Below are 121,896 nucleotides of genomic sequence, written 5' to 3'. Positions count from 1 at the left end.
CATTTACATACTGTAAACACATCGGTATATTTACAATGGAGACATATGTATCTGTTCTATCCTGAAAAAAAGAGCTGATGAGCAGTGATTGGCAAACATCCTGATTAACTCCTTTATAACAACAATACATGGCAAACATCCTGATTAACATTATAACAACAATACATCCTGCGTGTTCAAGGCACTTGGGGCTAGTTTGAGGATTAGGTCATTTGAGGGCTCATGGCCAGTAGCCAGTCTATGGTCTCCTCCAGGAAGTTCATATTGTAGTGAACTGCAATATTCCGGAACACTTTGATCTGCTCAGAGAAGCTCTGGAGATAGGGAGAGGAGTACATTCAAGCATTAATGCATTGTTTAAAATTCATCAAGTGCAAAAGAAGAATGTATCAAAGAAAAAAGGAATGTAAGATCCTCCTCGAATCAAAACATTGCGAGGAGCATACCATTTGCGAATACATTATTAATGTCAACTTCAACATGACAGGGCCCAAATTATTTTGGGGAGCTGACTAAAAAGCTGATTAAAGGCATTGTGTTGAAGCACAAACCTTGATGGGGAAGGTGAGGCCAAAGTCTCCTGCACACTTGCAATAGATGGGCATGTTTGCCTCCTTCACCCCTTTACACTTGGCACACACCTGCAGAGGAAAATAAAGCATTTTAACTACTATTTGCCAACAATGATTTCCTAGCACAGCATTTAGTTGGCCATTCAATAATATCAGATTCACTTTAAACAAAACTTAAGTTGGATTTTTTGAATGGCAAAGTGCAGTAGATGGCAACGGTAGTAATTCCCAATAATATCAAACCAGGTCTGTCCCTCACCAGATCCTGTAGAGTGTAGCTCATCAGCTTCTTCTGTAGGGCTTCCACAAGAGCCATCTCAATGGACTCAGTCTCATACTGGGCCTGGCAGTTGGAGCAGAACCACTGGGGCAATACAGAGCCATCCTGTGAACAGACACCAGATGGTCTACATACCGTACACTTCGCTGTACACACAGCTGCATGCATGTTCACATACAGTACACACATTAATAAGACACACATTAATGAAGGTGTATGGATGTAAAGAGTATAATTTGAAGGCAAAACCAAAAAGGCTGAAAGGTGCAGAATCAGTCTAATGACAGACTAGACACAGACAGATGCCTGGAACATCCTGACCTGTGCCACAGAGGGGTCCTTGCAGAGGTCAAGGTCACGGCAGAAGTTGCAGTGGTGGCAGATGACCTCTGGCAGGATGTAGGAGTTGCAGGGGTCACGGAACCGAGCGTCCTCTGAGAATTCTCCCACATCCACCAAGCGCAACAGGTCCCTCTTCAGCTTGTTCACCTGGTTCCCTATATTAGCATCTAGGGACAGGACCTTGCGGAGGGGAGCGTACCAAGGTAAACACACAATAATGCACTGCAGTCTTGGCAAATAAACCACTCACACCACAAACATTTGAAGGAGGGACAAGGTCATCTAAATTAATCAGACAACCTAACTTCAAAGTACAATTCTAATATATGCTAAACAAAAGACAAACATAAAGGCTTGTTTCTCTTTACCTCTCAACATGTTTATTACAGCACACCCAGGTTTGACCTGGCAGAGCCTTACCTGACACACGTATTTGATGAACTCCAGGGCTGGGTTGTTGAGTGGTAGGTGGGAGCCAGGCAAGACAGGAAACATCTCGGAGGGCTGCGTCACACTCCTGGTGCCCGTCACCTTCTTCTGGATCTTCTGGGTGATGGTGAAGAAGTTCTGGGTGAGCTCACTGGACACATACTCCTGGGAGAAGGATATCATACCTGTGGGGGTAGAGAGACAAAGTCATGAACTTAAAACACTTTGCACAACAACAAAAAATGCACATTAAACACTTAAAATGAAAGCGTTACTTTCTCTATCATACACAGCAATTATACAGTAGTTGACCTAAAGTAGTTATGTGAGTATACAGTGTGTATGTACAGTGCTACGCTGTTTACGAAACTTATTGACTTATTTGCAAATGACTGTTTATGCTACAGTACCATCTCTGATTACTTACCAGGTAGAGCATTAGAATCTCCCGCTGCCTGCTGGGAAGCCTGGCTTCCTCCACGCCTCTTGATGGGCGTAGCACCTGGGGCGTTCCGTCTTAGCTCCTCTTTCATGCTGTGGTAGACAGCAGCGATGTAGGCTGAGGAGAGGATAGGCACAGGTTGAGCACACGGTGGCATGGTTGTCAATGTTCCTGAAACACAGAATAGGCTACGGTCCTGAATTACAATCATACTATATAATGCGTCCAGTGGTGCATTACCTGAGACGATCATTAAGAAGTACTTCTGACAGGAGGCGGTCTGGGGCAGATACTGCATGATGTTCCAGTTGCTCTCAATCTGCTCCTCCACCTCGTCGACCTCTCTGTCTCCATCATCGTTCTCTTGACCGGCGGCTTCCTCCTCGTCCTCATCCTCGCTACCCTCCTCTTCCCCATCACCCCTTCCCTTTTTCTTCTGGGCTGCTCCATCCTGGAAATCAAATTCTAGTGGTGAGTGGCATTATATATAACCCGGGCCATTTTCTGAGGTTATAAGTTGTAATGATTCCCAACAAATCTAATAATGAAAACTGTACCTCTCCGTACAAGACACTGGAAGGCAGTTTGCCTTTTACTCCTCCATGGTTGGATGGGTCCATCCACAGGAGGAACTCCCAGCAGCGAGAGAACGAGATGGAGAGGGAATGGAAGATCTCTCGAGAGTGAATACTGGGAATGAGAAAGGATGTAGTCAGAGAAACTTGCAATCTTTGATAAAACGAAATTGTCCACCGCATTTATTCAAGCACACTCCTGCACATCGCTTGCCCTCACTCATCAAGCATGCATGACTCGAATGTACGCTACATTATCTATTTGTTAGTTATCAACGTTGTGTGCTTGTATTCAGTAACTTACTTTACAGCTAGCATGTTGATATTTCATACAAAGATGAAGACACTGTGCAGATAGAACACACAGTAATGTAAAGTTCCCAACCTGTTGGTGATGTACTCCACATAGCCAATAGCATCATCTATCCTCCGTTTCTTAGTACACAGGATGATTCTGTTAAAGTTCCCATACACTACAGTGGAGCCCAGCCGCTTGAACTCTGCCACAAGTCTGGAGAGAGAGAAAGAGAAAGAGAGAGAGAGAGAGAGAGAGAGAGAGAGAGAGAGAGAGAGAGAGAGAGAGAGAGAGAGAGAGAGATTAACTGACACATCATCTCTTCTTCCACAAAATAACCGTCCAATTTGCAATACATTAGGATAGAGACATGCATAGAGGGAGAATCCAGTGATTATTGGAGATAAGATGTCGAGGAAGGGAGAAAGGCTGATTTGATAAAGCTACAGTTCACATGAGAGGCCCAACAGAGGGCAGTTGTGTGTGACTCACTGCAGGAAGACTTTCTTCATCATGTTGTGCAGGGTGCGATGCAGCGCTGGGTCATACAGCAGAGAGCTGGGAGAGCGTAGCCAGCGATAGAAGTGCATCACCTGGTTGTCTGCATACACATTTTGGTACTGAGTGATCTCCCTGACCCAGCCCACCACCATGCTCTTCAGGATCCTGCTCACGCAACGCAAACAACACAAGCGGCAATTTTACACAAATGTCTATGTTTTCATACATTACACTTCGAAACCATCAAGTCAAGGACATACCTAATCTATCTAGCTTTAGAGAGTTATGGCTTTGAGAGATCGAGTTGAGTGTCACGAAGAATCAGTAACCTGAAAGTGTTGGAACAGAGTGCTGTCTCGTCGTAGCTGGCCACAGCACTGGCCCCCTGGTTCCCTGACATCATATCCTCCAGCGACGCCTGCTGGATGACATCAAAGCTGACTCCCAGGCTGGCTCCGCCCTCCATGTCGTTCACATGCTGCGACTGCAGGATGGTGTTCACGGCCAAGCTCTGTAGGTCCAGCTCCACACACACTGAGACACACAGACACAAAAGGAAGGGGGGACAGAGATAAGAGACAATTACACACACAAAAAAAGAGTACACAAGAGTACATAATCATCAGTCTCATTGCATTTACTCCACTGCAGTACTTTCATTATTCATCAGTGGGTAATGAGTGAAGTGTGTATGTGTGTGTGTATGTGTGTACCTGTTGAGTAGCAGCCCTGAGCGTTGATCTCCATAGATCCCCTCTCATCACTCTCCATGACCAGCCTGCTGTCGTCAGCCTCCTTGCCCCCCAAGTCGGGTCTGGTGGTGGGGGACATCCACAGCAGGTGGTTGTGCTTCCGCAGGTGTCTGGCCAGGAACAGGTCTGAACCAAAGATAGACATGTCCTGGGGCAGGTTACCCACAGGTAAGTGGTAGTATCTGTGGAATAGGGAAAGAGTGGCTCAGTAAGCTACTATGACCAGAAGGAGAGAGTGAAGCAGGTGGGCTAAGAGGGCTAACTCTGTCCTACCTGGCCATGTCGAAGGCCTGCGACAGGCAACTGTCCAGGTTGAGGTAGTGGCGGACCATGCGGCGGGCACCAAGGCGCTGCCAGTCTAGCACGTTGTAGCTGATTTCATCCACTACGTGCACTGGCACCACTGGGAACTCCTCCAGCACGGGCATCCCCGCTACCAACCGCTTCAGCTCCCAATTGGACTGCACTGCTATCAGGGTGGGCCCACGACGCTCCTCCTGGAGAGAGAGAGAGAGATGATCAGGATTACCTGCTCTGTCTAGTCTAGGCTGTGACCATATAAGGTATTAATGACAATAAAGACCATTCATTCATTCATTCATTCATACATTCATACATCTGTACCAATGTTGGAAACCCTGAGAGGAAAACCTTGGCTGGCATCCAGTATAAAAGAGTAAGCTAGAGAGGTAGGGTGTAGAGGAGCTAGAGAGGTAGGGTGTAGAGGAGCAGTGGAGTACCTTGTAGTTGAGCAATATGCGCTGCAGGGCGCGGTGGATGGCCTTCACATCATTCTCAGCTCGCACCTCGAACGTGTGTTTCTCTGGAGGCAGGAGGTCCTCACTGGTCTTCTCCAGGAGGGCTGTGCGCTCCACCCCGTACACTGTATTCAGGTTGGGCATCTGGTTACTGCGAACCTTAGGAAGCATGGTGGAGAGACACTTGATTTCCCTTTTTCTTACCATATCCTGAGATTAAATTTTCTTAAATCATTCTTAGATGAGTGTTATGAGTTATGAAACATAATAAAGAGTTAACTTTTATCATGAGGGGGTATATAAATGAAAGGGAAGCATGTCAGGGTAACAGTTGTCTTACCGTGTCCAGGACAAAGACACTGGCCTTGCGTTGTGAGGGGATGAACAGGCCAAACAGAGCCTTGTGGCCCTGGCTGTGGTGGTACAGGTAGATGTGCCGGACACTCCCTGAGAGAGAGAGAGAGAGAGAGAGAGAGAGAGAGAGAGAGAGAGAGAGAGAGAGAGAGAGAGAGAGAGAGAGAGAGAGAGAGAGAGAGAGAGAGAGAGAGACGACAACAACAATGATGCAACTTCTCCCTTCAATTCCATTATGAGACCAAACATGAGGGTACAAACCATGACTACACCAACTATGACTGTGAATATTGACAACAATATGGCTGCATTTATGCCGCCAGGTAGAAGTGACACAATTAAAATGTTTTGCTCACATTTTCACATTGAAAGTAGGTGTAAGCAGGCATATACAGTATATATGTATATAAATGTTATGGTACATGTGGGAATACGGTACATGTGGGAAAACTAGGGTTAGGGTTAGGTGCTAGGGTGCTAGGGTTAGACATGCCAGCATGTACCAAGTCGACATAGCACCTAACCCTAACCCTAGTTTTCCCACATGTACCGTATTCCCACATGTACCGTAACATGTATATAAAAATATATATAGGCACTAAAACAGAACTAGGCATTACGACCTGCGGTGTAAAAGCAGCCTATGAGACGGGCCCTACCTGGCTCCAGGTAGCTGAACTGGGCCAGGGACCTCATGTCCAGGTGCTCCAGGTCAAAGGTGTCAGCCTCTCTGCCGGCCAGGTCTCTTACCACCTGCTTGTTGACCGTACACATACAGCCCAGCTGCACCAGGGCCCGGAACAGCAGGGGAACCTGGGGCAGAGACATGTCAGGACAAAGGCTCACATTAACAACTCATACTGTCGCAAAGAAACTGAAATCAAGGTGAACAGAGAGAATGCCATCAGTTATATTACTGCTTCATAGACACACAAAAACATTAGAGTCAGGAAGAAAGTTCAGTTCTTTACTGAAATAACCTGCTCCTAAGGCACATTAAAGGACAGTAGAGGAATCTGACAGTACCTGTGTCTCATAGACACCTTCGATGTCTGGTGCAGAGAGGTCTGCATTGATCTCATTGATGTGCTCCTGGTACTGGTCCTCAGGCACACAGTACTGGTACAGGTAGTACACCAAGTTGGAGCGTGGCAGCAAACGGTTCACCTGAAGAAAACATGGCAATTCCAAATGTATTGTTTGTAATGACTCATGCTGTATGATACAGTCCCGTACGCAGTTAAGAGTTGTTTAGCTAAATGCTGAAGATCAGAAAAAAAAATAATAATTGTACCTTTTTGTATGTGGCTCCTTCCTCCTGCTTGGGGACCTTCTGGTTGACGTAGAAGACCCGAGGGATGTTGAGCTTCATACAGTGCAGGTCAGTGCCAATCACAGCCCACAGCTTGTACAGGCCGGGGTGACTGGTCTCTGCTATCTGGAGGAGAGGAGAGGAGGAGACATCCAGTCAGACACGATGACTTGTCAATGAAATATCTTTCAGCTTACACTGTACATCACTATTCATAACAAGTCATTTAGCATTGTCTGTCAAGCTGAATATCAAAATGAAAAACAGCATTTTCATACACAGTAAACAGTTTCGCTGTTGACATTTGAGCTGAGCCCACCTGTACAATCTGCCAGGGCATGTCCAGGACGCTGCGTGCCGTCTTGCGGAGGAAGCTACCCAGGCCCGTGGTGGGGCCATGTCTGATCACCCCACCCCCTACCGGCTGGGACTCCCCGTCCAGCAGCCTCCTCCTCTTCCTTCTCTCCTTCCTTTGCTTCAGCTGCAGCTCCCACTTCTTCTTGTGGTAGCGCAGCCACACCAGACGCTCCTCCTACAGACGCAGCAAAGATGGGAGTCAGGGAGAAGAGAAGAGACGTCTTCCATTTAAGCATGCTATCAAACGATTTTTTATCGATGTAGAGATGTCAGCGAGACATGCAGAGACACGTGTTGCCACATGTAGGTCAGAGGGGGGGGGGGGGAAGGACAGGAAGAGTTGAGTGTCATCTGCGTAGCTGTGGTAGGAGAACCCATGTGAGGAGATTACCGAGCCAAGAGACTTGGTATAGAGGGAGAACAGCAGGAGCATAGCTGCCATACCTGTGTGTTCCCCATTGGTGGGGGTGGACCGAGGATCTCTCTCCAGGACTGGGTGAGCTCCATCTCCTGAGACTCCACCTGGCTGTCCACACCCTGTGATGTCCTCCTACGCTTGGTGCTGATGGGGATGGCAGGCAACAGGGGTCTCGCTGGCATCCCAAAGTCCTCCATGTCTGCTGCCTGCCCCGCCTCCAGTGGCTGATGTGCCACCTGAGACACAGACAGTTGAGGGAGTGAGTAAGTGGCAGTGTGTGTGTGTGGGTGTGTGTGTGTGTGTGTGTGTGTGTGTGTGTGTCCTTCAAATATGGCATGACTGTTCGGTGTACCTGTCTCTTGCCCTCGCTTGTGAAGAGCTCACTGATCTTCTTCTGCTTGAAAACGTCATTCTTCTCCAGTAGCTTCTTGTGTAGCCAGTCTGGGTGCCTTACTCTGGGGACGGGGTTCTTCACCTGGGTGACAGGACCATAGGTGAGCACAATCAAACATAATCTAGGTCACCACCAGACAGGGCTCATGGCTGCTCAGTGCAAATGACATGACGTGGTTACCTGTTGCAGGGCTGCTGGGATGGTGATGATCTTCTGGATGGCACTGCCCAACCTCTCTATGTAGTAGTTCCAATCAAGGATCTAAGGAAGTCATGAGATATTAAAGACATTTGTCCATACATGCTATATGGTAAGTGCCAATACATCAAGGATATTTGCATTGCTCTATTCAAGAGTAAACTAAGGCATGAATTAAAAAAGTAGACTTACCGTGCGGATGTCTAAGTCATGGAGACTGGGCAACTTCAGCCACTTGCGCAGGAAATGCTTCGTAACACTGGGCTCAGCTTGGAAGATAGCCAGGGGGATGGCCCTGTCAGAGATGCATACCACTCCTTTAGCCACTGTTTGGTCATTAGCAATTAATTACACAGATCAAAATCTCCTCTCCTCTAGTGTAGTCTTATCTACAGTGCGCCTATATGTGTCACTCACCTCTCTGTGACTGGGGAGCCCTCAGGCTTGCGAGAGATGATGTAGCGGCAGCTCAGACCAGCATCCTTCACCATCTGATCTCCCAGGAACTCGGCCAGTCTCTTGGCCGTGCTGATGGAGGTGGACTTCTGCGCGCCGTAGTCCTCCAGCTTCCTCGACATGGACCGGTTCTCTGAGACCAACTCAAACAGCTCTGTGTCAGGCATGTTAGCAGCCTGGACAAAAACAAATGTTTCCATATTAGCCTTATGCATTAAAGTTGAATGAAAATAGTATGCAAGTGGACAGACAGACACACAGACACACACACAGACACACACAGACACGCACACACACGCACACGCCTTACCTTGCTGTAGAGCACATCAAGCCAGTAGTCAGCCACCTTAGCCACAGAGGCGTAGACCTCCTCCAGAGTGGTGCCTTTGAGGAAAGCCTCAAACACAGAGGACTGGAAGATCTTAATGAGCTGCAGCTCCCCTCTCCTCTTTATCTCAAAACCCTTGAGTTCCGCCAAAGAACCATCCTCGTTGAACACAGCATACCTGAACAGCAGGACAACATTTACATTTACATTTTTGACATTTAGCAGAAACTTCCATCCAAAGCGACTTACAACACATTTGTCTAAAGTAAGTGAATCATCATCATAAGAAAAACATCTCTGCTAGGAGCGGGGGCCATGATTGGCAGTCACAATGATAGAAGGAAGGAAGGATTACTTTCTTCTTTTTTTTCTTTAGTCATCACTGAAAACATCTCCTTTCTGCCAACGAGCCAACATGTACAGAATTAATTATTTCTAGAAAGTCCACCATCTGAATCAGAGACCAACATTCAGAACACACTCCCATGCTTGTGGAACTATTCCCTGGGTCAACCCTCACCGTTTCTTCAACTTCTTCCCCTCCTCTTTGGAGGCAGGCAGAATCATGGCCAGGTAGGGCCCATCCACCTCAAAGAAGATGCTGTTCTCTGCCCGCGTCTCATAGGTCAGGGAGGCGGGGTCCACCAGCTCCTGGTACTGGTCGTTGGTGAAGCCCTCCTTCACCATGATGTTGAGCATGGCACCGGGGTAGGAGATGGTCACCTTGGGCTTCTTCTCGTTGCTCGTCTTGATGACAAAGTTCTCAGGGAAGGTGTTGGGGAGGACACACCAGATACCGTCAGTGTCCAACTCAAGAGGCCTCCTGCACCACAGAGAAATAAAGCACCGTGTGAAATCAGTATCTGCCGCAGAGTGTCATGGGTAGCAACTATGTGTATTGTTACCATGCTGAAACAAAGAACTTTGCTCACACATGGTCTTAATATTCTATACAACAATACAGAGATAAAAGGTTAGCACCAAATGAGAAAACACTTCCTTGATGTACTGTAAGAGAAGGGACATAAGTCTCACCCTATCTGTTCAATGATCTCCCTGGCCTGGGTGATAATGTTGGCTCCAGTGTGGCACACGATGCCAGCCATTTCCATGGAGTACCAGCGCGCCCTGGTGGAAAGAAACAACAAGCACAGACACAGGGCTTGTCAGCAGGGTACTTACTAATCATGTCTTACAATTAACACTACCCTGCATTTGTCTTGAGACTTAACTTAAAAGGTAAACTCACTGCCCTTCACTTTCTTTCTTTCCATGTCCCTTAGTTTCTTATGTTTTGCTTCCACTTCTATGAAAAGCAGCTTAAAATAAACAGCCGCCTGGGTGAGAGCCATATACTGTATATTTGTATTCTACCAAAGACACCCCCAAACAGCGCAACAAAATATTTGGCGCATGCTCTCTGTCACAACACGCTCTATTCTCTAGTCTGTTAATCTCCAATTTTTAAAGTCTCTGACAGTGTCGCCCCCTCTCATTTTGCTATGACGTCATATCCCAGTCTTCCTTTATGCAGATTGAATTTCAAATCAAAGTTTGTTCGATAACTGATTTTCCCGAGGGTGGCTGTGCATACCCTTTCCTCATGACGTAGCCATAGAAGGAGTTGAGGATACACTTGTGGGCCAGTTGGAGAGAGTCATAGAGGATCTCCATGTTCTTACAGCGCTTCTCCTCTGCAGCGTCGCAATTGTCCTGGGCTGCAGACAGCTTCTTCTTCCACACCTACAGAGAGGAAAAGAGGCACTTGTATCAAAGCTGACCATGTTACTCCCAAGGCTTGAATTTCAAGTCGTACAATACTCATGAGATTTTCTCTTAGTCGGAGAGAAGTGAAGGGGTGTAGCAGGCCTTGAAGGTGATACCTTGTGCAGTCCCTTAAACTCATAGCGGCGGTCTCTGAAAGCTCGCACAGTGTCTACGTAGAATGAGTTCTCCCTCTGGCAGATAGTGGAGACCCTGTCCTCCAGCCTGGTGTGATGCACCTTCTTATAGGCCCTCCTGCAGTAGTCTGACACAGGCAGAGAACAGACAGCAAGCAATGTCACTAACAACCTCTAACAGGGGGATATACAAGAGAGTGTGATGACGGACCAGGCGGCTCCAGGACCAAACAAACAACAACAAACAAACAAACAAACACTTTATTTTAGAGAATAATAAATTCAGTCTCACCGGCCAGGCGTTTCTTCTCGTGGCGTGCCTGCTCCTCCCGGTTCAGCTGGTGGAAGGCCCTTGGTCTGCCATTGGGGAAGAATGGGGGGAACTTCTCTGACTCCAGCTGCTGCTGGATGCGGTGAAACTCACTGCGGCTGGCCGGCACTGCAGAGGGAGGGGAAAGGTGTCAGGAAGCACTTCCTCATTAAATCACTTAAATAAATAAGTTAAATAAATAAGTAAATCATAACACATCAGAGGTCTTACTGATCTCCCCCCTCCACTGCCAGCTCATCTTCCTCTGACAGTTGGCCCCCGGCTTGTTGAAATCACAGGCTGCACACATGGCCTCGTCCACCACAGCATAGGGCTGAGGAAGAGGAATAACAGTGTTAGTTAGCTCTAAGTACTGAGCGTGTCTGACCCTGTATCACACCCATAATATTACCTTACCTGCAGGCGGTTGGTGAGGATGATGTTGGGGTACATGGCAGCCACGTCCAGATGGTAGATTAAGGGACACTCTATCCTATTGGGTACCTCTTTCAAGGAGATCAGCTTCTTCTTAATCTCATCACACACCTGCACAAATAACATCGGATTAATGAATGAAAATCACGGCGTGTCTTGCATATAAAAGAGTGAATGCACTTTCACTAAAAGATCAATACAAGTTTGCAGCACAAAATTAACAGGATGACTATAGCTGACCTCGTTGAAGTTGGTGACCTGCTCCAGGGGAATCTTCTCCTCCTCCTCGATGGCGTGACGCAGTGTTTGCTCCACCCTCTGTAGCAGGAAGTCAAACGCTGCCGGGTTCTGTCAACACACAGGAAAACAGTGTCAACACACAGATATCTAAAAACCATGGAGACACTGAACTATGCAAAGCAGGGCTGGGTTGTACCATTTTGAAGCGGCAGGGGATGTCGCTGCGGAACACCCCTGACTCCAGTGCTTCCACGTGACCACCCACGTAGGTCTCAGAGTCCATGACGTGGCCGTCGTCTGTGAGCTTGTTGAAGACCTGCTCCTGCTTGTTGGGGAAGATGATGTTGGCATGGAAAGCCTGCACCATGAGCAGAGCTTCACACAGGGTCCCAGAACCCTTACGCAGCACCTGGAAAGACACACACAAACAGTTGACAACACTGGCAACTGGCAAGGGCCACATTTTTTCATTTTGATTTCAATTCTAATAGTTGTGACAGACGAACCTCATCAGGATCCATAGGGATGATGGTGCAGAGAGCAAAGATAAAGGGGTGGACATACTTCATGTAAAGGTAGTATGTGGCCACGGCATCCGACACAGAGTAGGTGGCCAGAGTCTGAGGGATAGTCATGAGAAAACGAGTCAGATAACGAGAGTGTGATGCACCTGCAATTCACCTAAACTACAACACATTCACAACTATGTCACAGCGAAAAGCAGTGCCTGTGTGACTCCCAGAATGTACCTGTGGCTCCTCGGTGGCCATGCGACACATGTCCTCAGGGTCCAGCTCCACAGGATCGTAGCTCAGCTTGGCCTTTGCTGCAGCCTTCAGGTTTTGGCTGCCCACAGGCAAGTAGCTGTCTCTCTTAACCCACCTGACACAGAGAGGGAGAATAACATACATATGTTAGTGTTAGTGTGTGTGTAAGTAAGTATTTGTACAGATAAATCACAGTGAATGCAAAATGTATCAAATATAACACCCTACCTGTAGCAATCCATGTGGATGGCCTGGCTGGCCTTGTACTCTCCCTGACTGTCCTTCTGGAAGCCAATCTCCCTGTACATGGTCAGTCCATGTTGGGCAGCCCTGGTTTCCACAAAGGGCCTGGGGAAAATGGAAATGATTAGCATAAGTGGATAAAACCCCAAGTAGAGACAAATTGAATGAAGAGGGAATCTGATCTTGATCAAGACTCACCAATCGAAAAAGTCCCCATTGTAGGTGACAAAGATGTTTGGCTTGGTTTCCTGGACATGTTCAAACCATCTTCGTATGAGAGCTGCCTACAACCAGAGGAAACACACATAATCAAGCATTTATTGTATGCACTCAAATATTGCCCTTGACCTTTTAAAAAAAATAAAACAATAATATATACACCCTGTCTTTACCTCGTCAGGCTCATTGAAAACCGTGAAAGGTCCCTCATACTCTGGTTTAGGGGTGAACTCAAAGTCCTCAATGTCCTCAGAGACAATCTCTCTGTTAGTGATCAGGTAGCCCTGTCAGGAACAGAAAAGGCCAGGAAATCAGTTTAAGGCACAGATACTCTCTGGTTCCTGACATTGTTAGAAGCAGGACAGAATGTAAACATTTGACATTCTTATAGTGGACAAAACACACCTGTCCATCAATCATGTAGGAGAGCATCATAATCTGATCAGTCTCTGCATCTGGGAATTTCAGGGGAAGTTTGGTGGTCTCTATGTCAAAAGCCAGCACAACAGGGTCCTGAAAAACATAAACAGAACAAAAAAACTGGTCAGCGACTATAATAAATTCAGATGTATCTAAGAATCTCCGATGACTGCGCATCTTGTGTGGTGAGTGGAATATTCTTTTCTTTTTTATATACACACATACATACATACATACATACATACATACATACATAATTGGCAAAACATCATATGACATACAAAATCTATATTAAAACTATAGGGCTAAATTGTCCTTACAGGTCGCTCCACCAGGTCATCTCTGTGTATGATCTCAGGAGGATAAGCACTGCCCCTGTAGCGAATGTTGTACCAGTGAGCCTGAGGAGGAAACAAAGGCTTAGTCAGTCACATGGGACTTTGCTGACAGAGAAACATCATACTTCTGCTGAGCGTCTACTGTCTCCATCTCAGAAACCTCACATCTCCTTACCACATGGATCTTGAGGTCAATAGACAAGCGAACATGGTAAGGCACATCATACTCTCTCATGTCCAGTATATTATCCATCTGGTCAGAGATCTTCTTTGACATCGCATCCTCATCTGCTGCCAGTACACTTCCACCTGCCAATGCACTAATGAACAGAGATCACTTAAGAGAGCTCTCATCACAACCTAAACAAGCCATAAAAAGAAGATCTATAGCAAGACTTACACTTATATTCTATATAAGACGTTATTATACCGTACAATCCACTACTGCTCCTCCTAAGCATCTGCAATTTAATAGGTACCTTGATAACATAGAAGTGTAGGTGTCGTTGGACTTCTCCCTCTCCCGATTCTTGCGAACAGCTGGAAAGATCTCGCGCTTGACCTTCATCAGGTCATCCACAGTGTTGAATGACAGCTTGACGTAGTTCCTCTTCAGTCCAACCAGGTGGTTGGGCTATTAAGAACAGACAAGTGATTGACATGTTGACCAGCATCTCGACCGTAGGCCATGGCAAACATGAACTAGCAAATGTAAAACACTGGCGGTTCATTATACATTAATTTACACATTCAGGCAGATCAGACAACATATTATAATGGACACTGTATAAATTAATTGTCCATTGTGTATAAATGGGATTGTTTTCTTACCAGATCCAGGTCCTCTTTGGGAAGCATCTCAAGCTTTGTCACCTTCCCTTGGAACTTCTTGGACAAGAATGAGATGACCTCTCTCTCACAGTTCTGGAGGGGGGACATAGGGTGGATACAGTCACATACTACAGTACTTTACAGTCTTCTACATATAGTTAAGTAGGCTGCATCAAATGATAAAATGAGGAATAAAGACTTACCTTTTTAGTGGCTATGTACAAATAGGGCTTAAAAGGGAGGGCCACCTACAATATACAATACATACAAGTAGGTGAGATTGCAGAAAAGAAGAGAGTTATTGTCACTATTTCATCAATGCTCAAGTGCTCTGGACCCTCACCTTGAACCTGCTGCCATCTTCCTGGATGAAATAATAATCCACAGCACTGACCATCCTTTTGTCATCATCCAGGATCTCTGTCTGAGAGAGAAACATGAGGATACATTGACAATGATCAGGTATTACTAAAGTAATCATAGGATGTGTTGACAGAGACATGTTGACAGAGATCCCTGCATTAGGTACTACAACTGTAAGATGATGAACAACGATATGTACTATTTCATGCACCGAGCTGCTGTCTGTTTGACCTACAGAGTGTCTGTTTGACCTACAGAGTGTCTGTTTGACCTACAGAGTGTCTGTTTGACCTACAGAGTGCATATTGATGAGCCAGCCTGTCTTCTCCCCCGGGTCCTTCATCCTTTCGAAGCCGAAGCGAGCATCCATCTCATCCGTGAACTGGCTGCGTTCCAGCCGCTTGGCTGCCGACATATCCGACTTATCATCCCTAGATGAAACATAGTAGCAAGTCAGATGTACACATTGGTAACAGTTAGATACAGCTGTGTATTTAGTTTAAATGTACGTGAAGTATTTTGTCTACATATCAGTTACAGCAGGTGTATAGAGACAATGACATCAGCTGACACACAATCTAAAATGTGACCATCAAAAGTTGACTTACTGTTGATTATCTTCATCACCCCCGCCTTTTCCACGGTCCGCCCACGGCTTGTACCTTCCAGTGTTTTGTAGAACCATCTTAGTCTGCAGGTAATGTCACTACGACAGCCCCCTCGGTGACAATCGGTATGTCAAATCTAAATCAGGTTGTAATGTTGGCTAGCAAATGTTGCTAGTTGGGCTCGTAGTCGTTAGCAAGCTAATGTAACCCAACTGTGTTGAAAACTAATTGTAAAACTTTTCTCTAGCATTTGCAATAATAGTTGCCGTACACAAACCGTTGTTTGAGACCGTACGTTACCATATCTAATGTGAGTTAACGCTGTAGTTTAAAGACGGATATTTTGACAGGTGCCCGGTGTTGTTCTCTGCAGTCAGATTTTGGCGCGCTCTCTGCCACTGCCGCGAGAACAGAACCGGAACGTCTCTGGTTGGCTCCGCCTCTGGGAGGGGCTGCTTAGCTTGAAGCCCCTCCCCTTTTACATGTCCAGCTCACACCCAGTGAAGGAAGTCGTCACATCCTGATCCAGTCAATTCTGTGATAGTCACTAAATGGCTATTTTTCCACCTTAGATTGTTAACATTATTTTCTTTCTTTGTAAAGAAATACTGATACTTAAAGCCCATCTAAAGCCGTATGAGGGTAAAGCATGTACTGTAAGTGCATTTGAATGTATGGCACTTGCAACTGAGGAGCCTCTCCAGTTATAACTAAATATAACTAAACCGCTAGCAACAGGATTCTGTATGCCAACATTTCCAAGTGTTTACAAAAAGATTGAAGTCAAAACAAAATAATTTTAAAAAGGTGTTTATTGGCAAGGACTCACGCATTAAACTGGTGAGTATTCATCAGTCCTATGTTGTTATTGAAAAAAGTACTCCAGTGAGTGCAAACAAATAATCTTGTTTTCAGGTTGTGCACCCCTCCTATTTGGAGCATGAAAATAACTATGGCAGCAATCGCACCCCCGGATATTATGATGTTGCCGCGATGAGATTCTTGACACTTAATGCAATTAATGCAAACCCGATACATTTTAATGGGAAATCTCCAGCTAGTGTGGACAAAATATGATATGCGCGCTTCACTGGACATGGCTCTAGAGTCTACATGAACCATCGGTATGAACATCTGAATTGGTTGGCAAATAGTGTTATGATGATCAATGGTGTTTTGATCAACTTGGTTTGTTTTGTTTATAAACGAATCGCGTTAAGATAAACTAGCTAGCTTAGCTCCTGTGTTGTTGTTGTTGCACGCGTGGCCACTGTAGTCGACAGCACGATTAAGAATCATTCGGCGCTCAAGAAGGAGGTTGCAATGGACGGTAGAGGTGAGCCTACTAAACCGCCCACAATTAATTGATCATAGCTAAACGTTAAAGCAATTGAACATTGTATCATTGTCTGCAATTGATAGGATAGTGACAATATGATTAAACACTTTTTCTTTTCTTCTTACAGCTACAGTAACATGCAGTAGCCTATCAGTCCTTTGAGTCATTTCTGAGCCATGTACTAGCTGTGTCTACCTATTTTCTAATTGGCCATAATAATTGGCCATGTAAGGCAATTGTATGAATATCTGAATATGTATATTTTGTATATGAATAGAGTAGTCCCCTGAATAATGTGCTTACACAGTGAATACCAGAGTTTAATGGAGTTTGCCTATAGTGTCGACAACCTCCACTAAAAGGAGAGCTTCTTACTCCATCTTACACCTTATCCTCGGTGTCATGATCAGTTTGGATACAAAACATTGTTTGTGTTGTGTTCAGCCTTCCATCTAAAGTAATGTGTCAGAACATACTAGAAAACGGCGTCTCCTGCAGTTTCAGATCTCAGTTAATTTGAAGGTCATGAGGACTTTTTATGGGAATGTGAAAAGGAATGTAAACAGTAGGAATTCTCTCTTGAAAAGTTAACAAGTTTTAACAGTTGTTGTATTATATGACACAGTGGCTTGTTCATTCTTTGATGCTTCCTCCTAGATACTCTACTGTTGTTGTTTGTTTGACTAGGTTGTATTTCCCTCCCCCCGCCCCACTTCATTCCCTCACTGCTGACCTTTACCCCATATGGCACAAGGACAACCATGCCCTTATGAAGCACTCTTTGCTCTCTTGTCAGCTGCCATAGGCAGGCTGTTTACTGTCCAGTAGTCAAGGAATAGCATGCTTAGTTAGCACCAGCTGTTTACAAATACCACATGTGTCTCCATTTCTGGAAATGCCGTGGTCTCAAACACGTACACTGAGCAATATTTGACCAGAAAATAATTACATTTAACAGTTTATTTCCACAGCCATTTTTGATGCACTATGTTCTGCTCAGCCACGTTCCTTTGGTTGCTCATAGTTTACATAGGGTGGCCTGCAGAGAGGGGCTGATGAGATAGCCCTGCAAGTTGCCCACAACCACAGATCTAGGATCAGATTACCCTACTCCCTGACCTAAACTATTTGTGGGATAAAAAGGTATCTAACCCTTGATCCCTGGTTCGTGGCAACCCCTGATTACTCTTGTGCTTATCCAGTCAATGGATCAGTGTTTCTCAGGTATTACAGATGAAAAGAATACATGCTGAATACAGCTTAATGTGTCATTTAATCTTTTCATGGATTGCAGTTTGAAGAGGATGTGTGTGAATGCCTCCACTTCTACTCGCGGGATTAAGCCTACTGATAGTGTGGCTACTCTGGTGGATTATTGAGACCAAGCTAATGTTAAAGAAAGGGGAAGACACTCAGACTGGCGGTGAAACCCCTGCAGCACAGGAGGAGATGCAAGCTGATGGGACAACGCCACATGGCCTTGTTCTTACCGAGCGTTCCACAGCAATGGTTTCTACCTCGACAGACAGTGGGGAGCACAGTCTCCTAACCCACAGTGCCTCGGCTGCAGGTTCCATAACTAGAACGGGGGATCTTCAACCTCCCCAGGCCTCTTCAGAGGTGAAGACAGCGCAACCACGCCCATCACCATCACCCGTCTCCCAGGCTCCCAGAAGAGTGACCAGACCTAAGTTCAGTGCGGGCCCTGAGGCCAGAGAGCGTCTCAAATTCATCCTGGGAGCATCGGAGGACAATTCTTCTGACGAAGAGCCTTTAGTCAGCAAACCCCCCACGGGTTCTTATGCGCCGTCTGCCACCTTCCCACCTTCATCTGCAAGATCGACTACCGCCGCTGCTGCTGCCCCCACCCCCGGCATGAGGTAAGCTCTCTCTTAACAACTATGTTTATTGTTTTGTTTGTTGTTGATTTTCTGTACTCTAATGATGTCTGTCATATAGACATGAGCCCTACTGTGCAGAAATGGGTGGCAACAAAGGCAAGAGCTTTCACTGTAAAACCATTGAAAATCCCCCCCCCCAAAAGCCAATGAAACATCAACAGGTAAGAGAACAGTGCAGTTGCTTTCATTGCCAACAGAGTGCACTGTGTCTCTAGAGATAAGTGTCGGGCAAAGAGAAAACTGCAGCCTGGTTGTGAGGGCAGTCACGTATGCTCTGCCCTCACAACCAGGCTGTGATCACCTGACACACAGTATGCTGACCTGTTTTATTGTTGCATGCCACATGTCTCTCTATTATTGGAACAAGTGTTTCTGACTTTGACTTTGAATGGTCCCTGGACATATTGCAGGCTAGGAAGACTGCAGAGCTGATTATATTATTTTATATACATTTGGAAGACCAACATTTCTACTACCCTTTGGGGGTCCTCTGCCAAGAAATGTGACTGTAGTCTGCAGGCGTTCAAAATAAGAAGCTACTGTTTATCATTTTCTTCTCAGAGTCTTGATTTGTGACATTATGGATATCTCAGATAGTTGGTCAGCTGTCCATATCATGTCACCAACTTGAAATGAGTTCAGTTGGCTCGACTTTCTCATCCCAAATGGATAAAGGGTCTCTCAATTGAGCCCTGAAAGCTTGTTTGTACACTCGAGCAGCATGTGCAGGAATTGCCATGAATGTGAAAACTAAATGGGGAGAGAGGTAAGATAACTTTTACTAGATAGCTTTTAATGTATAATCTGTGAAAAACACATAATAGATGTGTTTTAGCGATTGATGTTATTTTTTTTTTCAATTGGCTGCTAATAACTTTAACTAAAGTTAGCTTAGTTTTGTTTATTGCATTAGGTAGAGAAAGTTCAAGTTATGATTTGATTGTTGGTGAAACAAACAACATTGTATGAAAGTTTAATCAGAAGGTAAACTGTGTGTGTGTGTCACTTACAGCCTGTACAACGGTGTTCCCATAATGGGTCTGTGGGTGAATAATGTTTTGCATGTGGGAGGGGAGAGGGAGGGAGGTGCTGCTGAGAGAGGAAGGGACTGGTGGAGGTCGTATTGTTGTGGTGTTAGATTTCAACTCTGCGATTCTCACATCTTATGCGTGTCTGATAATCTGCCATGGAGGGAGATGGCTGGTTTCAGTGTCTCAAAAGGTTAGTCTCAGACAGTTGACTAGGCTACTTTGTTTTCTTTGATTCTTGGAATGCATACTTTGTACGCAACAGTTTATTCCTATTTTTGTAATTTCAAGTCTAATAATCTCTCTAAGTTGTTTGAGATGTTTAGGTTTCCATTACTCATGGCAAATATGTCTGTCTGAGTTGAGAGACGGGAAGGCTGTGTAGTAAACAATGATGCCAATGAACAGTGTGACTAATGGTTATGTAACTGTACAAAGCTGGGCTGGTCTGAGCACGTGTATGCTTGAGGAAGTCAGTGAAATAGGAAAAAAGAGAAATACGAGTGCTTTCCCCTCTCTGCAACTTCCTTCTACATTAGAAGCCGACATCATCAAAGCAATAGACCCACTAGGTCTTTCAATACTTTATCTTTAAAAACTATTGATCAGACTTGGAGTGTTACAGCTTGATGCAGAATGTGTGCACTTGCAGCTCGTGAGGATTAGACTTAACATACCCTTCCTTTTGTTTTAAGACTTTAAGACTTGATTTCCTGCATAAACCTAAACCTATATGCTAATAACAGTTTTTCCATCCTCAGACAGTAGAATGTTGCAAAAAAATATCACTGTTATTGTAATGAAAAACATTTCCATCCTCGATGGTTTTACATGTGGCATTACAAAAATGAGTGCCAGCAGCAGTTTACTGCCCCTGCTAGTAGCCTATACATCATTTGTGACTCATGTGTTACTGTAGCCTACAGTATGTATATTTCCTCATGGTCTTGAGCACATCCTTACTCTGTAACTTATTGTTCAGTGGTCATTAATCATTCTCTTTAAGACAGTATAGTCTAGACTTACCAAACTGAGTGACCTTCGCATCAGTACCTCCCTCTGCAACTGGAGCCTGGCCTTCCTGACCAACAGACTCCAGTTTGTCAGATTAGACAACCACCCCTCCTCCACCTTGGCCCTGAACACTGGTCATCGCCAACTCATTCGAATGTCACTCAACAACCATAGGATGATATCAAGTGACCATCAAAAAGAATGGCAAATGGCAGCTGGGGTGAAGTGCACGGCGAGGACGATTCGAAACAGGCTCCTAGGGCTGTCGTGCAAAGCTAGAAGAAAGCCCTTCATCAATAAGAAAGCAAAGAAGAGCCAGGCTGAGGTTTGCAAAAGACCATAAGGTTTGGACCGTAGAAGACTGAAGTAAGTTCATCTTCTCTGATGAGTCCAATTTTCAGCTTTGCCCAACACCTGCCGTCTAATAGTTAGATGGAGACCTGGAGAGGCCTACAAGCAACAGTGTCTCACTCCCACTGTAAAGTTTGGTGGAGGATCGGTGACGATCTGGGGGTGCTTCAGCAAGGCTGGAATTGGGCAGATTTGTCTTTGTGAAGAACGCATGAATGAAGCCACGTACAAGGTTGCCCTGGAAGAAAACTTGCTTCCTTCTGCTCTGACAATGTTCCCCAATTCTGAGGATTTGTATTTCTAGCAGGACAATGCTCCACGCCACACAGTCAATCAAGTTGTGGATGGAGAACCACCAGATCAAGACTCTGTCATGGCCAGCCCAATCTCCAGACCTGAACCCCTCTGAAAACCTCTGGAATGTGATCAAGAGGAAGATGGATGGTCACAAGCCATCAAACAAAGCTGAGCTGCTTGAATTTTTTGCACCAGGAGTGGAATAAAGTCACCCAACAGCTGTGTGAAAGACTGGTAGAGAGCCAAAACACATGAAAGCTGTGATTAAAAATCTGGAGAAATGTTGTCAGTAGTTTATAGAATAGCCTAAAAACTAAAATGTTGACTTTACTAAAACACATACCTATAAATAGTAAAACCAGCTCTATATGCTACATAGCTCAAGACCTATTGCCCCTTTTCTGTACATAGCATATCATAACTATACATATCATATTGATATTCTTGCATTCTTGTATATTCACTTGCATGTATATTTGTATACCTATGCTGTAATACCTTGCACCGTCTACAGTACACTATCGTGTCTTTTGCACTATGCCACTATCTGGTTAGATTTTGTTGTTTCATTACTCAATGATGCAATGTTGCTCAATGTCACTCAATGAATCTTATCTAAAGTTGAATATAATCTAAAGGCCTGGTGATGTTTCCTCATGAACATGCTCTACAAGTGTTTTTAGGTCACCTGAAGTCGTCTTTTTCAAATTGCTTCGGTGCCTCTGTGCCTGGAAGTGGCACCCTTTGTTTGAACTCTTTCCTGTTCATGTTGTGATTATGCTCTTTAATGCACATTCATTTGAATATTTTTTGTTCAGATTATTTATTTTTATATAGGCCGATGAGTGATTCTAGAAATGTTAGAACAACTGACCACTAGTAAATAAATCTACATCATGAATATAATTTGATCAGAATAGCTATATTCATTTCTTCATGCTTCTGTACAGTTTTCATATTGACTTTATTAATCTAAAGTTGATGTGGTTTGCCGCAGTGGAGCTGACACCGAAAGGGTTAATGGTCCGTGTCAGTGTGTATTTTTCCTGATAACATGTTAACCTTTGATTGGCTCTGGTCTGGTGAACATTTATATGTGAGGAGTACCAGCCACAAAGATAGCTCAGAGGTACCTCTGCAGATTACAGAGAGGACTACCATTTAGCCTACATGTGATTATGTCACTCAGATTGTAGTGGATTGTAGTTTGCATTTGTCTGTCTAAGTAGACTGAACACCTTTCTAGGATGTGACTGACATGAGCTACGGTTCATTTTACAGATCAGGTAAGACATGTATGGCATCAGGAGCACAGCTTTTACCCTCATTAGAGACTGAACTTTGTGCTGGTTGATGTTAGGGTTAATTGATTTCCAATGCTGCTGTTTACACTTTGTGGTCATGAATTTGGTTTGTGAACTTTGCTATGATCTCTTACATTGAATTGCAGTGGTAATCTGAATGTTCCCCTCGACTACAGTGTTGTACATTCTACTTTATCTGGCCTTAGATTTGCATATAAACACATCAACTTTGGGTGTTGCTTGAAAATGTGCTTTACAATTTGAATGATTGACCAATTACATTGTTATTGTGTACTATACAGCAAAACATTTTCATTCTGCCTCCAGGCCCAGCATGTCTGGCCCACACCTGGTGAAGAAGGGACGTGAACTCAGAAAAATGGACCTGCAGAGAGACTTCACTGTGGCCTCACCAGCTGAGTTTGTCACACGCTTCGGTGGAAACAGTGTCATAGATAAGGTGAGATGTCACTCCCTGTCTGTCTGTGCCTTGATGAGTGTTGCAAAATCATTTACATTAAACTAAGTGAGACAAACTAAAGGCCCTTTGTACTTTAAAACCAACTGTAAATGCTGCCTAATGTACAACTGGAACAATATTCAACATTCCTGTACAGGTTTTTCTTAAACTATCAGTCCTCTTTGTCTTTTGATGAAGGTGCTGATAGCTAACAATGGCATAGCAGCGGTCAAATGTATGCGTTCCATCCGCCGTTGGTCGTATGAAATGTTCCGGAATGAGAGGACCATCCGCTTTGTGGTGATGGTCACCCCTGAGGACCTGAAAGCTAACGCAGGTCAGCCATGCTGTTCTGAAGCTCCACAGCAGACCTTTCCTCAATGTATCACTCAGCATATTTGCAGATAAAGTCAATTGGGGAAACTGTTAATTGCGTCTGAGTTATCTGCACTAGATTTAACAACGTTGCTCATTGAAAGACTCATGATTAACTTCCTATTAATATGAGATGCTATGTGTTTTTAGAGTATATAAAAATGGCGGACCACTATGTCCCGGTTCCTGGTGGTGCCAACAACAACAACTATGCCAATGTGGAGCTGATAGTGGACATCGCCAAGAGGATCCCAGTACAGGTGCTCCACATTCACTGACACAGAATATGGGTTTAGATCTAATATGGTAGAGAACGACTTGTCAGTGTTTGTCTGAATGGCCTCAAGTTGAAGTCTAGAGTGCTTGCTGTCAGACTCTTTCTTAACAGTTTTTTCTTTATCATTGTTTACAGGCAGTCTGGGCTGGCTGGGGTCATGCCTCTGAAAATCCCAAACTGCCTGAGCTCTTGAACAAGGCAGGGATATCATTCTTAGGTACAGCTGAACATAAAACTGTCAGTATATGATATTATTGTTTTCCAGTGCCGGTTTCACTTCTGTTTTTACCAGGAGGAGTTCAATTCATTTGGTGTGCTGTAAATGTTTGTTGGTTTGTTGGCAGGCCCGTCCAGTAAGGCCATGTGGGCACTAGGAGATAAGGTGGCCTCTGCGATTGTGGCCCAGAGTGCAGACATCCCTACCCTGCCCTGGAGCGGATCAGGTGATGCACCCCTCCAATATTCCCCTCTATAATCACATTTCTTCATTATGTATTATCTACATATGGGGTTAGGATTCAGTGACGGTGTTGTATCTTCAGACTAATGTCTTTGGAAATAGATAATATTTTGTCTGCTGTATGTTTGTTTTTTCGATGATAAGAGTGTATTTGTCATGAGCAAGGTCTTACTGTGCGCCCCAGTTCTAATCTTGTCTCTTCTGTCTTCTAGGTCTGAGAGTAGACTGGGACGAGGAGGACCAGACCTTTGGTCATGTGATCAGTGTGCCTCCAGAGGTTTACGTGCATGGCTGCGTGCGCGATGTTGATGATGGAATGGCGGTAAGCTACTATCTCTGTTTGTACTCTGTACTCTGTTTGTTTAAAGTTGTCCCCTTTGATTCCATTGTCCAACATCATTTCTCTATTCTTTGTCCTTGCAGGGAGCAGAGAGAATTGGCTATCCTGTTGTGATCAAGGCTTCTGAAGGAGGAGGGGGGAAGGGCATCCGGAAGGTAGACAGTGCTGAGGACTTTGCCAGCTTCTTCAGACAGGTTTGTCCAGACACATTATACTGTACTGTATACTGCACTGTAATACACCTCTATGATAGGATTTAAGTTTGACCATGAGTGTTGCTCCATCCTCCCACAGGTGCAGGCTGAGGTGCCTGGCTCGCCCATTTTCATCATGCAGCTGGCCCAGCATGCCCGGCACCTGGAGGTCCAGATCCTGGCCGATCAATATGGCAACGCCATCTCTCTGTTTGGCAGAGACTGTTCCATCCAGAGAAGGCATCAGAAGATCATAGAGGAGGCTCCAGCCACCATAGCGTCCCACACAACATTTGAGCAAATGGAGAAGGTGAGGGGGATTTCCTTGTTGTTCCTTGTTGTTCCTTGTGTTAAATTGAATTTGATCCACCATTTAAACTTGCTTTGATAAAGTTGAATTGTTACAGTTATGTCATTTTAACAGTAAAAGGTACAACCCTCTTTCCCCCTCCGGTTAGTATGCAGTGCGACTGGCTAAGATGGTGGGCTACGTGAGCGCAGGAACTGTGGAGTACCTCTTCTCTGAGGATGGAAGCTTCCATTTCCTGGAGCTCAACCCCCGTCTTCAGGTGGAGCACCCCTGCACTGAGATGATTGGAGATGTGAACCTGCCAGCCGCCCAGCTCCAGGTACACTAGAGACACAGGTCAATGGAGCAGTGATGACATAAAAGGTTTCAAATCACAAAGCCACGGCCTGTTATGGTTAATTTCAATGCTCCAAGCATTGATGCTTTCAGTGCTCCAAGCTCGAAGCCTAATAATTTCACTCTCTTACACTTGTGTAATGTGACGTCAAGTGTAAGAGAGTGACACGACTTTAGGAGAAGATATACCATGTTAACTCTCTGTGTCATCCCTTGTAGATTGCGATGGGGATCCCCCTCCACAGGATAAAAGACATCCGCTTGCTCTATGGAGAGACTCCTTGGGGGGACACAATCATTAACTTTGAGGCCCCTGAGTGTCCCCCCTCTCCAAGAGGACACGTCATAGCAGCCCGGATCACCAGCGAAAACCCAGATGAGGTGGGCATATACTGTACAGGGGCTAGGTTATCTCATTACAAATTCAAGAGACACCTTTAGGTAGCCATTGACCTATCCTTCATGTCTCTCCCAGGGCTTCAAGCCCAGCTCTGGGACAGTGCAGGAGCTGAACTTCCGCAGCAGTAAGAACGTCTGGGGCTACTTCAGCGTAGGTGCCACCGGAGGCCTGCATGAGTTTGCCGACTCCCAGTTTGGACACTGCTTCTCATGGGGGGAGAACCGAGAGGAGGCCATCTCGTAAGTCTAACTTTGTTGTTTCTGGTGACCATCTGCAGCACATGTATCTGAGTTCATCTGTATCAGTGGCTATCAGTGTAAAGTCATGTTACTTATTGTGTGGTGCAGGAACATGGTGGTGGCCATGAAGGAGCTTTCAATCAGAGGAGACTTCAGGACCACAGTGGAGTACCTCATCAAGCTGCTGGAGACGGAGTGCTTCAGGAACAACGAAATCGACACAGGCTGGCTGGATCATCTCATTGCAGAGAAAGTGCAGGTAGGAGACCGATGACACAAAGTCATAAGGCCCATGTGAATCATTGAATAACCATCCCTAAGGATATAGCAGGTTGAAACGAAACCCGTCCTGTGACTCAATATATGTTTGCTCTCCCTGAAGGCGGAAAGGCCTGACACCATGCTGGGTATCGTCTGTGGGTCGTTACATGTGGCAGACGCCAGCTTCAGGAAGAGCATGTCTGACTTCCTGCACTCACTGGAAAGGTATGAAACCATCTCCCCCAGCCGAATATCCTATCACTGTAAATCGTAAGCCTTAACACCGTTTCTAAACACAGCATCTTAAATGTACCCGTTTAGGGGCCAGGTGCTACCTGCAGCCAGTCTGGTCAATACTGTCAATGTGGAGCTGATATATGAAGGTGTCAAGTACAGCCTCAAGGTACCCAAACTTTATTTGGCTATCATTCTCTTTCAAGACTGTACCTCCCTCTCGGCCTTGTTTAATGCCAAACTGTGTTTCTGACAGGTGGCGCGCCAGTCCCCTACCACTTACGTGATCTTCATGAATGGGTCCGACATTGATATTGACGTTCACAGGCTGAGCGACGGTGGTCTCCTGCTCTCCTACAACGGCAGCAGCTACACCACCTACATGAAGGAGGAAGTAGACAGGTGAGACTTCCTGGCCACCTGATAAGTGCATGTAGTCCCATACAATGTTTCTAATGTTATGAGCTCTAAATCAGCTTTGTATGTTATACTGCTTTATGCTCCATGATCATATCTATTTCGATGCTCTAGCTATCGCGTCACAGTTGGCAACAAGACCTGCGTGTTTGAGAAAGAGAAGGATCCCACGGTGCTGAGGTCGCCCTCTGCTGGTAAACTCCTGCAGTACCTAATGGAGGATGGAGGCCATATCTGTGCAGGGCAGTCATATGCAGAGATTGAGGTGAACTGAGCTAATGACAAGCAAATATGTTCTCACAAATGGTGTGTGTGTGTGTGTGTGTGTGTGTGTGTGTGTGTGTGTGTGTGTGTGTGTGTGTGTGTGTGTGTGTGTGTGTGTGTGTGTGTGTGCGTGCGTGCGTGTGCGTGTGCGTGTGTGGGTTCTGACTCTACGTTGTGGCTACAGGTTATGAAGATGGTGATGACTCTGTCAGTGCAGGAGTCTGGTTGTGTCCACTTTGGGAAGAGACCCGGGGCGGTTCTCGAGCCTGGCTGTGTGGTGGCCCGATTGGACCTGGATGACCCCAGCAGCATCCACCCTGCAAGTTACCCTCATAGTCCTTGAACCTTGAACAACACTGCTAGTTACCCGTGCCGCATTTCAATACTGAATATATTCTTCTCTCTCTCTCGTCTTTGGTCTCCCACCGTAGGTGGAGCTGAACACAGGCTCTCTCCCAGCCCAGCATCCACTGCCTATGGTGGGGGAGAAGCTCCACCAGGTGTTCCACAGCATCCTGGCGAACCTCATCAACGTCATGGAAGGGTTCTGCCTCACAGAGCCCTACTTCAGCAACAAGGTAAGGGTCTCCATGGTGAACGGAAGCATGCAGAGATGTTGTTCAGTAAACTGTGGATTGGTTCAGCTGGATGAGGTTGTGACGGTCGTATGTCCCCTCCGCAGCTGAAGCAGTGGGTGGGCACACTGATGAAGACACTGCGGGACCCCTCCCTGCCCCTGCTGGAGCTCCAGGAGATCATGACCAGTGTGGCAGGTCGCATCCCTCCCTCCGTGGAGAAGGCTATCCGCAAAGTCATGGCCCAGTATGCCAGCAACATCACCTCTGTCCTCTGCCAGTTCCCTAGCCAAAGGGTGAGTAATCCAGAGCCACCTAACTAGCAGTACGACAGTTACTTTTGGGATTAAGTGAACCGGGTACAGTGCATCCCCATCTTCAAGCCTTGTACATTATAAATACTGGATTCTTCCCCCTCCATTCCAGATTGCCAATATTCTGGACAGCCATGCGGCCACCCTACAGAGGAAGGCAGACCGTGAGGTGTTCTTTATGAACACCCAGAGTATCGTCCAGCTGGTGCAGAGGTCAGAGCTGTCCTATTTCACATTTGGATCTTCATTCCATAGTGTACATTCTTTTTGGGAGTAATTAGAGATTGTATTATGGATTATGAGAGATTATAATTCATTGATGAATGTGTCGCAGGTATCGCAGTGGAATTCGAGGATACATGAAGTCTGTGGTGCTGGATCTGCTGAAGCGCTACCTGCAGGTGGAGACGCAGTTCCAGCATGGTAACTTAGACTAACTGGGTATAAGAGATTTTACAGCCGTTTATGACGTATTGTAGATTGGGTTGATCCATTTTATGCCATGGCTTTTCCTCTCATGAACAGCTCACTATGACAAGTGTGTGATCAAACTGCGGGAACAGTACAAGCCTGGCATGACGACTGTGTTGGAGTTCATCTTCTCTCACGCCCAAGTCTCTAAGAAGAACGTCCTAGTCACCATGCTCATAGTAAGACTGTTCTCTCTTCTCTAAACCACACAGCCACTTTGTTTTTGAAGAAAATGAATTGTTCATGGTTTGTATAACACCCACCAATACCTCTGTCAATGTTTAGGACCAACTCTGTGGACGGGACCCAACCCTAGCAGATGAGCTGATGACCATCTTGAACGAGCTGACACAGCTCAACAAGATGGAGAACTCCAAGGTGGCCCTGCGTGCCAGACAGGTAAGACCTCAAAACTAACCTGGTCTGAATTGGACAGTGCACCTAATGCTTCACTCTCATCACTTGAGAGTGAAGACTTTGGAGAGTTGAATAGCTACTACACAAATGAGGAGATATTGATGAGCTGAAATGTGTTTTACAGGTTTTGATAGCATCTCATCTACCCTCTTATGAACTGAGGCACAACCAGGTGGAGTCCATATTCCTGTCTGCCATTGACATGTACGGACACCAGTTCTGCCCTGAGAACCTCAAGGTGAACTCATCTTGTGTGGTATAGTACTATATCGACTGGCAATTTGTTTCTTTAAACAAGCTCTGAAGTATAATATCTTAAAATCTCCACAGAAACTGATCCTCTCTGAAACCTCCATCTTTGATGTCCTGCCCAATTTCTTCTATCACACTAATCGGGTCGTGTGCATGGCTGCATTGGAGGTAAGCAGTGTAGTAGAGCAGGGGTGGCCAACCCGCGGCTCGCGAGCCGCATGTGGCTCTTTGCCTGTCTCTGTGCGGCTCTTTAATCCATTCATTAAAAGTGCGTGGCTCGCTCTCTGTGTCTCAATAGGCGTTGTTTTGGTATGACAATTCATGGCACTCGCCATACCTGGTTTACATTTTTTTTAAATCTGAAACACGTTTAGTCATTTTGGTGATTTTATCCACTACACACAACGGTAACTCAAAACCTCCCGGCTAGTAGTGCCCCGCGGTGGTGTAGCGGTCTAAGCACTGGCCACTAGTGCAAGCTGCCCACCGGGGACTGAGATCGTATCCCAGCTCGCCAGATCCGGATATGGCTGGGGCACACACGGGGAGCGGCATATTGGGCGGCCGCTCCCGAGGGCGGTATAGGAGTATTTCCGGACAAGGATCCGTCGCGCAACAGCGCCCCCGGGGTGCCGGAATAACAGGTGCTGGGCTCGAGGAGCCAGTCAGCTAGTCTGCCTGGCGGCCTCTTCTGGGGTCGTGCGGTGGATCCTTCGCAATAGGCAGGGGATAATTGGATGCTAGGTTGGGTTCAATTGGCTACCAAATTGGGTGAAAAAGGGATAAAATCTGAAAAACTAATTTAAAAAAACAAAACAAAAAAACTCCCGGCTCCATCTCACCCCACCAGCCAGGCGCTGTAGTGGAGCGCAGGGTTGCCAGGCGGGATTGACAATTTCAAGCCCAACCAGTCTAAAAGCTGCCGAATCCACCCGTCCAGAGTGACCAAAAGTAGGCCTATCTGGCAACACTGGAGCGGGACATCGGTTCCTCAATAAACAAGCCATGAGTAACGTTAATGTTAAAACCTTGTCCACGATTCTCGTTCATTCAGGTGTGTTAAACAAACTGTATAAATGCCATTTACATACTGTTGGTTCAAATGTAACATATTAATGAACAAGTTCATGTCATGTTCTGTCAGTACAAACATGTTCTAATGTTATTTTAGTGAGCTAGTTTACGTATGTCAACAATTTCTCTATTCTCAATAATTTCAGTAATAATTGTACCGAATTGGGGCCAGTAACACTGACTTGTGTGTGAGTAAGTTATATGTGTGTGCAAGCATGTTTTTGATATTGTCAATCGTCTCACTTTTACTAGGTGAGCTGGTATAACAAATATGCCAGGGGAAAAAAGGAAAATGGACATAAAGACCTCTTTTGGTCAAAGGGCAGCAGAGACAAGTACAGGGACACAGGTGAGGTCTAAACAGGTGACAGGGACAGGGACACAGGTGAGGTCTAATCTAGTGTTTTAACAGTGCAGTTCGTTTAGAGTTGAGAATAGCTAAATCTGTTATGTTTTGTTTCTAAGGAGATTGAACCAGTCTGCCTGCTAGGAAAGATGTACTACCTGCATACTGTAGTTGTCTCCTTTATTCATTACCTTAATGTCACATAAGTAAATTGTATAGAAACAACTCACCAAAATTGACTATTGCACAACTGTTTTGAAAAAAAAATCCACTCAGACCTTGCCATACCTTGGCTTTTGCTGAAATGACACCACTGGTCTCATAGCCTATTGGAAATGTATTGCGTGTGTGTGAATGAGCGCTTTTGTGAGCCCGCATGTATGATGTGGCTCTTTCTGGTACCCCAACAATTTTTTGTGGCTCTTAGTCTCCGACTGGTTGGCCACCCCTGTAGTAGAGTATGTAGAGTATGAACCTGGTTTTGTTAAATCCGTAGCCATTTTGTTGAAATCTCTCCTTTTATATTATCTGTCCAATGGGACGTTTTGCTCTGCCCTCCCTAGGTGTATGTGCGTAGAGGCTACATCGCCTATGAACTCAACAGCCTCCAGCATCACCAGCTGCAGGACGGGACATGTGCTGTAGACTTCCAGTTCATGTTGCCCTCATCTCACCCTAACAGGTACCCAGACATTCGGCATTAAAAAAATAAATATATATACAATATTCCTCACCTACAGTGTAGCACAAAGCAAGCATTGCTATTCATCCCATGATGCAATACTGCTGAATATTCAAAAATACATCCACCCCCTACAATTCATTTATTCACTACATACCTGTAAATATGAATGGACACCTATTACATCTTTGTAAGGTAATGTCAGTGATCAAATCCATTATGGTACATTTTTATACCATGTCTCTAGTCCAGTATTCCTGGTTTTCATTGACTTGCTCATATCTACCATTTCTCCCAACAAGCGAGCGATTCACCAGAGTGATTCCGTCCATGAGAACATACACGTAATACATTCTACCTACTCAGCATCTCTTACACAGTGTTTGTCACACCCCATTGAGAGCACTAATAAGGCCTATAACACATGGTAGTGGTGCAGTGTGCTTCCATTGGGCAGAACAGTAGGATCATCTCAATATTGACTCCCCTAATACTTCCTCCAATGCTGTCATTCCCAGAGGCATTTTGGGCAGATATGGACAGGGTAATCATGACTGTGATTCACTTTTGTTTTGCTCTCAAGATAGCGAAACTCCAATTGCACAAATCAGGAAAACTATTAAGCCAATTATTTTAAATGACACTTTAACAAAAGCTAATACAGTTAATAGAAGTTACAAAAAAAGAAAAAAAAGAAGTACATACAGTGCCTTCAGAAAGTATTCAGACCCCTTTGTTGTGTTATAGAGTCAATTTAAAATGGATTAAATTAAAAGAATTTGCCATCAATCCACACACAATACCCCAGAATGACAACGCTTTTTGAAATTTCATATATTTATTAAAATTAAAATACAGAAATACCTAATGTAAATAAGACCCATTGCTATGACACAGTGTGTAACCTGTGTAAACCCTATAAAAACTAAGATATTAATTCCCAAATTCCATGAACTATTATTCTTGTATTAAGATGGACTCAATTCAACTTACTGAGTGATTTGTTTGCAGCATTTTTGCATTTTAGCTAATTCTCAGTGTCAGAGCAAAGGGAATACCTATGTACATATGGTATTTCTGTATTTAAATTTTAATACATTTACTGAATTTTCAAAAAATATGTTTTCACTTTGTCATTCTGGGGTATTATGTGTGGAGTGGTGGCAAATTGTATCAATTTTAAATGGAGACTATAACACAACAAAATGTGGAAAAGGTGAAGGGGTCTGAATATGTTTCGAAGGCGCTGTAGATTACAGAAGTTAGTTACAGAGCAGTCATGCAGCTGCTAATCATGGCTTTAGCTGCTTTAACTATTAATGCAGAACTATTTTATCATCGAGCATTAATGTGTACAAAGCGAGAGTGCGTTAAACTAATAATAATGCATAGAGGTAGAGCTTGATTATCTACTGCTAACATTCACCTGTCAATCATCTTATTTCAGAGGGAGCAGCCCTACTCTGAACAGGTAGAGTAAAGCTCCTCCCAGCCAGTGAAACCTCTTGGCTCTGTGTATGTCTCATAGCAAAGCATGTAGAATGCACTGTATTGTTTTTTCCTCCCTTTTTTCAAATCCAATAAACCTCTGCTGAGGGACTTTTAGGAAGTCCTTCCTATTGTCTTTTTTTCTTCTCTTTTTAATTTTTCAAATGTAATTTCCTTTCTCCGCTTTCATAATGTTAAGTTGCTTTTGAGAGGAACATTTGACCTTTGTCAAATTCAATGTGCCTCTTAAAACCTCAGCCTGATATTTGTTAGCTAAAGGTAATTCTGTATTTTACAGTTTTCCAGATTTGACCCCTTGAAATCCATCTATACCCTTATATGAAAGATGAATAATTTATAATCTTGAACAATGATGTTGTGTGCTTTGCTTTGTGGAAAAACACATACAGTATTAGCATCGTGATTTGCTCTCTAGTACACCCATTTATGTCGATGGCCGAATATCACTGCTAGTGCTAAACATCCCACCATCCGTAGCTGACTGCTGCTCCCAGTGCCCATGGCAATGGCAACCCTACCCATGAGTCACCTGTGTGTCCTCCTTTCAGGGTGGCAGTGCCAGCAGTCAACAGCTCGGGTCAGTTTGAGATGAGGCGGCAGGGCAGCGAGCTCTTTCTGGAGGGGGCGTTCTCTCCCCCATGCCAGCGCATGGGTGCCATGGTGGCTTTCCAGTGTTTTGAGGACTTCAAAAGGTAAAACGCAGTGTTTACCCCAACTTGAGTATGTATAGGCATTGAGTGTAGGCATTGGTTAGCCATGTTCTGATGTCTGTCCTGGGTATTTGTTTCTACAGAAACTTTGATGAGGTACTTTCCAGCTTTGCTGATCCGCTGATGGAGAGCCCAATGTTTTCCGAGGCCTGCTCCAGTCTGTATGAGGAGGACAATTGCAAGGTGAGTGACTGAGAGCATTAGAGAATCGGAAAACTCAGATGTATGTCCGCAGTGTCATTGATTGTTTCCCTTCCTCCCCTGCAGAACACAAGGGAGAACCCCATTCATATCATTAACGTGTCTATAAAGTCAGCTGACACTGAGGATGACGATCCCTTGGTCACAGCCTTCGCTGCTTTCGCCCAGTCTAAGGTTGGTACTGTTCAAACCTCAAACTCTCCCGTTTTGTTGCTGTGGATGTGCTTCCCAATATGGCTGACATTACGGTAAATACAGTGTACCTTTATCTCTGCACTAGATAATAACTTATATGACATTTCTAATTACAGAAAGCGCAACTCTTTGAGCATGGTATCAGAAGGATAACGTTTCTAGTTGCACAAAAGGTGAGACATCTTTACAAGAATTTGTCACTCAGAATTTCACCTTTCTGTTGTATATCAAGCTATTTACGATGTTGAGTATGTCATGACCCGGGTCGTGGATCGAGACAATAAGGGGAGACCACACGGTCAGAATCAGTGAAATAACATCATATTTATTAACTTACAAAACAAGAATGAGGTGTGTCCGTCAGTAATCAGTAGTGTGAGTAAGTGGATGTGTGTATGTGCGAATGCAGGATGTTGTAGGGTGTAAAATAATAATGCCACAATTATCATTCAATAATCTAATAGATAAAAGCATACAGTATAACGCTGATTATCTGTTTTTTTATCAGAGAGAATTTCCAAAGTTCTTCACCTTCAGAGCTAGAGATGGGGTAAGAAATGACCTCTCTCACAAAGTGCTTACGACAGTGATGGCACACTGATCATGCCTGATTCAGAGAGTGTACAGAGCAGCCATTGAACCCTCCCCATCTGCCCCTCCCCCCAGTTCCAGGAGGATCGTATCTACCGCAACCTGGAGCCGGCTCTGGCCTTCCAGCTGGAGCTCAACCGCATGAGGAATTTTGAACTGACAGCTGAGCCTTGTTCCAACCACAAGATGCACCTGTACCTGGGCGCCGCCCGCGTGCAGGCGGGCGCTGAGGTCACAGACTACCGCTTCTTCATCCGAGCCATCCTCCGCCACTCTGACCTCATTACAAAGGTATGATGATGGGAAGCATCCTGCAATTTCATTTGTAACTTAGAGGGGAAAACATAATGGGTAATGATAGTGCTAGGGTTCCTTCTAGAACTTTTGCACCCCTCTCTCTGTGCCTCCCAGGAAGCATCCTTTGAGTATCTCCAAAATGAGGGAGAGCGTCTGCTGCTGGAGGCCATGGATGAACTGGAGGTGGCCTTCAGCAACACTACCGTCCGCACAGACTGCAACCACATCTTCCTCAACTTCGTCCCCACTGTCATCATGGACCCCTCCAAGGTCAGCGTGTGCCCCACCTCAGAATGTGTGCGCCTGTGCCATAGCATGTGCTTTTAAGTAATTGCAAACTAGAAGTACAGTACATTATGTGACGTCCTATCTGTCCTTGTGTAGGTAGTTGGTAGTGTAGTTGGTAGCTGTGACACGTTATGTTCATCTCTGTGACACATTATGTTCATCTCTGTCCTTTGACATGTGGTTCTTAGATTGAGGAGTCAGTGCGCTCCATGGTGATGCGTTACGGTAGCCGGCTGTGGAAGCTCCGAGTTCTTCAAGCAGAACTCAAGATCAACATACGCCTGACGCCCACAGGGAACGCCATCCCCATCCGCCTGTTCCTCACCAACGAGTCTGGATACTACCTTGACATCAGTCTGTTCAATGAGGTCACTGATCCAAGCTCTGGACAGGTATACTCACCAGAATCAGCTCCCTAGGTTACTGTAGAGATTTGCAATCTCTATTAGTTCTTACTTATCAGCTCCTAATGGCGTTAGAAAAGGCACATCTATGGCTGTTAACTGGCAATTCTTGGGCTCATTATTTACATATATTTATGTACATTCACATTATGCGGTCACAAAACCTTTGAAAGTTGCACAATATTCATACTCACTGATAAAATTTCAACCTGCTTACAACCATGTTACTATGTTACACCGAAGCCTAAACAAGTCTAATGATACCAATAAGATAGCAACATTGAACCTTGCTATCGAAAATTTGGTCAGTTGACCAAATAACTTTAAATACTCATATGTCTTAGACATTTTGGACCACAGAATCTGAATGTCCATAAATGTATGTAAATATTGAGCCCATGAATGACCGTTGCCTGGCTCAAAGCCATAGAGGCAACACAATATGAGAGGGTGGCCTTTGGAATATTAATAGACGGTACTTTGGACGGTACTTTGTTTATATTTTGGGGTTTATTTCAATTCAATGACTAAAATGACCTTACTGTTCTCTGTCTCAGATCATGTTCCAGTCCTATGGAGACAAGCAGGGCCCTCTGCACGGCATGCTGATCAACACTCCCTACGTGACCAAAGACCTGCTCCAGTCCAAACGCTTCCAGGCCCAGACCCTGGGCACCACCTACGTCTATGACTTTCCTGAGATGTTTAGACAGGTGCCGCTTTCTCACTGTCTCAATCAGAAATGTTTTAGAAGGAGCATCCTTTTCTGTTTAAAGTATGGGGAGTTATTTTTATTTATTTTTTACTTTTTGCTATTATGTGTTTTGTAGGCACTCTTCAACCTGTGGGGTCCAGGGGACAGTTCTCCTAAAGATGTGGTGATGTGCACTGAGCTGGTTCTGGACCCTCAGGGCCAACTGGTGCAGATGAACAGGCTGCCTGGGGATAATGAGGTAGAATGCATATTCAACATATACTCTCATTGAACCAAAACCTACTTTAAGATGTCTGTATTTTTTCCTGTGTCAATATAAAAATAAAAATAAAGCACAACGACTGCCAATGGCCTGGCCTAAGCATAGAGTACTTTTCCTTCTATGACTCGTGGATAGATGATTCACTTACTTAGTCACTTACTTTAGTCTGCTAAATGCCTAAAATGTTAATGTTAAACCCTTCTTGGAAAATAATAATAATAATAATACCCTTCGCTCTTCCTCAGGTAGGAATGGTAGCCTTCCGGATGAAGATGAAGACTCCGGAGTACCCAGAGGGGCGTGACATCATCGTCATCTGCAACGATATCACCTACATGATCGGGTCCTTTGGACCCCAGGAGGATCTGCTGTTCCTGCGGGCATCAGAGCTGGCCCGGTCTGAGGGGATCCCCCGGATCTACATCTCAGCCAATAGTGGGGCGCGTATCGGCTTGGCTGAGGAGATCCGCCACATGTTCCAGGTGGCCTGGATCGACCCTCAGGACCCCTACAAGGTGACTCACTGGTTGGTCCTCTCTACATAGGAATGCCTTGTGAGACTTATCTAGGCACTGAGTGTTGAGTTGTGTCTTTTTGTTTCCATCTGTAGGGCTTCAAGTATCTGTACCTGACACCCCAGGACTACACCCGCATCAGCTCCACCAATGCTGTACACTGCCACCATGTGGAGGAGGGTGGGGAGTCCAGGTAGAACACAACCCTAATCCTTCAGATTTAACCCCAAAAATGTAACAAACTGGGATTTGGTGTGAAAAGACTTTCTTAACCCAGAGAATCAATGACTCTAACACTGTCTGCTTCACCGACTCCAGGTACATCATCACTGACATCATAGGGACTGAGGACGGGCTGGGGGTGGAGAACCTCCGGGGATCAGGCACCATCGCTGGGGAGACCTCGCAGGCCTACGATGAGATTGTCACCATCAGTATGGTGAGGAGAACAATACACCTGGTTCTATGTGGGAAGTTGAAACACTAGAGATCTGCAGGGCGGCACTGTGTCCTGGCCTCTGTTAAGAGCCACGTTCTGCCCTGGTTGTCACAGGTGACATGTCGTGCCATCGGCATTGGGGCTTATCTGGTCCGTCTGGGGCAGAGGGTCATCCAGGTGGAGAACTCTCACATCATCCTGACTGGTGCCGGAGCCCTCAACAAGGTTTCGACCTCATCTCTTTCATTCTAATAAGTCGTCTTACGTGTTGCATTTCTGTGGATAACACCAGCCAGTTAGACACAAGTGTCATTGTGAAATATACTATCTGTGATACAATCCACTGGATATAAGGTTGTATTTTCAGTGTTTTTAACATTGTAGCTGTTTAATTGCAGGTTCTTGGTAGAGAGGTCTATACTTCCAACAACCAGCTGGGAGGGGTGCAGATCATGCACAACAATGGTGTCACACACACCATTGTGCCAGATGACTTCGAGGGTGTTTTCACTATCCTGCAATGGCTCTCCTATATGCCTAAGGTACATTAGAAGATTCTTATTAGGGGTTTAGCTCTCTACATACCAACCCTTAACCATAGCTTACTCATACCTGGAGATCTCTAACCTTTAAGTTCTCTCATTACAGAACAAGCATTCTCCAGTACCGGTGATAGCAACAAAGGACCCAGTGGAGAGAGAGATAGAGTTCACCCCCACCAAGGCTCCTTATGATCCCCGCTGGATGCTGGCTGGGAGGCCCCACCCCAGTGAGACTGAAACTCTGACCCTATTGTATTTCCCTCTGATGGATACATGGGTCTATTCCTATTGTTTGTTGTGTTTGTGTTGTTGCGGATGTGCAGGTGAACATAAATAATTGATTTATGTTTGTTTAGCTGTTAAAGGATCCTGGCAGAGTGGATTCTTTGACCATGGCTCGTTCATGGAGGTGATGGGGTCTTGGGCCCAGACAGTTGTGGTGGGCAGAGCCAGGTTAGTGCAGTACAGTACAGATTGGCACAACAGAACTTGGATGTGCTCTTAACACAGGTTATCTCTGATGTAGCGCCTATATTAGCCTACCAAACTAATTTATGGAAAAATACAGGTTAGGGGGGATTCCCCTCGGTGTCATCGCCGTGGAAACACGCACTGTCGAGGTTGCCATCCCAGCAGACCCAGCCAACTTGGACTCAGAGGCCAGAGTGAGTGATTTTATGTGTTCATCATGTACAGTGCCCTCTACAATTATTGTCAAAGTAAATTTATTCTGAGGGAAAAAAAATCTCATCAAGAAATAATGATTTCTAACAAAACCTTATGTGCCACAATTATTGGCACCCCTAGAAATTCTTATGAACAAAATCTAACTGAAGCATTTTTTCCATTTATATTAAGTTGAGTGTTTAGGAATTTTCAAGCAGTAATCCATGACTTCCTGTTTCACTGGAGTATAAATATGAGGTGACAGAGGCCATATTTTCTTCATTTAATGAGGGTTGAAATAAAGGCTTGAAATAATAATACTAATAATACTACTACTACTACTACTAATAATAATAATAATACATTTTATTTATGGGTGCCTTTCAAGGCTCTCAAGAACACCTTACAAGACATAGTTAAAACCACATAAATGAAATGAAATGAAATATTCCCTTCATACATTCCCTTCATACATCAACATGGGAAAGATAAGAGAACACACAAATCAAATGAGGTAAAAGTGTGTTGAGATTCATAATCAGGGAATGGCTAAAATAAATTAAATAGCTACTCACCTGAAAATGCCCATATCTACCATTAGGACAATACTTAAAAAGTTCAAAGCAAGTGGAACTGTTACAAACTTGCCTGGAAGAGGATGTTTATTTTGCCCCCACGCACAATGAGGAGGATGGTAAGAGAGGCAAAAAAAATACCAAGGATCACTGTTGGAGAATTACAGAGGAGAGAAGCATCATCTGGTCACCAAGACTTCAAAACTACCATTAGACACCACCTCCATGTCAACAAATTATTTGGAAGCCATGCCAGAAAAAATCCTTAGCTCTCGCTTCACCACAAACATATGTGGAACTACTAGAACTTTGATTGATTGATTGAAAACTTTATTAGAAGATTTGCAGAAGTAGGTACATGAAAGTACATATTACATACAAGGTCAACTAAAAGGATAAAAACCCAAGAAAGCCACTGGCTTATTTCAATTGGGGTCCTTATTTCAATTGGGGTCCTTGAACCATGTTCTATAATCAGATTAAACAAAAATTGAGCTTTTTGGCAACACTCAAGGTGGGTTTGGCGTAAAAAGAAGGATGGCTATACCGAAAAGAACCTGATCCCCACTGTTAAGTATGGTGGAGGTTCTGTAATGTTGTGGGGCTGTTTTTCCTCCAAAGACCCTGGGAACACTTGGCCTGTTAGGGTACATGGCATCATGAACTCCATGAAATACCAAGACATTTTAAATCTGAATCTGGCTACCTCTACCAGGAAACTAAAACTGGGTCGTCATTGGATCTTCCAGCAGGACATGATCCAAAACATACGTCCAAATCAACACAAAAATGGTTCACGGAACACAAAATCAAACTTCTGCCATGGTCATCTCTGTCCTCTGACCTAAAGCCCATTGAAAACCTGTGGGCTGAGCCTAAGAGGAGAGTGCACAAGAGAGGACCCTGGATGATCTGGAGAGATTCTGTAAAGAGGAAAGGTCTCAGATTCCTTGCTCTGTATTCTCCAACCTTATTATATGTTACAGGAGAAGACTCAGGGCCGTTTTATTGGCAGAGGGAGGTTGCATATTACATGCAATCCAATAATTGTGGCACACATGATTTTGTTAGAAATAATTATTTCTTGATGACAGATTTTTTCTTTCTCTGAATGAATTTACTTCAATTAAAGGTTGGATGTTTCTCATTTCTTTCACCGTGACCTTAAACTAATTCACCAAAAGATTATTTTTTATAACCCTTTTTACTCATCTTTAACAGGGGTGCCAATAATTGTGGATGCTGTGATGTTTTGTGAAATAGTAATTGTGGCAACTGTCTCCAGCAGAGTGTAACCCGACCTGTGTGGTTTGTTTGTCTCTCTCAGCTCCTGCAGCAGGCTGGCCAAGTGTGGTTCCCAGACTCTGCCTTCAAGACAGCCCAGGCCATCCGGGACCTCAATCGTGAGAGACTGCCTCTGATGGTGTTCGCCAACTGGAGAGGCTTCTCTGGAGGGATGAAGGGTATAAGAGCACTGCTACTGAAAAAAGCAATATTATATTAAAACACAACAACCCATTAAGCCATATTTCCACAACTGGACTACCCTTTTGTCTCCCAGACATGTATGACCAGGTGCTGAAGTTCGGGGCCTACATCGTGGACGGCCTGCGTGAGTTCCGCCAGCCTGTGTTGGTCTACATCCCACCCTACGCTGAGCTGAGAGGAGGATCCTGGGTGGTCATAGACCCCACCATCAACCCTCTCTGCATGGAGCTGTATGCAGACAGGGAGAGCAGGTGGGGAACAGGGACTATTTGCTGTAAGACAGGAGGAAAAGTACCCTGAGATACAGCAGTGTATGAATGAGCACTTTCCTGCCTTCTCCCTCTCTCTTTCCAGAGGTGGTGTGTTGGAGGCAGAGGGAACAGTGGAGATCAAGTTCCGCAGGAAGGACCTGTTGAAGACCATGCGCAGGACTGATTCAATTTACTCCAGTCTAACTGAACAGCTGGGTAAATTCACTCTTACAATATGCACCATTGTAATCAATTCAGCGTTTCCGCCTACATTATCTCCGTCACTGGGGACAACTTCTATTCCAAATGATTGATGACTCCTGCTCTTTCTTGTTCAGCTACACCAGAGCTATCAGACAAACTACGCAAGGACCTTGAGGCCCAGCTCAAGGCCAGAGAGGAGTTCCTGCTGCCCATCTACCACCAGGTGGCAGTGCAGTTTGTGGACCTCCACGACACCCCTGGGAGAATGCAAGAGAAGGGCGCCATCACCGTAAATCCACTTTGCTTTGTTTTGCAAGAACATTTTATTGTGATTACACCATTGAAGCTGCTAATGTCAATTATGCAAACATACAGCAAAGCAAAATCCTAAAATTCATAAAAGAGTGTACCAATTCCATAATCACAATAGATCATTGAGTGGACTAACTTGCCATATCCAGTCTGGACAAAGGGGGATTATTATGCTAGGAGATATATTGAATTAATTTAATAATCAGGGACTACATGCTTTCCAAGACATTCAACTGCAGTACAATCTCACTGGGTTGTCATTTTTCTTTTATCTGCAATTGCATTCTGCTTTGAAAGCCTACGGAGTGCCATGGTCTTCAGAGAAACCCAAACATCCGCTGATTTACTGGTTATGTACTGGCAAACTAAAGGCTTTGTTTCAGTTATACTGTAGATACTAAGATCAATGAAAACTCCAATAAACAGTTCTCTAACTTTGAAACAACATAGAACCATAAAACAGGTCCACTGGACTACATTGTGGTAAAGACTTTAAGTGCATAATTGTCCCCCACCGATGATTCGGTCACTCATTATGTTGTCTGTTTGCAGGACATCCTGGATTGGAAGAATGTGAGGATCTTCTTTTACTGGCGTCTGCGGCGCCTCCTGCTGGAAGATTCGGTGAAGTATGAGATCCTACAGGCCAACCGGGACCTGAGTGACGGCCACATCCAGTCTATGCTGCGCCGTTGGTTTGTGGAGACAGAGGGGACTGTCAAGGTAGGCAGGGGGGGAAAGATCATTTGTCCCAAATAATGGCTCTGTCGATGCACGTTTTCATTTAATCTATTCCAATCAAATACAATAATTGTGTTGAGGCGTTTTAAGAGTGAGGTTGTGTGTGCCTTTCTAGGCTTACCTTTGGGACAACAACCAAGCTGTGGTAGAGTGGCTGGAGAAGCATTTGGCGAAAGAAGAGGGCACTCGATCAGCCATTCGAGAGAACATCAAGTACCTGAAGAGGGACTTTGCCTTGAAACACATCCGCAGGTACACACAAACACATGCATGCGCATGCACACACACACACACACACACACACACACACACACACACACACACACACACTTGATTTACCATAAACACAGTTAATACGTTTTGGAGCAGTTTGGTCTTTAAAGTGTTACTATAGCATCAAGTAATGGCATTGCATGTATTCATTCTCCCAGCCTGGTGCAGGCCAACCCGGAGGTAGCCATGGACTGCATTATTCACATGAGCCAGAACATCACTCCATCCCAGAGGGCCAAGATCTCCCACCTGCTCGCCACTATGGATAACACCAGCAGCAGTTAAGCTCTGGGACTGCTTCACCCAACGCTACAGAGGTGATCCCTATAATTCAGAGGGGAAGAATAGGCCAGTGGACATCGAGGCACATCGATGCCTACTTTGTATTGTAAACAGGTGAGACAATAAACCTAAAACCGAAGAAAAAAGGCTTGTTTAATTGTCAGGATTCAACTTAGGAATACTTACCTTACCACTCCACTACATGCTGTGCTCTGTCACATTGTGACATTGTCCATAATTGTTGGAATTGTTATTATCTATGCTAACTCCACTACTTAGCACTACAGAATCGCATTAATGATAGGATAAAGAAAATGCCATATGCCATGCTTGAAAAATGGTGCATTATAAAACATGCTCATTGTATGGATTGGACCATGTGCCTTTTAACAATGTTCAGTCAAGCCTCTTATAGCTAATGCTGGCATACTACAAGAGTCTGCCGACCTTTGAATGTACGTCAGTCAGCTGCCACAAACAAACCACTGCCACTTCACTGTACTGCATAATACAAGTGGGAAATGTGCCAGTACTGTGACTTTGTATCTTGTGTGTCTGGGTTTTGGCCTGAATGATGTCTTTTTATTTATTTGTGACAGTATAGACCACTTTACCCAAAGACAACTGAGCAGGGTTTATGCTACTAGTCAGTTTCAGTGACTAGATCAATTTGCTGTTTTCTTTCTTTATCAAACCAAAATTGTGTTTTATACTGTATATCAGTATTGTCCTTAAAAAAAACTAGTTGTGCAATTGCAGAGTCAGATAAGATTTGTTTTGTAATAAACAGTGTTCATTTGTGTGCCCTTGATTTTTTGTTGTTGCGTTAGGCAGTTAGTTAGTTAGACTGAATACAAAATCCACCTGTCATTTTCTCATTGTCATTTCATTTCAGTTTTGTTAGCTGGCCGTGATTCTGTGTTCTGTAGTATTTGTAAGGTCCTCATTTGACACATGGATACTAAAAGCTTGATTTATCATCAAACATTTCATGATTTATTTTGTAAATGATGTGTTCTTTGCCGGGTCTGGTATATGGTAATTGTTGCTAAAACTCAGGTGAATGTGAAGAGGCAGATGATGGTGTAATAGCTCGATGACCAAGAGACCATGCCTTTCCCATGATCAAAATGCCAGATACAGTAAAAAATAATGTATGTTGAATTATGTTGTATTTATGTTGTAACCAAAAGGGGTATCTAGTAAATACAATGGATCTATTTTCAGCAAGAAACCGGTGTCACCTTTTTAATTTACCCATTGTTATTTTATTGTTTGTGTTATTGTACATACATCCTGCCTTCTTAATCACAGTGCAATGTTTAACAATCAGGTGATGTTCAACATATTTCAAATTACAACTAGCAAAATGGTCAACTAATGCAATTTGTAGTCAATAGCAAATATTGTCAATAGCAAATATTGGCATGCATTGGCAATTTGAAAATAATGGGTAAACCATAAGTTTAAAAAAGCTTTTCTGTGGAGATAAGGATTTGAAACATACACATATATACAGTACACAGTGTTTGATAAACTCCTCACCCTCTCCAGCTGCCATTCATAAATATAAATAAAACATCACAGTAATACTGCCTAGCACGATACAAAAGACAAAGGACAGAGAACTACAGTATCATGGTAAGACTTACAAACACAGGTGAACAGTACAAAAACTGGTGGATAGTAACTTTTGTCCATAAAGTTTGTTTACCTACAATATAGGACATCTCTTGAGACTTTGCTTGGCAAAGTTCCTCTAGACATCAGTACATTTTAGATAGTCTGATGTAATTTTATCCCAATTTCACTTTCCTCTAAGCTGCCACTGGTTTCTCCTCTGTTGTATGTGTATGTTTTCACAATGGTTTAATTGAATCATTCCCCAAACGTAAATTTCTCAGCTGAATGTGGGAGTTTGGGCCTTTCAGTGAAAGAAGATGGGTTTTTTTGGTGCCGGGAGTGGGATCGATAAGAGCCACTGTGCAAAAAAAGTATGTTTTGATTCTGTTGGTGCTGTTCAGTGTTGCTCTGTGTCTTTTCAGTCAGTGCTGGGGTTGTCTTAAAGCAGGGCGATAGGCTTGCTGTTGCCTGGTGTGCCCATATACTGAGAGGAGAGGGCGTCCAGGGTGGTGTAGGAAGTATACAGGCCGGTCAGCTGGAGGTCTGAGAAGGGCAGGCTGCCCCCGCTGGAGACAGGGGGAAGGCTGGTTGTACCCAGGTCACAGTCAGACAGACGTAGGGGAGAGTTACTGAAGGTTCCCAACGCCTCCAGGTTAAAGCTGTCGTCCTTCATCTCCTCCCACAGATTACCTGAGGACAGGAAAAAACAGGTGTCACTGCATGGTTCTGAGAGCAAGACAGTCAACAAGTAATATGCCACGTAACAATCACTTGCTGATTGTTGATACAGTGAAGCATTGTTGTTAGATTGAACCCACCTTGTAGAGCAAAGTCCATGATGCTGGGGTCTAGCGCATCCACCTCTGTGTTGACGTCACCATGGAGACTGTAGAAGTCGTGCTGCTGCTTGCTCTGGTGCTGGGCGAGGGGGCTATGGGAGAGGTCAGGAACGGTGTGGAGGGGGGGCGTCTGGGCGGGTGCGGGGGACATTGGGGCTAGCCTCGCCTGGGCTTGCAGATGAGCCTGGAGCTGGTGGTGCTGGTGCATGGGCAAGCACTGCAGAGACAGGGTGACTATAGGCTGGGGATGCAGCTGGGCTGGGACAGGCAGGGGCAAGCCGGAAGGACAGCTGGGTAGACGTGTCATCCCAGGGTCTATCTTCCTTCTGCAGCCCTCTGGCCGGTCTGTGATAAGTTTGTCCAACTCATCTGAGAGAGAGCAGGAAGACAGAGGGTCAACAACAGTAGACAGAACAGGTTTTGGTTTCATAATATAAAACGTAGTGCTATAATCATCCTTTTCATTTGGGGATATAGTATGTACAGTTTGTGGCCTCAGCCCTGTGTTCTGACCTGGATTGGCCATACTGCGGCGGATGGCTGGGAGGTCCTTGCGTTTCCATTTCTGCATCTCCTCCTCCATCTTGTCGATCTTGGCGGGGTTCAGCGCCCACAGACAGCCCTTACGAGAAGAGCCACTCATCTTATTCTCCACCTTCTCAAAGCATTTGTTCAGGGACAGGTTGTGTCTGACTGAATTCTTCCATCCGTCTGGTGCAACCTACAGAGAATACATCCCCAGGAAGAAAGAGACATTTCAGGGACTTATTCCAATGCATCACCCTTGCTCCAATAATAGTTTAGAGTGTTAGAGCCAGCCTTACCTTGAAGTAGGGAAAATGGTCCTTCATGAAGCTGTAGATCTCACTGACTGGGAGACTACCGGTTTTGCTGTTCTTTAGCGCCATAGCGATTAAACAGCTGAAGATGGATCAAAGCAAGATATTGTACCTTTTAGTTTCAAAGATATGCTGCCTCAAGTGTTGAATACTACTACTACAATGACTAGGGCAAGTTTAATAGTGTTGCTTTTTTATAGTCCTTATTCCAGGCTGAGGGAGGCTCACCTGTAAGAGTAGATGGGTTTGGGGAAAGATTTGGGCTGCAGGTCCTGGTTTTGTGGAGCCAGGCGAGGTGTTGTGAATAGGCTTTGGCTGTTAAAGGAGACATTGCTATAGAGCCCAGGAGAGCACTGGGAAAGAGACACAGAGAGAGAGAGAGACAGAGACAGAGAGATATTAATGAGATTCCCCATTTGAATTTCAAGATTATTTAAAATGTTTTAAACAACTGAACAAGTCAGGCATCCAAATGATGTTCATGAAGTTACCTGGCCAGCCTGAGACAGGGTGTACACTTGCTGGGGCTGAGATTGGTAGACAGAGGCAGGGCACTGGAAACCTGGAGACGGCTGTCCGTTCATGGAGAACGGGGACATCTGTGGAATTGACCCAGGACACGTTTAGAATTCAGTTACATTTTGGATTATAATTCTGCTCAAACACATCCTCCATCGCAGCTCAGTGTCCTGTACTTATGTTGTACCTGTTACACACACTTACAGTATACAGCAGAATGTTATTTTCACATTCAGGCAGGGGTATCACTTACACTTCCGCTGTGAGCATTGATGACGTTGATTCCCAGGGGGCTGTGCTGCATGTTGCTCTGTAGGTGGATCATGGAGGCCTGTCCCCCTGCCATGGTCATGTTGTTCAGCTGAGCTGTAGGGACATCATATCCAGGTCATTGTAATGTCCACACATCATGGTCCTGTCAACCACTGGCACTGCCACTATATATATATATATATATATATATATATATATATACATATATATACATACTGTATATATATTTTTATTTTATTTTTTAAATACCCTCAGATGGGATAAAGTTATCATGGTTTGGTTTTTCACTAGCCACTAACTGTAGCTTGTTTCTGACTTTTAGCCCCTTAGTGAAGTAAAAAAACAACAACTATATCCTGAAGTCAATTATTCTGAACCAAACACTTGTCCTGAACCAGCCAATCAGGGTGTGTGTGAGTGGTTTTTTAAATGGTGCAGCTCCACCCCTCGTATCTCACCTGTCTGTTGCTCCAGCAGGCTGCCCTGGGAGGGGGGCCCGTTGATGTGGCTACGGCCATCGGCCATCTGCTGCAATCGGGGCACGTCCACAGAGGTGAGCCACGATAGAGACTGCAGGTCCCCAGGGAGGTCTTCCCTCAGCTGGGAGGGGTCTGTGGTCAGGAGTCTGCAGGGGGAGGAGCACCAGCACACGCATGGATAAACAGCCTCCAAATGGAGGTTCAATCCCTTGGCAAAAATAAGACAACAGCATACTGAACAGTCAGTCATTCAATGTCAAGAACCTCAGTAATCTGATGTTAGTGAAAGATAAGTGAAAGCTCCACAAACTCTAGGGGTGACCTCTCAAGTAAGATTTATCATAAGAAGATTATTACCACAAAGTGTTATTTGATTCCCTAATTATAGTACTTATCAACATAACATTTTGAAAACGTCTAATATTCTTATTGTAAAAAAGAATGCCACTCCCAACATTTGCAATCTAATTTGTCTTATAATCATTTAAACATTGTTCACAGATATTGTGAAATTGAAAATTATTACTTGTAGATACTTGATTATTTTCCTTTTCCAGGTTTTACATTACTATTTGTTTTCAGACAGACTTGCTGCATATGCCAAAACTAATGTTCTGCATAAAATGAAAGCATTTCTGCTTAATCGGGGCATGGGGGAGTGCTGATCAGCTTTTGCTCATTATTTCTTTTATACAAGAGGGCTCAGCGGAAGAAAAGAGAAGAATCCTCTTGAATCCTCTCCAGTCTTCTCTGCACACACTTACTGTAGAAGTGTTCAGTAATTGGGGTCGCTATGACAACACTCACTATTCAGTTACTTTGTGGGTCTGGACACTGTAGGACCCCCGGCCCCCCCAACTCCAAATAAAATCACCCCTATGTCAGGTGACCACATTTTCCCTCTAACCATTGGCTGAATCATAAGTAAACAACGCATGGGATCATTTGAAACATGGGAGAGCGGCACATGTTGCCTGCAACAGTTGGCCTTGTCTATTGAAAAATGATCACCTATTGTGTCCCAAACGACAAATCTGCCCAGTGGCACGTGGCTCCATTGTTTCCCCCAGACCCTTCCTTGATTGTCTCTACCGTTTTTTTTTCTTTAACCAGCCCTTGCATTAATCTGTTGGAATGACAGCCCTCACACAAGAGGGACAAATAGGATGCCATCTGCTTCCCTGTCCCTTTCCAGCCTATATCCTCACACTGTCCCCCCTCATCCCCACCCCCCTTCCCCTAGACGGGCAGTTGACGGGGCCTTGGGGGCCCTGGGGGCCAAGGGGAGGAGGTGGGGGTTACTGGAGGGTAGGCCACACTCCTCACTCAGCCTGTCATTAGAATAAATTATATCATTTCATCCAGGGCTTGGTAAAAGTCCTTGGACACCTTACATGCACTGGTAAAGGCTTATGTATAATAATTCCTTTCAAAGCAGACAGGAACTCCAACACCAATATGAAATTCAACACCACATACAACATTACCTGTTTCAACTTCAGCTTTGAAGTATGAGTCCCCCTCCTCCCAAAGACACACACACGCACACGCATGCACACACACGCACACGCACACACACACACACACACACACACACACACACACACACACACACACACAGTCTTTCTCTCTGTATGAAAAATACTTCATTCATTTATGCCTCATAAGCTGGTACCCTAAGGTACACTGTAAACATAGAATTTAACAACAAACCAAAGTCAAAAACTGGCTGTGGTGAACAGTGGCTACATCCAAATTAATAAATATAATACATGTTGGTAAAGACTTGGTATGCATGGGCCTACAAGATTAAGTAATTTATTATTTTTTATAATCCTGGCTGCACACTGAGACCTACAGGAATCTCATAGATTGTATAGAAAACAAATCAACTATAGTTTTTTATTTGTAAAATCTCACACGGAGCTTCAGGCCAGTATTCATATAATAACATATTTTTGCTGCTTTTGGGATGTTGGCTTACAGTGTCCACCACCCTCCTACTCACACTCACAATAAAGAAAATGCTCAGCGATGCAAAGCATGTTGAGCTGGTGTCCCCATCTATCACCCAGCCACACAAGCTTTCCCAGAGGTTCAACACTAAACATCACCCCCATCTCTCCTCCCTCCCTCCCCCTCCCACCTCCTCTAATTGGGAGCCACTTCTCCCCGCTAGTGACCCAGAGAGCCCCCTCTCCCCCCGAGCCGCCAGGGCAAGAGGCTCAGTCTCTCCGTGTGCCGACAGCGGGAGTGTAAACAGAGCTGATGGTTTCTGACAGATCTATTCAGACTGAAAATCATTTATTCTTCAGCTTTTTTCCTTTCTCCTTTTTCATACATCCCTCCCTCACAAAAAGAGCTGTCCAACTACCTTCAGATTAAACATAGTGAAGACAGACTGAGGCCCCCAATTCTATCAATTGCAGAACAGGTTTCCAGGATGACTAAAACATATGACTGTTGTTGTGCAGCAAAACAACTCTAGCTCAATTTGGAATGCAGTGAACTTTGTTTTATTTTCAGACTGTAAACAATGTTTTTACTTGGGACAGGAATCCAGACATGAAATAATGTTGCTGGAAACCAATTGATTGAGTTAGTGAGGGCTAGTGTTCATTCATAATTTGAATGAACTGTTATTACTGAGTTACAAGAGTACCGTACTGTAAATGTCCCATGCCACTTTTGAGATCACCCATATTGAGTTTCATTATTCTCAATATATTCTTCTCAAATACAGTTACCTAATGTGTGATGAATGAATGATAATAATAATAATAATAATTAAATAATTAAAAAATAAATAATAATCATAATCATAATAGATCATAGATCATAGATCATAGATACTACTACTACTACTACTACTACTAATAATAATAATAATAATAGATAATAGAATTGAAAACGACACACACACACGCACACACACACACACATATATATTATGTGTGTGTGTGTGTGTGTGTGTGTGTGTGTGTGTGTGTGTGTGTGTGTGTGTGTGTGTGTGTGTGTGTGTGTGTGTGTGTATAGGAGTATATACTATATCAGTGGTTTAAGAAACACGATTTTAAAGTTGAAAACGTTGAGGCTCCTGCTAAAAACAAACACAACATAAAACCAATCAAGGGCCTACAGTACCTGTAGTCTTGTGGGGATGGATGATGACCAGAATGTTCCATAATTCCTGACATCGCGACTGTATTTCCACTTTCTATCATTTCCAGGAATATGTGTATTCCTGCAACGAGAATGCGTCACTGCTTAATATAAAATCTCTAGTAATTTATTATTGATTTCAAAAAGGCAACTAGACACAGCAATCGGGATTCGTTTTTGATTATATGATATGGCCAGCATAATAAATAGCCTACATCTTTATTTCATTTAATTGAGTGCACTATAACAATCATCCTGAATCTGAATGTACCCTGAATTAAAATGTCAATAGCTTCAAGTATTTTATCAAAAACATTTACATTGAAAGTGGTAAACAATAATTATGACATGTTTTGGTTTGGGGGAAAAAGTACAACGTTACTGATCGCAGTTCAAATAGTCTGTGACTCAAATTGATAATTAATATATTCATTCACCTTTACTTATTTTTCACTTATCTTTATTTATTTTTCACTTATCATCACTTATTATCAAATTACAAACAAACAAAAAAGCAGCGTGCTCTGTGTAGGTATAGTATCAAATAACTATCAAAGAGAAGGTCTTATTTTATTGAAATAATCACACTCAAACTCAACAATTCATGGAGTCAACATGATTTGCTGACTTTCATCACTATACTACAAGAAGAGGAGAAAATCTCACCTGTTTTGGATAATCTGTAGAAAATGTGATCCGACGACGTGCCCGTGTACTGTATTTTGACTGTGCTGCACTTGTTTCCCAAAATCCGTTTTAAATTTCCCTCTCTGGAGCTGTCTGTCCAGCAGCCTGTCATGCGCAGTGTCTCAACGGAGCCTCTTGCTCAGGAGGCAGGATCCCAAGGGTTTGACAGCTGCTGCCAATGGAACCATGTTGACAGTCGTATAGAAGACAGGACACCTACATATACTAAGAGACTACAAATCTTCAATTTCTTTGATTTCTTCTACTTTCTTCATTACTGTTCTTACCTCAAACAAGTGTGATTATTGTGCACCCCCTGCAAGCTGTAACCATATAGGTAATAACACAGTTGACAAATTTAGACTAGTTTAAAACCATACCATTAATCAATCATATTAAGTCATTGAGTAGTTATTAAATATGATTACCATTATAACATTGTGATAAGCCTTTTTCCCCCCGGTAAGTTAAAATATTGTTTGTTGTTGAGCGGACACGCACATGCAGGTGCGCTAGATGCGTCTTTGCATGTGCCAATATTTACATGAATAAATGCATCACTAACAAAAAAGTTCATTAATTACTAGAACGAGGAATTTTTTAAAATATAAAAGAATACAAGGATAAAAAAAAGGGTAATGAAAAACAATCTAAATTCCCCCTTGATGAATAATCTCCAGCTCTTCCATAAATTCCAGTTTTTAGTATTCCAACAATTGCAAACCCGCTGTCTGGTGTTGTGTCGCTACTTGTGAGTGTCTAAATGAGTGTGAATTTCAAGCAAAGTGCTTGCAGACAATTTGTTTCCCCGCCGCTGCACCCGCGTCTTTCTCCGTTCAACAGCGGGAAATAAATGCCGGGGTGGCGCGCAGGAGGCAGGGGTGCAGCAGGAGCCAGGGACACAACAAGGCGGTAAAGCTGCCTGACACTTGTCAAAGACACTTGTTAAACTCCGTAACCTGGGGAGGTCCAAACGTGATTTGCGTGCCCAATGGCACCATTACCAAATTTGACCAACTAAGATTTGAGGAATTCCTATAGCTTCTTATGAGGAACTCATAGCCTCCTATAGCCATTGTCAGATGTCTATTAGATCTTTTTTTTGTATTCTTTATATTTTTTTGTCTACTATTCAATTGCCACTTTATTTTGTTGTTCGTGGTCTGAGCTGCTGTAACGCTTGAATTCCCCCACCGTGGATCAATAAAGTACCTATCTATCTATCTATCTATCTACCTATATATCTATCTATCTATCTATCTATCTATCTATCTATCTATCTATCTATCTATCTGTCTGTCTGTCTGTCTGTCTGTCTGTCTATCTATCTATCTATCTATCTCTATCTATCTATCTATCTATCTATCTATCTATCTATCTCTATCTATCTATCTATCTATCTGTCTGTCTATCTATCTATCTGTCTGTCTATCTATCTATCTATCTATCTCTATCTATCTATCTATCTATCTATCTATCTATCTATCTATCTGTCTGTCTATCTATCTATCTATCTATCTATCTGTCTATCTATCTATCTATCTGTCTGTCTGTCTGTCTATCTATCTATCTATCTATCTATCTATCTATCTATCTATCTATCTATCTATCTATCTATCTATCTATCTCTATCTATCTATCTATCTATCTATCTATCTATCTATCTATCTATCTATCTATCTATCTATCTGGAAAAACAATAATTTAGTTTTGTGATTATGATGTGTAAGGTACACAGTAAGAATTGGAGAGACTCCAGAAAACAAAATTCACAACCGGAAATTAAGAAAAATTCCTTTAAGTCTATGGGGAAAGAGCCAATGACAGCAGTGTCGTGTCAACCCCATGGGACACTACAGATGGTAAATCGCGCTGTCACAATGGACACAATCAATGATTACATGCATGAACGTAACGGACAAAAAAAGACCTTCCCCAAAGACCTAGAACCTGTAGGTCCTAGAGTCCGTGGCTTTGCACTGTATCCCACTCACTTGCTCTAGGCTACTTTGATTATTATTAACTGTGTGACCCCGGCCTCATTACTGATTCAGGCATATCTAGTGGAACAAATTATGATCATCATGTTGTTTTTTTACATGTTTTTTTTTACAGCAGTCTGTGTTTTAGAGAGAAAGAAAAAGAGAGAGAGAGAGAGAGAGAGAGAGAGAGAGAGAGAGAGAGAGAGAGAGAGAGAGAGAGAGAGAGAGAGAGGGGGGGTGAGAGAGAGAGGGAGAAAGAGAAAGAGACAGAGACAGAGACAGAGACAGAGACAGAGACAGAGACAGAGACAGAGAAATACTGTAATCACAATAGAGAATGTCACCAAATACTTGATTGTGATTGATACTGATTGTGTACGTGTGGAGTGGACTGCCAAAAGACTGGACTCCACTGTACACTTGTTTAGCCAAGGCAATCAACCAAATCACCAGACAGTCAACTAAACAGTGATGTCCCAGTAAATGACTCCCTGTGGTTTAGGAACAGAATGTGATGGCATTCCTCTCTCATGCCTGATCAGGAATAATGGGAAAACAATGGGATCTCCGTCTGTTTGGTGGCTCTGTTTTTGTCTTGCACCAAATGTTTACCAGAAAACACAAGTGTCCTCTGGAGGGGGAGGTTCTGTCACCCCTCTAATTTGCTCCGCAGGCAGAGACACAGTGTCCCCCAGAATGACATGTCACCCACAGTGACCTTCTGGCCAAAGGAAGCTGCTGTCACCCATGCTTAGCCAAGGTGCAGGAGGAGAGTCCTGCTAAAGCCTTTTGTTTTGTTTTCCTGATTAGGATGGGAATTCAATTTCCAGACTGTGGGTCACTCTGTCAAAAGATCTTTGAGAGGCTTACAATTGCTATCTAAAATAAGAGGGTAGTGAGGTTTTTGAAGGTACTTTTTTGAAGTACCTAATTCTCCACCATTCAGTGTGCACATTTGGGAGATTTTCCTGTGAGCCATTGGCCCTTGACACTTGGTTGTAATTAGTGTCTGCTCTGGCTGTCACTGAGGTAAATAGAGGAGGAGGGGTAGCTAAACTGGACATGGTCTAGTCCTCTCATTAACCATAAGGGCACATTAGTGTGTGTTGTTGCAACAAAAGACAAAAACACCATAAACGTTTTTCGTAAAATTCACATTGCTGATTGAGGTGGTGTTTGCATTCTGTAATGCGGCAATCACTCTACTATACCACACATTTTGGATTACCTCAGGGATTGCATGGCAATGATGTTTTAAGGGCTAGGGTCAGGGCAAATAAACTAAATGTTATGATAAATATGAACTACAAATTGTTGACTTTGAACCAGTCAACTCTCAAGATGCTCCAACATCAGCAGCTGTCTGTTTGCATCAGACAAAAAGTAAAGAATGAACAAGGTTAAAATGCAGGGGTGATCTCTCACACAGACTATTCTATTGATCTAGCAAAGGAAATCCTGCAGATTCAATCACCCCTCTATATCTAACATGGCAGATGACTGTGCTCTGAGGAACTGCTGGATCTGATATCTAAAGGTTGTCTATCTGTCACAGTGCTATTGCACTGAGGGATCGCAGACACTTCGTCTTTCAGTTTTCGAGAGGTCAATGGAGTTGACCTTTATATGACCTGGGTCAAGACCATCAGTTGTGTTCTTTGGGAAACACAGCCTTTTTCATGGGCTTAAAGGGTAAGATGGGAGCAAAAGTCCTCTTTTTATTCACCAGGGATTGACCACTAAAGAGGCTTTTGATATTGCCTCATCTCCAAAAGATCTCCCAAATATCCTGACATGAAGACACAAAAATCAAGGTGTATTCCAGAGCGGTATCACTCAGACATGTCAAAGTCAAAGTTGTCTTTGATTTTCTGTGTATTAAGCCTGGTCTGTGACCTCTGAAAGGCGTCTGTATTAAGCCATGGCCTTAGTGCGAGGTCGGCTAAGCCAAATAATTACTTTTGGTTACATTTTTATTATCATGTTCTGTATGGATTCTCTTTTCTATGCTTTTAACGTCTTTGCATGACTCTAGGATACACACTGCAACTCATTCTCCAAATACATCCACTGTTACAGAGCAGGGAGGAAGGTGTAATTATGTCATAGAACGTTCTTGATGTGTAGAAATAGACATACATGTTGTGAAAGTAACAAATTGCCTTAGATGTGTGCTGGTTGTAACCTTGCTGACCCTATACTCTATAGCTGGAACCTCAATTGAAGATGGGGGCCCAGCCTTCGTTACGCTGCTCCGGAAAATTTGAATAATGGACTATGCGAGAGAAAGGGAGAGAGAAAGAGAGGGACAGTGGAAAGGAGGGAATAGGACACAGAAAGAGAGAGAGAATAAGTGAGTGTTCTGATGTGAGTGTTATCATCAGCGCTCATTCTCAGCATGGAATCTCTAATGGGAAAATCAACCTCTCTGACTCCTGTGTAATTGGATTTGCCGGGTCTCGTGCTGAATCAGAGCCCAGTGGGTAGCGCAAAGCTTGTTAAGATTGGACAAGCATTGCTGGGCTGCTGGGTTGGGGAGAGGTGGGGGTTCAGGCAGAAGTAGCCCTGACAACTTTTTGGACTGGAGTGTGAATAATTGAAATAGGCAACAACTGAACGTCCATTATGTCTAACTTTACTAAAATGCTGGGAAGCAGCTCTCCATAAATAGCTCGCCATAAATAGAGTGACATTTGATCTTTTCTCTCATTAAGGTCATTAGGCCAGAGGAAATGGACACCTGTGTTTCCCCAGTGTGTGTGTGTGTGTGTGTGTGTGTGTGTGTGTGTGTGTGTGTGTGTGTGTGTGTGTGTGTGTGTGTGTGTGTGTGTGTGTGTGCGTGCGTGCGCGTGTGTGTGTGTGTGTGTGTGTGTGTGTGTGTGCGTGTGTGTGTGTGTGTGTGTGCATTTGTTACGGCAGGTTACCAGGTTACTGTCCCCTCTTAGTGTTTCCTAAGTAGGAAGTAAGTGTATGCAAGAGGAGAAATAATTGAGTTGAGTTGAGGACACAAAACCAACCTTCTTTATGAAGAAAAGTTTTGTCACACATTGTGAGTTGCCTAATTTACTGTCCAAGCCTTTTGGAGTTGACCGTGTTTATACTGTACATCTGTAACTGTAAATCTATTTCTTTTAAAAATATATTTTATGCTTTTTGTTGGCCACATTATTTGTTATTTTTGGCCTTTTTATAACTTTTAAAAGGATTTTACTGTACCACATGAACAAAATCATGCAGTATTGTTTTTATTTTTATTTTATTTTTTACATAATGTTTTATGACGCATAATTAAAGCAAAGCTTGTTTCTATCATCCACAATCACTGGCATCTGATCAACTTCTCCAGTCACACAGAGACCTCTGAGATTGATATCAGCTTGGCATCAGATGAGCAACATTGTCTAGAGAATGGACGTTTTGCAGTCTCAGTACCCCACATGCTGGCCTTGTGATAGTCTGGTACAGCTCTGCTGAGCGGTTTGTAATTAGTCGGTAATGTATCCATCTAATCAAAGATCAGTAACTGGACCTACTATGCTGCGCCAGTTGGGGGGTTGTGGTGATGCAGTTGCAGTGGGGGGAGGTTAGAGAAAGAGAGAGGGGGTTGGATTGGATTGTGTTTCTGCATCTTTGTGTTACACCCAGTAGAGCAGTAGATACTCAGGTAAGCACTGAATAAGATCTCCCTGTCTCTCCACCTCCACCCCCACACCATGAATGATTAAGCACCTGGCCCACAGTGCCCAGAGCCTGGGTCAGTATGGTATGGAACAGCGCACAGGTAGTCAGGTAGGCAGTCCAGTTTACCGCAGCATCAACCCCTGGTGGACAGCATGATTTAGTGGACCCAGAGTGGCAACAGAGAGAGCGAGACACAGGACTGTAAATACAGGATTTATCCACCATTGCACTTGGCCAGCTAATTGTCTGTGATCCATCTACCCATCTATTCACAGAATCGTTGGTTGACTATACAACTTGGCATGGGAGGATACTCTCCACATGTGTGATATTGCTGGATGGAGCAGGAAGAAATCTTACCAGCCTGGATGTTATTGCGTTTCAGAGTGACTGAGCACTGACCAACACAATTTTCAATAATGGAGGTAAAGTATGATTCTTATCTATTATGTGGCATTTTGTAGTTTCAAATTTGGGACATTTACTTCTCATACATGATGGCTTCCTGTAAAAGCATGTTTTGATTCATATTGAAAATGAGCATACATTTTTTTTTACGTCCCAACGACAAAGTTGGCTATCAACAGTCCTAGAACAGGTGTTATAGAGGCCTATATAAATATAGAGGCCCTTTTAGAGGGCTCAATGTACGTCTGTTTTCTTGTGGGTGGAATAGGAGCCCAATCAGTGGAAGGCAGATAGAGTGCTTATGACAAGGGTGGAGGGCCACCCTCTGTTGGAGAGGCATAACAGAATCTTGGGGGTCAAGTGAAGAGATTGCCGGCGTGGAGCATAAAAGAAGGCAGATGGACAGAATTCAGAGAATACAGATAGACTTTCCAGTTCCATGTGAAGAACTCTTCCGAGTTAAGTGTCTTATCATGTCTCACTGGGTCTCTCAATTCCCCCCCCCCCTCTCTCCCTGCCTTTCTCTCATGGGTATGAGGTCACTGAGTTTCAGACGACATTGACACTCTAGACGAAGATGAGGACCATCTCTTAATTAAAAGACAATTGGTTAAGCTCAATCACCTGATCTAACAATAGGTGATTGGGTTCATGACATAACCATTCTTTCCACTCTGCTTGTGCTTTGTCCATAAGTGCATGGATTCAGTGTCTAGGACAACACAGATATTGGTTTACTTTAGTCGTTCAAAGTATAGTACTGTACATGTGCCAGTCAGTGGTATGAGCTGGTTGTAGCTTAATAATTTTTTTCATGTTTTGGTACTTTTTTAAAAACAAGATGATGCTGATTATGGCCCCCCAGGGCTTGTGTTTATCCATGTCCATGTTATCTGCTATGATATGTTATGGTAGAACCCAAATGTCCCTGTTTCAGAACATCGTCTGTTGGTGCTGCCTTGCAGAGCAAGTTTGTTCCCATGAAGAAAAGGGGTGTCACAGATACACCACACCACCACCAGTACCATCACGTTGCCAGATTGATTCTGACGTCTCAAATGGGGTGCCTTCAATGATATTGTTCACCTGTCTCATTGGCTTAAAGTGGGGTGAGACTATGGGGAGGGGGTCGGTTGAGGGTTATTGGTGGGGACACGGGGTGAGGGGTATTGTTAAGGAGAGGGGGTGAGATTTGGGGGGTGGGGGGCTGACAGGTGGATAAAAACCCCTCCCATCCGACTAGCCCCCCTCCATCCTTCCACGGGGCCCTGTGTGAGCGGAGTAATGAAGTCCAAATTACAGCACAGGATTGCTTAGAACAAGCCCCTATTGTTCGCCGCCAGGGCACACTAAATGAGTGTCACAGCAAGCAGCGGGGCATAGACCGTTACTGCACTATTTAGTCTGCCCTGTTGTCTCAAGACGGCCCCGTTTCAGAGGTTCTCAGATCAGACAAATAGTAGCCCCCCTCCCTCACACCCTCCTTTGCCCTCACCCTTCCTCTGTCCAACCGAACCCCCCCCCCCCTCACCCCAAAATAGGGCAAATCTCTTCTATTGTGTTTCGACTGCCCAGTGTGAAATTCACTGTGACGTTAAATGTTTTCTAATGAATAATGACTGAATGGATATGCAGGGGGAATATGTGTAATGGTTTGTAGACTGCATTTTAAAAACGTCTTTTTTGTCTGGGCTCCGTGGTATTTACAGGACAAAAACACTTGGCCTTTCTCAGAAGAAACGAGGGCTATGGAATGAGAGGGGGAAAGGGGGGTGGGGGGGCTGAGGGCTTTGTGTCAATTAGATCCAATGGATTATCTTTTTAAAATGTTTTTACAGAGAGAGTTGAGAATCAAAGGACTTCTGCCTTCCAAAGAAGAAAAAAAATACAAAACCAACAAAAGCTGTGAAAACCTTTGGTCCAAGTGTTGGTGGTTGAGAATGCAAAATAGATTGGTGGAATTTTTCCCACTATGCATCTCAAATGTGCCGCTCTTTTGGGCTCCCCCTGGTCCATTTGCACAGGGTAGTGTGTTTGGTCAGTATGTAAGCTGCAGTGGACTATGGGCCACTGGCCAACACCCCAATGTACTCAATAGCAGTCATTAGCTTCTGTCTGTCCCTCTGCACAATCACAGGATCTGGCTTCAAAGCCTATGGAGACCCACAGATCCCTTTATTTCTATAGATCTAACAAGGTCTCTGCTTGTGCTTTTTCTGGTGCCTTTTCATCTCAGCTCTCCCTCAGGAAGCCCCCAGTAACATGACTCATGTGCAGGGGTGCACATAACTTTTTGGGGCCAGTGCTCAGAGGAGCACCTAGGGATGCTGCTTGGTGCTCCCCGAGCTTGCGAGTCACGACCCGTCCCACAGGATGGATGAAAAAGGGATACATGGATAACTTATATTAGCAAAACGACATTTATTCATAAATAAAGATGAACGAACAAATTATTGTGTGCAAAACAAAGAAACAAATGCAAAATCAAATGACTGCTCTTTAAGCATGAAAGTCTGTCAGACTCCTTTAAACACAATGAAATCAACTGACATCTCTTTAAGCACTAACTGAATGTCTGTTCTTTAAACACAATGAAATCAACTGACATCTCTTTAAGCACTGCTCTGTTCTGTTCTGTAAACACTGAAATCAACTTTTCAACAAAAAGTTACAGCCTAAGCATTTATTTATGCTACAAGCTTAATCATCATCATCACTGCTCTCTTGACTGCTGTAAGTTATCACTGTCCTCAATTTCAACCATGGTAGAGGATGTTGTAGGCCATCACTTTAAATAGCTCATTATTTTGATTGTGCAACGAAGTCTTTTTTTTTTCTTTTTCTAATAGAATTCCCAACCATATTCCCTGGGTGAGGGGTCGAAGTGCGATAATGAAGCTGTAAAACAAACGTCGGAACGTTTGAAAGCTTCAGAGTAAAGAAACGTGAAGTCCCTTGGTGTTGTTTTTCCTTTTAGCGACGAGTCATTCGGGACTGAATTTCCACGTGTCGGCGTGATAACCGTGCGATACGCGATACGCGGAATGAAAGTACGAGTTACGATACTTTCCGAATGTTTTCGTGAGGGGAAGCGCCGGCAAATAGTTACTTAGTGGGGCTTGCTTCTTGGACATTTTGACGGCTCGTCGGGTGCCTCAGTGATGCAGCAGTCAGCAGTCAGCAGGTGGATTTTGAGGAAGTAAATTCCTCTGCCAGCGCTTCCAGCTGTTGGTGCGCAAGAGCGCCTTCATGCAGCTGATCTGCCGCGCAGCATGCATTTTGGGGACGCATGCGCACTGGCGCACCAGTTATGTGCACCCCTGCTCATGTGCACTCAAGGATCCATTCACTTTTGTCATAATGCATGTCTCTAAATTTGAATATAATGGATTAAAGTACATAATAAGTCATACATTGTACAATACAATTAGATGAGAACACGAGAGACCAAAGGAAAACTAAGCCAAGCCAAAGGATTGCAATGATGAAGTATTCTGGCTAGTGCTTCAAATGATAACATTGTAGGATATGGTGTGCAGACACATCAGGTACATCAGAGATTTCTGCTGGAGGATGTGAAGAATATGTGGACATGGATGTGTTAGATTAAGACTCAGAAGCTAATACGCACATTCAGGATGTGCTTTTATGGGCCTCAACCTTGAAAATGATGAATGAATACCAATGAGATGCGGAACGTTGTATAATTCAACATTGTGACTAACTGTGTTTTCAAAAATACACTTTGGTAGTTGATTTTACGTTACTGAAGCCGGTGAACCTCTTCTGTGATTGGCTGCAGGACCATAAACAGGGTCAGCTGGACATGGAGGGGGCGTTGACAGCCAGGGACCGGGTGGGCATCCAGGACTTTGTGCTGCTGGATGAGACCAGTGAGACCGCCTTCATGGACAACCTGAGGAAACGCTTCAGTGAGGACCTCATCTATGTGAGTCTGAGTCTACTTGAACTCTGTATCTCAAAACCAGCTTAAGACCATATGCAGACCTTTGACTCACTTTTTTCTCTTCACTTGAAGACCTATATAGGAACTCTGCTAGTGTCTATGAACCCCTATAAAGAGCTGGACATATACAGTAGAAAACAGATGGATATCTACATGGGCGTCAACTTTTTTGAGCTTCCACCGCACATGTGAGTGTATCATCTTATATCAATGCGTGTATGTGTATTCATGTCTGTCTGCATATGAATTGTATTGATTGTCAATCTAAACAGTCCAGTCCACGTGATGCACTCCTACTGTGTATGTCTTTAGCTATGCCCTGGCAGACAACGCCTATCACACCATGCTGGCCGAGGCCAACAACCACTTCATCCTCATCTCTGGTGAGAGTGGCGCTGGCAAGACGGAGGCCTCCAAGAAGATCTTGCAGTACTACGCTGTGAGCTGCCCTAGCACCACTCTGCTGGACAGCGTCAGGGACAGGATGTTGGTGTCCAACCCTGTTCTAGAGGTACTATGACTGTCCCCGTCATTCAGTTCTATCTGCCAGGATTACACACAACACAAAACCCTCTGTTTGACCTCCCTCTGTTACCACACAGGCTTTCGGCAATGCCAAAACACTGAAGAATGACAATTCAAGTCGGTTTGGGAAGTACATGGACATCCAGTTTGACAGCCAGGTAAGGATGGAGGCCATTGGACGGTTTTACCCTAGCAGTGGACTGCAGTTGATATGGACCATTACTGACTCTTAGGGGGACGCAGTGGGAGGCCACATCCTTAGCTACCTGCTGGAGAAGTCCAGAGTGGTCCATCAGAACCATGGGGAGAGGAACTTCCACATCTTCTATCAGCTGGTGGAGGGAGGAGAGGAGGACCTGCTTCATCAGCTGGGCCTGGAGGGGAACTGCCAGCACTACAGCTACCTGGTGCAGGTATGGCCCCCACTGTGCACTGCTTGAAATACTGGTGCATTGCGGTTCTATTCAGAAAATGTTTGAGGGCCATACTGAGCCCTTTTTGGTTCTATACAGTATAACACCATGAGTGTGGTCTACTGAAGGGCTAGGTTACCTAATGCAACAGTAGTTACAGTAGTATGAGTGCCACTGTTATGCATTTATTTCCTTTAACAGGGGGAGTGTGCCAATGTGTCCTCTATCAATGACAAAAACGACTGGAAGACAGTGAAAAATGCCCTGTCAGTCATCGACTTTGATGAGAGTAACATTGAAGTGAGTTACATGAAACACACTTTGTGTGTGTGTGTGTGTGTGTGTGTGTGTGTGTGTGTGTGTGTGTGTGTGTGCGTGTGTGCGTGTGCGTGTGCGTGTGCATGTGCGTGTCTGTGCTTTGTCCACCACAGTACCTTTCCTCTCACAAGTCTCTGTTCTGTGCAGTTCCTGTTTGGGATCATTGCAAGTGTCCTCCACTTAGGGAACGTCCAGTTTGATGCGGACAGCAAAGGCTACGCCACCTTGAGCAACATGGCAGAGCTGTGCTGGGTCTCAACAGTAAGACTTGTTATTCTTTAGGCAGCTTCCATCTTTTCCAAGCCCCTGGTGTCTACACTTAACAGTACTGACTCTGTGTTGCTGTGTATCCTCATCTATAGTTGCTGGGAGTCAATGTTCAAGTGTTACAGGAGGGTCTTACATACAGGAAGATTGAGGCCCAAAAAGATGCGGTGAGGAAGCGACCCATTACACTATTATGTTCAAGAGAGAAGTCATCACATCCACTAATGATAAATAATGATACACGAAACTCCTTCCATAATTTATTTGAACAGCTTCATAAAGTTTTACCGCTTCGGCAGCTTCTGATGTGTTACTTTTTTCTTGCACCACCACCCAGGTCCTCAGTCCCTTCACTGTGGACCATGCCATCTATGCCAGAGATGCCCTGGCCAAAGCCATCTATGGACGCACGTTCTCCTGGCTGGTCAATAGGATCAATGAGTCCATGGAGAATAAGGTTAGGAGATACAGTCAGTGAAGCTAATCCAGGTCAAAATGACACAAGAATATACTGTATGCCTTCTGTCAATTGATTTTGTTCTCCATGTGTTTTCATCAGGACTCGTCAAGGAAGACAGTTATTGGCCTTCTGGACATATATGGCTTTGAGGTTTTCTATGTGAACAGGTAAGCTGAATGTAGTGTGTTTTGGTGACGCATTAGTGACAAAAATAAATTGTAATGGCATAAGAGTGGTAAATGTACACTCACATTATTTGTCTGTGCACTCCAGTTTCGAGCAGTTCTGTATAAACTACTGTAATGAGAAACTGCAGCAGCTCTTTATCCAGCTGACCCTGAAGTCTGAGCAGGAGGAGTACGAGGCAGAGGGGATTGAGGTAAACACCATTCAATCAGACATGTTGCAAGGTGGCATTTGGTCGTTGATATACTGTAGTATTGTTTATATTCTAGTTATTGTGGTGTTCTTTTATGGAAAGTTTTTTGCACTGACCATTTCTCCCCATCCCCCTTTTTTCTTCCCCCTTTTTTCTTCAGTGGGAGCCGGTACAGTTTTTCAACAACAAGATCATCTGTGACCTGGTGGAGGAGAAATACAGGGGCATTATCGCTGTGCTGGTGAGAACACAGAACTAAGACATATGATCCATACAGTAGTGTGTCGCATTACAGTACACTGTATACAAGTGGCTCCTAGGAAGAACATCAGCTGAAGCTTGGTAGTGATGATCTTGTTATTTCCTCAGGATGAAGAGTGCCTCAGGCCGGGAGAAGCTACAGACCTCACATTTCTTATGAGACTAGAGGAGAAGTTGGGCATTCACCCTCACTTCGTCACGTGAGTAGTACCTTCCTGCTCTCTGCTGTCTTGTCAACTACATGTTTACTACACACCCCTTACCTGTTTTGGCTTGTCCATTAAGGTATCTATCAGCCACATTCATACTAGTTGAATAGAATGATCTCATCAAGGATAAATCTAATTCAAAACTTGACCTCCCCTTAACACTTAAGCCCAAATCCTTAAACATTCTGCTGACTGATGGCTTATCGTCACCCCCAATGATCTGACAGAATAGGAGGCTTAAGCTCTGTCCCTAATGCCTGTCACTCTTCATCCCTCCCTCTCTGGCCTATTGACCACAGGCACAAGCTGGCTGACAAGAAGACACGTAAGACTTTGGAGAGGGGCGACTTCCGTCTCCTGCATTACGCTGGGGAAGTTACCTACTGTGTTGTAGGTAAGGGAATCCATCGTCTTAACATAAATGACATACATTTTATATTAGATCTCACTAAATCTCACACATCTAAATACCATGTCCCTTCTCACTCAAAACGAGGTTTTACTTTCTTGTCATCCCAGGGTTTATCGACAAAAACAATGACCTATTATACAGAAACATCAAAGAGGTGAGTCTGTGGAGTTTCTAACAGTGGATTATATGAGGCATGGAAGGGGGCAATTGTAGGGACTCACTCTCTCAATTGGTTCCTTAATTATTTACTCTCCTGTAGACTTATTGTAAATAATACAGGAGGAGAATGCAGTAAATTTGAGTCTTGAGTACTTGGCTGGGTGTGTGTGTGTGTGTGTGTGTGTGTGTATGTGTGTGTGCCTGTGCGCGCGTGTGTGTGTGTGCATGTGCGCGTGTGTACACGTGTGTTTACCCCACCTCATAGGTGATGCGTCACTCTAAAAATGCCATAGTCAGCGAGTGCTTCTCATCTGTGGAGTTGGAAAGCAGGAGGAGACCGGAGACGGTAAGAGCTCACCAAGTTTCACCCCTCCAATTCTCCAAGGTCAATATGACACATGAATCCATTACACAGCTTCAATAGAGTGACAGAAATGTGCATTGCAAGATTCACCTCTGTCACTGGCAGCCTATTCTTGTTCACCAGCCATGTGTATTTGACAGACAAACGGTAGTCTAAGCTGTAACAGACTGTCTGTTTGTCTGTAGGTGGCGACCCAGTTTAAAAACAGCCTGCTGGGATTGACAGACATCCTCATGGCTAAGGAGGCCTGGTATGTGCGCTGCCTCAAATCCAACGAGACTAAGCAGCCTGGTGAGCCCCCCTGGACTACAATATATATGATCACTAGCTGCTAGCTGGTGGCAGCGGCACTTTCAAACTGTGGTATAGTTTGTACAGCAACTTCTCTCTCTCTCTTTTTCTCTCCCTCCCTCCCTCCCTCCCTCCCTCCCTCCCTCTCTCTCTCGTCCTTGTAGGGCGGTTTGATGATGTGCTGGTTAGGCATCAAGTGAAGTACCTGGGCCTGATGGAGCACCTCAGGGTCAGGAGAGCTGGCTTTGCATACAGACGGCGATACGAAGTCTTCCTGAAGAGGTATGAGGCCATTGGAACTCATTCTAAGAGCTTTTGCCTGACAACATTCTAAAGACAGAGCTGTTGACAGGATGAGGCGATATGTGATATCTTCCAGGTATAAGCCCCTGTGTCCAGACACCTGGCCACACTGGAGGGGAGTTCCTGCTGATGGGGTACTGGTGCTGGTCCAACATCTGGGTTACCTGCCTGACGAGTACAGAATGGGCAGGTAAGGGTATTTATTTTACTGTATTGCTCTCCAGGCTTTGCCAAAACATCCATGTAGCTCCATCTTAACCTGTGTTTTTCCATTTAATTAGAAACAAAATATTCATCCGGCACCCTAGGACACTTTTTGCCACAGAGGATGCCTTTGAGATCTGCAAACATCAATTGGGTACTAGACAACTTAGAATATGAATGTACCTCCTGTACCTATTCATTTGTTTGTTTGTCTATTTTTTTGGCATAAAGAGTTCCAACCTTTACATTGATATTACAGCAACAAGGATTCAGGCCAAGTACAAGGGGTACAAGGCGAAAGGGGAATTCAGAAAACAGAAAGAAGCTGGTGAGCGACTGCCAAGCTACAAAGTAGTGTGACAATTTAACTGAATAAGCTGTGTTGTTAACTACCAGTGTTTTCTGTTTATTAGCCACTAAGATAGAGAATTGCTGGAGAGGAGTAGCAGCCAGGAAAGAGAAAGAGAAGAGAGCCTGGGCTGTCAAGGTCATCAAGAAGTAAGATTCAGTGGGCAACTGGCATCAGTTCAGTTATTACAGTAGATACTACATATACTGTAGATATCTAATTGTATCTCCCCTCACAGATTTATCAAAGGATATATGACCAGGGGGGATGCAAAGACCACAGATAATTCAGAATACCTGGTCTTTGTCAGACAGAGCTACCTGAACAGGTTGAAAAACAATCTCCCCAAAACAGTTCTTGATAAGACCACCTGGCTAACCGCTCCAAGTGTATTGCAAGAGGTGTGTATATATATATTTTTTGTAAGATTCAATTCAGAACTGTCATGTTGGTCTTGAAAGAGACTTAATGAGATGTACTTGTTCCCATCTGCTAACAGACCTCAAACGCACTGCGTATATTACACACCCGCCTTATGGTGAGGAAGTATGTTAGAGGGATAACTCCACAAAGAAAAGCACAGGTAACACTACTGCCCTTACCTTACAATTCAAAAGTCTTGGTCTTATGTTTGTGATTTTATATATATATATGTATACTTGTGATTGTTTATCTCACCCTCTAGATTCAAGTGAAGGGGATCACCAGTGTCATCTTCAAGGGCAAAAAGGACAGCTATCCACAGAGTGTCTCCCAGCCCTTTGTGGACACCAGAATCAGTCAGTATAGCAGCAGAAAACAAACATGGGGGCTTACTTGCGCTCCTTTTTTAGAGTTAAGTATCGCTTTTACACCATCTTCTTTCTCCAGGTGAACAGGACATAAACATGAAGGTTTTGCAGATGATTCGCAATGAGCGCATCAAGGTAATCCAGACATTTACCTTGTAGTGTAGCTTTATGCTAAAAGCTAAAATACAATAAAAAATAAACAATAACAAAAGGACACTCATCTTGCATAACACAACTTGCTCACTTTCTGTTTGCAGTACAGCGTCCCAGTGGTAAAGTATGACAGGAATGGGTTCAAACCCAGGCCTCGACAGCTCATCCTTACCCAAACAGCAGCCTATTTGGCAGATGAAGCCAAGATCAAGCAGAAAGTGTTGTACACAACTCTCAAAGGTGACCAACAGGCCTTGGATTGGATGAATCTGATTAAATCATTATTTATGAATGAATGTGCTGAATGTGCTGACCTGAATCACTGCTTAATTGTTTGCAGGCTTGTCCGTCAGTTCCTTGAGCGATAGTATCATTATCTTCCATATTTCATGTGAAGATGTGAAACAGAAGGTAGGAGACAACATCTGTATGATAATATTTGTAAGTTACAGAGGGTTATTGTGAGTCTCTCTGAAGTGATTCCAACCAGGATAAGTCCAGACAGAAGTCGTAATGCTGTTCGAATGTGTCATTACTTGTCAGGGGGACCTGGTCATGCAGTGTGACCACCTGTTTGAAATGTTGACCAAACTCAGTGTGGTCGCTAACAAGCAGAGTGCCATCAAAGTGGTTAATGGCAGGTGAGGCTCTATGTGAAATGATTCTGGGAGTAACAGATTCATTTAATTTCCTCCCATGAAATGATACATTGCTGTTTTTCAGCATCACGTTTGAGATGCAGGCGGGGAAAGAGGGCACAGTGGACTTCAGCAGTGGTCAGGAGCCCATGGTGTACAAGGATAGGAATGGACACCTCATGGTGGTGAGTGTTGCCCCTGCTGAGAGGGTGGCCTGATTGTAGTGAATTGGGGTTGTGAACATTTGTAGACTGGATCATCTGGGGCCCTACATTATATTATGTCTGCTTTGTGCTTGGCAAGCTAAATGAATAGCATCATCTTTGTCACTGTAGGTGTCTACTCGGGCCAGGTCTCGGTGACCTGTGCAAGGTCCAGACAGTGACACAGAACCATTTCCTGCATATTTCATGCACCCCTGAGGGGCTTACAGGCTTACAGGAGCCCCACCTGACCAGACACACCAGCACCTCCTGGGGACTCCTGGAGGCATCTGGATCAGCCTGCCCAAAACCTTGAACAAAGTGATCCTGAACACATCTACAAATCTTTCAGATCACTGTCAATGTACTATTGTTTCAATCAATGTCTTTATGGCCAGTGATGTAACTGTCAGTCATTACTAGGGGAGGGATGTGTATAACATTCTAGTTGTACAAACAAATTCTAGTTGTACAAACAAATCAAATTCTAGTTGAACAGTACACATTAATTGACATTTGAGCAAATTATTTCATTGAAAATTAGAGAGGCTAGAGGTTAAGCCTTTATACACACTGCAGAACCCTTAATAACTGTGTCTGGTTATATTTGAATACATGAAAGAAGACTCTTGAGTAGATATAATTTATTGATTGTAAAATGAAGCCATATGTATCATAATTGTGTACTTAAGCTAACACATGAAATAAGTTCGAAAATGAAAGCGGCAACAGAAGTATATTGTACAAATCTTTTATTTGTTATAAGGTATGTATAAATATATGCAATACATTTCATGTGCACATCTGTACAAACAGATCTTTCTACAAGTATTGTGTTTGATAAAAGATACACATTTAAACCGAGGGTGTGTGGACACACAGTACATTCCTTAATGAATGCTATGATGAGGGACAGGTCTAATTTCTATCCCTGTTAAAAGCTTGTACGAGACAGAATTCCCTTCTATCGAGGGAGGTCTCTAGTTACAAGCCATTCATTCAGCCCTTGGGTTCCGCCATCAATCACCCGAGTACACTTAACACCTCAGTCCACAGCTCAAGTTCTCTCCTTTTAAACGATCACTTACATGGCATGAAGGGACACTGGGTTAAATGTTAAATCCTACTAATTAAAAAGACAGTGGGGTGGCGGTATTGATTTTAAATAAGGTATACCTGCATGTCCAAATGTAATAATATTTAACACAGCCCCAGCCCCCCCCTCCCCCCCCAGTATTGCCATCTCATGTGTTAGAGAACACTGTCACCTAGTGGACAATTCTTGTAGAACACCTGATTCACTGCCATCAATCTGATTTTCTACAACCACTAACCCTTTATAAACAGAGAGGAAACCTAATTCACCGTTCAAAAACATCCAGATTTCAAGACGCATACATCATATGATTGTTGTTCTATTGGCTGTAATGTAATACAGACTCATAAAAAAGAATGATATCCTCAAGCAATCCTCTACTGGAATCACTTCTATTAAATTCTTCCCATTCATAACCCCATTCACACAGTAGAAAAATCTCTTACAACTCCAAATATCAGCTTATATTACCATAAGCCTCTGAGCTACTTTATACAAAGGGAAATTTCGATAACTTTTAGACAAGAACAAAACATCACTACACAAAACAGAAACACACATGAAATCACTTCACCACTTCAAACCAAGTAAAGACCATCTCTCCAGCCGTGGGGTCAGGGTGAGTTTGGCTAGACAAGTGGAAATGGGAGAGAGGCGCGGGTGTTGTAAGGCACAGGCAAGGCCCACAGACTGTTCAGGGTCAGAAGTCCAAGGCTGGGTTAATGGTGGTGGTGGGAGGCAGGTCACTGGTGGTGGTGTGTACGGTCATCAGGCCGCTTGACATGGATCCTGCGAACCCTCTCAATGCGGTCACGCTCATCATCTTCGTCCAGGTGGTGGGAGCGTCCTGCAGCTCCCCCTGTGGCCTCCAGCAGGGCATTATCAGGGCCCCGCCCATCCTGGGACTCATACAGGAGGATGTTGAGCGTCTCCTCATAGATCCGTGCCTCAGGGAACTCCACCTGGAGGAAGGAGAGGGTGAAGAGAATGTATGAGAAAAACATATCAGTTTGATGTCACAAGCTGTTTAATTTGGTAGTAGTACATAACAGTAGAAACCCTTGTACCTTCTCATACTGGGCCAAAACAAAACATCTTAGCTCTGCAACCCAACTACATGCTAATCATGGTTTGTTGACGTTATTACCTTAGTCTGTTTCTTCTCTGTGGCATAGACGATGGAGGTGCAGCACACCTCTGCTATCTTGCGGCCCTGGCCATAGAAAGACCAGCAGCAGATTTCATCCCCAATCACGTCTTTGATGAAGAGTACACGGTTATTGAACCTCAGCGACAGCTTGTCAAACAGCTCGATGTTCTTCAGCATGTTGTCATCGGAGTTGCTGTATTGAGAGATTGGCAGCATAGTCACTCAGTGTTTCCAGAATTCTAATTCTCTCTGCATCAACTAAAATCTACAGCCTTTTAGTTCATCTGTATCACCCACATCTCTTTGTAAAGTCAAGAAACTCACCTGGTGTATGAATATTTGTTGTTGCTTCTGTTATATAAGAGTTTGACAGTGGGCTGTATGGACCAAAGGAAAGAGGTGTTAGTCATAGTTAATATGAGCATAGACATTTTCCAGTAGATGCTGAATATGTCCTTCAGTTTATGATGTGTGAATTGGTCAAGAGTACCTTATTAGAGGTGGCGATGAGTATCTGCTCTTCCTTGGATGATGTCACCAGTGGCACTTTACAGAACGGCTCATAAGTGTCTTTGTTCTACAAGACAGAAAGACAAACTTCAGCCATACTTGAACAGTAGAGTAAAGATGTAGAGAGGAGTCTGTGAGGAGAAAAGGACCACAGTCCTGAAAATGAAGGGAAGGACTACAGGTTACTGTACCTGCAGTGCAGCCTGACATTCATCAGCCAAGCCCTGGACAAGGTAGTACTTGGCCTCAGCCAGCAGCTCCTCAGTCTCCCGTCGACTCTCTGGGAGTGGGACCGCCCCGTCCCGAAGGTAGTTCAGGATCGTTCCAAAGTGTTTCCCACATCGGTCAATCAGGATCCAGCCTTGACAGGAACAAGAGAAAAGTTACAATAACGTACTCAATAATATGCACAAATACAGACGCATATAATAATCATTCCTCAGATAGTCTAGATCTCTTTATTTATGAGATTGTAGATGCTCTGTCCACGTGTTGAGGTGTCCTTGCCTTGGGCAAGACACTGAACCCCAAATTGCTCCCAATGAGCAGGCCGGTGCCTTGCATGGTAGTCAAGTCAAGTCAAGTCAACTTTATTTGTATAGCACCTTACGTACAGCAATGCTGAGCCAAAGTGCTTCACAGTAAAAAATAGATAAAATGCAGGAAACAAGCAAGCACAATGCACACAACACAATGCAACACAAAACATGGCAAAATCAAACGAGAAGACAAAAAGGACCAAAACAATAAAACAATAAGACAATAAGACAATAAGAGCCAGGGACCTACAACAAAACCACAAAATAATAAAAGCCAGGGACCAATAGCTAGGTGGGGGGGGAAGGCTAGGGAAAACAGGTGTGTTTTAAGGAGAGATTAAAAAATGTCCAGGGTCTGAGCGGCCCGTACATGGAGGGGGAGGCTGTTCCAGAGTTTAGGTGCAGCAGCCGAAAAGGCTCTGTTCCCCCTGGTTTTCAGCCTGGTTCTGGGCACCACCAGCAGCAGCTGGTCTGCTGATCTGAGGGATCTGGAGGGGGTGTGGCGGTGCAAGAGCTCAGAGAGGTAAAGAGGGGCCAGTCCATTTAGTGCTTTAAAAACGGTCAGGGATAATTTAAAATCAATGCGGTAACGCACAGGCAGCCAGTGGAGCGAGCACAGAATTGGACTAATGTGGTCCCACTTTTTAGTCCTCGTAAGGAGGCTGCGCGTTTTGGACGAGTTGTAGGAGGCGGAGCAGGGACTGGTCGATCCCCACGTAGAGTGCGTTACAGTAGTCCAGGCGAGTAGTGACAAAGGCATGTATCACACTCTCCAGGTTCTTCTGGAGCTTGCCGCCATTGATGTGTGAATAAATGAGGCCACTGTAAAGCGCTTTGGATAAATGCACTATACAAGTGCAGTCCATTTACCATGGGAGTTGAACAGTACCTACCTTCACTGTCTGTGAGGACCTCCATCCTGCCGCTGAACATGGCCTTGAGCATGGTGTCCTGCTTAGTCAGTGTCTGCATGGTGGTGTAGTAGAGGGCCCCACCCACGTTCAGCTTCACATACTTGGAGCTCGAGCTCGACCCCTTGAAGGACGTGGTCCGGGTTGTAGCTGCCGGCACTGCCGAGCTCACAACACTCTCTCCTGACATCTCTTCCTGTAACAACCCATAGGATGTCCATGTCAAGGCGTGTACATAGATGAACAGAGAACGGCAGACGTGGTACACTAACCACAATAAAACCGTAGGCTTCTCTGACGCATGGAACATATGGTTGCCATTACATTATTAGGACAAAATATAAAAAGCACAGAAAATGGGTGATAGAAAAACGGGAATCAGGAAAAGCATGAGGAGGTTAGGTAGTTTATATATGGTTATGAAGCTGGCACCACAGCAGAACCACACACCAAGGTCCCATATATACTAACATTGCAATAATCATAAACTATCATTTGTCTTTGCTAGGTAAGGTAACGACATACAACATCTGTTAGCCCGATTGATGGCTAGCAGCATTAGCAAGCTAATAGAATCTCAATGGATATAACTCGCCGAAGAGACAATAACATAACTTAATCGTTTCAGAGATCACGGTGATCAGACAAGCTTCCCTTTTTGACAGATATGCTAATGTGAAGTTAAAGATCACAATACGTTTATGAGGTACTTACCATAGAACCCCCCCAACAGACTTCGGGATATTAGCACCAGTCAGAAAGGAAGTACCTACTTCCGGACCAGCACTGCGCACTTAAAATGACGTCAACATAGAAATCACTTTTCTCTGTTTGATTGTATTTTTGTCTGATCATTCATTCCGAAATTGTTCAGGCAATTGACAAATACAGGGCAGTACGCATAAGTGAAAACAATGTGCAATGCTTGCATTTTTTAAAGTCACATCTGTTTTTTTTGTCACATCTGTCAATCAAGGGTGTAGCAGATAATGTCTTCCCCATGCTCAGGTGGGTGGTAAGGGAAATGGTCCGGCTACACTGGCAACAAATACTACTTTAGACGCGATCGAGTAGCTATGTATCAAACATTGCCTATGCAAATATATCTGTGCGTCAGATGATAGATAAATACTGAGATATAATCAAGTTTAATGAAGACTTCTTTGACAAATATACATCCCACTCGGAATTATTTCACTGCGACAGTGAGAGGATTAATGGCTGCAGTCAATGTACGGGTCTCCTGTTATTGTTTACATCTGGACACGGCAGAGCTACGGCCTTTATTTTCGAAGGTGTCACTGACACAGAACGATAGGTTATTCTTGAATTGTGTTTTTCTATGGGGCATTATGTTCATTAAATGCTTTTTATTAGAATGTCAAACATATTGAATACGAAATAGCTGTTAGCTAGCTTTCTGCTAGCAGCTAGCTAGCGGTAGCTTGCTGGCAGGCAGACAAGGATGTTATGAGAAGAAACAGTCAGCTAGCAGGCAAGATACATAGACAGAAGTGGTTAAATTATGATTCATATTTTCTGATTGTTTGCTTGACAATCAATTTAACCAACTAGCAACCACATTAGTCTGCTATGTGTCATCTCTTGAAAATCTGCCTCCCCAGGCAATTAGATAGCTGAGATACTTTTAGTTATTTACACTATTTGTCTTTGAAGCACATTTGTGCAGTAGTCTACCATTGACATCACTCATAACTGTTAACAGGAACACCTTCACAATTGCTTGCAGTTAAGTTGTATAATGCTAGTTACTGCTAACATGAGTGCATGTTTATTGTTGTTTCTTCTAGAGATGACCAATTGATCACTATTCGTACACTAACTTGTATCTCGAGGATGCTCAAATGTCTGGAGAAGCATAGCATCTAGTGAGTCAAGAAGGTCTAGACAATATCATCCACGGAAAAATACTGGTAAACAATTACACTTGGCTTGTTTGTGATTTCCTATTAGGTTGTTCTGACGAGTGTTAAAATCATTGCTAAATTAATTTCAAACCAATGTTATGTGTTGATGTAGATTTAAGTTATAAACATGCTTGACTAATAATGTTTCTCTTTTTCAATACATTTTATTCAATACATGCATGTGTTGGTTTATGCAACAATTAAACCTCTTTTTTGCTTAATGTATTAGGTGTGCACAATGTTTAGTGTAACTCAGAGTTCCAAGTCAGAGTTCCTGGACAAAGCCAGGCAGGCACGTGAGGAGAGGAAGGGACACAAGGAGAAGGACATAGCAGCCACCCGAATCCAGGCACTCGTCAGGAGATTCCTCTGTCGTTGCCGACTCCAGAAGCAAATAAGGTCAGCTTTACAGGCAGCGTTTTTCATCATGCAGTTTGACAGATCGCTCTAGAGGAGACTGTCGAGTAAAATGTGCTTTCACGAATAGTAGATACAAATATTTATCTTTGATGTTTTGCATTAGTGGAAAGAGTATGAACAGGTCAGAATAGTCTATCTATAAAATGTTTTAATGATAAGGATGTTTGAATTCTTTCTCTGCCTCACTAGGAAAGATGTCGATGACTACTTTGAAGCATCTGATACTGGGACAACAAAAAGAAATGCACTATCCATTTTCAAAATTGCACGAAAGTTATTATTCGTTTTTTGCCCAGATGATAAGCTGGTGAGTTAATGAAATAGCACATTTTGCACTTACTGATTCTAATCTTAGTTGTGCAATTGATATGCATAACGTGTGGTACAAACAAGCAGCTCTGATACTGTTTGCTACACAGAGGTTCGAGAAGCTTTGCCGCTCCATTCTTAGCAGCATGGAGGTTGAAAATGAGCCCAAAGTGAGTATGCTTAAGGCTTAACTTATCAACTCAGTTGACATAACAAATGATACCAGTACAGATCCTAAATTAATCCAGTTTGTGATTGCTTCAGTGACTTCATTCTTTTATTGGTCATTAGGTTTGGTATGCGTCATTGGCTCTTTCCAAAGACCTCACCATCCCTTGGATCAAACAGATTAAAGATGTCCTCTGGATCTCCTGTCAGTTCCTGAAAAAGTTAAAGGTAAATCTGAATGCTTTGATCATTCTTATGGTAAAGAGTGGATCATTTTACTCTCACAATGTAATTACATCCTTATTTTTCTTCTCTTCTGTCACTTGTAGCCTGACATACTGCAGGACAATAAACTGGTGACCCTGTACCTTTCCATGTTAGTGACCTTCACAGACACTTCAACTTGGAAGATAGTGAGAGGGAAAGGTCAGTGTGGGGTTATATTATTGTTGCACACATCTGCTCATCACACCTTGCTTTGAAAAAATCCTAACCAAAAAAAATGTCCCTCCTCTGCTCAAGGAGAGGCTCTCAGACCAGCGTTGACTCGGATTTGTGAGAACATCATGGGGCATCTCAATCAAAAGGGATTTTATTCTGTACTTCAGGTAGTGTAACACACAATATCCATCCCCCATCTCCCTAGGAGTTTTTAAATGATTACTATGCAGTGTTTCCTCCAGGAATTTTTACATTAGTGGCGGAGAGCCCTGTCCGCGCGCGAATTGTTTTCGCGTGCACGCGCATGAAACGCGCACGCGTGCTCAAAACAACGACCTCATTTCAACCAAAACTAGAGGGAGGATGGCAAAAAAAAAATAAGAATATACAGAATATAAACTTGTGATACCGGTTTTCATCCATCAGCTCTGAAGGTTTACGTTACTCACGGATCCAATGTCCTTCCAAACGAGCAGTCTGGCTCCGTCTCAAACACAACAGGAAAAGTATGTCCAACTTGGCGAAAGTTTCCGAGTATTTCCAACTTGCGCGAGTTCTTCAACTTGCGACAGTTTTTTAACTAGATGTGATGGCTATCATGTCTATCATGTCTATCATGTCTGTCAAATTATCAAATTAGCCATCGTCCTGGCATGCTTGGGTGTTGGTTTCAACGCACTTTCCTCCGTTTGCAACAAGAAACTCTGGACCTTTTCATGAATTAAAGTGGTCTTAAAATCCAAAGTCCAAATAAAAGTAACAAACGAAAGTAATATATGTTGGTGTACATACCACAGCGCACAGTAGCTGCTGCTTGTTCTCCCGCTGTAGTTGTAGCTGGTGATGGTGGTACCCCGCCATAAACGTTGTTAGCTGATCCACCAACTAGCTCCTTTGCTCCTGCCAGCCATGCAGTTTCGGATCGCTCATAGCCACTGCTAGTTTCAGCAATGTTTGAAGTGTCTGGGACATCTTTTTTCTTGAAAAATCCATCCATCTGTCGCTGTTTTCGTTGAATTTTTCGAAGTTATTTAACGTGATATCTTATTTGTGCACCTAGCTAGCTAGATCAGCTTTTTGTATCTTTTAGATGGTTCACATTTAGACCAATTGTGTCACGTCGTCAACTGAATGTTTAATGTCATTAATCTGATTTAGGATCAGCGGTTAGAGAGAGATGGGCGTGGATTTAGGTGCACTTTTAGTCAACATCCATTATAGCGCTGATCTAGGATCAGATATATTTTAATCAGCTAAAATGTTCAGAGGTGGATTTTTTTTTTTTTTTTTGTTTTTTTTTGTGGACTGAATCAATTAGTGGCGGAGGAAATTCATTCGTGGCGGCCCGCCACCAATAAATGCATATAGAGGAAACACTGCTATGCTGTTGCTCAATATGTCTGTATGTGCATTTATGGTTATTTATGTTTTTTAAATTTCAGGGATTAGGCTATTTAGCAATTTGATGATTTTTGTCTTTCCTGTACAGATTCTACTTACCAACGGACTGGCACGTACTAGGCCCTCTCTTTCTAAGGGCACCCTCACAGCAATATTCACACTGTCTTTAAGGTGAGTGGACAGTGGAAGCCCAGTAATCCCCATTAATAGAACACAGATGAATGATCTCAGCTTCATTATTGCAAGCAGCGGGGGTCAGACCTTTCTGTAGATATTCCCTTGTCTGCTCTTTGCTTCCTCTCTCGCCATCATTGGGTTTGTTGTGATTTGATTAGGACCCAAAATCAAATTCCGCTTATTCAATCTTCAGTCAATGGCAAAACTTAGCTTCACAAACACAATGAAGTCTTATTGTAGTGTATGATTTGTGTTCTCAGACCTGTCATTGCTGCTCACTTCTCTGACAACCTGCTGAGGTCTTTCCTCATTCACATCATGTCTGTTCCAGCAATCGTATGCCATCTCAGCACACTCACCCCAGAGGTAAACAGGATTCTTAATAGGACTGGTTGTTAAAATCCCTAAATATTCAGCACAACAATTGAGTGGAGTTGGAGATGTCCTCTTGGGTGGAGTGGAATTACACTCAAATGTAGACCAGTCCTAGTATAAAGAGTTTGTACAATGACATTCTGAGACGTTTGGCTGTCTTACCACAGCTCTGAATGTCTTATTTCTGGCCAGTGCATGACCTCCATCCAGACTCATGACCTGCTGCGAAAGTTCATCCTGTTCCTCAGCCGGGAGGAGCAGTGTGTAGACATCTGTGTTTGCCTAGAGGGAAGCCACACACTCTGCTTACTGGGTAGGAACCTTTGTACTCTGACATTGTATGTTTTTGTCTACGTGGTATCTGTTTGCACTTGTGTGTGGGGTCAGTGCATATTTTTAAGTACCCTGTCTAGGCTTTGGGAAGGATACTGAATAGAATGATATTGAATCCGTTTTTTTTGGTTTGCTTGGTGGGGCTTCTGTTATTTCCTTCTCAGGTAACCTGATTCACCTGGGCTTCCTCAATGAGAAAGTGCTAGAAGAGGAAGCTAATCACTTTGTGAAGGACCTGACAGACATGCTGTCCTACTGCCAAAGATATGTGTCTCAGAAGAAATCCAACCTCACCCACTGGCACCAAGTCCTGGGCTGGTTCTCCCAAACTGTAGACTATGGGTCAGTAAGAGATCCTCAGACATAACCTGAATGTGCTTTTAACTATGGAAGGCCACTCTGATCTGTCTCTGTCTCTCTAACCCTAACCCCTCCCCCCCCCCTCCTCCTCCTCCTCTCTCCAGTCTGAATGAGTCCATGCCGCTGGTCTCCAGGCAGCTACAATACCTGTGGGGTGTTCCTGTGATCCGGACACTCTTCAGCGACGTGCTCAGCAAAAAGCTGGAAAGCCAAGAGCCTACACCTCCGCCGCAACAGCCAACCACGTCACAGAACAACCTGCCAGTCAAGAGTGAGTGGCGTTCAGAACATAGTCACCTTCTTAACCCTAAATATCATATATTCTAGATATGGTTCAGTTTATTCTGTTTTTCTCATAACTTGAAAATATGACAGGCCAAGGTGACGATATGTAGTATCTTCTGTGTGTTTTGCATTTGTTTGGTTTAGTCATTGTTTTTGTGTTTATATTTTTTTCTGAGGACTTAATGGCTGCCATTATAAGTTTGAGACAGAAATCTGTTTGTCATAGAAGTAGAGGTGCAAAAACAAGGACTCACTGCATTGTGCATTGCTGATGTTTGCTGTAGACCTCTTCAAGCGGGCATTTCAGAAGTCTGCGTCAGTGCGCAACATCCTGAAACCAGTTGGGGGAAAGCGGGTGGACTCAGCCGAGGTGCAGAAGGTGTGCAGCATCTGTGTCCTCTACCAGACGGCTCTCACTACACTCACTCAGATACGACTGCAGATCCTCACAGGTCAGTCTATCAGTGGTTCACCAATTCACCACACGCACACGCACACGCACGCTAGCTAGCCCATCATGCTCTCCCTGTCTCTGGTGTTTCCTCAGGCCTGACATACCTGGATGACCTGCTGCCTAAGCTTTGGGCCTTCATCTGTGAGCTCGGTCCCCAGGGGGGCCTCAAGCTCTTCCTGGAGTGCCTGAACAACGATACAGAGGAGTCCAAGCAGCTCCTGGCCATGCTCATGCTTTTCTGCGACTGCTCACGCCACCTCATCACGTATGCTTGAACCACAAACTTCAAACAGAAGTAGAAACATACACAATCACACTACTGAATGTTTCAGCAGAGAATACCATTTCTGGGCTTCCTATTTATTCATGTAATATATGATTTTTCATTCGTCACAGAATCCTGGATGACATCGAAGTCTATGAAGAACAGATCTCTTTCAAGACAGAGGAGCTTGTCACCATCTCTGCGTTTCTGAACACGTTTGTGTACAAGATGATCTGGGATGGCATCTTAGGTGAGTGTGTCGCCTCCCATCCCGTCAAAATCTAAGACTTGAAAGTGAAGCTGAGTGCCAGGCGCATGTACACGGCAGATGTACACATGACAGATTTGCTAAGTCAGTGTGACAATGTCATGCGTGTTGTCTCTGACAGAGAATGCTAAGGGGGAGAAGCTGGACCTGTTCCACAGCGTTCATGGCTGGCAGATGGTCCTCTATGAGCGGGACTGCAGGAGGAAGTTCTCACCTGATGACAACTGGCTGCGCAAGTGAGTATCCACTAGAAACTAGGGGTGTAACGGTACACAATAATGGTTCGGTACGTACTGCGGTTTTGAAGTCACTGTTCGTAAAAATGTTTCGGTACAGCAGAATAAACATTTACAAAACACACACACACACACACACACACACATACAGGTGCAACACCAAAAATTTGAATATCGTGCAAAAGTTCATTCATTTCAGTAATTCAACTTAAAGGGTTAAACTTAAATATTATATAGACTCATTGCATTGTACATATGCATGATTATACTTTTCAGAGGGCTGTCATTTCTGTATTTAAAATCATTTTCTTATTGATTTCATGTAATATTAAAAATGTCTGAGATATTTAATTTGGGGTTTTCATAAGCTGTAAGCCATAGTCATCAAATTTATAACAAATAAAGGCTTTAAATATCTCGCTTTGCATGTAATGAGTCTATATAATATCTAAATTTAACCCTTTAAGTTGAATTACTGAAATAAATGAACTTTTGCACGATATTCGAATTTTTGGAGTTGCACTTTTTTTTTTTTTTGTGCAAGTTCGACGTACAGCCAGCTACATACCCGATCGCAGTTGAACAATGCCGGCATATAGCTTTGGTCGGATCCACCTGTCTTGGTCCAATTGTAGGTACGGTAACTGAGAAACCATAATTTTCCTAAACAGGAAGGGATGCTGGAGGAACTTCAAGCTCTAGTAGTTTAAACTAAACTAAGATAAACTATTGGCAATCTCTCTGTGGCGTGTGTGCTTCAACACACAAAACATTTTGGCATGTGAAGAGGGTAAAAGAACGCTGCATTCGTTCGGTACACACGCGTACCGAACCGAAGGACCAGTACTGAATATTTCTGGTACGAATACGTTTACCGTTACACCCCTACTAGAAACATAAGATGACTCACTCATGACTCACTCATAAGATGTCTGCACGATCAAAAGCCTATTGAGGTGTATGACCTATATAGTCTGATTTGTGTTAAAAGGCCACATACTCACTCTTGCCTATTTGCATTCAGGGACCTGAAGCCAAGTGTTTTGTTCCAAGAGCTGGAGAAGGGCAAGAGGAGAGCCCAGCTAGTGCTGCAGTACATCCCCCATGTCATTCCACATAAAAACGTGAGTGAACCGGGACGGAATAATGTAATAATACTCTTCCCCCACTTTGTTTTAGTAACCTCAGTGTTGTGTCTTACTCCTGTTCATCGTCCTCCCCAATTTAGAGGGTTCTACTGTTCCGGAACATTGTTACTAAGGAGAAGGAAACATTGGGATTGGTGGAGACAAGCTCTGCTTCCCCCCATGTCACTCATATCACCATTCGCCGCTCTCGGATGTTAGAGGTATAGAGTTCATTGATTTACCTGGTATATTACACCTTTTTAGGAGTGAAGGGTAAAATTTGAAAAATGGTCAAAGTTTTACGAGGGGTTACACTTACTGACACTGATCACTATCTGGATGCTCTCCCTTAAGGATGGATATGACCAGCTCCGCCGCTTGCCTGTGAACTCTATCAAAGGCGTCATCCGTGTGAAGTTTGTAAATGACCTCGGTGTAGATGAAGCTGGTATTGACCAGGACGGTGTCTTCAAGGAGTTTCTGGAGGAGATCATTAAGAAAGTCTTCAACCCTGCACTCAACCTCTTTAGGGTACTTTCACCAGTTTACATTTAAAAAAAATATATTATTATTTTTTGTGAGCGATGATGATGATTAGATTAGATTCAACTTTATTGTCATTGACAGAGTACAAGTTCTAAGACAATCGAAACACAGTCTATCTTTTTTCGAATAGCTAAGCTTTGATGATGGTAATGATGTCTTTTTCCTGTAGACTACTAGTGGAAATGAGCGGCTGTACCCTTCCCCTACGTCATACATCCATGAGAACCACCTGCAGCTCTTTGAGTTTGTGGGGAAGATGCTTGGGAAGGCCATGTATGAGGTGCGTGTGTCTGCTCACTGAGGAGGTTGACAACTCAGTGAAATTTGCAACTATAGCCATTTGATGAAAAAGTATTTTCAGCGTCACCCTTAAAATACACCGCAAGCGTCAACCTCAGCAGCACGTGTGCGTTTCATTTCGGCACCCATGTTAACGGGTTAGAGCTGCCATACAGCACGCGTGAGGTGCGCATCTCAAGCATGTCTCACGCTGGCTGCCGCGGCACACCATCTAGAGATTAGGACTCTCTCCTATTTTTTTCTCGTGCCGTGTGCGTCTCAGACAAAACTCCATGTACAAAGATAGGGCTGGCGGTAGCAGCTCTGCAGTTAGAGCCACAGAAGACACGCAGCCAGTGTGGAAGCCGCAACAGTGAGAGCCGCTGGAGTTCCACCACGCACACGCGCTGCTGAGGTTGACGCTTGCAGTGTGTTTTCAAGGGTCAGGCCTCCTTGTTTTCACTGTGATATTGAATGGTAGAGTTTCCTCACTCACTTCTGGGCTGTCTTTGTTTTGTGTGTGTTTAGGGCATTGTGGTGGATGTTCCCTTTGCCTCCTTCTTCCTCAGCCAAGTCTTGGGCCACCACCACAGCACTTTCTACAGCTCTATCGACGAGCTGCCCTCACTAGACTCTGAGTTCTACAAGAACCTCACCTCCATCAAGGTGACAACAGCTCATCTCCCATTATTTTCATGTATCCCCTGGTTTATGGTTACTTTGATCTATTTTCATATGCTGTTATCTGTTACTAACAACTTACATTTTTCAGCGCTATGATGGGGACGTTGGCGATCTAGGGTTGACACTATCGTATGATGAGGATGTTATGGGGCAGGTAGGGGCTGAAGTTTCAACTGAATATTGAGCTCTAAAATGTGACTCTAAAAACCTTTTCTTTTATGATCTAACACGTTTTAAATGTTCCCTTGCAGCTGGTCTGTCACGAGCTGATACCAGGAGGAAAGACAATGGCAGTCACCAATGAAAACAAGTGAGCAAACGCAAATCCAATTTGTGACTTTTTTTATATGACTTTAAAATAAAGACCATGGTCTTCATAAGTGTACAATTATATCAATTCAGTGATGTCTTTACACGTTCACCAGATAATGTATTTTTTGTGTTGCTTGACACGTGACTGCATTATGTGTAACCACTCCCTGGCTTTGACCTCACCTGTCCCATGATGTTTCCTGTGCTGCAGGATCAGCTACATCCACCTGATGGCACACTTCCGCATGCACACCCAGATCAAGGAGCAGACCGCAGCCTTCATCCGGGGGTTCCGCTGCATCATCAACCCAGAGTGGCTGCACATGTTCTCCACCCCAGAGGTCCAGCGCCTCGTCTCCGGGGACAATGCTGAGATAGACCTGGACGATCTCAAGTGCGTGATTCCCAGAGACAACCCTAATCATTCCCCCACGTCACCCCACAGTTTTCCTTGGTTTTTCACTTGCCCATTCAAACATTTAAGGGAAATCTTATCAACAGTGTCCAAAAGGTGGTATGTTTGTGAACGTTAGCTGATTGTGTGAGATGGTGATAACTACTGTAGGCTACGATGTTTGCTGACATGGTCTCTATTGTTCTCAGGAAAAACACTGTGTACTATGGAGGCTTTCACAGCAGCCACAGGGTCATCATCTGGCTGTGGGACATTCTGTCCAGTGACTTCAACGCTGAGGAAAGGGCCATGTTCCTCAAGGTAAACCGCATGTCAAGATTTTTTTTTTAAACTAAAGACTGTAGACAATTTTTTGACTGTTGGAGACTCCTCTCCCTAGATGTTTTAAGCTACAGTATTTCTTAGAAATCTAGAAAGCTCCAGTAACACTTGTAATTATAATGTAATGTTTTTGTTGTTGTTGTTGTTTTGGGTTTCCAGTTTGTTACAAGCTGCTCAAGGCCTCCCCTCTTAGGTTTTGCCTACCTCAAGCCCCCCTTCTCCATCCGCTGTGTGGAGGTCTCAGATGATCAGGTGAGAAGACATGGATGATTGGAAAGGGATGATTTTGTTCTTTGTGAGGTTGTTTTATTTTAAGTAATCAGGTTGTCTCCACATCTGTGTCCATGTGTTCATGTGTGTGTTTATGTCTGGGTCCATGTGTTCATGTGTGTGTTTATGTCTGGGTCCATGTGTTCATGTGTGTGTTTATGTCTGGGTCCATGTGTTCATGTTCGTCTCTAGGACACTGGAGACACCCTGGGCAGTGTCCTCAGGGGTTTCTTCACCATCCGGAAGAAGGAGCCTGGTGGTCGCCTACCCACCTCATCCACTTGCTTCAACCTGCTCAAGCTGCCCAACTACAGCAAGAAGAGCATCCTGCGTGACAAACTCCGCTATGCCATCAGTATGAACACAGGTTTTGAGCTCTCCTAACTCCCCTGCACAGGGCCAGCCTGCACAATACGGAGCCAGAAACGGCCTTTCCCAGACTAGGGGTCAGGCTTACCAGGAGCCTTTACAATCAGTGGAGCTTCACCAAAATCAAATGGCAGCCACATAGGATCCATGCCCCTTCCCCATGACTCAGAACATGAAGCCAGATTAACTCCACCTCTGTCTACCCTGATCAGTCTGGAAGCTCCACCCACCCCAAGGGCTCGCAAGCCCGTTGCTGCCTGTATAACCATGACATAACTTATTTACTAAACATTGGCAGCCATTGCCCTTGTTGGAGTGATGACTTTTTTTGTGTTTTGAATGACAAGCAAAGAAGATAAGTTGGAGCAGCCCATTTGGAAAGATCGCTCTACTCTCAACCACTCCTTAAATCCTACCCTATGTTATGATTCATGAACAAGTAGGAACATCTAACCTAATGAATTGCCGAAATAAAGGGTACTGTACATCTCTACTATTTCTCAGGCTTAACAGAATGATACTAGGATCTTACACTCCCATGTGAAACGAACTGTAAAGCAATATAGATGCAATGCAAGCCATTAGACACGTGATTGACTCCTCATCTGAGCAAAACCAAGGGATGCTTTGTTATACATAATGGAATATTAGTTGTTATCCAAACAAGTCTCAGCTGTCATCTGGGGAGATGACACCAGAAGAAAACCTTGTTGAACATGATGAAAGCACCTTTTGATAGAGAAGACAAATCATGTTGAACAACTTTCATGAAGGAGAACTGACTTTTCAGAGGTGGTCTTGTGTTGACACCTGTGTCATATATATATATATATATATTGTGTCCCTCATGAGTTAAATGATTAATGGTGACCTCAGTCGTTTCCTCCCCATGTACACGATAGTCATCTGACGTCAGCTTTAGTCCCTCTACTTCTCTGTTCTCTACTAGACAATGTATCCATATGATATCTCTTCATCTTGAACAGCAACAACAAAATTATGTTGTCAATATTTCCTTCATCTCGCTGGTGTTTGATACAGTCACAGGATGTCATGATCTGATAATCATGTCTCTTGAGTATATTTTTTGCAACTGTGGCATTGGGATGTTTTTATATAGTTTTCGGAGTTTGTTGAGTTCTAGCCAGAGTACAGCAGATATAAAATGGACATCCATTGTTTTTCCACATCGCTGTTAGTGACATCCCCAAAAAACATGTTACAGTGAAGTCAATCAAGAAAATTTCTCTATCCACAAGGATGTAACTGAAGATTTCTCTCTACACTTTTGAATAATGCTGAGTGCCTCATGAATGTCCTCTTGTATGTCCAACCATGTCGTTCCATCACAAATGTAACTACAGTATGTCTTGGAATCAAGCCATAAACATGGGACAAGATATTTACATATACTGTATCTTCAGCCTGCGTAGTAGAGACAACTCAAAACCACCCACCACCAACATTGAACCAACCAACAAAAAAGATTTATTTGCATTTAGGATGTTCCCTCGTATCTGTGGACCTTGAAGCCATGTGGATAGGAGTTACACCGAAAGCAAACCCTACAACATGATGTCATGGGTTGGTTGATGAACTCAGTCTCAAAGCATTGTTTTTGTATCCCTTAAGCCCCCTTATCCCCGTTCTCTTGCACAGAAGAATTCTGCTCTGCTTGCAGTTCTAACCTTTTTTAGTATTGGTCATTAGAATGACTTATTGGAGTTTATACAAGTTTTAATTTGATTTGCTGTTTGTAGGTACAGGATGCATAGAAGAGACTATTTAAGGAAGTGTGTCAGTGGTAGGCAAGACAAGGGACTATGTCACGTCACTCAGTCTACCTTTAGCTTAAATAAATTGAAAGATGAAAAGGCTGAAAAAGCAATAACCCAGGATTCTGTGTTATGCAAAACTGTTTTGTGAAAGATTAATGGTTGTGGTAATTTTAGATGAAAAAGGACCCAAGGCTTCATACAAGATTAATCATTAATGTCATCACCCATCTATCCTATATTGACTCTTGGTATAATGACCAGTAGCTAAAATAACAGTACAACTTTGTGATGATTTGATCTGACAAAGTATGGTAATCTGAAACCTACCGATGAGCCGAAATCTGTGATCCATGTGTGCAGTGACACTACCTATACACCCAGTATGGCTTGAACACCTTTTTTTCTACATTTCAATTTGATCAATGTCATCAATCAAAGGACAAGCCCTACATATCATTGTGATTAGATTGGACTGTCTTACCCCTCCTTGCGTAGTTGCGAATTGTGCTCTCATACAAATCCAATATATGGGCTCTCTGCTCAATCTAATCAATTTCTCAGTGGTATGTGTCTACCTGTTTTAATCAATTGTTCAAGCAGCCCGATGTTGAGATAGTAAAGTAACAAAGTGGAAATGGGGCATTGGGGCCACAGTGGAAGAAAACCCCTGTGTCCAGAGAGACTAAAAGATACCTCACAAGCTTTGTCTATTGTGTTTGATGAGGTCACTCATCAGTTTTAAATGATGTCATGAAATCTTGCAAAATCTTTTTATGAATTAGAAAATATCCAGGAAATGTGCAGCATACTCCTGTGAAAGTACTGTCTCCCTCCTTTTTAAAAGAAGTGTCTTTGAAACTGGTTGCACTATGTGAAATACAGGTTGTTGAAAAGGCTATTTCAGTGTAAAACATGTCATGTGTAAAATAACATTTCTGCTGTAAAATATTAACATAATTGTTGAGTCATGTAAACCATTAATTATTATAAAACCTTTAACAACTAAAATGTGCCTTCATTTGTTTCCTTTAACTTAACTTAATCCAGTTATGAGGTGTTCTATGATACAGCCACATGTAAGCGTATTTTCTATAATTATCATAAATGATGGGTGTCTGAAAAAGCCAATTGAATACACCTGTTTGAGTTGCGTGTTTTCATGATGGGTCTTCTCAATCTGTGGAACGCACCAAATCATTGGTTTGACAGTTAGTGGAATATATTGCTTATTCGTTTACTTTTGCAGAAGAGAGTTCCAATTTTCTTTTTTTACGAAGGATGTGAACATAATAACATTCCTCCTTTTCTTACAGAGCGAATTATGGACTGCGCACGCTCAAAACACTGCTAGTTTATAACCTGCCCAGTTTGCACCAGTCCTCGGGGTAGATGCACATAGAATATGAAAGCGCCCTCGTAAACTTTAACAACTGTATTTTTTCCGATTATTGGATTTCCGTGAACAATGAGCACCCCGCAAAGTCCCTCTCCAACGCGGTGGTTCAAAGCATTGAGAAAGTAAGTGTGCAAGACCGCATCAGAATCATTGTATAGTGTATTTATCAACTTCAATCTCGATTTTCTCATTTCCCCCAAAAAATTGTGTGTCCTTATTTATAATATTTCAATTGTCTCATAAATCACCTTTTTGTTGCTTTTCTGGAATACATAGCCTGATTGGCTGGAAACATATTCCTCTCTCTTACTGGGGGTTGTCCTCAGTCTGAACACACTTTACATTTGGCTTATAACTGTAAACCTATTTAGAGGGGCCAACATTCTACAGATTAAACATGAGTGGGAAAGCAAGAGTTTGCTATGTATGCAAGATGAATGGCCGCCTAACATGCAGAAGGTACTGTAATTCATCTCAATTAGATATATTTCATATTCAATATTTGTCCTTAAACTACATTTAGTTTGTTACATTTAGAAGACCCAGGTTAATCATACACAGAAATACACGCTGTGTTTTGTTTTCTGGGTTACAGGACCAGGCTGGGGGAGCCTTGTATGAAGACCTACCTTCTGGAATGTGTGGATCTGCTGAAAAGGGCCAGAGCTGCCTTCCTGGCTGGACGGACAGTCAAGGAGAGCTTCAGACAGGCCCAACTGGAGGCTATTGTGCGCATGCTGGTGGAACATGAGTGTGACTTTGTGGATGCACTTGGGAGGGACCTCCATAAGGTGGGGGCACATGGGTTAAAACTTCTCAGAATTATCATAGCCAAAGTGTTTAACAACTTTATCAGTGGAACAAACATGGTTCAATGTTTTAATGCACCATCTCTTCCAAGGGTGTTTTTGACACTTCAGTGTTAATGTTTTGGTTTTGGCAGCCACGGTTTGAAACTGTGTTATCAGAGCTGATCCTGGTGAAGAATGAGGCTCTTCACGCCATCAATAACCTCAAGATGTGGATGGAGCCACAACGTGTAGAGAGAAACCTGGTGTGTGTTCAGCTAAATACTGGGGCTATAGGCGGCTGTAGAGAATGGGTCTGGGACTTTTTTTTGTTTGTGTCACGTTTGTGTGTTTGTGTGTTTGTGTCACGTCAAGCAATGTTTGGATTATTGATGACGACAACAATCTTGAACATGTGCCGTCTTTCTGCTACAAAGCCATACTTTGTGTTGAGCTGGCCAAATCAGATTAGAACTGAGACTTTCCCAGGCTTGCCCTGTTTCAAGATTAATGTAGGTTCATGTTGTTCCGTCTCTGTTAACCTGTCAGCCTCTCAACTGATCTCTGTGATGACTGTGTCCATGCACCTGCACCTGTGACTCATGTGATTGACTGGATAATGCAAGCCCCTCTTCTCTGCCTCTTTCTGATTTGTGTAGGCCACCATATTGGATGAGTGCATGGTGGTGAGTGAGCCACTGGGGGTGGTGCTGATTGTTGGGGCCTGGTGTAGCCCTGTCCAGTTCTGTCTGGGGCCCTTAGTAGGGGCCATCGCTGCAGGTAAAGATACCACAGTCTATCACTTAGGCCTACTTGTCAACAAGCATGATCCTTGACTGATCTTCTGTATTTGTTTCTGTAGGAAACTGTGGGATCCTTAATCCTTCAGAACACAGCTCTCATACAGCAGAGCTTCTCCACCGTCTCATTCCCTCATACCTGGACAATGTGAGTTCTAATTCATAGTACAGTGAAAGTGGCGTTTCCCTCATGCTTAACATTTGATTTCTAACTCTCTCTCCTGCTCTCTTCAAAGGAGTGCTTCCATGTGATCCTTGCACGGGTTAATGACTTGACAGAAGTAGTGGATCTCAAATTTGATCATGTCTTCTTCACAGGTAAAGCAAGGTGGTGTAACTCTTTTTTACTATTTTGCCATAATCTTTGTTTTGGTAGGATGAGTGTGTACTCTGCTATATGGTTCAGGTTAAGTTACTATAGCAACATGTTGCTGTCATTCCTCAGGAAACCGGGAGGATGGGAGCAAGGTGGCCGTAGCTGCAGCCCGAACGCTCACACCTGTCACCCTGGTTTTGGGGGGCAAGAACCCCTGTTACGTGGACCAGCAGTGTGACATCACCACCACAGCACGGCGCATTGCCTGGGCACGCTTCCAGAATGCTGGCCAGAGTTTGGTAGCGCCCGACTATGTTCTGTGCCACGTAGATGCCGAAGCACAGCTGCTCCAGGCCCTGCGCTGCTGCCTGCTACAGTTCTACGGCTCGGACCCCCGGGAGTCCAGGAGCTTTGGTCGCATGGTGAACCTGGAGAACTTCCACCATACCAGGGACCTGCTGTCGCGGTCTGGCAAGGTTGCTCTGGGCGGCCAGATGAACGAAGCAGAGAAATATATAGGTAAGTAAGTGGGAATTTATCTATTTTTTGTTTCTTAGAACTTCTATGAATGTACTAATGGTAGGTGTCATTAGTGTTACCACTGTGGATTGTTTATCTAAAAGTGTGCTTCATGTATTTTTGTGTGTGAAGCACCAACAATACTGACAGGGGTGGTGGATGCAGACCCTATCATGCAGCATGAGGTTTTTGGACCAGTTCTTCCCATTCTTACAGTCAACAGTGTGGATGAGGCAATTTCCTTAATCAACCAGAAGGAGAAACCTCTCTGTGTGTATGCTTACTCTAGCAACAGCAAGGTGAATGACACAATTGTTCAATGTATATGTTACGGTACATGTGGGAATACGGTACATGTGGGAAAACTAGGGTTAGGGTTAGGTGCTAGGGTGACTTGGTACATGCTGGCATGTCTAACCCTAACCTTAACCCTAACCCTAACCCTAACCTTAACCCTAGCACCTAACCATAACCCTAGTTTTCCCACATGTACCATATTCCCACATGTACCGTAACATATACACACAAATAGTCATACACTAGCAGTGTGTACACACACAACAAATGTAACATTTGGTCTATTCTCACACACCTTCATCTCCCTGGTGGACAGGTCATATCCAGGCTAATGAGGGAGACCTCCAGTGGAAGCTTCTGCTCCAACGACAGCATCCTGCAGAGCCTGATGGTGGTTCTACCATTTGGGGGAGTAGGTATGTTACTTCCAGATCATTGCTCCAGGCCCTCCTAACTTATCAGTGAACAGACCTGGCAAAGCAGCACTATGAATAAATGCATCATTAATCTTCTATCTCTTTTGACAGGTGCCAGCGGGATGGGTTTATACCATGGACGCTACAGCTTTGACACCTTCTCCTACAGAAAATCGTGTCTGCTCAGAAGCACACAGATCGAGTGTGTCACCTACCTGCGCTACCCACCCTATGAGGCCCGCAATCTGTCTCTGATGACATGGGCCAGTACCCTTTCCAAGAGGAATCAGGGCTGGTGTCAGATCATGTGACAGTGTAGGAGTGGTGTGGTATGAGAGCCATGTTAATTGATAGAGCCCATCCTCTTGTCTCCACTGCATCCTGGATAGCCCTGGCAATGGCATCCAAATGTGTCATGTCAGTGCTGTGAGGGTCTTAGAGATTGAGAGGAATCTCTGGGATATGGCATTGTTGTAGTGGTCCACATGCACTACATGAGTTGCTTCTTAAGTGTTTCAGAGAAGCATCTTTGACATGATTGGTCTCCAATAGAACATTTAGCATTCTACGGTTCATTGAGATCCATTAATCAACATAATAATGCAGTGATGATTAATAACTTCATTTACAGCCAATCTGTACTAAACAAACACTGTATACTGTGCACATTTGTAGGTTTTTGATCAAGCATTATTTATTCACCCTCATGTTTACTTTCCAATGATGTATTACGTTAATCAATGCTTTCTAAAATAATTCAGTCAAACCGTATTGAAGCCTCTTTTGTTACAAAACTTACAGAACATGCATTATCTTGTGTAGGTACTGTGGAATTTCCAATCGCTTTCCTCTCATTCAGATGGGACCATATTCTTTTCAAAGCTGTTCAAACCCATTTCTCACATTTCAGGAAAAGTTCAATATATTTCCTCTGGCAAAGTATCCATTTGGACTTAAGTCTATGGTAAAAGTAAGTTCCATCTCCAAGTTCCATGATAAAAAATAAAAATAAACTTTAACTTGGACAACGATAGAATTGTTTTGCCACTTCCCCATTCTTCCATCAGTAGCCTGTCATTCAGGTCTCTTGTATATCTTCTCCTCATTGCCTTCTATCATAGCTGCGTATCTGGCCAAGGTGAACAGGTAGTCGCTCAATCTAAATGAGGAGGCAAGATGAGAGTTTAAGAAATGGAGCACGACTTGAGAAACATAATACGTCTGCACATTTCAATGATGTACATACCTATTCAGAAATTTGGCAACATCAGCATCGGCCTCACCTGAGCGCACAATAGGGGAAACACTGTAAAAAGAACACATTGCCCTCAATGAGATGAGGGCATAATAAAGCATCTATTGGATTACAATGTTTGGTTTTGAACAGTGTAATTTCCTTCAACAGTACCAAAACTAGGGGGCATGGGCTAAGACATGCTAAAACGGACCTGCGCTCTGCTCTGCGACACACTGTCCGTGCTACATGTAGAGCAGCACTGCTCTTTCCTCCAGACTGTAAAACAGAACAAAGACATGAGCACAGAAGACCAAGCATTACAAAACAGTCTGTATTGACAATGTTCTCCCTCCATAAAATCATTGTACAGAGAAAGCGTGAAAAAATGTAATAAGCTGCTTTAGAGCTTTGTACATGCTTTCACTAAAAAGAATGCTATGCTCCGGATGCATTTCAGCTTTCATAGAAGCCTTGACGGGTGTTCCCAAGTCCCTCTCATCACGCCTCTAAAGCCTAGTACACACATAAAGATTGTCTAAATCTTAACAGATTTTTTTATCTGAGAGAGACCCCACACATGAAGATAAAAAATCATGGATTGAACTGTTTTGATAGTATTGTGTGTGGTGTGCTCCGATATTCCCAATACAGCACACCACATACAAAGATCTGTCCTACGACAGTCTAGAGTCTCGTCCCCCCAAGCCAGAAATCTCGTGTGATCAGGGTAGTAGTACCCTGACTGACCTGTATGAGGCAGCCATGTGCGACAGGGCAAATAAAGTTCCAAAGAACGAAAAGAAGACAACACGTCAGTCAGCTCGCTTCTTGATTGGATACATTCCATTCACAATCGGACTTGCGAGTTGTCAGTTTCGCTCACACACAAGAGGACTTTTGATCGTAAATATTGAACACGTTTAATATTTACGATCGTCGGCCCCGACCATTTCCCGAGCAGATTGTCGGGAGAAATTTACTCTCAAGACACCTCACACCACAGGATAATCTTGTAGAATAATCTTTAGAGCCATCCGATAATCGGGCGTTCAGGCTGTCCTTGGTGAGGGAAATCGGGCCAAAATCGACCAGATTATCTTTATGTGTGTACCAGGCTTAAGTTATTGGCTAACTTTCTCACATACTGTATGTGTTTCTGTGAAGCAGAATAGTTCCCAGGTATGATGGCTTACAGGCAAAATGAAGTTTGTTAGTGGTGGAAGTGCTTCTGTAAATGTATCAATCCAAGTTTCCAGGTCTGCCACTGGCTGGGAACTGAACTTAGTTTTTTCTGTTCAAAAAGAAAAGTAAGGTCAAATTGACATAATGTATTCACCAAGAAGACATGCCTCTTCTCTGAACAAATAATAACATTTCAGTTAGAGATATTTTTACAAAGACTATTTACTTATGTGACTTTCTCTTGCAGATGACCGAGGTGTGGCAATGTTTGATCCCACATCTTGTAAAATACACTGAATCTATGGGGTAAAAAGGCAGCATTGAGTAAAAAATTTACACATGACATCTGTTAACCAGTCTTATAAGATTATTTGAAAGTAGCAACAGTTGACACTCAGACCTTGTCTAGCTGATCTGTGAATGTATGACCTTTGTCGATGCAAAACTCTCTGGCCAAGCTGTAGAAGAAAATACAAGACAGTGAGAGATTCCCTCAGGACCAAAGCAAAATTATGAATAGATTGTATATTTACCCTATAGCTGATGACAACTCATCTGCTGATCCCAATGCTTCAAAAACAGTATCTTCCTTTGGTCTTCTCTCTCCAGTGAATGTACTGGAAAAACCTTTAGAAAAGACAGGAAGAGGAACCAAGCTTTTTGTTGAAATTACAATATAATGTTGAATGACTTAAATTGAGTATTGATATAGACTTGCAAACCCACCTTTATCTCCAGTTTTAGTGTATATTTTGGGGATCCTGCTGTCTCCCTCAGTTGCATATCTGTCCAGGAATATAAGAATTAGAGAGAGCATCATCACATACTAATCGCGGGGCATTTCAACAATCACTTATGTGTTTGTAACTCAAAGCCTTTCACAACATTGTTATGTATATGGATTCGTACTGTAGCTTGTTTCTGCAGTGAACAACCACGTGGATTTTATGTTCAGATGTAAACAACTAGCTAGCTACCCGGCTAAAAACGTTGAAAAGCTAGCTTTGTTGTTGACAATATCCCAATACAGGGATGTTCACTATACAGTAACTACCTTCTTTCTGATCCAACTGAGGTCCTTGTCCAATGCACACTTAAACATTTCACTGTCCTTAGCATACAACGTAGAAGAGAGGGTTTAGTAATCACTGAAGCCATGTTTTTACCTTGGATGGTACTCAGGGTTAAATAACGCGTGTTTTAATATAAATGCCTTATGTCTCTCTGCGGCATCCGTAACTGAGTGGGATGGACGCTTTATCACACGACCAATGGCACGAGGAAAGGAGAACGACGTTGATTGGACAGTGGAGGGTCTGTACATCTCAGCTCTGCCACTGATTGGACAGAATCAGAAGTGTGCTCTTCGCTGTGTTGACAGTTCCCTGTGAAGCAGGATAGCAGATTGACAGATTGTCCCAGGTAGGTTATGGAATTAAATAGTTATTATTTGCTACAGCTATGCATCGGTGACATTCTCTTGCTTAGCTAAGCTTTTATCACTTTTGAAAATTTAAAGTAGAGTTTTAAGAAGACACTTTCTTGTGTGGACTTTCTGAGGGCTAGAAACATCGAACCAGTCGTTTCCCTAATTGAATTAACTGGACATTAAGAAGCTGGCTAATCAGGCACTATTACGTACATTTTCTTTCAGATTTCTGATTTGTTATCAGAATGCACATAAGAGAATGCCTCGTGTCTGCGCCTGGTAAAGCCATCCTCCACGGAGAGCATGCCGTGGTGCATGGCAAGGTTGGTAGGATTCATCTCATTAGTGAATGGTGCATAAAGGACACATTCGTCCATGTCTAATTCTTCATTGATGTCTGTTGTCATTTTGCGCTAGTTGTACTTGTTCATCTGTTACCAATGATATTCTACACCATGTGCCATGAGATTTGCACATTCAATTAGCCTACACCACAGTGTTCACATTTCCACCCATGCTGAGGTTAACTATTTTACTCCAACCCTTTCTAGGTGGCTCTGGCTGTGAGTTTGAACCTAAGAACATATTTAAGGTTGCAGGCCACCAGCACTGGAAAAGTGTGTATCAACCTCCCAAATATTCACACTTTCCTGAACTGGGATCTGACTACCCTGCAGAAGCTGCTCCCTGACTCTGTTGGTGAGAAACGGCCCAGGGCTGGGGAATAGGCACTCACACACTTAATCCCCCTTTGGTATTTGTATTCATTTTAGGATCATTTAATATATTGACATTTTACATTTTATTTTACAGCTGAGCTGGATGATTTGAATGAGCTTGACGATAAGCTTGTCAGAAAACTGCGGGACTTTGCTGGTGTAACAAATGGAACCTTGGATACCCGAAGCATGGCCATCTTGGCCTTCCTCTACATCTACGTCTCTGTCTTTGCTGGGTCAGGGTAAGAGTGACATGATATTTAATAGAGCTAACTGACACAGAATATGCCTGGAAATGTCCACACAGGGTAATGCAGAAAAGTAACTCTGTAGTAAAACTTGAGGAAAAACTGAACAAATTACATTTCAAATAATAAATTAGTCAGATTGACATGCTCTGCCAGATCCTGAAAAAGTTGCTGTGTTAGTGAAGGCAGTCTTGAGCAGCTGGGAGCAGGGCAGATGCTGAGGAGCATCAGGCCTGCTGTTTGTGGGCAGGCCTAATGGGTGCTGAGCTGACATAGCGCTAGCGTGTCTGAAAGGGGTGATGGGCTCTGACAGGATGGGGCACTAATGAGAGTCTGGCAGCACAAGGCCATACTGCAGCCTTACCAAGTCTGGATGTGTTTGTCCCTGGGGAGAGGAGCCGGACAATTAGTTTAGAGTATCCTCCTGTCTGCCCGAAAGGAGCCTGTCATGACCATTGACAGCTGAACAAGTCTTCTCGACTCACACCCATTCGCATAATGTACACACTAGTGGGTCTTAATGAAAAGGAATGCTGTGTGTGAGTGTAATTGTGATAGAAGGAAATGCTGGGGTGGGGGTGGGGGGGCGGGGGGGCGGTGAGGGTTGCAGAATGTGAAAGCCTGTTCATGTCTAGTGTTCTTTTGTTCGTTTTTCTCACTATGCACTGATATAATGCTTTTGCTGTGAACTTAAGTTGTGTGGTCTGTTTTTACTCAGCATGTTAATGATATAGATTTTCATGTTTCGTGTTCATCTTGTCCAGTGAGTTGCCCAGTCTGACGGTGTCTGTGTGGTCAGAGTTGCCTACTGGTGCGGGTCTGGGTTCCAGTGCTGCCTTCTCTGTGTGTCTGGCTGCATCTCTGCTTTCTGCCAGTGGGGTCATATCGTCTCCACTGGGGGACCAGGACAACACAGCTAGGTAATGACCTGCCCTCCCAGCGGGAGACTACCAGTGATGTACTGTAGCCTCCTCGCATGTAAAGCTAACGTTTCATTGACAGCATGGGTTGGGTGGGGCTTGGCAGATCAGAGGCAACGAGAAGGGACAGAAGAGCATTGCAAATAGAGTGTGAAGATCAATGTGCATCACCTTGTTAGTAATATTTTGTCTGTCATTGTGACACCTAGGTGGAGTGAGGAGGAGATGGAGCTGATCAACAAGTGGGCTTTCCAAGGAGAGAGAATCATCCATGGTAACCCCTCTGGGGTGGACAATGCTGTAGGGACATGGGGTAAGACCTAACCCTAACCCTCCAGAAGCCAATATGAGCTTGGGCCAAGCTTATTTTAAACTCTGTACACATTCAGTGTATTATACTACATGTTCTTAACTTAATACGTAAGTGTACATTTGATCACATTATTTTTACTCTTGTAGGTGGCATACTGAGATACCATTCTGGGAAGATAACACCCTTGAGCAGGTATTGAGCAGTCAGTGTGTGCTATTCCCTTACTGTTTACATTACAATGAATATGATGAATAACTGATCTTGATTTTGATTATATGTATTATATAATTGAGTTAATTTCCTATGTTTCTAAGCACAAAGATTAAAACCAAAGTTCAATATATTAGAGATCTTACATTTTCAGGAACAATGTAACAGTTACTGGGGCGACTAGTATGAGGGAACTGTACATTATTATGATTACAATAACAGCACCTGAGTACACAATCTGGTATAATATTATAGATTTGCCTTCTATTGTTTTTACATTTTTGCAGAGTTCCAATGTTAAGGATCCTACTCACAAACACAAAAGTCCCGCGTAGCACCAAGGTACTTGTTGCTGGAGTGAAGGACAAAATTAACAAGGTACTAAATGGCTACTGTCTCCTCTGTGTGTTCCTCCCCAACCCTGTAATTACTGTAATCGCCAGTTCTTTTGCATGGAAAAGACACTCTGGGGCATGACGTTGAGTGCCTTCATAAAACATGGAAATTAAATGCTTAGCCAGCACTGTGTGCTGTTGCCTTGGTGACGCCAGCAGGTGTGCACAATTCTTGCAGATAGATGGTATCGTGGCAGTGTTGATTAGAGGGAAAGAGCAAAGTTACAGACAGCATTTGCTGTCAGCATTTGGTAGTTAGCCAAATAATATGCTTTTATGGATTCATTTGTCTTTTTATATGACATCGGTACAGTATGTACACTTGCTGACTTCCTAAATATATACAGTATACACTGTATGAAAGTCTGTAATTCATTGGAAGTCTCTTAACAAAAATATAAGGGTTAGGGTTATAACACTTGTTTTTGCTCCAATTTGTCATTAGTTGAAGTCAAAGATGTAAGATTTTTCTATGTACACAAAAGGCCTATTTCTCTCAAATTTCTTTAAATCTGTGTCACAGGTGTGGCATATCAAGATGGGGGGCGGAGGGGTCAGAAAACCAGTCAGTATCTGGTGTGACCACCATTTGCCTCACGCAGTGCAACACATCTCCTTCGCATAGGGTTGATCAGGTTGTTGATTGTGGCCTGTGGAATGTTGGTCCACTCCTCTTCAATGGCTGTGTGAAGTTGCTGAATATTGGCAGGAACTGGAACACGCTGTCATATCCAGAGCATCCCAAACATGCTCAACGGGTGACATGTCCGGTGGAGTATAGGCCATGCAAGAACTGGGATGTTTTCAGCTTCCAGGAATTGTGTACAGATCCTTGCAACATGGGGCCGTGCATTATCATGCTGCAACATGAGGTGATGGTGGTGGATGAATGGCACAACAATGGGCCTCAGGATCTCGTCACGGTATCTCTGTGTATTCAAAATGCCATCAATAAAATGCACCTGTGTTCGTTGTCCGTAGCATATGCTTGCCCATACCATAACCCCACCGCCACCATGGGCCACTCTATTCACAACGTTGACATCAGCAAACCGCTCACTCACATGACGGCATCTCCGGGATTCATCCTTGAAGAGAAAATTTCTCCAAAGGTGAGCATTTGCCCATTCAAGTCGGTTACGACTACGAACTGCAGTCATGTCAAGACCCCGGTGAGGACGCATGCAGATGAGCTTCCCTGAGACGGTTTCTGACAGTTTGTGCAGAAATTCTTTGGTTATGGAAACCAATTGTTGCATCAGCTATCCGGGTAGCTGGTCTCAGACAATCTTGCAGGTGAAGATGCCGGATCTGGAGGTGCTAGGCTGGCGTGGTTACAAGTGGTCTGCGGTTGTGAGGCTGGTTGGATGATCTGCCAAATTATCTGGAAACGACTTTGGAGACGGCTTATGGTACAGAAATGAACATTCAATTCACAGGCAACAGCTCTGGTGGACATTCCTGCAGTCAGCATGCCAACTGCACGCTCCCTCAACTTGCGACATCTGTGACATTGTGCGGTGTGATAAAACTGCACATCTTAGAGTGGCCTTTTAGTGTGACCAACCTAAGGCACACCTGTGCAATAATCATGCTGTCGAATCAGCGTCTTGATATGCCACACCTGTCCGGTGGATGGATTATCCCGGCAAAGGAGAAGTGCTCACTAACACAGATTTAAACAGATTTGTGAACAAAATGTGCAAAGAAATAGGCCCTTTGTGTACGTAGAAAAAGTCTTGGATCTTTGATTTCAACTCATGAAAAATTGGAGCAAAAACTAAAGTGTTGCGTTACTATATTTCCATGTTGTTTTCCAGTTTCCCTCTATAATGAAGCCTGTGCTGGAGTCAGTCGACTCTGTTTCCTGCACCTGTGAGCAAACCCTATCTGAGATGATCAGTGACACCACCACAGCAGAGCACTACAATGTCTTAGAGGTATAATATAGAACCACGTACGACATAGGCCTACCTGTGTAGTGGTGATGCTTACAACCCACCATGTGTAGAAGTAACAGTGTTGTTCTTACACTGTGTCACCAGTAAAGACTACAGCTGGTGTTATCTCTCCCATAGGAGCTCATTGACATCAACCAGCACCACCTTAACGTGATGGGTGTGGGACACCCTGCCCTGGACACACTTTGTCGAGTCACTCTAGCCAGGGGGCTTCATAGCAAGCTGACGGGCGCTGGTGGAGGGGGCTGTGGCATCACCCTCCTTAGACCAGGTATCTATTTACACCGCCTATTCAACTGCCTCACATGAATACATGGATACTACCCTTACATGTTCTCATATCGCCCTGTATATTAGATTGGTTAGCATTCTCAATATGAATCTATATGGAGCAGAGAATTGCTGATAGCCCAGTTTTCACATATTTTTTATGACCTCATTAAGATGACATATCTCTGAAATGCCTCCTGCATGTTGATTATACAGCCTTACGCAAGTAGGCCTAGATATGGCTCCATCTGAATGGTTTGACAAAAGATAGTGAGTAAAACTTTGGGTCGTCCCAACGTAAATGTGCCTTCAGTTTCTCCTATCCTCCTTATGTTCTGTAAAAGCTCTCATAGTGACAGGTTATGATGAGCAGGCAGCACAGAGAGAGAGAGAGGGTTGGTGAGGACGTTTCTGTTTGTCACTCTCTTTTTGACAAAACAAACAGGCAGTGAACCTGTCTGAAATTGCAGCGTTCTTTGTTTATGCCTGCAGCCTTTAAAGTGTTGAATTTTAATATGTTTAAGATCTCCCAAATATAGCCCCAAATGATGTTGGTTGGCTTTGTTGTAGCAAGTGATTTTTCTTGTTTGCAGCTTTTTCCCCAAAAAAAGTTCCTCAAGTGTCTATTTTCACCTATGCTCTCTTCTAGCTAAAACACTTTGATTTGGGTAAGAAAAGGAGCAAGCACCTAGTGAGAGAACCTTCTTGTCTTGTTAATTCTACCACTATGGTATTTGTATTTGTCACTGGCAAGTTAAAACATTTCCATCTCTAACTCCATTTTCACCAACACAGCTGGAGGCTCCCCTGCTTGACACATCCATTGGCACTTAGCCCTCAGTTACTCCAGGGGGAATGTCCCTGTAATTCATAATTGTAAGTCGCTTTGGATAAAAGCGTCTGCTAAATGGCAAAATTAATTAATTAAATCCATACCCTTAGCATTTAAGGCTCCTATGTTTACAAAAATGAGGTTATCTCCTATAAAGAATTTGTGATTTGTTTTCAGTCCATCACTGGGCACCCCTGGTGTTTGTCCTTCTGCTGGTAGCTGGGGGGGCTCTGCAGGTTGAGCTCTCATAGCAGTCTTTCCTGACTCCTCACACTCACACACCAGACAGTTACCCACCTCAACAGAGCACAGTGTGTGTCTTTTGGTCAGTCTCAGGGATGAAGGGAGTAAATACCTCCTAAAGGTAGAAAGTAGCAGTAGGCACAGACGCACAGTAGAATACATACAGTAGAATGGGCAAAAACATCTTTCTTTCTGCTTTTTGTTTGGGGTTCTGCTTTTTTTAGTTTGGGCTACCTGTGCGACACTGTTTTTTTTCTATTTTTTTCTCTTGCTAGAAACGGAGTGCTCGGTGGTCCAGAACACAATCCAAGATTTGAGAGACTGTGGCTATGACTGCTGGGAGACGAGTATAGCAGCACCAGGTGTGCAACAGCACTCTCCCCTCTCAGTGAAGGAGGAGGTCATGGAGGTTTTAAATTCCTACTGAGACCAAACCAGACCAGACTGGCCATGAGTGAACAGGAGGAGGTGTGCCCCCCCTGAGCTCTTCTTCCAGAGACACAACTGAAGTCTGAAGTCAGCGATGACCTATACCACCCTATGCTTTGCCTGGCTTAAGATCACTGTGATTCAAGATGCTCTAATTTTGTGAGAAGAATCAAGAATCAAGAATCAAACTAACACGATGCACATTTTTGGAACTTTCTAATCATGTCATGAAGTCATGGAACTGATTGTAGGAAAGCGATCATGCCACACAAGGAAATTAGTAGTTTTCAGTTTTTCATTTGATCCCTCCTCATTCCTTTGAGTGAATTAGTGGATTTTCACTGTTTTCCATGAGCTTATCATGAACTTGGAGACCAGGTACGATGTACCTGTGTAACAGGCCAATGCATTTCTGAGGTGAGATTTTATATTGTTCATAATTCCAATGGAGGGTGTTGTGGGCTAGTTGCCCAGAAGATGGCAGCAAAATCTCAGAATTGACAACAAATTTCTCAGATTATCATGATTTTTGTGGGTCATACATTAATTGTTAAAACGTTGTAAAACTGCAAATAAACCTCACTTTAATTTCAATGTTTCAAACGTAAGTAATGTGTGTGTTTCTTAACGTATCGAGAGCAATATTGCTGGCCTCCAACCAGGACTACTTATATTCAGAATACAGATTTAATGTGGAAAATAAACCACTATCCCAAGAACAATAGCAGGGGCTATTTATTTCCACAGGCCCAAAACAAAAATGCAATATCCATATAATTTTGTGGCAGACCATCTCTTGAAGACATCCCCTCAAGATCTTCACAAGAGCTTGAATTGAATATGTCGGTCTTTCTCTCTGATTTCTTTGGTCATCAAATGTGTATGACACATCCCACTCCTACCGGCGCAAATCAAAAGATGTACAGCAAGGCACTTGAACAAAGATGTTATTTACAGTATACTCTATGTACACTATATGTCTAGTGTACATACTCTACCTTCTCACAACCATGTATGTTTTTAACTGCATCTTTTGCAGTACTGCATGTAATATACATATACATATACAACAAGTACTGCAACTTTCTCTAATTCAAGAAGTGCATAATGTAGTACTGCAATATGTTTAACAGTATGTTTAATATGTTTAACAGTCTATCTTTGGAATTGTTCCAAACAATTGTTCCTCTATTTCTGATGTGCTTTAATCAGAGGAGTGATACTGGGATGCCATGAGTGAGGGGAGGCTAGGTCTGTAAGGTTATAGGTTATCTGGGAGCCTGTGGATTACCTTTCCCCTAATGTGGATCAACAGCTCCCAGTGTCCTCCAGTGAGTCACGATAACATTTGTGCTGACACACATGCACACACACACACACACACACGCACACACATACTGTACACAGCCAACCTCACATTATTATTTACTTATCTGTTCATCCCTTTAGGCATTCCTGAAATTCCTGCTAATGCTGCAGCGGTAGAGAGTATGGACCAGTCTAGAATACCCCCTAATTTTTGGAAAAGGTCAGTTGGGGATATCTGAGTATTGAATTTCCATTTCATATTTTTATTTTTTTTAAATGTCATGGAGATTGAGTAGTGTGGGCCTGGCAGTGCGTATGAATGAACGGCATTTGTCACTTGTCCCCCTCCTTTCCTTTCCGCCTGGCACCCCCTCCGTCCCCCTGAATTGTGTCATCTTTATGTCAGGGCAGCCCCCGTCTCTGCTCAGCACAGTCGCCCCTAACCCCTGCTGGAATTTAATTACCACTGCGCTTTTCAATTGAAATGGCATTGACGAGGGGGGACAAGAGGGAGACAGCAGCAGCCAGTTTCATTTGAAGCCCCCTCTTTCTTTTCTCTCTCTCTCAATCTCCCTCACTCCCTTTTACCCCTGCGAGGCACAGATGGTATTTTTTTTTTATCAATGTCAGCGCCAGCTTCTTTCTGCTCTGATGAATAGATTCTAAGGAGGCCCTGACATTATTTCAGATAACAGAGGGAGCAAGGAAAGGGGGTCAAGGATAGAGAGGGAGAATGTCAGCACTGGAGAGATGAAATGAAAACAGTAGGCAAGCCTTTAGTTGTCCCAGGAGAAAGAAGAGATGCACAAATGATCGCTTTTCTGTTTTGTTTCGCAACTGTAGATGTTTGAATTTCTGTGGGAGAATGAGGGATGTGGAAATCATTCCGCTCATGCAAGAGTAATGAAATGTTTAATGTTGTGTATGAAATTGAATGGTCATGAATCATGATCACTGTGGCACAATCCCTCTGGTCTCTCCGTGGACTGATGAAATGCATGTCAAGAGCCATTAGCTTGGAACACAGAATTAAACCTGACTGACAAGATCTCACTCTGCTGTTGGCCATGACTCGCACTTGGCAATGCATTTTTTTCACTGGTCATTATCCATTTGTTAGACATGTTTGCGTTATTAGTATGGTACTAGTGTATGTTTATGGGGTTATGTGTCTATGTGGTAATTAATGTGCTTACAGTCTATGTTTAGATGTGTATTTTTGCATGTTTGTATTTAGCTGTACTGTATGTCATTCGATCACTGTCTGGATGAGTTGCTAGTGGTGACTGTGGGGATATGGTCAGCAGGGAGTGTGTGTGCCAGCAGGGCCTGTGACTACCCTCTCCCACCCCTGACTACCCTCTCCCACCCCTCCAGCCTCCAGACAGAGGCTCAGACAGGGGCCACATCAGCCTCAAAAAGCCATAGCGGGTTTGACCTGTGACCTCTCTCAGTCATTATGGACTGTGTGACCCTCCTGCAGGGAGGTTGCCCTTTTGGATAGTCGAGGGTGTGGTGGGTGGGGGGTGGAGGCTGCTGTGATGAAAGAGGGATCAGGTTATCTTTGAGTATGGGAGGTTTGTCCATATAGGGGAACTGTTTTGGTGCTAGGTAGATTTTTTTTTTTTAGGGTTCTACCTAGAAGAGTTCTGCCTAGAACCCTCTATGAAAGGTTCTACCAAGAACCTTTTTATCCTCTAAAGGTTTTTCCCAAAACCCTCTGTAAAGGCTTCTACTAAGAACCTTTTTGTCTCTTAAGGTTTCTACCTAAACCAAAACCAAACCAAACCATGTTTTAGTTGTCAATCAATCATCAATCAATCCTATCAATTACGCACCCCCAGGGAGAAAAAAGCTCTTGTTTCTGGGCACAGGGCCAGCCATCTTCGGCGCCCATGGAGCAGTTAGACGTTAAGTGCCTTGCTCAAGGGCGCAACAGCAGTGGTAGGCACCTTCGATATGATATCAGCAACTCTCCAGCCACCAGCTCGTATCCGGCTCCCTCCTGGGGTGGGGATCGAACCAGTGACCTACAAGTTGTCTTATTTGCCTTTCTATTATTCATATATTTTGAACCCTTTCCACAGAGTTCAAATGGAAACCAAAATGGTTCTTCAAAGGGTGCCCCAACAGGGACATGAAACCCTTTATTTTCATAGAGTGTAACACACACTTCTCAGAGGCATAGAACCTTGATATATAGATATTAGGTGGAGGGCTAGAGCTATAGACTTTCACAGACTTCACGATAATGGATGTGAGTCCATCCACCCTAACATAGCACTTACATGAACATAAGCTCAGACATAATAAAATCAAACAAGAACCAACATCACAGGTAACCAAAAATCCCTAGCATCAGAAGGGAGCATGATTTGCTTATTTGCTGTCAAGTTATCTGTGGTTTTCTGTGCTTCCCCTAACTTGAAAGGGCTTTGACTGTTTGACCAGAGTTTCACTGGGACTCCACTCTTTCTGCATCCAATGACCAGACAGTAATTATCTTTCTCCTTTTATTTTGGACTTAATTTTGTCTCTTTTTCATCAGATTTATAAGTTTAGCAGTAGTAGTAGCAGGTGAAAAACCTTTGAAAAGGTATAAACACAAAATAAGCGGCTAAGAAACAATATGAAGGAATTTACAATGCAATAAAACATTTTTACAAGTAATGAAATAGTTTTCCCAAAATTATGTACCGCCCTTTTAACTTTACCATAAACTGAACTTGATATCAAACACCCAACAGCAACCAATTTGCTATCAAACAAATCCAAGATATCAAACAAATAATAACACACAGCCAAGTCATCTCACCGTCAGCCACTCTGGTTTCTGCAAACAGTTGGTTTTGGTCACAGCACTGCAATAGCATATGTTCCTGCCACAGTGTCTTTGTTGAACTGTGAGACTGCAGACTACAGGGAGTGGTGATTGTTCAGGTGAGCTGCTGGGTGATTAGTGAATTGACTTCAGCTGTGCAGGCCAAGACTGTCATCTCATGTCTCTCCTCTGGGGGGAAATGGGGGCCAAAACCCATGTTGGGATGGCTGAGTTTCTCTAGGGAGGGGAAATTGGGCTCTCCTTCCCTGTCTGTGAAGGAATGGCACTGTACTTGGTTTCTTGTTGAGTTTGCCAAGACACCTCCCACTCGATCTTTCCATGGATTGCCAGGAAGATCGCCGACTGTAGGCAAACTGTAAGGGCACTGGGTCGTTGGAGTTGTGGTTCTGCCAAGGTTTATTTCTGTTCCTCAGCAGGTAGTAGGACAACCAACCGTCTCACGTCCCTGTGCAGAACGATGGCTTGAGGCTTCTCATTTCTTCTGCTGGAGTTGGGATGGCTGGTTTTTTCCTTTGGGGCTTTTGTCAGGGGGACACAGTAGCTTGGGAAGACCCTAATGTGGACATCCCTCACAACGCCTTTGCTGTCTGGGTTGGTGCTGACAACTCTGCCAAGTTTGAAGTGACCTCTCAGTGCGTTCTGGTCGCTTAACCAGACAATGTCTCCCACAGCGACATTCCTTTCGGCAGTATGCCACTTGCTCCTGACAACAAGGTTGGGACCAGCGAGTTGACTCCAGGATCTCCAGAACTTGGTCACCTCTGACTGCATCGCCCTGAGCCTTTTGTAGGGGTAGTTGGACAAGTCAAATGTTTTGAAGTCTCCACTTTGAGTTGCTCGACCAAGGAGGAGGCTGTTTGGTGTGACATATTGGATGCAATCTTCCCGGCTCTGAACTCTGGCATCAATCGGGCGCTCATTTGCAAGGTTGGCTGCCGTGTAGAGAGCTGTCTGGAACTCTGAGTAGCTGAGCCCAGACTCTTGACCAAGACTCTGAAGTGCCCTCTTTGCAACACGCACAGCAGCTTCTGCAGCACCGTTCCTGTGTGGAGAGTCAGCTGGGTGAATTTTCCACATCCACTTTGTTCCATTTTTGGCTGCAGTGTCTTCCAGTACTGTTTGATCCAGGTCGTCCAAGAACCTATACATCTCCTCCAGGACAGGTTTTGCTCCAATGAAATTGGTGCCTGGATCAGACCAGATCTTTCTTGGATGACCCCTGAGAGCTGTGAACCGTTGGTAAGCCATCAGAAAGCTTTCTGTTGATGGGGCGTTCACCAGTTCGGTGTGAATGGCTCTGCTGGCCATACAGCAGAAGACAACTCCCCAGACTTTCAGGGTGACTCTCTTCTTGACATCATCTCGTACTTGGTACGGTCCGAAGAGGTCTACGGTTGTAAACTCAAAGGGTGCAGCAGGCTCAGTCCTTTCTGGTGGCAAGTCACCCATCACTTGTCGACACTTCCTTGCTCTCAACTTCCTGCAGGTCATGCAGCCATCGACAACCTTTTGGGCAATTCTCCTGCCCCTTATGATCCATGCCTTCTTTCTCATTCTGAGCAATGTTCCGGCCACTCCATCATGACTCTCGTTGTGCGCCTCCCGAGCCAACAGTGTGGACACCCAGGCATCATGGGGTAGGAGTGGGACACAACACTGGTCTTCTTTGAACATCTGCACTCGGCCACCACAAACCAATAATCCAGAGTCCTGGTCTTTGTAGACCACCAGCCTGTCAGTGGTGGAGTTTGGAAAGATTGCTCCCTCTTGTGCTGCAAGAAAAATGTCTCTTAGGGCATCTTCTCTCTCTTGTACAGAGATGGCTCCTCCTGAGGAGACTGCCTCCCACTTTGGGCTGTCCAAGGCCTGACCTCGTCCATGGAACCTTTTTGCTGCTCTCCAGACCATTGCAACTGTTTTGACCAGTCTGGTCAGAACACTGAACCGTTTGACGTCCAGAAGATCTTGAACAACTGACCTTCTTGGCGGTCTCCCCTGTTCCATCTGGATTTGGTTCTGATTCCGTGAGGGCTCTTTCTTTTCCAGGGACTGTTTCAGAGCCTGGGCCCTTGTCAACACAGCAGCAAATGCTTTCCTCTGCAACTTGTTGATGCTTTCTCTGGCGGTGGTTGCTATTTCCTTAGCCGATTTGGTTTGCCACTCACTTTCTGGCAGACTCAAGAACTTGGGTCCATTTTGCCACTCTGAATGTTCATCCAGATCCTGAGGGCTTGCTCCTCTGGTGATCCCATCAGCAATGTTTTGAGTCCCAGGGATCCACCATCAGTCCTGAACTGCTGTGCTGCTTTGAATCTCTCCAATCCTATTGGCAAAGAATGTTTGGTAGCCATAGCTTTCTCGCTGTATTGCCCCAAGGACTGTTTGACTGTCGACCAAGTGAAACCACCTTCCAACTTGGATTCGGCTGTGTCGCTCGAAGAACTTCCTTAGCCGTGAGGCGAACACTGCTCCACACATCTCTGCTTTGACAGCATCACCTTTGTGGTCCAAGGGAGTTAGCTTTGCCTTGGATTCCACCAATCTGATGATGGAACCCTGGTCTGTGGTCCATCTTAGGTACATCACTGCTCCATAGGCATGCTCACTTCCATCAGAGAACGTGATTGCCCATGGTGGTTCAGTAGTGAAGCCTTTGGGGGTTAGAGCTCTGTTGAATGTGACCTTGCTGAGTTGATGGTACTCCTCGAACAGGTTGATTGCATCTCCTCTGAGGCCATCTGAGAGTGCAATGTCCCATGTGTCCTTGACCGGACCGCTTTCAGCTTTAACCTCTTGGAACGCTCTCCGTACCAGAATAGCTCCCTTCTGCTTGGCAGGAGTTACTAGGCCAACTGGGTCATAAAGTGCTGACACTTGACTGAGAAGTTCTCTTCGTGTCAGAGGGTTTGGTGTCTGGGTTCTGATTTCCTCTTGCTGAAGGTCTTCACCCAGTCTCATCTTTTGCTTTCTCTTTGAGAAGTTGATTCCGATCATGACGTGGAGCTTATCTTCCTCGACTCTGTAGCCCAGGCCAAGCGCCTTGTTGTCATCATCACACATTTGGTTTGGTAAGACCATGGTCGTTGCCTTTGTCCTTTCCTCTTCACCAGTGTGCTCCTTCCTCCCACTTTGCCCAGAAAGGACCCATGGCTTTAGCTCAAAACCTCCAGCCCTCAGGATCCTCTCCACATTGGCTGTGATGATCTTTAGCTGGTCTGGGTTGTTGTGGGAAGTGAGGATGTCATCAACGTAGCTGTCATTGTGAATCACTAGACGCTCCTCTTCAAGATGGGCAAAGAGAGGGAGGTTAGCAGTTTCACGCATTGCCAGTTGCGCGATGCACCCTGCTGGTTTGTCTCCAATATTCACTCTTGTGATTGCATATTCTCCCAGCTCTTCATCCTCAGCGTCTCGCCAGAGGAACCTGTGCAGGTGCACTTCTTGGTCTTCCAGCCAGACTGAGTTGTACATCTTTTTTATGTCACCCAGGGCAGCGAATACTCCACCTCTGAACCTGAGAAGCACAGCTCGAATCTGGTTGAGAACGTCGGGGCCTTTCATCAGCAGGTCGTTCATGCTCACACCTCTGTATCTTTGACTGCTGTTCCAAACAATTCTTACCGGAGTTGTGACAGAGTGTGGGTTAGGGGCAATGAGGTGACTGAGGTACCAAACTGGTCCATCCCAGTTGGTGATGGTGTCTTTAGGCAGTTTGAGCGCAGCTCTTCGACCTACCATGTCATGCACCTGTGCAGCGTATGCCACTTTCCATTCAGGTGTTTTGGCTAGTCGCTTTTCTGTTCTGAGAAATGTAGCCTCAACTGTTCTCTTGTTGTTCGGTAGGGAGACGGGGTCTTCCACCCAAGGATACCTGGCATGCCAGTGTGGCTCCTTGCTGTGGTTGTCTTCGGTGACATAGGTGAGACCGTTCCTTACCACTTCAAGCTCTCTCTCCTCTGCAAGAGTCATTTCTTTGCCGCCGGGTTGACATTTTCCACAGCGGCAGCCTCCACACTTTGGATCACATGCTGCGCCGATACTGTCCCATTTCCACCACTCTAGGAAGTCCCGGTTGGTGGTTGAAGTGCTTGACTTCTGGAGCGTGGCGTGAACTTGAGTGTTGGGATGTTTCTTTGAAACAGGGCCAGTGAGTTCCTCATACCTCACAGCAGCAGTTCTCATTGATCTTGCGAAATGTGCCTTGGACATGTGGGCTGACACGGTGAGGTCTTCGAAGAGCTCAGGATGAGTCCCTCCAACCGTCATCCCCAGTGGTCCATCCCACAGCACAAGGTCTCCAACAACTTTAATCCTTTGAGGTGCTAGCTGGCCTTCTCTGTGGCTTATGAGCAGATTGATTTCACCAGGCCTTGTCAGCTCCCCAAGTGGGATGTCTGGAAAGAGTTTCTGGAGCCGTTTGGGATCAACACTTTTGTGGATGTCTGCAATACTGTCGAGACCATAACATACCAATTGGTGTGATTTCAGAGTGCCTTTGGGAGTTTTCACCCTGATCTTCAAGAGGTACCGTTTTGTCTCCACAATGGTCTTCATTCCTCCAACACCATGGACAATGAGAGTGATGTCTTCACTCCTGAGGTTCAGTTTGTCTGCGGCCTTGTGAGTAATATAATTAGTGTCAGACGCCAGGTCGATTAATGTTCCAACCTTTTCTCCAGCATTTGCTGTGACCTCCAGAAGCATCATGATCACTGGCAGCTCCTGCAATCCACTCTCCACTAGAAGGCCTGGTTGCTCCTTTGTGGTGCTGAAAGCCTTTGATGTAGCATTTGAGAACACATCATGAAACTGTTTTGCCAGCTCTGGGGAAAGCTTCCTGACAAACTCCTCTTGTTCCTCTGTGTACTTTCTCCCGCTTTTCACATCCTCTGAACCAGGTCCTCTCTTTTTCTGTGATAAGTTATTCTTCTTGTTAGGACAGAGATAAAAGTGATGCTCAGGAGCATGTTCATCCTTGCAGGCATGGCTGGTGCACAGGAAGTCATCTCTGCAGTATGAACTGTCATCATGAACTTCAAGACATCTCTTGCATGCTCCCAACTCCTTAGCTGCAGCCTTCTTTTCAGCTAGCTTCAGTGACCGGAACTGCATGCAGAAGTAGAGCTTCTCCCTGTGTTTCCCATCTCCACAGACAACACATCCAGTGTGTTCGTCGCCTGCCTTGGTGGATTTTGTTCTGGCCTGTCTTGGCTCAAACTTGGTCTCTCCTGCTTGGTTCTTCATCCCTCAGTTGTTCAAGCTGCTCATATATGCTTTCTTGCTCTTTGAGAAATGTCAACAGGCTGTCGAACCGGTTGCCTGGAGTCACAGCATTTCTTGCCGCATAGACAAGCCATTCCTTTTTTAGGGATTCTGGGAGTTTTCCCTCGATGGACTTGGTCACCAGAGGGTTTTTTATAGCACCAGTGTCTCCAAGCTCAATCAGATCTCGAAGCGCCTTCTCCACAGCTTGGATTAGTTCCACAACTCTCAGTGGTTGGTTACTTCTGACGGGTGTCATGCCCTGCAGCTCCTCCACTATTTCAATAGCAATGGATGTCCGATTGCCATAGCGGTTCTCCAGAACACGGAAGATGTCATCAGCAGCACTGTGAGTAGTGAGGCGAAGGTCTCTCATGATCTTGTCATCAATACTATCCAGTAATTGGGCCTTCTTCACCTCCTTGGAACCAGTCGGTTCACCCTGCCTCTGGAGTGCTTCCCAGTCCTTTCTCCACCTGTGGAAGTCACGTTTGTTGCCAGTGAACTTGGGAAGGGCCGTTGGTTTCAGTTTGATGGTTGGCACAGGATGACTGGTCGCAATCGGTTGTCTTCTGGCTTCGTTATTTATCCTCTTCTGTATGAAGTCAGCCTTCTTGGAAACCAGATTGATGGCCTGAAGTTCCAGATGTTTTAAGTTATTCTGGATTTGTCCCTCTTCTTCAGGGATCCACTGTTTCCACCGTTTGTGCACCTCCTTCGCTGTCTTCACCAGTCCTTCCAGGTGGTTAAGCATGAATTCATAACCCTCCTGGTTCATATTCTCCTCACTGGCTTCCACCGCAGTAGTGCGCCTGCACTGCTGCTCTGCTGCCTGTAGAATTATGGACATTTCATCAGCCCCAAAGTTGTCCCACAGGGCCGTCTGGAGTAGACTTTTAACTCTCTTCAGCTTCAACACACATTCAGTCTCAGTCTTCGCCAGATCGGCAGTTTGCACTTCGGTCAGCTCAGTCTCTCCCTCTGCATTTGCCTTTGTGTGAAGTTTGGCCTTCACATTGTCATTGGCTTCCATGACTTTGTCAGCTGCTGTTGTGAGTGCCTTGAAATTGTCTCTGAGTTCCTCCTCAGACATGTCCTCATGGTTCCTGGTAATGCTGTTGACCAGACGAGTGAATGCTGCTTTTGCTGTCGTTCTCTCCGTCTTGAGCTGCTCAACAGTGGCCATATTTGGAGTTGGTTGCAGGCGATGGTTTGAGTGAGGCCTTGTGATGATTTAGTTGAATGTGAACTTGGATGTCCAGGGTCCCAATTTGCTGCTCCTGCTGTTTCAGTTTGCTGGCTTGAGAATCCTGGTTTTCCAATTCACCGGTCTCCGTTTCCTGGTTGTCCAGTGGGAGAGCGGTTTTTCACTGTCAAGTTATCTGTGGTTTTCTGTGCTTCCCCTAACTTGAAAGGGCTTTGACTGTTTGACCAGAGTTTCACTGGGACTCCACTCTTTCTGCATCCAATGACCAGACAGTAATTATCTTTCTCCTTTTATTTTGGACTTAATTTTGTCTCTTTTTCATCAGATTTATAAGTTTAGCAGTAGTAGTAGCAGGTGAAAAACCTTTGAAAAGGTATAAACACAAAATAAGCGGCTAAGAAACAATATGAAGGAATTTACAATGCAATAAAACATTTTTACAAGTAATGAAATAGTTTTCCCAAAATTATGTACCGCCCTTTTAACTTTACCATAAACTGAACTTGATATCAAACACCCAACAGCAACCAATTTGCTATCAAACAAATCCAAGATATCAAACAAATAATAACACACAGCCAAGTCATCTCACCGTCAGCCACTCTGGTTTCTGCAAACAGTTGGTTTTGGTCACAGCACTGCAATAGCATATGTTCCTGCCACAGTGTCTTTGTTGAACTGTGAGACTGCAGACTACAGGGAGTGGTGATTGTTCAGGTGAGCTGCTGGGTGATTAGTGAATTGACTTCAGCTGTGCAGGCCAAGACTGTCATCTCATGTCTCTCCTCTGGGGGGAAATGGGGGCCAAAACCCATGTTGGGATGGCTGAGTTTCTCTAGGGAGGGGAAATTGGGCTCTCCTTCCCTGTCTGTGAAGGAATGGCACTGTACTTGGTTTCTTGTTGAGTTTGCCAAGACATTTGCTATGGAATTGTGAATTTCAGTTCTTTGTGGTGCATTATCTCACTAACCGATGTACCTGTGGTTTTGTACCTGTGGTTTTCTAACTTCTAACTGTATAACATCTGTGCTCATTTGTTTTGTTGGGGTGAAGAAGTAATCTAACAACGACAATTTAATTAATTAATTTAATTTAATTTAATTAATTTACAATAGAAAATAGTTATTCAGGTGGAAAGGGTTATATGTAGAACCCTTTCGCTTTATGAAGAAGACAAAAAGAACCCTTTCTTTCAAAAGAAGGTTCAAGAACCCACGTTCGAAAAAGGGTTTGTTGGCTGAAAATGGTTCTAGGCAGAACCCTAACAGTCGAGGTGGTTTGTCATCTGGTTAAAAACATGAAACATATTCAGACCTGCCAGGATTATATTAACATACAGAGTTTGAACCACAGTGCACAGTGCACAATGACTCCAAATACACACTATATAGTATATTCCATCATGAAATTGTATCATGTCATTGTATCGATCTAGTAATTGATTCTGTGAAGTGGAGGACACCTGCACAGTAGTATGTCATCCTTTAGTGCTGGGAGCTCTCTTGTTTAATTGCAGGCTAAGACCCTGGTTTTCTTGTTGCCTTTGAAGGGCCTCATTGATTTTTATACCACCCCTCATCCGTGCTCTGCTCGTTTTAAGAGCAAATCCCTTATGGCAAAGTTGCTCGGAATGTAAAAGCATGAAATCTGTCAGTGCCTTTCACAGGGCTTTCAGGTGTACTCTAGACACCTTGACATTGAAGTTTAAAAAAGCTGGCTTCTCTGCTTTTTAAGAAGAAGATGAGAAACTACAGAGGCTGTATTTTATTCCTCCTGCCTGTCTGTTAGACAGGGCAGCTCAAGGCCAGTTAACGGTGGGCTCTGCTAAAAAAGACACTGTTCAAGATGTAGCTGTTAGGCAAGTTCACCCCCATTCTAAAGAAGCTTCTTGTTATGCTCAAAAGAACTGACCCTGGCAAAAACTTCCAAATACTTTGGCATTGATAATATGTTTCTTAAAGTTTGTGCTTGTGCTTGTTCTCCAGCTGCACAACCGCGGAGAGAAATGCGCTACAGAGAGTCGTGAGAACAGCCCAGAAGATCACCGGCGCCCCCCTCCCCTCTCTGGAAGAGCTGTACAACACACGCTGCCTCAGGAAGGCCTCCAAGATCTCCAGAGACCCAACCCACCCTGGGTACGAACACTTTGCCCGGCTGCCCTCGAAAAGGCGGTACAGGACCATGGCCGCAAGGACAAACAGACTGAAGCTCAGCTTCTACCCCAGGGCCATCCAGGCCCTGAACACAGCAAAGACCTAGGTTCTGGGCCCTGGACAGTCTGGACGGATTGATGGCAGCTGCTGGATTGAAAAAATCAGGTGTAGTGCTGAGGCACAAATGTGTACATTTCAAGCCTGCAAACTGCGACACTTTAAATGAATGTGCAATAACACTATGTGCAATATGACAACCCTAGTCGTCTTATCTGTACAGTATAGTATAGTGGATAGTGTACATAGCCTTTATTTATGTAAACCAGCTCCTTTCCCTTCTTCTTCTTCTTTTTTTTTTTTTTTTCCCCCTAGCACCAGGGGAGCCACCCCTCCCAAATTTCGTTGTTTGGTACCTGTACTATAGCAATGACAATAAAGACCATTCATTCATTCATTCATTGTATGAATGTTGTCTCAATCGTCTCCGGACCGGCGTCGGGCGTTTCCGCTCATCAATGCACAGATGGGGCTTGGCCCCAAATGCGTCGTGCGAGTGTGGCGCAGAGGTCCAAACCGCAGACCATGTTATCCTGGATTGCCCGGTGTACCACCCACCCAACGGGATGCATGGTCTGTCGATATTAGATGACGAGACGATGACGTGGCTTCTGGACGTGTCCAGTATAGCCCGGGTGAGCCCCTCAACCAGGTCTCGGGGTGGTAAAAGGGTAGCCCCTCGGCCCCGAGCCTGGTGGAGTGGAGAGGAAACAACAACCCATACGCCGAATGTTGTTTGATGTTACATACATTCAAGTGATTTTTTCTTGATCTCTCCGATTTATATATGTTCAAACAGAGGATACATACTGTATAATTTATTGAATTAATCTAAATCCAGTAATCCAAACATGAATGTAAATTCTTACGTCAAGCTATAACCCTGTAAGTAAAAGAAGCTGTCATATAACTAAATGCAATTAAATGAAGGTCTTTAAAGAACAGAAATATCAAAAATAAAAAATAGATTTGCATTCATTTGAGAACCAGCTTATGTAACATTCATACTTTCAACTGCCTTTGAATTAGAACTAAGCTCATAATTTTCCCTGGGATAGCAGCCAATTCATTGGATTCAGTGTGTCTCAGAGGTTTGGAGAGGAGGATGATCTCAGAATGTAATCATATGTCACCGCCATTAGATTGATGGGCCATTACAACCCGATGTTATCCCGCTGTACAAAAAAAACTGTCTTACAGCCGTAGAGCTGTACAGCATAGTAAACCCTAATAAATCAAGGCTGAAATAGATACATGAAATGGGGAAACACATATTCAGTCACGCCTAGAACTCTATGTGGCTATGTCCCTAAATCCCACTGGTCTGTACCCCTGCTGGAGCCTGTCTCTCTGTCTCTCTCTGCATCCCTGTTTCTGTCTGTCTGTCTGTCTGTCTGTCTCTCTCTCTCTCTCTCTCTCTCTCTCTCTCTCTCTCTCTCTCTCTCTCTCTCTCTCTCTCTCTCTCTCGCTCTCTCATTCCCTTCCCTGCTGCCTATTTAGACCACCCCACTCATGTAATTACTGCGGGACAGGTAGGAGTGTTCATATTTCATCTTCTGCATTCACGATAACATCTAATAATCTGAAAGCGTTGCAAAATTGGTATCTCTTTGCTCATGCATTATGAATGAGTCACTGATTGCTTTTTTGCATAGATTAGCAATCATTTCACAGAAACCTTTCATATAAAAATGTACCATGAGGGTTGAAGACTTAAGGTGACACATGCTTCCGCTTTTAAGACATGACAGATCAGGTGATACTCTCTCCTCAATTCTCTCTCTCGCTGTCTGATTGATTTCTCTATGCATATCATCATGAGGTGAATAAGTGTAATTTTCACCCTGCTTTTCAATTGATTGCTCTCTGAATATTTGAGCATCTGCAGTATTGTTGTGTCTGGAGCTGAGTGGCTAAGTGCTACAGAGATGTTCCATAACAGCTAGGAAGGAAGGGGGAGTCAAATCCCTCATACAAAAGCATTGAGTTTGTCTTCATGACTCTGGTTTGAATTACCTCTAGCTTTCCCGGCATGTTTAGCCACGGAATGGCATAAAGTGTAAGGGTATGGTCTAGTGGTTAGCAAAATAGACTTATGACCAGTGTGCTGACAAAAGTCCCAGGTGAGGGGTACAGTACATTCTGATTTGTTTCCTGTCAGGCTTTTAACCTGTAAGCCATTAATATGATGTAAATGAATAACATGTGAGATTGAATGTGTCTAAGAAAACAGTTATAAAGGAATTTATGGAGCAAAGACCAATGTGTGATGCATGAGCTTTGACTGCACTTGAAATCATACCCTTGCATATAACCCACATAAGCCCAAGTGTGTGTGTGTGTGTGTGTGTGTGTGTGTGTGTCTGTGTGTGTGTGTCTGTGTGTTTGCGTGTGCATTGTCTTAACCCTTGGCCTTTGCCCCCCTCCTCCTCCAGGCTGGCAGGCTCTCAGCCAGTGCCCTGTGGAGGTTGGTGCCCTCTGCCTGACAGCCCATCACTGTGCGATGGTGGCAGCATTTTTTTCTGCAGGAGATGGTGTCTGATTGGGAGCAGTGTGTGAATAGCCCTGTCACACTCGATAAGCCAGCAGGACGACCTGTGACGGGGACATATGGCATGTTTGACAGGGAGAGAGGGTGCGAATGGCACTGAATGATAAAATGGTGTTTTTCCCCCTTCGGCAATGTCATGCTTTCAGGCAAGCGTGTGGACCATCGCTCAGTCAAGCGGCTGACTCCGGCCTTCTCATGACATCTCCTTCAAGGTCCTGGGTTTCTCTGCCTCGTGCCTAGCCAATTCTGACACTCAGGACCCACGCCGAGGAGCTCTGGAGCAGCTCGCTACTGCTCTGTTAGCCTGTGGGGAACATAATTGGATATCAGTTAAGTTTAGAAACGCGGAGTGGGGAATTCATCTTAAGAGACTTTTTTTCCATCTGGGCTCTTCTTATAACTGACTGTGACTGTAACACACCACCTACCACTTGACCTCCTCTCAGCCTGTCACACTGCTGACTCTGTTGATTAATATCCACACGCAGCCCCATCAGACTGCTCTAACTGCGGGGCTCAACCCCAGCATGAGAACCTCATTGTTGGAGAGGCCATGAGAGAGAAAGATGGAAGGAGAAACAGTGGTGTGGATTCCAGTATGTTGGGGGATGTTATTTAGTTTAGCCGCGTGCACCTCATCCTCGCTGTCACCTGGGTCCTGACTCTTAGTGCTGCAGCTTCAACTCCTGTCCTGTCATGTGTCACATAGTCTGTGTTTGTGGCCGTGACAGACAGCCCAGGTGTCACACTCAGGCTTCAGCGCACCGCCAGTCGCCTCTGCTCCGGTCCCCAGTGGCCCACGGTCAGAGAGACAGCACAGCACCCCCCCTACCTCCACCCCCCCCTCCCCACACACACACACACACACACACACACACACAACCCCCCTATGTCTCCCAGGGGAATGCTGGGGAGACCTGAGAAGGGTGACAATATGGGAGCCACTGGGAAGGCCTAGAGTCGCTGCAGTTAAAAAAAACCTGAATGTCTTTGTTGTTGATTTATGTATAGAAATGCTGGCAAAGCGCTAAATATGTAGGAAATTAATTATGAGTTTTGTCATATAGCTAATGGCTTTTTTTCTTTCTTTCTTTTACCTTTCTCCTGCCCTGTTTTTATCTTATTGGCTGTACATCTGGAAATGCTTAGTGAACAGGTTTTACCTTCAAAGTGTCATCTCAGTTCCTCCATGTTCTACAGTATGTGAAAGCTGCTGTTCCACTGGGCACTGTGAAAATGCCAGTGGAGACAGCACTGGACACGCCCTCGTTGACTCAGTTTCTTTTTTGTCCTGGATCCAGTCAATAACACTTTGAGTGACAGACTCTGCTCTCACACAAGCTGTCTGGTGAATGCCAAAGCAGACTATGGGCTTTGCAGCTAGTGATGACCTCGGTGATGTGATCCTCCCTCTGCAATGCAGTTAGGGGACAAAGGGAGGACTTGTGAGGGCTTGTACTGCCCATGAAATGAACCAGACAATTCCTTTTAGGACTAAAAAGATAGGATATTGTAGCTGATGGTGTGAAATAAAGGACATTTCAGTGAGGTTGAAGTACATTTTTGCAGGTGTGAGGGATTTTGCATAGCACAGAAAAGCACATTGTATCCATTAGGGAACTTCAGGTGATAACGTTGCTAAATGAAAATGCCAGTCTCTCCCCCGTGAATATTTGAGCTCTTTTCATTTCCTGGAACGGTAATGATTTGTACGTCCGTTGTTTAGTGTTGTAAGAGGTATCATATGTATTTTTTTTCATAAACGACACACACAAGAGTGTTGCATCCTCATCTTTAGTCATGAATGCTTCAACATTGATGGGCACAGTCAGGGTCACAGCACTTATTTTAAGGACTAGTACTTGGAATCACATCACATATATGAGCTCACTCTCAAGAGGAGCAGTCCTTCAAGAAATGCAAATGTCTTTAATGGACCATGCATCTGGGAGGTTAATTTAGCATTCTGTATGACTGGGGATGGAGAAGGCAAAATGTATGTAAGACATGGCAAAAAGTACAGAAGGCAAATGTTTGTGTCTGCATAATGGTATGATTGACAATGTTTGAATTGGGGAGTGTGCGTGTTTGTAAAGTAGATACAAAGTCTGTGTGTCTAGGTGTTCTGTATGGAGTTGGGATGTAGAATATAGGGAGGACACATCATCGTGCCAGCCCTTAGCTGCTGCCTCACCCCCCTGTAATTAAGAACAACATTTGGTGTTAGATTATAGGGGGACCCAGTCTGCCATTGTGCTGGCCTGCTTGATTAATAAAAGGCAGCTAATTTCAGTGGTTGAAGGCAGCTCTCCAAAATGGCTCCTAATTACACATTAGGAGTGTGAAAGGCTCCCTGCCGCTCCCCCCCTGCTGGGATGCGCGTGCTGGCATGCCCAGCGGCACATTAACGCCCTCTCCCAGGAGTGGCTAATTCCAGCCAGCCCACCAGCACAATCAGTGGCAGATGTCAGGAATCGAAGATAATGAATTATGAATATCCCGGAGATGTAGGATAGGATACCGGCGCCATGGGAAAAAGATTCCCATTATTTTTCCCTGTGCCATTTCAGATCAGCCAAACAAGCAGATAAAATTGGGATTTCTATTTGTCATTTTAAATGGGGTCTGAGTGAAATTGGATGTTTTAGTGAAGTTGTCAAGGACTTTATGAGTGTGAGAGGCTGCCTGGAATGAGGAAGCGTGCCTGGCTGTGAAAGTAGTAATGACTTTCTCTTCTCCCTCCCCTGGGTGGTCAACTCAAGGGCCCAGACAGCTGGGAATGATGTCCTGGAGAGGGCAGCATGAACCTCTCACAACACAGCATTTGCATGGCTACGTGATTACAGCTGAAATGGAGGGGGTAAGGGGGGGGGGGCGGGGGGGTGACAGCAACAGCTGCAGAGAAGGGGACAGGAAATTAGAGAGCAGTTGTTTTTGTTGCCATTGAGCCTTATCTACAGCCATGTTGAGAGGGTAAGGGGGTGAACCGCTGTAGGAATTATATATCTGACAGAAAATCAAATCCTGTATACTGTATTTAGCCTGCTTTGTAGCCTTCTGTATTATACGCTGTACAGTCACACATAATGTTGCCCTTGTTGTACTGAATTAAAGCCTATACTGTACCCCTAAGATCAAGTGAAATGCCTTTCAATTTGTGGCAGGTGCAGGATACTGTGTGTTTATGGGAGCAATGGACCCACTGTGCCCACAGAGTCATGGTGATCGAATCAGACACCTTGTCAAAACAGATGCCCACCTGACGATGCGGTCTGAAGCTGGCTGGCCCTCCGTCCAGCAGCAGGTGTGTCGATGTGCACCTGAAGGCCCATGGGGGGGGGGGGGGGGGGGGGTCACAGGTGGCGTGGCGTTGCCGTGGTGTGGGAGGATGGAGAGGTCAGGTGGGAGATTAGGACAGTCTCTCAGGCCCAGGCTGGACTTCATCTTGCCACTCTGACCGAGCCCGGAGTCCATTTCCTCAGCCTTCCTGTTCCTGCCATCCATCACCAGACCCAGGACAGGCATATTCATCTGAGCAGGGAAGAAGAGCTAATCCTCCATCTCAGACAGTGATAGACGGGGCTGGGCGCTCCACAGGAATGGTGCTGCACGGATGAAATTAGGCTAAAACTGCTGGGGGGGACGAGAGGAAATTGGCCTTGCCAATCACAGAGAGTAACATTCTGTAGCTCCAGTTAGCTCCCATTAATGGCAATTTAACATGCATCACCTGATTTACTCTACCGTGGTCTCTCCTGTAGCAGACTCTACCCTGGTCTTTTTGGTTATGCTCTTAACCCGTACATTCTCCGGCTGTTTGACTCACAGTCTGCTTGCTGTATGTTGACCATTCTGCCAAGGTCTTTTGAGAAGGTACATTTTACTCTGATTATTTAGGTTTCCTCGATGGTTACATGAGTAGCTACTTCATCAAAGTAGAGGACAAAGCTAGTGTTGTTTCTGGTTTCTGATACTTTCTCTGTAGCTGTATTGATGTAATTTTCTCCCATTTTCCTGATGAGTGCTTCGGTTCGGACGCCCACACGGCTTCTCATAATCGCAGCGGTCAGCATATAAGTGGGCTCTCCACCAGCAACTCAGCAATATTGAAAAGCGAAAAATCTATTCATCAACATGTTTTTTCGTTAACAACATCTGAATGCAGAGTGGAATCCCCAGTTGAGTTGGCTCATTACTTTTGGTGGAATAACTCCATTAGAACAACAGTGAATACAAAACTGTCGCCTCTAAACCCTCTGCCTTTTTGCTCTTACTGAGCTGCTGTCTCTCCCGTCTGCCTCCCAGACCTCTGACTTCATAAGTGTTAATGCTCTCTTGCAAGCCTTTCCACAGTACATATAGATGAGGGAGGAGACCAGGGGCGATCATTTCTTCAGGTTTTTCCTCCCTTCAGGTGACTGTGAAATATATGTGGTGTGCCCTTTCTCTTCAGAGCTCCCTCTGTGACGAGGGGCCCAGAGGAAACTAATGAGAGAGCACAGGGGTACGGCTCCGTCTGCCTCTATGCCTCATTTTTCTTGATTTCAGCCGCTCCACAGTGTCGGTATGGATGCTCGGCATGGGCTCCTGCTGGTCAGGTGACGCCGGTGCCAGCTGGTGCGTCCAGTGCTGACGGCCGGCGATTCATTTCCCCCGGCCAGTGATTTATGGCACGGCAAAGCCGAGAGGAGCTTGTGTGCATGGCACCAGGCCGCCTGAGTTAGTGCACTGTCCGGCCCCCGTCATGCTTTACCACACAGCGGGCTGGACTGCCTAATTTACGCTGGCAGACAGTCACATATATCACCCCCCTGTCTGGCCGATGAAGATTGGTGGTGTTTGAAAGGGTCTGTGTACACAGTCGATTTTACCCATGTGTTACTGCCTGCTCTGAACTGAGGAGTCCTTTTTTCCATTTCTCTTTTTCTATTTATGTTTCTTACTGTGTTCTTCCTTTTCTCCTCTCCTCTCTCGGTTTCCCCCTTTCTAATTCTCTCTCTCTTTTTCTCTCTCCGTCTCCCTCTCTCTCTCTCGCTCTCTCTCCTGCTCTCTCTCTCAGTGGATGTAATGTGAAGTGACTGTGGTGGAGGGAGGCCCTCTCAGGCTCCTGAGGACTGTGCCCTTCTGTTGAGGGAAGCTGGGGGAGGTCACGGTAGGTATCTCCCCCGAGCCATGGTGTATTAATGCCTGGGCTGACCTCGACGATAAGAGGGAGGCCTCAGGCACATGTTTGATTCATGAGCCTATCCTCAGTGGGCCCTGGGGGCCTTTTTCCACTGCTGTCCTTTTACTGGCAGGGTGGAGGGTTGCTGCAGGGGAGATCAGTGCTGTCTGTCAGACCGGGGTCGGCGTATGATAAAGGCGCATGGCTGGGAGAGGGGCAGAGCCTACGGATCGGCCCCTGTGTAGGATTCATGCCAGGACTTAATGGCGGGTGGTGATGCGACAGCAGTGGAGTGTTGAGGATTATTGGAATGGATGTCAGCAACGGGGGCCTCTCACCCCCCATGAGCGCCTGTGCCTGTCCCTGTCCTGCCTGAAGGAGGGTGTGTAAGAGGGGAGGGTGACTGTATAAAGGAGGGATGAGAGAATGAGTTGAAGGGCAGTTGACAGTCCCACTTCTGGCAGTTTTTCTTCTTCTTCCCCCAATGTTTTACATTTTCTATCATTTCAAAAAGATCTGACATGTTTGAGGCCTGGCGAGGAGTGCTAGGCTGGGCGGAGATGGGGTGGAAGATGGGGTTTGGGGGGGGTAAGCCGACACAGTTTCGGTTCCAGCACATATCTCCAAATTACATCCTCTGGAGTTTGCTTAGGGATTACTCCTGCCTAATCCTGACAAATGCTGCAGAGTAAGACACTGACAACGTCAAGTCTCTGA

General features: G+C 44.2%; 9 protein-coding genes across 11 annotated transcripts; 5 read left to right on the top strand and 4 right to left on the bottom strand.

The window, feature by feature from the left end:
* Positions 1–203: 203 nt before the first annotated feature.
* pole (polymerase (DNA directed), epsilon) lies at positions 204–15,515 on the bottom strand (the record flags this gene model as incomplete). The annotated part of the gene is made up of 48 exons (XM_080531495.1): positions 204–314; positions 552–641; positions 832–957; positions 1,174–1,374; positions 1,615–1,808; positions 2,051–2,182; positions 2,306–2,516; positions 2,623–2,755; positions 3,026–3,151; positions 3,428–3,601; positions 3,766–3,970; positions 4,150–4,370; positions 4,462–4,685; positions 4,929–5,105; positions 5,287–5,393; positions 5,960–6,113; positions 6,327–6,467; positions 6,595–6,738; positions 6,932–7,144; positions 7,414–7,623; positions 7,740–7,862; positions 7,962–8,042; positions 8,172–8,274; positions 8,397–8,611; positions 8,746–8,941; positions 9,284–9,586; positions 9,799–9,891; positions 10,358–10,506; positions 10,647–10,792; positions 10,957–11,103; positions 11,206–11,308; positions 11,392–11,520; positions 11,650–11,757; positions 11,846–12,058; positions 12,156–12,269; positions 12,399–12,531; positions 12,645–12,764; positions 12,858–12,943; positions 13,052–13,162; positions 13,284–13,391; positions 13,619–13,699; positions 13,812–13,956; positions 14,116–14,270; positions 14,468–14,560; positions 14,671–14,715; positions 14,811–14,891; positions 15,126–15,261; positions 15,439–15,515. The coding sequence occupies 48 exons, from the start codon at positions 15,513–15,515 to the stop codon at positions 204–206; spliced, it is 6,888 nt and encodes a 2,295-aa protein (XP_080387621.1).
* Positions 15,516–18,443: 2,928 nt separating this feature from the next.
* acacb (acetyl-CoA carboxylase beta) lies at positions 18,444–44,050 on the top strand. 2 transcript variants are annotated; one of them, XM_080532256.1, is made up of 53 exons: positions 18,444–18,657; positions 23,000–23,132; positions 23,331–23,469; positions 23,658–23,767; positions 23,920–24,001; positions 24,129–24,227; positions 24,457–24,566; positions 24,668–24,778; positions 24,879–25,088; positions 25,237–25,407; positions 25,644–25,805; positions 25,900–26,063; positions 26,172–26,322; positions 26,446–26,549; positions 26,646–26,727; positions 26,815–26,960; positions 27,090–27,240; positions 27,424–27,558; positions 27,671–27,817; positions 27,922–28,110; positions 28,241–28,341; positions 28,463–28,551; positions 28,654–28,778; positions 28,885–28,998; positions 29,141–29,254; positions 29,347–29,436; positions 31,252–31,370; positions 32,818–32,841; positions 33,428–33,571; positions 33,673–33,772; positions 33,857–33,964; positions 34,102–34,158; positions 34,494–34,535; positions 34,652–34,867; positions 34,988–35,143; positions 35,350–35,553; positions 36,123–36,278; positions 36,396–36,518; positions 36,788–37,057; positions 37,153–37,250; positions 37,376–37,496; positions 37,611–37,721; positions 37,895–38,038; positions 38,145–38,265; positions 38,395–38,491; positions 38,607–38,703; positions 40,607–40,742; positions 40,841–41,018; positions 41,122–41,234; positions 41,357–41,511; positions 42,087–42,257; positions 42,391–42,527; positions 42,707–44,050. In XM_080532256.1, the coding sequence occupies exons 1-53, from the start codon at positions 18,653–18,655 to the stop codon at positions 42,831–42,833; spliced, it is 6,759 nt and encodes a 2,252-aa protein (XP_080388382.1). In that variant the 5' UTR covers positions 18,444–18,652; the 3' UTR covers positions 42,834–44,050. The 2 variants fall into 2 exon arrangements, with proteins under 2 accessions (XP_080388382.1, XP_080388381.1); XM_080532255.1 differs by lacking the exon at positions 18,444–18,657 and adding an exon at positions 19,376–19,444.
* An 842-nt stretch (positions 44,051–44,892) lies between these two features.
* On the bottom strand, positions 44,893–50,626 carry foxn4 (forkhead box N4; the record flags this gene model as incomplete). Its single annotated transcript, XM_080530614.1, has 9 exons — positions 44,893–45,143; positions 45,272–45,661; positions 45,806–46,013; positions 46,117–46,213; positions 46,360–46,484; positions 46,623–46,730; positions 46,904–47,016; positions 47,382–47,548; positions 50,547–50,626. 9 exons carry the CDS (start codon positions 50,624–50,626, stop codon positions 44,893–44,895), a joined length of 1,539 nt encoding a protein of 512 aa, XP_080386740.1.
* Positions 50,627–61,139: 10,513 nt separating this feature from the next.
* On the top strand, positions 61,140–68,003 carry myo1ha (myosin IHa; the record flags this gene model as incomplete). Its single annotated transcript, XM_080531494.1, has 30 exons — positions 61,140–61,271; positions 61,362–61,477; positions 61,602–61,800; positions 61,892–61,972; positions 62,048–62,227; positions 62,429–62,527; positions 62,693–62,806; positions 62,908–62,979; positions 63,150–63,269; positions 63,372–63,439; positions 63,546–63,651; positions 63,812–63,892; positions 64,021–64,112; positions 64,421–64,515; positions 64,641–64,687; positions 64,958–65,038; positions 65,242–65,347; positions 65,512–65,629; positions 65,727–65,840; positions 65,932–66,008; positions 66,114–66,182; positions 66,268–66,352; positions 66,442–66,604; positions 66,703–66,786; positions 66,889–66,982; positions 67,074–67,129; positions 67,252–67,387; positions 67,488–67,558; positions 67,691–67,788; positions 67,871–68,003. The coding sequence occupies exons 1-30, from the start codon at positions 61,149–61,151 to the stop codon at positions 68,001–68,003; spliced, it is 3,078 nt and encodes a 1,025-aa protein (XP_080387620.1). The 5' UTR covers positions 61,140–61,148.
* A 756-nt stretch (positions 68,004–68,759) lies between these two features.
* kctd10 (potassium channel tetramerization domain containing 10) lies at positions 68,760–72,950 on the bottom strand. The gene is made up of 7 exons (XM_080532360.1): positions 72,909–72,950; positions 72,177–72,390; positions 70,936–71,105; positions 70,725–70,811; positions 70,559–70,611; positions 70,232–70,427; positions 68,760–70,046 (listed from the first exon to the last, which is right to left on the bottom strand). Exons 1-7 carry the CDS (start codon positions 72,909–72,911, stop codon positions 69,828–69,830), a joined length of 942 nt encoding a protein of 313 aa, XP_080388486.1. The 5' UTR covers positions 72,912–72,950; the 3' UTR covers positions 68,760–69,827.
* Positions 72,951–74,360: 1,410 nt separating this feature from the next.
* Positions 74,361–86,649, top strand: ube3b (ubiquitin protein ligase E3B; the record flags this gene model as incomplete). The annotated part of the gene is made up of 26 exons (XM_080532618.1): positions 74,361–74,521; positions 74,732–74,849; positions 74,962–75,021; positions 75,143–75,247; positions 75,349–75,445; positions 75,542–75,627; positions 76,950–77,032; positions 77,299–77,404; positions 77,606–77,726; positions 77,911–78,088; positions 78,211–78,377; positions 78,676–78,843; positions 78,939–79,110; positions 79,242–79,360; positions 79,500–79,614; positions 80,639–80,738; positions 80,843–80,962; positions 81,096–81,272; positions 81,457–81,567; positions 82,095–82,232; positions 82,339–82,404; positions 82,502–82,560; positions 82,774–82,956; positions 83,166–83,277; positions 83,458–83,550; positions 83,761–86,649. The coding sequence occupies 26 exons, from the start codon at positions 74,361–74,363 to the stop codon at positions 83,950–83,952; spliced, it is 3,207 nt and encodes a 1,068-aa protein (XP_080388744.1). The 3' UTR covers positions 83,953–86,649.
* Positions 86,650–87,180: 531 nt separating this feature from the next.
* On the top strand, positions 87,181–90,558 carry aldh3b4 (aldehyde dehydrogenase 3 family, member B4; the record flags this gene model as incomplete). The annotated part of the gene is made up of 10 exons (XM_080532829.1): positions 87,181–87,233; positions 87,707–87,902; positions 88,055–88,165; positions 88,559–88,679; positions 88,762–88,847; positions 88,936–89,017; positions 89,145–89,534; positions 89,667–89,833; positions 90,148–90,247; positions 90,359–90,558. 10 exons carry the CDS (start codon positions 87,181–87,183, stop codon positions 90,556–90,558), a joined length of 1,506 nt encoding a protein of 501 aa, XP_080388955.1.
* A 135-nt stretch (positions 90,559–90,693) lies between these two features.
* On the bottom strand, positions 90,694–93,832 carry mmab (metabolism of cobalamin associated B). The gene is made up of 9 exons (XM_080532184.1): positions 93,721–93,832; positions 93,393–93,451; positions 93,200–93,293; positions 93,067–93,124; positions 92,893–92,965; positions 92,678–92,775; positions 91,696–91,760; positions 91,494–91,553; positions 90,694–91,406 (listed from the first exon to the last, which is right to left on the bottom strand). The coding sequence occupies exons 1-9, from the start codon at positions 93,822–93,824 to the stop codon at positions 91,322–91,324; spliced, it is 696 nt and encodes a 231-aa protein (XP_080388310.1). The 5' UTR covers positions 93,825–93,832; the 3' UTR covers positions 90,694–91,321.
* A 225-nt stretch (positions 93,833–94,057) lies between these two features.
* Positions 94,058–101,207, top strand: mvk (mevalonate kinase). 2 transcript variants are annotated; one of them, XM_080532170.1, is made up of 11 exons: positions 94,058–94,088; positions 94,321–94,418; positions 94,647–94,794; positions 94,909–95,056; positions 95,827–95,982; positions 96,192–96,295; positions 96,442–96,487; positions 96,793–96,883; positions 98,721–98,840; positions 98,979–99,132; positions 100,482–101,207. In XM_080532170.1, the coding sequence occupies exons 2-11, from the start codon at positions 94,341–94,343 to the stop codon at positions 100,631–100,633; spliced, it is 1,197 nt and encodes a 398-aa protein (XP_080388296.1). In that variant the 5' UTR covers positions 94,058–94,088; positions 94,321–94,340; the 3' UTR covers positions 100,634–101,207. The 2 variants fall into 2 exon arrangements, with proteins under 2 accessions (XP_080388296.1, XP_080388297.1); XM_080532171.1 differs by lacking the exon at positions 94,058–94,088 and having other exon boundaries at positions 94,307–94,418.
* The last annotated feature ends 20,689 nt before the right edge of the window (positions 101,208–121,896 follow it).

This window comes from Nansenia antarctica, assembly GCF_963989245.1.
Source record: "Nansenia antarctica genome assembly, chromosome: 5".
Classification (NCBI taxonomy): Eukaryota; Metazoa; Chordata; class Actinopteri; order Argentiniformes; family Microstomatidae; genus Nansenia; species Nansenia antarctica.
Note: the sequence above shows the minus strand (reverse complement) of the source record. Positions and strands in the feature narration are given on the sequence as shown.

What these genes read in the sequence shown, in the direction of transcription:
- acacb (XM_080532255.1), top strand. Translation starts at nt 19,416, where the DNA reads ATGAATGTGAAAACTAAATGGGGAGAGAG. An exon ending in ATGTTGATGATGGAATGGCG is followed by an intron (nt 24,567 to 24,667) that starts GTAAGCTACTAT and finishes TTGTCCTTGCAG; the next exon opens with GGAGCAGAGAGAATTGGCTA. An exon ending in CCCTCATCTCACCCTAACAG is followed by an intron (nt 31,371 to 32,817) that starts GTACCCAGACAT and finishes ATCTTATTTCAG; the next exon opens with AGGGAGCAGCCCTACTCTGA.
- kctd10 (XM_080532360.1), bottom strand. An exon ending in GGTCCTCACAGACAGTGAAG is followed by an intron (nt 71,106 to 72,176) that starts GTAGGTACTGTT and finishes GTTCCTGTCAAG; the next exon opens with GCTGGATCCTGATTGACCGA. An exon ending in AACAAATATTCATACACCAG is followed by an intron (nt 70,428 to 70,558) that starts GTGAGTTTCTTG and finishes CTCTCAATACAG; the next exon opens with CAACTCCGATGACAACATGC.
- mmab (XM_080532184.1), bottom strand. Translation starts at nt 93,824, where the DNA reads ATGGCTTCAGTGATTACTAAACCCTCTCTTCTACGTTGTATGCTAAGG. An exon ending in TCAGTTGGATCAGAAAGAAG is followed by an intron (nt 93,452 to 93,720) that starts GTAGTTACTGTA and finishes ATTCCTGGACAG; the next exon opens with ATATGCAACTGAGGGAGACA. An exon ending in GTTGCCAAATTTCTGAATAG is followed by an intron (nt 91,407 to 91,493) that starts GTATGTACATCA and finishes CTCCTCATTTAG; the next exon opens with ATTGAGCGACTACCTGTTCA.
- mvk (XM_080532170.1), top strand. Translation starts at nt 94,341, where the DNA reads ATGCACATAAGAGAATGCCTCGTGTCTGCGCCTGGTAAAGCCATCCTC. An exon ending in GCTGCTCCCTGACTCTGTTG is followed by an intron (nt 94,795 to 94,908) that starts GTGAGAAACGGC and finishes TTTATTTTACAG; the next exon opens with CTGAGCTGGATGATTTGAAT. An exon ending in GACCAGGACAACACAGCTAG is followed by an intron (nt 95,983 to 96,191) that starts GTAATGACCTGC and finishes TGTGACACCTAG; the next exon opens with GTGGAGTGAGGAGGAGATGG.